The following is a 144,179-nucleotide window of genomic DNA, read 5'->3' on the forward strand; positions in this document are numbered from 1 at the left end:
AAGCTACAAACTCTGGAACCTGGTGGTTTAAACGTGGATGTGGATCTAGTATGTTTTTTATAAGACACATTATTATTAGTTATAGTCACTATAATATAAGGAATAAGGTTGGGATTAATATAAAGCACCTTTTGTCATAAGAATAATTTGGTTTATTAATAACACAAAATATATTCATATAAAAGAAAAATATATTCTCTGATTAGAAGAAGGAGAAAACAAGATGACACATTATAAATTAGAAGCATTATATGTAAACAATATTACACAAAATAGGATATTAAAAATGGCAAATATTGTAAAATTATAAGATAAAGAATTAATTTACATTAGAAAACACTTTACTAACTATTTGCACAAATATAATGAAAAAATTTATTATTGAATATTATATAGATCATTTAAGGTCAATAAAGATACACAGTTTATGGTGAAAATAACATTTGGGTTATAACACAGACCTTTCATGCGTTTTTAAGTGTATTTGTTGTGGCTAGATTTCCCCCAATACAGGTGGATTGCAAAAAAAAAAAAAAAAAAAAAAAACGAGGGTGGAACGCAAGCCACTTCCGGTTTCCGGGTTTGTGAACCCAGTTGGAACGCATAGCACTTCCGGTTTCCGTAATGTACGAAAATGCCGAAATTAACTGCAATACAACAGTGAAGATCAGCTGTGAATGAAGAAGAATGCAATTGCCAACAGATGATACCGATCGACACAGGACCAATGAGGAGGGACAGAGAGGCACATGTGACTAAATTGACTTTAGGGATTAGCCCTATTTAAAGGACTTATGGGTGGAGGGTGGTTAGGCTGCTTTTTTGTACTGCATTAATTGTAATTTTAATATTGTTGGTCCCTGAGGAAGTCCCATACTTTATAGAAGGGACGAAACGCGTAGGACCTCTATTGTATTTATTTTTTATATATTTTATTGAAAATTAAAGCCGCTTTTTCATACCTTCACCCGGAGTCCTGCTTTTTGGTGGAAAGATCCAGGGAAGTGTCCAGGGGAATTCCCCAGCCCCCCATACCATCAGGGGAGGCACCATATATGCCTGAACTGTCCAAGATCCTGTGAGTGCATTTCATATTGCGCAAATGATATTTCTGTCAAACTTTATTACACTATATTTTGTTTTTGTATTTATCTCAATTTAGGCTACCAGCCGGTTCCCTCGTTGTGTTTTGTATATATTGGTATTGAAGTTGATTGCTAGCTGGGAGCGATCTGAGGGAGGCTGTATTTCACCTACCACTGATAAGTATCATTGTATATAAGTGTGTGTATAAGGTGTATTTCTTTGTTATATTGGTCCACCATACATGAACCTGATTCAAAGTTAAACTCACAATCTGTGGTGAATATATAAGCTCATCACATGAGATATCAACTCTGGATGTGGAACGTCTTTAAAGTACACAGAGGTATCTGTAAAAGAAATGATACATGCAATAACTTATAAAACAATTTAGCTGCTTTATTGTGATACACTTACAAGATTAAAATATAAATCAGGCCTATCAAACATAAATCATAAGAATTCACTCAAGATGCTTTTTTTTTTTTTTTTCTCTCTTCCCCTCTTCCTGCTTTTTGATGGGTTGCCCCTCTTGGTGCAGTACTACTGCAGTGTTTCCGTTGATTTCTACTACAATCAGAAATTTACGGTTTAAAAAAGAGAAGAAAGAACTTTGTTCTTCTCAATTTTGTTTTATGTGGTTTGTTGACGCTGGATCTACTACGATTTTATTCGCAGAGATTCAGCAAAGTATGTGTTTCTTGTTGTTTTTTTAGGGGTGTTTTTTTTGTTAGTTTTTTGTGTTTTTTGTTTTGTTTGTTTCTTTTTTTGAGAGCACATGATACCTTTGATAAAGCTATCACAATTAAGTATATTAAGTATATCAACGCTTTTCTGCTTCCAGAGGTCAGGATTTTGAATATTGGAGCATATGTTGAACCCCCGAGAACTCTAGATGCTTAGGTTCCTATCTCTGAATGTGCAGGGTATGAATACTAACAAAAAAAGGAGAAGACTGTATAACACTCTTAATGAGTACAATGTACAGGTGGCATTCATACAAGAAACCCACTGGCTCAAAGATATCAAACAGAGATGGGGAGGGCATAAATATCATAATATTATTCATGCTTCATTAAGAGATAATAAAAAAAGGGGAGTTGCAGTTGTGTTCAACTGTAATTTAGACTTGGAAATTGAATATATCGAATTAGACCCAGAAGCGAGATTCATAATTATTGTCTGTACTATTGATAAATTGACCTATACTTTTGTCAATGTCTATCTCCCGAATGTCGATCCTATGACTAAATTTGCGAACATCATGGATCGAGTTGATAAAGTATCTAAGGGACACTTAATCATAGCGGGCAATTTTAACTGTATATGGGATCCTAAAATGGATAAGACGCATCTTTTTGGAAATCCTTGTGATAAAAGAACTATTAAGCAGGCCAAAAGACTCTATAACATCTCTCAACAGTATAATATCCATGATATATGGCGATTATTACATCCTACAGATAAAGACTATTCTCATCAATCGTGTGTGCATGGTACGTTTGCACGCATTGACTTTTATCTCCTGGATGCAAACACGATATCTTTGTGCAACTCAATTGAAATTAAAGAGAGTTTATGGTCAGACCACAGCCTCATATTAATGGACCTTGGAAATAAACCCCCTATGGCCCGTACTACATGGAGACTAAATGATGCTCTCCTTAATGATTTAAAGAATAAAGAAGAATTAAGTCAATTACTAAAAAATTTCTGGTCAGAAAATAGTCCTTCGGATACATCACCGGCAAATAATTGGTGTACACATAAAGCTGTTATGCGTGGTTATTTAATCAAATTAGCCCATAAAATGAGGGTCCTTAATGGCAAGACCCTGACTGATTTATACATTGAGTTCTATAATTTATCTAAATTAAATAAACAAAACCCATCTATAGTATTAAAAACCAAGCTAAACATTTTAAAAAAACAGATCAATTCTAAGGTTGAACAAAAAATTAAATTAAATATTCACAAACTAAAATTAAACAATTACTATACGGGAAACAGGGCAAATAAAAATTTGACAAAAAGACTGCAAAATCAATACACAAAAAATAGAGTCGAACAATTGACCGACGGACAAAAGATATATTCGACACCCTCGGCAATTGGGGAGAGATTTAATCAATTTTATGAAGATCTATATAATCTCAAATTGTCTCCTAATTTAAATGATATTCAAAGTTATCTAGCTGGTACCCAGATTCCTAAAGTTACATCTCAAGAGCTGATAACTCTAAATAGGAGCATTTCGGTGGAGGAAGTCAAATTGCAAATAAATAGACTCCCTACTAATAAAACTCCGGGACCAGATGGTTTTTCGAATGTCTATTATAGACAGATGCAGCCTTTGTTACTTAATCCCCTAACAGAAATGTTTAATCAGATAGCCCTAAATAAAACTTTTCCATCTGAATTGTTGCAGGCGAACATTATTCCAATACTGAAACAAAATAAATTAAGTTCTGATCCCAGTAACTATAGACCCATAGCGTTAATTAACACTGACATGAAGCTATATGCGGCAATAATTGCCGAAAGAATTAAGAAAATCATTTCGTCACTGATTCACCCTGATCAAATTGGATTTGTTCCCGGTAGGTTAGCGTCCAACAATACTAGGAGAATAATTGACATTATAGACTGGGCCAATAGAAACAAGCTTCCCCTCCTGGCCCTGTCATTAGATGCCGAGAAAGCATTCGACAGGGTCGGGAGGGGTTATCTTAGTGAAGCCCTTAATGCTTTTGGCTTTACGGGATGGATACACAACGCCATTTTGGCCCTCTATTCTTCTCCCTCTGCCAGAACTGTGGGTCCGAACATTACAGCAGGGTGGTTTGCACTTAAAAATGGCACACGACAGGGATGCCCTCTCTCTCCTCTGTTGTATATCTTGTCTATTGAGCCATTGGCCATTAACATTAGGAACAACGCATTGATAAAAGGTGTACAAATCAACTCGCTGAATGCTAAAATATCTCTCTATGCGGACGACGCGTTACTCACGCTATCAGCTCCTGAGTCGTCTTTAAAATTTTTAATGTTTGAGATTGACAGATACTCGGCTATCTCAAATTTTAAGCTAAATATAAATAAATCCACGGCAATGTTTATGAATCTGAATAAGGAGATAGTAAACAGTTTAGCCCTTAGCTATAAATTTATATGGACTGATTCACAAATAAATTATCTGGGACTAGTCATAACATCTAAAGTGTCAGAAATAATGGAGAGGAATATTGCGATTCTCATGAGAAATATGAATCACAAACTTAGAAAATGGAGAAATCTAGAAAATTCCTGGCAAGGAAAAATTAATATTATTAATTCATATATTTTGCCCAGATGGCTATATTTATTTACAATGATTCCGCTTGGGGTCCCTAGAACTTGGTTGGCAATGATCCAAACATACTTTAATAATTTTATTTGGAATAATAAAAAACCAAGAATTGCCCAAAAGATTTTAACCAAAAAATTGACAAATGGAGGCCTACATTTTCCTAGTATTGTTTATAGTTATCATGCTAGCATTATCAGGCATATATATTTCCTTCAGGACCCTAAACAGGTCTTGGAACCATGGTATATTATGGAGGCTGAGGTGGCCTATGTAGACAAACTACACTATTTGATGTGGACAGTTACAAGTAAAAACTTAATAAATTCGTCTATAAATAACTCAGCGATACTATCTCAAATATTAGAAGAGTGGATACTAATTAAAAAAAAACTAGGCCTAATAAATATGTGCCTTGGATATAATGCAATTACTTATACAAGATTTTTCGTTAAAGAATTGGGTCCGAGCGGATAAAATAAGAATTGCAGAAATTATGCAGGGAGATAACATACTACCCTTCCAGAATATTATGGACACTCTGCATATCCCGCGCAGAGAAATTTTTACTTATCTCCGCATAAAAAACTTTATTCACAAAAATGTGATTAAATCATCGTCCATTATTTCCAAAAAGTTAGAAGTTATATTCAATTTCCAATCTATTCACAGGATTACGTCCGCTGCAGCAGCAATGTTGGAAGCTCTTAAGGAGTCTCCCCACAGCCTGATTAAGACGTGGGAACAAGAACTAGAACTGCAAATTTCTTTGGATGACTGGAATGTCTCTTTGAGTCTGGTGAATAAATATATTCACTGTCTGAACTTGTCTGAATGTCACTTTAAAGTCCTCTATAGATGGTATTATACTCCGGCAAGATTGGCGAGAATGTTCCATAATTCCGATCCAACTTGCTGGAGATGCGGTACGTACCCAGGTACTTATATACATATTTGGTGGGCCTGCCCAGCTGTCAAAAATCTATGGTCTTGGGCCTTTAATATTTTTACAACGGTGACCACTAATAGAATTATGGAGAATGCCGCTTCTGCTCTTTTACATCTAAACTTGTCATTTGATTCTAATAAAGACATTTGTTTTGCGATTCATTGTTTAGTCGCTGTCAAAATCATCATAGCGAGACAATGGAAATCATCTAAGCCATATAACAAACGACTATTGATTGATCAGGTCCTGTTCCAAATATCTATGGAACACGAGATGATCAGCAATGAGAATTCGAAGAAAAAACAATGGTATGGGGACTGGCTGGATAAATACAAGACAATATTCTGCTCCTCTAATAGTCTTTCTTGATTATACCACTACTCGAAATTTAGTAGTTGGCATAGGGAAAGCGATGAATATTGATTAGTGACAATATAATACAATATAATACACAAAAGCGATTATACAAATATTCAAATTAATTGATCCGGTGCTCTAGATTTGGTGGGTTTTTTTTTTTTTTTTTTGTTCCTTTTTTATGTTTGTAATTCTGTCTGTATGTGATATATGATATATGCTGAGTTATAACTGAACATAAGACAAATCTCGATGATGTAAAATTTAATGGATTGCTATGCGATTTGTGCTGTTTGCTGGATAAAATGTGAGACCAGTTTATTGTTATATATGTACAAAAAAAGAAAAAAATTCTCTAATAAAAATTATATAAAAAAAAAAAAAAAAAGAATTCACTCAAGATGCTAGTGCACGTGCTCAGAAAATAGAATGCTGCTCCTTAAAAGTATATGTTGTTAAGGCAAAACAAAATAAATAATAAATCATTAATAATGACAAAAACAAAGTTCAACATGTTCCATCTCACTACGAAGACTTTCTCAGGAAAAAAAAAACAGTGCAAACAGCTCTCCAGTGATTTAGCATAACGTGCTCCATTTGTGCCAATTTCTGTTAGTTCTGGGATGTTGTATTGAGTGGAATGCTTATGCACCATTTCCTGTATCCTCCGCAACTCCTCTTAGTGGATTACAAATGCTTTCCAAACTCGGCACATCACTAATCACGTGGTACTCTAGTGTCCTCTTTCAGAATTTTGGGATGCATACGCGTTCCAAACACAAAACTGTGTCATATAATCTCTTAAACGTTTACAAATTATAAATTGGTAACATTTGTAAATCTATATTTGTTACCACATAGAATAATTTGTATTTAAAAAAAAAAATGTGTTTAATTATATTTAATATCTAACTTGGATGCATGGAAGTTTAAATATAAATTAATGAAAACAATAATTATTAAAAATCATATATAATTGTAATCATTTATAAATTAGAAAGAAAAAAAAAGAAAAAATGTGTGGCCAAAGTTACAACATTTTAAATTCAATACATCTAATTTTTTTTTCTACACATTAACTAATTTGGACAAAATTTAGCAATTTTCTTCTTTCTTCACTGCAATTTGCTGTTTAGAAATTAGATCTTTATTGTTGCCATAATGTACATATAAAACACAGTGAGACTGAATTTATATTAATAGTTCAATAAGAGGTCAACTTGTGTATTGATTGTTGTTCCTCATTTGGAGATTACTTCTAGAGCTCTCCCTGTGGTATGCTGTGTGTTAGTCAGAGCTTGAGACAGTTCAATGAGAAATTCTTGAAGCATAAACGTTTGGTTGCAACTAAATCAACCAAGCATAGTGCCTCTGGATACTTTTTTGTAACTTCATAACAATTACCCTAAGCTGTTGAGTGTTACAAGCATTGAATTAATTCCAGCAGGTACATCTGCATCTGAACATATACAGCATTTAATTAGTATTGAATCCAAATGAATACCTCTCACAGATACCCTTGTTTCCAAAGGACTAAATAAACAGCTGGACATTGTTTTATTATATAGAGCTTTTGTTTTTTGTTTTTTAATAATTTAGTTTCTGCTAACATTGTTTTCATTAAAACTGTTTTATTGTTCTTTATGCTGTCCTGGATTTAACCCCTTAAGGACACATGACATGTGTGACATGTCATGATTCCCTTTTATTCCAGAAGTTTGGTCCTTAAGGGGTTAAGCAACATTTAAAAGTTTTAAAATGTGTAAAAAATTGGTAATTGTCAGTTACATATAATATTACAGGCATTATGGAATGGCCGTAGAGTTTTGGAAAAGCTTATTGTTGCTGAAATACACTGACTTCCCACTTTCCTCCACTTCTGGCTCTTATTTCTAACATCTAATTTAACTAACACCTATGGTGGTGGTGATCTCAGTGGTGTACCTACCACGGTCGCAGGGGTCTCTGCTGTGAACAGGCCCGTCACTCTAGGGGGCCTGGCCGCAGCTGCGACCCCTGCAACCGTGGGCTGCCAGCATACATTCTGGGTCGGTAGTTACCCACCTGCCTGTGTGTAGCATGGCTGAGCTGTTTGACAGAAAGTGCTCAGTGAGAGTGAGCACTTCCTGTCAGACCAGGAACCACAGCAGTGATCAGGTACAGGGCGGGGGGGGGGGGGGGGGGGGGGGGGAAGAGGGAAGAGTGGACCACATGGAGGAGAGTAGGAAGAGAGTGAGAAATTGGACTTATGGAGGAGAGTGGGAAGAGAGTGAGAAATGGGACTCATGGAGGAGAGTGGGAAGAGAGTGAAAAATGGGACTCATGGAGGAGAGTGGGAAGATAGTGAGAAATGGGACACATGGAGGGTAGGGGGGATAGAGGAACAAATAGGATACATGGAGGGGAGGGGAGAGAAAGTGGGGAATGGGATACATGGAGAGGAGAGGGGAGAGACTGAGGAATGGGACACATTGAGGGAAGGGAGAGAGTAAGGAATGGGAGACATGGAGGGGAGGGGGGAAGTGAGGCAGAAATGGAACACATGGAGGTGCTGGGGGAGGATATGGGACACATGGACGGGCTAGGGGGGAGGGAATGAGACACATGGAGGGGCTGGAGGGAGGGAATTAGACACATGGGGATCCTGGGGTAGGGAATGAGACATATGGAGGGGTTGGGGTAGGGAATGAGGAACATGAGGCACCTTTGGGTGTGTGACACATGGAGGGGCTGGGGGCAAGGGAGTGAGACACATGGGAGGTGGGGGGGAGCAGGGCAATTTTGGCACTAGGACCCGGAGGGTTCTAGTTGCACCTCTGTGTAAGCTGAAATATTTTGTTTTGTTTTTCTAGATAAATGTCTCTAAGGGCCATACATACTGCTGAAAGATTAGAAGAGGACCTCAGAATCCACTCTTTTTTAATATTGCATGAAAACTAGTTAATGCCTTTCTGGGCTGAATTAAATCATTTTTCAAGAGCTAGAGTGATTTCATTGAAGTAGAAAGGCAGGGCTATAAATTAAAATAAAAAAAATAAACTGATGGCTAATTCAGTTTTTTTAAATAAACCCAAAAGACACAGGGGTGTGTTTGTATGTAGTTTCGGCTCTTAAATGCAGATAGACTTGTGTGTGTAGTGTTGTTGTTTGATTAAAGGGGTGAGTTGCAGTAGTCAAGTCAGGAAATGATGAATTAACAACTGAAAAAAACTTTAAAATAAAAAGTGTTGCTTAATTTTTTTTTTTCAATTCTTTATTTTGAATTTTACGTTATGTACGATTTGGGATAGGGATACAGAAAGAAAGTAGGGAGGTTAATAAACGTGGTACAAATTTGCGTTGCATTGAGTGGTTTGTCACAGTATGCTGGCGTTCCACGTGCAAGTGGAAGTCGATCGTTATGGTTTTTGGCATTGAGTCCTGACAAGTAAATTTTGTTATCTCACATATCAATAAGCGTTTCTACTCCTGCTAGGGTTTGGGGTGGGGTACAGAAGTAAGAAGGGTGGGGAAAGGGGTGACCTCTCATAGCGGTGCGTTGCTAACATTTGAAGGTACCTCTTGTGTCCATGTCTGGTCTCACATTCTGTTTGCCGTGTACCTCTTGTGGGAGAGTTCGGATTGTTGGGTTAATTGCGGTTTCTGTCGTGCCTTGTCTGAGTAGTATAGTTCAGTGTTTAAGAGTGGGGGTTAGGGGGTCCGTGTGTCGTCCTGGATTATCTTTCCTGTTTTGCCCCTTTTGTCGGTGTGGTAGGGGTATTTTTGAGGATGGTAGGTTCTCGTATTGTCTTTGGTCTTAAGTGCGTTTGTTTCTAGTAGTTTTTGCGTGGTCGTGGTGTTGGGTGGTAGTGTGGTTCTGGGTGGTGGGGAGGGAAGGGAGAAGAGAAAAACAAAAGGTGGGGCGGTCTTACGGGTTGGTGGGGTACCTACCCGTTCGGGGTGTATCGAGTGTGTGGCTTGTTCAGTGTGTACCAGCTAGGGTCGGAAATTCGTAGAACCATGGGTCCTAGATTTTGTGAAAGTGTTTGGTAGTATCATGTACTATTGCGGACAATTCGTCCATTTTAATTGCATCTGTTATTTTTCGCCTGATTGTCTCCATTGTTGGTGTTTCATTGCTGCCCCACTTTTCGGCTATCGCCCGTCTGGCTGCCAATGCCACCTTAGCTGTCAGTTTGTTTTGTGCTCTTGGTATGTCTACGTGTGGTTTCGATAGCAGCCAGATCCAGGGGTTTAGTGGTATGTCTGTGTGTAGGATGCTGGAGACCATGGTCGCTACTTGTTGCCAGATTTGTTTGATTGGGGGGCATTCCCACCATTGGTGGAGGTAGGTTCCCTTATGACCGCATCCCTTCCAGCACAAGTCCGTGTCTGACCTGCCCATCTGTTTAAGCTTGAGGGGGGTAATATACCATCTCATGAGTGTTTTGTAGGCCTGTTCTTTATGGTTTACGCAGCTGGAGATTGTTGCAGTGGCCTCCCATATATCTTCCCAGTCTGATGGGTCTTCCGCTGGGCCGAGGTCCCTCTCCCAGGCCGACACGTACGTGAGTGCTCCATTTTTGACGTTTTGTATTATGTGGGTGTAGAGTGCTGAGATTTGGCCCTTCTGAATTGGGGTTTGCATGCATTGCTTCTCAAAAGCTGTGAGTGCCGTTGAGCCTGCTTTTGTATTTTCTGGTGTTGCTAGGAAGCTTTTGATCTGTATGTGCCTAAATAGGTCAAATGTTTGGAACGGTGTCGTGTGCTGTAGTTCGGGGAATGGTATTATTTGTTGGCCCTGAAAGAAGTGGTAAAGGCGCGTGAGGTTATTGTCTTCGTAGCGAGTGAAGTCTTTGGGTGTCATGCCTGGGGGGAATTGTGTGTTGCGGAGTATCGGGGTGAGTGGGGATAGGGGTGTGGTTAGGCCGCTTTTGTGTGCTATTTTGTCCCATATTTTAATTGTGTTTGTCAGCGCTGGGGTTGTCTGTGGCATAGTGTGCCTGGCTCTTTTAGGTAGCCATATGTAGAGAGATGGGTGGTCTCCCCCGAATATATCGTGCTCGAGGTCTACCCATCGTTTGACTCCGTATGGAGCGTGCAGGTTTTGGGCTTGCGTTAGTTGCGCTGCCTGATAGTAGTGGATAAGGTGGGGGAGGCCTAGGCCTCCTGCTCTGTTGGGTACATATAGGGTTGCCTCTTTATTCGTGTGCGTCTGTTGGACCATATGAACTTGTCTATTCGTGTCTGTAATTGCTTGAAGTCTGGTGTGGAGAGTGGGATCGGGAGGGCTTGAAATAAATATAGAAGTCTGGGTAGGAGGTTCATTTTTACCGAGGCTAGTCTGCCTAGCCAAGATATCGGCATGTTTTGCCATGTGGCGATGTCCTGAGTGATTTTCTGTATGATCGGGGTATAGTTCACTGAGTAGCTTTGGGAGAGGTCTGCCGGTAGTGTGATGCCTAAATAATGTATGTGGTTGGAGTTTAGCCTAAAGGGGTATGTGTTTTGTATGTGCTTCATCGTGGAGGGGTCTATGTGTATGGGTAGAGCTTCCGTTTTGTCTATATTGAGTTTGTATCCAGAGATTTTGGCGTACTTCTCTAGGGCTTGGAGAAGTGGTGGCAAGGAGGCTATTGGATCCGTGAGGGTGACCAGTAGGTCGTCTGCATAGGCTGCCGTTTTGTATTCCTCTTCATGGATTTTGAGGCCTTTTATAGCTGCATTTTGTCTGAGGTTCTGTAGGAGCGGCTCCAAGGATAGGGCGAACAAAATCGGGGATAGGGGGCATCCCTGGCGTGTTCCGTTGTATATGGTGAATTTGGGTGGTTGTGTGAGGGGCAATATGAGACTAGCCCTTGGTGAGGCATATAGTGTTTGTAGTGCTTCTAGGAAGCCTGGGGGGAATCCGAATTTCTGGAGAGTTGCGAATAGGTATGGCCAGAGCAGTCTATCAAAGGCCTTTTCGGCGTCCAGTGATAGTATTACGGTTGGAATCCGTTTCGTTGTTGCGGCCCAGATGAGGTCGAATGTTCGTCTGGTGTTGTCGCTGGCCTGTTGTGTAGGGATAAAGCCGACCTGGTCGGGGTGTATGAGTTGTGGTAGGTAGGGGCATATCCGATCGGCCATTAGTTTGGTGAATAGTTTTAAGTCTACATTAAGTAGGGAGATGGGCCTGTAATGTCCCGGGTCTAGGTGTGTTTTGTTGGGTTTGGGGAGGAGGCAAACTGTGGCCTGGAGCATTTCTTGTGGTAGTGGTTTGCCTTGTAGGATGGCATTATATATATTGCATAAATGTCGGGATAGTGTGGGGGCGAACGTTTTATAGTATAACCCAGTAAACCCATCCGGGCCTGGACTTTTGTTTGGTTTGAGCGATTTCATGGTGCCCGCGAGTTCTTCTGGTGTTATCGGGTCTATCAGTTTTTGCGCTGCTTCGTTAGGTAGGGAGGGTAGCGGGGTATGTTCCAGATAGTGGTCAATGAGTGTTTTGGTGGCATTTGGATTCTGCCGTGTTTCGGGGTCGTGGTCATATAGGGGCGTGAAGCAGGTTTGGAATATTTCGGCTATCTTGTTGGGGTCCTCTGTTAGGGTCCCGTTTGGTGTAGCTATTTGGTTTATCTGTTTCTGGGCTGTGCGTTGTCTGAGTTTGCGTGCTAGTAGGGTGTCAGCCTTATTGGCCTTGTCGTAAAAGAGTTGTTTGGACCACAACAAGGCTTTTGTCGAGTCCCTTTTCATGTATTCTTTGATTTTGTTCTGGCATTGTGTAATCTTAGCGGTCACCTCTGGTGTGGGGTCAAGTTTAAATTTAGTCTCCAGGGTTCTTAGTGTCGCCAGTGTTTGTTCCAGGTGGGCGAGCTGTTTTCTCTTATGTATGGTTGCTTGGTTTATGAATGTCCCTCTCAGGACCGCTTTGTGTGCCGCCCATAAGGTGCATTTGGAGTCCACCGAGTCTGTGTTTGTTTCGAAGTATTCGGTCAGAGCTTTGTCGATTATTGTTCGAATCTGTGGATTGTGAAGGAGGGTGGGGTTGAGCCGCCATGTCCAAGGTCGAGCCGTGCCCGGGATGGTGAACGTTAGTGTGGTGTCTGCGTGGTCAGACCAGGTGATCTGGCCTATGGACGTGTTTTTAAGCAAGGGTGCTATTGCCGGGGATATTAGGATGAGGTCTATGCGAGAATGTGATTGATGCGGGTGAGAGAAGAAGGTATAGTCTAATGTCGTGGGGTGTTGAGATCTCCACGCGTCTATGAGGTGAGTCCGGTCGAGGAATGCCGCGAAGAGTTTGTCGGCTTTTGCTGTCGGTTGGCGTTGTAGTGTGTGTGTTCTGGCTCGGCGTCTATCTAGGTGAAGGGGCGGCGTTGAAGTCTCCTCCGATGATTGAGTGGTGGGAGGGGAATAGTGCCAGGTGTGCTCTGAGGGTGTTCCAGAATGAGCTAGTGGGTGTGTTGGGCGCATATACTGAGGAGAATGCATATTGTTGCGGGCCGATTTTGCCCGTTATTGTGAGGTATCTGCCTTGCGGGTCGGCAATGGTGTGGTTGACTGAGATGGGGCATGTTTTCCGTATAAGGATGGCTACTCCATTTTGTTTGCCCATTGGGGAGCTGGCGAAGTGGTTCACGCGGTAGTGTCGGCTCAGGAGAGGGAACTGTTTGTCTTGGGTGAAGTGCGTCTCCTGGAGTAGGAGTATATCGGCTTTTGAATTGTTGGCCCATCGCATGAGCTGGTGTCTTTTGGAGGGGTTGTTTAGGCCTTTGCAATTGATTGATAGGCAGGTCAGAATGGCCGACATCGTTCGAGTTTAGGGTTGTTGGGTAGGGGATGGGGGAGAAAATAAAGAGGGGGGGTAGCAAAACAACGAGGGGGGTTGTGGGGCGAGAGTGCCTGGTCTTACTTGGCTGTTGCCAGGTGTCGTGTGGGCGGAGGGGGTTACGTGTGTGAGCTTGTGTTTGCTGTCTTAATATGTGTCCTTATCTCTGACTCTGTCCCGGACTGGGTCTTGGAGAGAGTTGGGGGTGTGTTATCTGTTTGGGGTCGTGGGGATAAGACGGCCGGTGTACCGGGCGCTGTCCTCCCCGGGATTTTTCGGTTGTCAAAGTACTTTGTGTTGTACGGTATGGTGGGGGGTGGGTCTTTCATGTAATCTGGTTGGTCCTCCCTGGGTAGGGTTGCTGTGCTGTTGTGTTTGGTATGATTAAGGGGGGGTAGGCGGATGGAGGTTTGTGGGGTCACTTTGTGGTTCTGTGGCCAGTGTGTAGGGGAGGTGTTCCCCCGTGGCTGTTTACTAGCCGGGTAGGGGTGTGCCGGAGCCCTGTTAGATGTTGTCTCTGGTGCGGTCGTTGGTTGGGGCCGTGAGGTCGTCTGTGCTCGGGTGGTATTGTAAGCAGGGTGGGAGAGTTTGTCCAGCTTTCCACAATATACATATAACATACAACACTTTGGTTAATAAATATTCAACATTAAACATTAAACAGTGAACTGATCCTTGACCTGCCGTGAAGTTCACCCCTCTACGCTAGACACCTTCTATGTTATTTTGGTGGGGGGGTACCGGTAGACTGCCCCCGCGGGCGGCGGACTTTTTGTTGTGGGGGTTACCTGGTTGCCCTCCATTTTGGGGGCTCAATTACCTTCCGGGTAGTTTAATGTGCAGTGTCATTGGAGGGGTAGGTATAGTACCTTAAGTAAGGAGCGAGTGGCTTTAGGATGTGGGCCACCCCTATCCCCCCTGGCAGCGTGCTAAGGGGTAGGCCTCCGGCCTCGGGCACCGTCTCTTAGCTTGGGTCCTGGTGTGTTACTCGCTCATAGGTGCTGGGTGTTGGGCACGGGTGCCTCCCTGGTAATGGGTGTAAGTGCTTTTGGCGGGTTATGCAGGTGAGGCGTTCTGTGGGCTAAGGTGGGCAGGCGAGGGGCCGGTCTCGGGGAGGCGGGCCCGCGGGGCAGCCAACAGAGTGTACATTGTGTCTGGGCCACCAAAACACCCTATTACCTGAGGTGCGCTCCGCGAGTCTGGCTCCTGACCCGTAGTGTGTTACCCTCTTGAGCCTGTATAGCTCGTTATGTACATGAATCTTTGGGAACCTTTTAAGGTCTTCTGAGTCCCGGCCTGTGCGGATTACGTGTCCCATATTTGAATGACTAGTGGTGTGACCTCGGCAATGTTGGTGGGTGTAGCACTACTCTATGTGGGCTTGTTCTGCAGGTCTGGATTGTGGATCCCAGGGGTGCTATACCTCATAAGTCTTGGGAGTTGGTGTAGTGGGCTCCTGTGGCGTCTGCTGGGCATTTCTCCCATTTACTGAGTAGGTGCGGAGTGGGTTACAGGCTTGCGAAAGTTTAGTGTGAGCGTCTTGAGTTTAGTCTCCTGCACTCATACTGTGGCCGGGGCAGGGAGTTTTTAGGACCCCTGTGTCGGTTAAACTAGGGGGCGCTGCAGTAAATTGGTGAACAGATACTTGAACTACAAACATTATACTGGGTATGTAACGGCGTTGCTAAAGGGTGTAGCAGTAAATGTGCTCTGTTCTTCCCTGAGCCCGGGTGATCCTTAGTGGGTAGCTAATTATACAACAAACAATAAATGTGATACTTAACGGCTATGTTAGGGGGTGCAGCGGTAGTGTTGCTCAGCGTTTCCCTGGGCCCAGGTGATCATTAGTGGACAAATTATTTAACAGCATACAATAAACTTAATACTCATCGGTCTTAAGCTGGAGTAGATTTTTAGTGTCCCTTGTGGCATGGGGGACTCCTTGGTGGGATGCTCAGTTCATTTTTCCATTTGGGGTTGTCCTTTAGTTGTGTTGTAGGGTTTCGCCTTGGTTTGCTGTCTGGGTGGACGAGGTCTCAGCTCTCCGTGTCTGCTGTGTTCTGCGGTTGAGTCGGTAGCCGGTGTAGGTTGGCGTAGTGAGATTCCGATATGGTTGGCGAAGTCTTGCATGTCTGTTACTTGGTGGAGGGTGTATGTCTGGTCTCCCTTTTTGACTAGCAGCTTAAAAGGGTGTCCCCACATGTTTCGCCAGCCCTTCTCTGTGAGCGCCGTCGTTGGGGGTTTGAGCTCCCGGCGTTTCTTCAGTGTAGTCGGGGCCAGATCCTGGTGGAAGTGCAGTGTGTGTCCCTGGTATGTTGGGGGGTTATCCCTTGCTGCTTTCATGATCTGCTCCTTTACAGGGAAGTATAAGAGCTTGGTGATGATGTCCCTGGGTGCGTTCGGATTGAAGGCTGGGGGACGCAGGGCTCTGTGTGCCCTTTCGATGTAGAGCTCTTGTTCAGGTATGTCTGGTGTAACGGAGTGAAAGATGGCTCGGACTGTGGGTAGTATTGCTTCAGGTGGGACCGTCTCCGGCAGGCCCCTGATCCTGATATTTTGTCTTCTTGATCTATTATTAAGATCTTCCAGGCCATCCTCCAGATACAGGACTCTTTCTTGTAGTGTCTCGATGTCTCTGGAGTGCGTCTTGGTCGCGGCCTGTGTTTCCGTTATTTGTTTTTCGGTGCGGCTGGTGCGTGAGGCCAGGGCCTCCATGTCTTCTTTGAGGCCTGCGATTTGCTTCTCTAGGGCGGCCGTTGTGTAGGCCTTGATATCCTCCAAGGTCTCCCGGAGCATCCTCCTGAGGTCTTCCTTTGTGAGGGGAGTTGTTTGCTCCTCTGCTGGGTCATACCCATCGGATTCGGAGCCTGACTCTGTGTGGCCTTGTGATAAAGATGGCCGCCCGTCGTCCTTGCTGCGGAACAACGTGACCACAGACGGAGTGGTATCTCGTCGTTTTTTGGTGCCTCCCATGGGGTAGGTAAGTGAGGGTGGCGGTAGGTCGGGTTTTGGTGGAAGGATGGCTTAGATTCGTCGCGGATATTTGCGGATTGTAATCCCGGGGTCGGAGAGCTAAGGGCTCACGCGTCCGTCTCCATGAAAGGTTAGGCTCCGCCTCGTTGCTTAATTTTTTTTAAAAGAGAAGGTGGATGTAAGCTTTATACAAAAAACACTTGGGTTAAAAAAGGATAAAGAAGTATGAAGGGGCAGACACATATTATCCACGCATCCTCAGAAAAGAAGAAAGTCAGAGGAGTAGCTTTAATGTTCTCTAAGGCAGTTGAAGTAGAAACTATCAAGAATGTGATCTAGAGGCCAGATTTATAATTTAATTTGTAAAATTGACAAAATAAATTTTGCTTTGGTAAACATACATTTGCTGAATAACAACCAGATTGTAGCACATGGAACAGTGAAGTAAGGGAATGGGCCTTGACAAGTCCAGGAAGTAGGCATAGCACCATGTCAATATAGGTGTCAGGGTTGGCAGGGAGTGGGTTAGCGTGGCTGCATGATCGAGTCGGCAGGGAGTACAGCAGGGGTCTCTGCAACTCCAGTTCGCCGGCCTATGCGGAGGAGGCGGCCTCTCCAGCGGCTGAGTCCCAGTGATGTCCCTGCACAGCGGAGGAGGAGGAGTCCATCAACAGCCGTGGAAGGTTCCGGAGGTGAAGCTTGGTTGGGACCAGAGAGCATGAAAGGAGATGGTGCTGGAGTGCGTCCAAACCCTTCTGTTAGGCACTACAGCTTGGGTTGTTCAGTGTATCTGAACAGGAGAGTTGGGAGCCGGCGCAGTGCTTCTGGGTCCACTAGAAGGCTTACCCCCATGCGGCGATTTGGGTCAGGTTCACAGGCGCAGCATGGACAGGGATTGCTTGCTTGGAACATGGGGAGGATGGGTGGGTTGGGGCTCATGAGAGCAGGCTACCTATGTTTCTTCTCCTCGCAGGTTGTGGTGCCCTTCTCCTGTGGTTCTGAGGCAGGACCAGGTTGCTGGACGTTGGAGGTGTGTCATCACTCCTGAACCCTTTTGAGGTGGATGAAAGGACAGCTGCCCTGCGGTCATCTATGGCCAGGGGTTCTGGCTGGGAGTCTTCTTTTACATCACACTCAGGGAATCTTTAGACAGTCTGGAGTAATTTTTGAGCACTTGGTTAGAGGGGGCTCAAGGGGCACACTTTAGTACGGTATGGGTTCTCCCTGCAGGTGACAATGGGGTTTGTGTTATGATTGCGACCGGTGTGGAGGGGAGCGGGCAGGGTGTGATGTTGGTTCCTTCTCCTGTGTCGGGCGATTCTTCGAGGGCTGGTGAGTGGGCGGAATTGGCGGGAGAGGTTCTGGATATGGCAAGGCAAAATGTCCATGGCTCATTCGCGGGGCCCTTGGGTTACCATTTGAAATGAGACGTTAAGAAGAAGATACGGCGTGGGAAATTCCTTGAAATATTTTCGCTCCTTCCCTTGGATAAATATCTTGATTTGAAGGAGGAGGACAAAAAAGATTCCAAGAAGGAGGAGGAGGAAAAACGGTGGCAGTATCTCAAGATACCAAAGTCATTTGGGAACGCAAGTGTCTTAGGGGAGAAATTCCAAGAACATTGTTCTCAGTTCTTTTGTTATTTTGATGGCATATGGGAGGCCTACAGGACTTATGGGTATTTAGCTTGGTGGAAGTACGATGAGCAGATCCAACAGCGCCTGTCTAATCTGGCTAATCTGGAGATGTGGTGGGACCAGATGGACCCTCCTCTCTGGATGGGAGGCGCCAGTGTGGGATCAAGTGTCTCATTGCCAGTCGGACAAAAGAAAAGGTTTTGCTGTCTCTTTAATCAGGACCAATGTAAATGGGGTATCGCGTGCAGATTCGAGCATGAATGTTCCGGCTGCGGGTCTTAATTGATGCTTCAAGAGAGGGAAGATGCCCTCAGCTAGGAGAGCCGGGGGTCCGGCGACACCTTCCACCCCATAAGGGTCGGTGTGTCGTTGCCAAGGCTAAGCCGTTACGCTAACCATGATGAAGCAGAAGCTTTGTTTGAAGGGTTTTTTCATTTTTATATTCAAAGACAAAAGTTGTGGGGCATCAAGTCAGTCGGGGATCACCAAGAGGCAGTTCTGTAAAAATTGTGTATGGAAGTTTAAATGGGGAGGATGGTTGGGCCATTCGCAATGCCCCCTTTGGCTGATCTGCATTTTTTGCTGCTGGGCGTGGTCCTAAAAAAGAGGAGGAGGAGATGTGGCAGCTCCGGACTTTAGGGAATTCATAAGGAGTTATCTTGTGCCAGGCATGTGGGCTGCCTATGTGAGGGTCTGGAAGGTGTGGGATGAGGCGGTGGGATGTGCAGGGGTTTCTCAGTAATAGGATGGTAGGTTGTACGGGTGTTTACCCGTCAGATGTCTTCGTCAGTGATCGATTGGAATATGGTAGCTTTGGCATTTTTGTTCCAGTTAAACAGGTGGGAAGACCTTTCCAAACATTTTAGTTTGCCAGGCACTGAGGGGTTTTCAGAGGGGGAAGAAAACTGTGGACACCAGGCAGGTGGTTGTTTTGCCGGAAGTATGTTTGTCACCTTACTAGGTTGGGTATGGGCATATTTTGGAGCTTTCTGGATAGGTGAGCTGGTATTTATATTGCTATTGTTGGGTCATTGCCAGGGTTATCTATGTATGGAGGAAAGGTGGTTTACATTTGACTATGGTTTTGTTGGCAATTACCCCATTTTGTTATATTTACTTAATAAGTTAATAAAGCTGTGGTTGAATATCTTCCAATAAGAAAAGTCAGTATGTGTCCACGCACTAGGAAGCATCCCACTCATGCCACCAATGTAACGGAGCTTTCTGTACCCCAGTTGCGTACCTTCGCCGACGGATGCTCCTAGTGCTCATCGAGGACGCCAAGCACTCTCCTTTTACCTATCTCAAACCTCCCCTGCTCTGCAACCTGCTCTGCAACCTCCTTCTACAATTATCCTATCCTACTCCCTCGCATTTCATCCGTATTGTCTTCTTCTCTTTCTCTACCGCTCAATAAAATTCTCAATCTCTCTCTTTCCTCTGGCATATCACCCTTCAAACATGCAACTAACAAAAAAACAACCTTGAAACTAACTCCCCATCCAACTACCACCCTATCTCGCTATTGCCTTGTTGCATCCAAGATCCTTGAAAGACTAGTGTATGTGAGAAAGACAGTGTAGCGGAGAGCAGTGGTAGCAGGGCTTCTTCTCCGCTGGTTACTCCAACAGCTACTCAGGAATAAACAGGATACTTTAGGACAGCAGGAATATATACAAGATGATACACGAATATCCCATCACCCTTCCCAATAACTGGACGACACTCAGTATTAGGCCAGACTGGTCTTTTATGCAGGTTTTGCCCCAAAGGTTACCACCCAGGTGGACCTTGTGGGGCACTGGTAAAAATATAAAACAACCAATACCAACAGAGTCAAGTAATAAGTCACTCACATACATTACACACAATCCCTCCCCTCTGCTCAGGAGATAATTGAGTTAATTACTGTATCAATTCAATTATCTCCAAACAGAAAAATCTAAATTTTCATATTTTATGGAAATACCCCAAAAACATGTCATACACTCATAATTCCAACATCTTCTGATAGTCCAAATCTGGGGGGGGGGGGGCAACATGCTGAAAAATCACCCAGATCGGTTCAGGGGTTCGAGAGTTTTATGGAGGTCTTAGTTTTACCGACCGCACATGAGGTGTAAGCCGAGAATAGTTTCATGGGAGATTAGAGGCAGTACAGAGATTGGTGAAGGCGAGATCAAGAGTGTTTCCCGCTGTATGGGTTGCTAAATTTGACCATTGCGTAAGGCCAAAGGAGGAGGTTACAGAAAGCAGATAAGAGGCATCAGTGCAGTTGGGATATTGATTGGTATATTGAAGTCCCAAGTATAAGGGAAGGAGTGCTAGATGAGAGGAAGTGGGGAAGCCAGGAAGAAACGACTTTCTTGCAGCAATATTGGGGCTTGATAATTCTGAAAGCAGGCTGCTGAATAAAGATATGCGAGGGTCAGATAGGTTTACAATAAAGCTGAGGGAGGGGGATATGTTTCTAGGCCCAGAGATGAAGGAATAGTTATTAAAATAAAAACAAACATATCAATAAAAGAAGGGAGGTGTCGGAGGTCAGTCAGAAATCAGAGGGGAAATAGAGGAATGCAAATAGGTGAACAAGATATATAAAATAAATTAAATGTACAGCGTGGTTAAATGAAATATAAATGATGTTGTGCAGGATAGGGTCTTAGTGTGGTCTTCCAGAAGGCTACCTTTGCTTAGGGCAGACAATCAGCTCATGGAGCTCAGACTTTCTTGCAGTAGTGTACGGGCTTGATAATTCTGAAATCAGGCTTTGCTTAGTGCAGACAATCAGCTGTTGGAGCTCAGATGTTCTTGCAGTAGTATTGGGGCCTGATAATTCTGAAAACAGGCTTTGCTTAGTGCAGATACATAGCTGATGGAGCTCAGACTTTCTTGCAGCAGTATTGGGGCTTGATAGTTCTGAAAGCAGGCTTTGCAAAATCTATAAATGGTTTTGCTAGTATACCACTAAGTTATTTTAATAACTTTGGGTGTATCACATCAGGCCCCATCGACTTATTTGTCTTTACTTTTGACAGTTTAAATATAACCCCTTCCTCTGTAAACTCACATGTAACAAATGACTCATTTGTCTTTTTTCCTAACTGAGGCCCCTTTCCTTCATTTTCATCTGTAAATACTGAACAAAACTATTCATTGAGGCAATCACCTAGACCATTATCTTCTTCTACATACCTTCGTTCTTTTGTTTTTAATCCGTGTTTAGTTTCCATTTTTAATGTATGTATCTAACAAATGTTTTATCCCCCTGTTACAAAATGCCTTTGTAACTTTTATTTTATGCGACTTTTTATTTTATGCCCTGCTTCCCTGTATTATGGGGAAGCCTCATTGCCAGCCTTCTGCCACATGACTATGGACCTAGTGTGTATGGCCCTTTAAGAACCGTCTGGGGACATATTGAAACTTTTGGGAACAATGCCCCTTTAAGACTGTGATACTAAAATACTTTGTTTGTACCTTTTTCCCACTCGGTTCAGTAAATGGGGCTTACTGGACCAAGTACCACACAGGCGGACCACCCAGAAGTGGAAGCGTGCAGGCAATTTACCTCCCAGGCTGGGAGCCTGCTGTAGGTAAATTGCCAACCGCTGGGGGGCCACCGTTCGTACAAATGAACACGTGGCGACAGTCATCTTTATTCAGGCGAACACGGTCAGCGGTGTGTGCAGCCAAATTCATGGAACTGAAATCGTCTACACATTTAGCCGAACACCGCTGACCCTTACCTTCTCCACTGAGTTTTCAGCCACAGAGACTAAGTCCCGTTCAGCAATTCGAACGCATGTTCAAATGGGACTTAGTTATTTTTTCAGTGTGAAATTGACTGACCGCACAAAGGAGTTCCGACTAACTTTTTATCTACTGGAGGGATTTGTATGATTTTTGAGAGTGTTTATATTTGAAGTATGTGAGTAAGAAAATGTGATTTTATGAAGATTGGATGTATAGTTGTAAAGTTACAGTACATGTATAAAAAGTATATTTTTCCTGCCTGTGATAATTACATTAACCCATTGTGTACAGTAATTATATCACAGGCAGAAGGGAGGATTTTTGAGGGAATGAATGGGAGTGATTTACTGTATATTACATGTTTTATTGGTTGTTATACAAAACACTGTGGGCAGTACTGTATGTGTAAAACCTGCATAAAAGAAGGCCCTTTGTGGCTAATTAAAAGGAGAACTACTTGACTCGCAGCCTCGACTCGTGTTTGTAGGGGACAACTATAATCACTACAGGGATTGCTATGCTAAGCATACTCCCTTAGCTACTGAGCTCTTGTAAGAGTTCTTGTTCCTGATCCTGCTTCACTCTACAGAAGGAAGAAGTTCACCTACTGGAACCTGGAGCCTGGTCATAGGTTTAGGGTGCATAGCCGACGGCGAGATCCCAGGCAAGAAGCGGCGGTTCATGGAGTCTGCAGTAGTTATGGTGCCTACGGTGCTGATGGTCCTTTGGTGAGCGCTAGGAGCATCCTTTCTATGGTCCAACTTTCAGCTAGCCTGGAGACAACCGTAACACACCCTTATTTACTGACTGTGCTATTTTCTCTTCTGTGTGTGCTTATAACTTGCTTTGCCTCTTTCGGCCTAATCTTATAGATCTGTCAGTCTTCATCACTCTGTTTTTTTTTTATAAATACTAAATGCTAAATTTTTGTTTTTTACTATTTTGGCCACATCTGCGGAGTACCACAGTGGATTCTTAATTTTCTGCTTTTACCGACAAGCCTAATGCAATTTTCTGTTGCCTTCTGCAGTGCAACTTTTAAATAATCCAATTTCTCCTGGACTCCATTTAAACTGTTCCAGTCTGACAAAAACTCCTTTACGCATATTCTAATTTTAGAAAGGTCTGTTTTTCTAAAGTATAAAACTTTTGTTTTTGTGTGGTGTGACTCAGTCACTGCTCTTATATTAAACCACACTGACTGATGATCACTGGATCCTATACTTTCACCTACAGTAATATCTGATACAAAATCTCCTTTTGTTAACACTAAATCAAGTATAGCCTCCTTACGAGTTGGTTCCTCAACGAGTTGTTTTAGAGACAAATACAAAAAAACGTCCTGCGCTCAAACTCCCATCACTCTAGATCGGCAGCAACCAGCATGACCATAGTATACATCAGCCCCAATACATCCAGTAAAAACCAAAGGAAAGTTACCTGCGCTCTCTCCTAAATTCCTATGTCTATTCAAACAAATGGAGGTTATTTACCGTATATACTCGAGTATAAGACGAGTTTTTCAGCACATTTTTAGTGCTGAAAAACCCCAACTCGTCTTATACTCGAGTCAGTGTCTGTATTATGGCAATACAGACTGGGGGCTGGCAGCGAGCACTTACCTCTCCTGCAGCTCCTGTCAGCTCCCTTCTCCTCTGCGCCGATCCGTTCAGCACCTCTGTCAGCTCGCGCGGAGGAGAAGGGAGCTGACAGGAGCTGCAGGAGAGGTAAGTGCTCCCTGCCAGCCCCCCTCTTCCCCCCACTGAACTACCAATGCCACTGGACCACCAGGGAGTGAGAGCCCCCCTCCCTGGCCAGCTAGGAAGCAGGGAGGGGGGACGAAAAAATTAATATATATTTTGGCCCAGCCACTGGTTGCCTTGTTTTGTTCGATTTTATTTTCATCATAAAATGGGCTTAACTGGTATAAGCATTTTTGTGTTCAAAAACTCCTTCACTACTACAGAGCATCAGGAATTAAAGGCCACTGCCTGTGCTTATGTGGCGTTTATTGTGGTTTTTTTATTTTAAGTTTCTTTTGTATGAAATCTCTTCAAGATTTTTACCTTTGTGGAAAAGAAAAACCTTCTAAGTGCTTTAGTCTGACTTGTTTTTGAACTGGTCTTTGTCTATGATTATTGAGCATGTCGTTTTGGTATGTTGTGTATACTGTTGAGTTCCTTGTTTGTTTTGTTTGTTTGCTGTTTGACAGGCAGTCAGCATGTTGATCAAAAGTGAAACAAGTTCCTTCTATTATTGATCTACAATATTAGCATAGAAGAGGTTCTCAATATATGCCTAAATATATTTCAATTTTGTTTTGCTTTCTTCAAACTCTTTATGTTGATGCATATCGCACTGCCAGGTGCTATATTGGAATGCAGTTGTGATTGCAATAGTTCATTGATCTAATAAAGTTGTCAAACGTTAAAAAAAATAAAAAAAAATAATATATATATACATAATAATAATAAAAAAATAATAAAATAAAAAATAATAATAATAAAAATATTAATGAAACAAAAAACAATATTAAAATTATAATTAAAAAATAACCCCCCACCAAGGCTCTGCATCACACTCTGCATCACACACACACTGCATTCTCATACACACACACACACAGCATTCTCATACACACACACTGCATTCATTATATACACACACTGTAAATAAATATTCAATTAATATAATTTTTTTAGTATCGAATTTTATTTAGAAATTTACCAGTAGCTGCTGCATTTCCCACCCTAGTCTTATACTCGAGTCAATACGTTTTCCCAGTTTTTTGGGGTAAAATTAGGGGCCTCGGCTTATATTCGGGTCGGCTTATACTCAAGTATATACGGTAGTTACTCCAACGGCCTTTGGAGGGAAAGCCCGCCTGCCACGTCAAGGCAAACCCTGTAGGTGGGTCCTACACTGACCTGTCACCTTGCTTCCTTGAGCTTCTTGCAAAGATATCGCTAATGAGACAGAGAGGGGTATTTTTATATACACCCCTTCATACTTATTAACCCTTAATAGGGAACACATGGGATGGGCATCAGCATTGTAACATAGCTGTGTGATACAAAAAGTGAATACAAATACAAAAAAAAACAGTCCTGCGCTCAAACTCCCATCACTCCTGGGTGGCAGCAACAACCATAGTACACATCAGCCCTAATACATACAGTAAAAAACAAAGAAAAAAAATGCTAAATCCCTATGTCTATTTAAACAAATGGAGGTTATTTAGTTACTCCAATGACCATTGGAGGGAATGCCTGCCTGCCACGTCAAGGCAAACCCTGTAGGTGGGTCCTACACTGACCTTGTTTTTTGTATTTGTATTCACTTTTTGTATTCCCTTCAATGGCCATTGGAGTAACTAAATAACCTCCATTTGTTTAAAAAAAAACTAGTGATTTAGGAGAGAGCGCAGGCAACTTTTTTTCTTTGGTTTTTACTGTATGCATTGGGGCTGATGTTACTATGGTCGTTGTTGCCGCCCAGGAGTGATGGGAGTTTGAGCACAGGACTTATTTTTTTGTATTTATATTCACTTTTTGTATCACACAGCTATGTTAAAATGCTGCCGCCCATCCCATGTGTTCCCTGTTAAGGATTAATAAGTATGAAGGGGTGAATACCCCTCCCTGTATCATTAAAGATATCTTTGCCAGAAGCTCAAGGAAGCAAGGTGAAAGGTCAGTGTAGGACCCACCTATGGGGTTTGCCTTGACGTGGCAGGCGGGCAGTCCCTCCAATGGCCATTGGAGTAACTAAATAACCTCCATTTGTTTAAATAGACATAGGTATTTAGGAGAGAGCACAGGTAACTTGTTTTCTTTTGTTTTAGAGATAATCCCAGTAGGGAGTTTAGAATATGTGTGTTCCTGGCACAAGCAGCTATTTTGGATTTCCAGTTCACATCAGGAAGATTAAAGTCACCCATGATGATAGCTAAGATGACAATGAAGGGGGGAGTTATTTACTCAACTAGTAGATTATCTAACTCTTCTATTTGTCCAGGGGGGCTGTAAATCACACCTACATGAGTTACTGTGTGATCTCCAAATTCTAACGTAACCCAAATTGACTCACTAACTTTTATTAGGCTAGATTTTATGCTATCCTTCACATACAGAACCACCCCTCCCCCTTTCTTGCCTTCTCTGTATTTTCTATATAAAGAGTACCCTGGTATTGCTATGTCCCAGTCATTTTTCTCATTATACCATGACTCAGTTACAGCCACTAAATCTACATTATCAGTTGCCATTTTTGCCACAGGTTCATGGATCTTATTCCCTAAACTGAGAGCATTTGTAGACATGACTCTAAGCTTATCATCTTTTAACACACTTGTTGCAGTTACTTTCTGTCCTTGTTTTGGGGGACAATTGGTTTGATGTTTTATCATCCTTTTGTCCCCCCTCTAGTTTAAATGCTTCCTTGCAAAACCTCTGAACAGCTCGCTGGAAACATTTGTTCCCTTTTGAGAAAGATGCAAACCATCTTTTATGTACAGTTCATTTCTATTCCAGATAGAGCTACCATGAGAAACAAAGCCAAATCCTTGCTCCCGATACCATTCACCAAGCCACAAGTTAAAGTTCCTAATATGCATCCACCTGTCATTCTGAGTATTATGCACAGGCAGAACTTTAGAGAATGGCAGTGTGGAAGCAACCTGTCATTTTAAGGAGATGAGGAGTTTAAATCAAACAAATCTCACTTTTTGTTTCTCTTTTTTTTCCACATTCTGTGTACCTTAGACTACCTCCAGTTTATCTCCAGAATATCTCCAAATACACTTTGTAGCAGCACTTAGAAGCAGCTGACATGCTCTATTAGCCAAGCAAATATCTACAACCCTTTTATACACTCCTAAAGGCACCACCCGTTAAGAATGTAACACCTGAGTGGGCGTGGGCCTGTGCTTATTTGCAAACAATAGCAAACGCCTAACTAATTAATTAAAATGCCTTACCAACTATCAACAGGAAAGCAAACCTTGTTAAATCTAAAACCTTTTCCTAGATAAATCTTACCAATTATTCTCAGGAAAGCAAACCTTGTTAAATCTAAAACCTTCTCCTTTTCTTACCTGTAAAAGTAAAAAGTAAATGCTTAAAAAAAATCAGTTATAGAATTAATAAAACTCCAGAATATCTCCAAATACACTTTGTAGCAGCACTTAGAAGCACCTGCCAAGCTATGTTAGCCAAGCTAATATCTACACCCCCTATATACACTCTTACAGGCACAACCCCCTAAGAATGTAATACCTGAGTGGGCCTGTGCTTATTTGCAAACAATAGCAAACACCTAACTAATTAAATCAAATGCCTTACCAATTTTCAACAGGAAATCTAACATTATTAAAGCTAAAACCTTTTTCCTAGAGGACACTTACCTGTAAAAGTAAAAAGAAAAATCTTAGAAAAATCTTTGACAGTTGAATAATCAATAAAACTCTCCAGAATATCTCCAAATACACTTTGTAGCAGCACTTAGAAGCAGCTGCCAAGCTATATTCTTCAAGGATTCAATTTCATCTGTGGTCATTTTAATAAAGAGGTCCACACTAGATACCTCTTTGAGGTTTGGTGTGAACCAACTTTCTGGTTGTTATTCATTAGATCTGGTTTGTTCCTCTGCCTGGTTTGTACCCCTATCGTCTTCTGTATATTAATCTGCCTCTCTGTGGAAGGGGCCAATCCTCCTCTAGAAACGATGATGCCATGGTTGTGTATATTCTTGTTGTAGTTTCAAGGGTATCTACCGCTGGGCTATCTGGGAAGGTCACCTTTCTATTCATATTTTTTAAGATACTTTTATTTTTGTAGGGTTTAGAGTAGTCTGGTTTCTATTAGGTCTGGAAACAATAGAGTCAGAGTCAGTCCAATCCATATTGCCTGATGTGGAACTGTTTCTGCTATTAGTGCATGTTCTAAATTTTCTTTTGTTTCTAAAGCTATTTCCCTCCTTAAAATCCCTATGGTCTCTTAGGAATTTTGTATGTGTTTTTCCTTGACATGATTTTTGAAATTATCCAAGTTTTTTGTAATTTATGTTCCATGAGAGGAAATTCTGCTTTATCTTTGAAGTCTTTTACATTAGCTAGTTATTTCTGTAGGTTTTGATTTACCATCTCTAAGTTTTCTGATTTAATCAAGAATTTCATCAATTTTGCAGAGCAGTCTAAAAGGATATTGTTACATTCTTGGATCTGCTCCTCTGTAGTTACTTTGTCTGGAAGAGGGATTTCTGGTCTTAACCCACGTGGTACCAGGTTTTGGTCTATATATTGCTGTAGACTAAATAGTTCACAATAGCCTTTAATTTGTTGTTGGTAAAGTTTCTGGATTAGAAAAAAATATTTCATTACTAGGTGAGATATTCAAAGGGTTTAATGAGAAGATATTGTTAATATCTGCTGTCCCTGGGTTGGGATTCACTACATCTGACAAAGGGTAACATTATCTGTATGAGAAAATATGTGTATAGAAAAGGTTTTTTTTTGTTTTGCATGTGTATATGGGTGTATATATACAAAATTAATTATGGGATTTGAATAATGGCATGCATAGTAGAGTTATATATATCTGGCTGTATGCTTATCTTGTATCTGTGAATTCTGGATATTGAAATTTATGCAGGGTGGTATATCTGCAAAATGTGTTACTTGAGACTATTTTATTTGTCTTTTTTCTCTTTTTGCTGATTGTTTTTTATTTATTTTATTTTAAATATGTCTTTCTGTAAAGAAAATACATTAAATAAACAAAGATTGTAAAAAAAAAAAGAAGTGGAAGTGACGCAATGGCGAAATGAGCAGCGAGTATCACGGATAGTTAACAGTGTGTTTTATTGAGCTACTAGTGATTATATATTCCACGTGGGTAGGAACTTTGATATATGCACCTGAAGAAGACCACAAGATGGCTAAAGTGCATTGTGCTTACTGTCTACCTTTTGTTTTTTAAGTTCTGTTGTTACAATAAAGCTTGTTGAACTATATTGTTTATTTTCCTGGTTATCTTCATTTAAGATAGTGAAAACATTTGTTCAACAGTGGACTTCTGTTTCCTACGGCTAAATATTGTAAGTTTTATGAGGGAAAAGAACTCTCTAGAAGAGTGGGAATACCAGGAGCTGGCTAGGTGACTAATGGCTAAAATACTACTAAATAGAGAATAAAAATATAAAAATATAAATATATGGTACTATGCCTTTAAATCTGGAATAGACAAAGTATCCCTATGAATGTGCAAAAATGTGAATAAAGGTGCTATGAGTGGAGATCTCAAATAAACGGAATATCCCTTTAAATGTGCAAAAATACAAAGAGAATGCTGCTATACCTTTAAATATCCTTTAAGAATGTGCAAACATGCAAAGCAGTGCTATATAGGGGGGTGATAAATAGAAAAAAATATATATATTTTTTTTATATATATATATTTTATATATTTTTTATATTTCTTTTTATATATTTTTTCTATTTATCACCCCCCTATACAGCACTGCTTTGCATGTTGCACATTCTTAAAGGATATTTAAAGGTATAGCAGCATTCTTTATTCACATTTTTGCACATTTATAGGGATACTTTGTCTATTCCAGATTTAAAGGCATAGTACCATATATTTATATTTTTATATTTTTATTCTCTATTTAGTAGTATTTTAGCCATTAGTCGCCTAGCCAGCTCCTGGTATTCCCACTCTTCTAGAGAGTTCTTTTCCCTTGTTCTATATAGGTTTTTAGTGAATTCCTATCATTACCAGTTTTCAAGCAGCTTAGTGCTAGTCCGTCTCTCTCTCTCCTGCATGGTACATAAGGTACACCAGAACCGTTCTATAGTAAGTTTTATGATTACCTTCACTACTTCAAAATTGCACTTTATACAATGATATTTTTTTAAATCTTTGTATTATATAGAATCTTTTTATCATGGTAAATTGAGAGGATCCTTTTATCATTTTGTATTGTACAGTAAATATACCACTGTGTGGGCAATCACCTATTATGTTTTTTTTTAAGGGAAATGATGATTGCATGATACTAAGCTTGATGAGGAGAAAAGGTAAAATGTGTGCCAAAGGCAACTCCAAGGAAGCAAGGGTATAGGGTGTTAGGTGTCCCATTGATGTGTAGGAAGATGGATGGAGGAGGGCTATTTGACAAGCTAATTTTGAGGAGTACAGTTTTAGAAAGATTAGGTTTTAGAAAAAAAAATAAGATAACTAGCTATAGATGCAAGTTTGTGATGGGTTCCAGGAAGACAAGAGAGATGTGAAGGAAGGAGAGGTAAATCTGAGTATTCTGAGCATGTAGATGGTATTGAAATTCAAAATAGTTATTGAGAGATGCAGTGGAGATGGGAAAAAGAGGAGGACCACAAATTGAGCCCTTTGGAACACCACCTGTGTTGGGTGGTGGGTGGGAGGTAGCACCAGAAAAGGAGACACTAAATAAGCATTATTAGGATGAACACCAGATATACAGTCACAGAATCCAAGGCTGTGGAAGGTTTGAAGAAGAAGAAAGTGGTTCACAGTATCAAATACAACAGAGAGCATTATGAAAATTAAGAAATAGCAGTGACCTTTAGATTTAGCAGAGAGTAAAAGCCAGAATGAAAAGGGTTAAATAGGGAGTTAGTATTGAGAAAGCAAGTAAGACAGTTAAGCACAAGCTGACTAAAAAGCTAAGAAGTGAAAGGGAGTGGTCATATGGGATGGTAGTTTGAAGGAGAAACGAGGTCAAGAGATGGCTATATTAGGATGGATTTGATGACTGCATATTTGAGGAATAAGGGAAGATGCCAGAAGACAGTTTGAAAATATGAGTTATAGCAGAGAGAATCAAGAGGATATGTGGTGAGGTGAGAGGATTGAAAATGTTTAGAAACTTTTTGTTCAGAGACTGGGGAAGAGAAGTTAAGAGTGGAAGCAAAAGTGAAAACCCTTTACTAATTTGCATTAAAATTACACCAGTTAGGGCATAGCATTGTTGGCAGTGGCAGAACTACCGCACTCGCAGGGGTAACAGCTGCGACTGGGCCCGTCACTCCAGGGAGCCCGGCCGCCCTGCGGACTCCTGCAACCGTGGTGCCCACCAGCTATGTAACACGGCCCTGGCCCATGTGTTTCCAGGGGGTCCGGTCAGCGCTGCGGTGCTTTAACAGTGCGACCGGGCCCCCTGTGATGATGTCAGATGCTGGGAGGAATTGATTGCCCCATCACTTCCTCCCTGCAACCACCAGGAGCCACACGGGAGGAGGAAGGAGAGAAGGGAGTCAGAGTGGGAACTCTGACTCCCATCCAGCTGAGCCAATGGACCCCAGGGAAAGTCATCCTCCTGCATCTAGAAAGGTAGGAAACAGGAGGGTGACTAAAACATTTTGTATGTGTGTCTGTATGAATGGTTCTCTGTATGTGTGTCTGTATATATGTGTGTGTGTATGTCTGTCTACGTGCCTGTATGTGTGTATGTGTATCTGTATGCATGCGTGTTTGTATATATGTGTGTGTATGCATGTGTGTGTGTCTCTGTATTTGTGTGTGTCTATGTATGTGTCTGCATGTGTATCTGTGTGTCTGCATGTGTGTAGGGGGGGACTTACGGGAGGGGGAGGGTAGACATATGGGGGCCTGATGGGGGGTAGACTTTAAGGTGGGGCTACAAGGCAATTTTCGCAACCGGGCCCTGTGATTTCTAGTTACGCCTCTGATTGTTGGTGTTACTTTAAAAACCAAAACATTTGGCTCATCTGAATTATAATTGATTATATAATTGATAAATAAAACTATTGTATCAGAAATTAAACACAAAACATATGCAAAGAAAAATAAATGTAATTTTTTCTCAAACTGTTTAAAAAAAATCTCAGTTATAATTATCACAGTAAGCCTTTCAATAATTGACCTGCATAATCATAAGTAATATCTATATACTGCAGTATAAATACTATTTATATTCCTCTTTGTTTACTCACCTGTTTTTAAATACTCATGAAACTAATTAGCTTTTTAATTAGTGTTAAATGAGAGTGTTGTGATGCGCCTAAAGCTTATCTTTCTTTACTGATGTAAAATTAGAAACAAAATACATTTGCCAAACTACAGGGAGTGAACATGTCAGGAACCATCCAAGTCCATACCTAAAGTTAAACACACCAATGATGCATAATACGTTACCATTGTGTCATCATGTCATCGTCAATACATTAACACTTAATTGTTTCTACCACTAAAATATATTATAGGAATTTAGGCCATTTCTGACTTTTGGGTCACTTTCAGTAACTTATTATATTAATAAACAAGCCATATATATTTTATAAGGAATTTTCAGTAATTATGGATAAAGGTAAATGCATAAAAATATGTGGCAGTGCTTAGTGAATAATCCCTTGAGATAATACACAAATATCTTGTTATACTATTGAATTATAGATTAATGGGTGGACTAATATGTAGCTGAGTGCTTGTGTGTTCCGTTTTCAGTATTCACATCCGATTTTATATTATATTATATTACAAACGCTATATCCTTTTCAATTACCTTGAAAGATACAAGGAAACATATATAGTGTAATACTGCTTATTGTAATATCCCAACCCCTACCCCTTGTAAGAAGTCTTACATGGTAAAAATGTGGTTACAGTCTCCATTAACCAAAATAAAAGCATTCACAAGGATCACAGCAGTTTGCAGAGTTACCACTCTACCGCCATAGTTCGCACTACTAGTCTCCTCTTTATTGCGAAGATCTGTGTGTGGGGAGATGCTGTAGCTCTTCACCGCTGTATTCCTCCTGCAAATTCAACCATTCAATACCGCTTCCACATCAATGTGTTTCACCCGTTATCCTCTGGCTTTTTTCAAGATGAAGAGGCAGTGGCATGTTCATACATTTATATATACTTAAACCTTCCATTAATTAACGTGCCCTCTTAAAGGCATAGTTATACTCCAATATTTCAACAGCACAACTTTTCATGTGTCTGTCATAAGGAATACAAAAATAGAGAGTAATTTACTTTAACTTCAAAATCTGAACATATATGTTATGTATGTTATCCTCTTATTACAAATTAACTTCAAAAAACATTTTTTGCTGCACAACAATGCAATTCTACACATTCACAATAGATAAATATAATATAGTTGAGATCGGTGTATATAGCTTAAGCAAAGGAAATAGTTAAAATAGTGCAAATATGAATAGCAAGATTGATGGATATAAGACAAGTTTTTCAACTTATTAAAATAGATATACAAATCAGATACCTTAATAAATACTAGTAAATGTTGCTTATAGATTGTAGCCCCATGTAGCTAGAGCGCAGCTAAGCGGAAAAAGGCCTTGACAGGGGTTAGGAGGCGGGCTTAGGAGGAAGTAAGCAAGGGTTGGAATTATGGGTAAGTAGGATTGGCTATTTAAATGAGCAGCCATTTTAGGTGAGTCATTCTAACTTTCTACCTGGTTGAGTTTGTCCCACCCACCCTCCCTTTGTTTGTTATGTGTTTATTTAACCCGTTTCTTTCACAGCGGCGGGACGGGGAGCTGAAGGAGAGGAAATAGGCTCCCCTGGATGAACGTGAGGTGGAATAAACAGATTGTGGTCATCGGTGGTTGAGAGGTTTCGAGTCCTGGAGGTGGCTCAGAACCTGGTGGGGCAGGGGTATCCGGGTATACCCCTGCCGTGGTTAATGGATGGTTGGCACTTTGGAATGTTGGTGTATGTTATAAATATGTTATAAATATGTATATGTGTTATTATATGGGGGTCATTGCCTTTTGTATGGTAGCCGAAGGAACAGGATGCGAGGGGGCGGAGTATGGGGGGGAATGACCCATGTTATATGTTAATTTATTATTGTTATTATTATTATTATTATTATTAATTATTGGTTAATAAAGCTGTGGACAAATTTCCCCATATTACTTAGTGTCTGTGTGTTATTGGGTTAGGATATGGGGGTGGTTTGTCCTGGATTCCGACTGCCCAAATGGCGACTATACACCTGTCATGTGATAGGTAAATGGACATTATATTCTCCAGTCCTAAATTAAACAACCTATCTAATCCTAAATCTTATGTGGAAAATAAATATTATCAACATGAGAAAACTACTAAACCTTGTATTAAAATACATTAAGAACAAAAATAATATTTGTCTTAAAATAACCAAGTATAAAAAAACTTTAAAACAAAGTTATTTTATCACATTGATATAAGTGCCCAATATTTTACAGGATATTAGATCATAAACTGTATATCCAAAACAGTTCTTGCTGTGTTCATTTCTTAATGAAATCCCCCCCCCCCCCCCTCTGTTGTATGCCCCAGTACTGTAACCTTTTGGGATTTCCTTTGTGGCACTCTGAGAAATGTTTAGACAGACTGTGTTCATATAATTATAAGACACATCAAAGCTTCCTGTGGTGTCTGGACCAAGGTATTGCCATCATATTATTTAAGTCCTGCTACTTGCAACCTGGATTTGTTTTTCCAGCACACTCCACAGATGCTTAGTAGGACTGAGATCTGGGGAAATTGGAGATCAAGGCAACACCTAGAACGCTTTCCTAAACCATCCTGGTATAAATTTAGCAGCGTGGCAGTGTGCATTATCCTGCTCATTTCCATGAATGGGTGTACATGGGCTACAACAATCTCTAGGTTTGTGGTACATGTCGAATTATCATCTACATGAATGCCAGGACCCAAGTTTTCCCAGAAGAACATTGCACAGATCATAACACTCCACTGGCCTGCCTTCTTCCCATAGTGCATCCTGCTGTCATTTCATCCCCAAGTAAACAATGTACACGCACCAAACCATCCACCTGATCTAAAAGAAAACATGATTCATCAGACCAGGCAATCTTCTTCCATAACACCATGGTCTAGTACTGACCCTCACGACCCCGCTGAAGGTGCTTTTTTTGGTGCACAGGGGTCATAATGGGCTATGCAGCTCCATATGCAGCTGCTTGTAATGCACTGTGTGTTCTGACACATTTCTATGGTGGCTAGCATTAAGCTCTGGACACTGTGTTCTGACAACTTTTTTTAATGGCCAGTATTAGACTGTTTAGTAATTTGAGCTACTGTAGCTCTTCTGTGTGATCAGTTCAGATGGGCTAGCCTTCACCCCCCACATACCTAAATGAGCCTACAGCACCCAGGACCCCAAAACCAGTTAACTGTTTGTCCTTCCTTGCACCACTTTTGTTAGGTGCTAACCACTGCATGCAGGGAACACAACACAAGATTTAGCATTTTGGAGATGCTTTGACCCAGTTGTTTAGCCATTTCCATTTGACCCTTGTCCCTCATTCAAGAAATTCAAGAACTGACTGTTCACTTGCTGCCTAACATACCCTACCTATTGCCAGGTGCTATTGGCATGAAATATTCAATGTTATTCACTTCACCTTGTCGGTTTTAATATTGTGACGGATCAGTGTTTATATATATATATATATATATTTATATATACACACACACACACACACACACACACATATATATATATATATATATATATATATATTTGATTGTTTTTGTTTATTATTATTTATTTAGGTACCAAAAGGATTTCTAGGCTACAAAAAGATTGCCTAACACAATACAACTTCCCACAGTGCAAATACAAAACAAATACTGTTATGCATTACCTGCATATCTCAAGTTAGACTTTAAGTCGTGCTTCTTTAGCTAGACACTCAATAAATCATGTTTCTAACACTACTCTAGAGTTCTCAGTTTGACAAGCAAATTTGCATAGACAGGGATCATGTTTCAGATTTCATACTGCATTTCTGCAGATACCCTTAGCAATGGGTATTGTTTTAAACACAGCATTTTTTGTAGCCAAATGCACTAGCTATGATGCAAAAGGACCAGTGAGAAGAAATTAGTCATAGACTGCAGTTACAACCTTGTGGGTCTCATCAACATAGCACCTGTTCTGGTCTGGAATTTAAAGTCTCTCTGAGAGCATATATTTAGGTATCAAACACGATACAACTTCAAAATACACAAATATAAGTCCTGTGCTCAAACTCCTATTACTCCTGGGCAGCAGCAATGACCATAGTACACACCAGCCCCAATAATTACACTAAAAAACAACGAAACTAGTTACCAGCATACTCTCCCAATCCATATGCATATATAAATAAATGGAGGTAATTTAGTAACTCCAATGGCCATTAGATGTAAGCCCACCTGCCACGTCAAGGCAATCCTCTGAAGTGGCTCCAACACTAAAAATTCACCTCGCTTCCTTCTGCAAAAATCTCATTGATTTTTTTTTTACACTAATTACAATTTAAAAATCCACAGGTGTGGTAAATTAACCTTTAATTGTCATTTTAACCTTTGTGTGTCACCTTGTGTGTCTGTAACAAGACAAAACATTCAAAGGTATGTAAACTTTTAATCAGAGCCATTTGGGTGATTTCTGTTACCATCATGATTTAAAAAGGAGTCAAACAACTCTGTGATAATAAATTGCTTTATATGATCACTATCCTTCAATAAAATAAGGATTTGTGCACGATTAATCATATCTCCATGCCAAAGTTTCAGCATGTCTGTCAGGGTATGCAAACTGTTGCTACATCCCCTATATCCATATTTGCTAATTGCACTATATTTACACAGTTACTACATCCCCTATACGCAAACATGCTATATCTACTGTAGATACAGATGCCACGTCAACTGTAAACATAAGTTGAAGTTTTGTGATCCAAAAAGTGAATTCAATTTCAGAAAGACAAGTCCTGCGCTCACTCCCATCACTCCTGGGCGCCAGCAACGACTACAGTACACATCAGCCCCAATATGTATAGTAAAAACCAAAGAAAAACAAGTTACCTGCACTGTCTCCTTAATCCCTATGTATATTTAAACAAATGGAGGCGAGCATTCCCTCCAATGGCCATTGGAGTAACTAAATGACCCCCATTTGTTTAAATATTCATAGGGATTAAGGAGAGAGCACAGGTAACTTGTTTTTCTTTGGTTTTTACTATAAATGGAAGTTTACCATAATTGTGGTGCTGGTCGTTTTATTTTTTTCTTCTAAATTTCTTGTCAAAATAAATGGGTGTTTCTTATATTCTGATGTGTCTTATATTCAAAAAGATATGGTAGGTAAAATCAATATAACAAGCAGAGATATTCTCTTACCCCAGGTAAATGAAAATCATTCCAAAACTGTTCTTACAACTGGGGGAGAGGGCTAGGAGCACACTTATTTAACCACAGGAATTTTCCCCTGTATATTATAGATACCTGTTATAAGTGTAGTGCCATCATGTTCTTTACATATACTATTTAAGTAAGACCGTGTTATTTAAAGGGAAACTCCAGTGCCAGAAAAACGATCAGTTTTTCTGGCACTGGAGGGTCCCTCTCCCTCCCACCCCCCAATCCCCGGTTACTGAAGGGGTGAAAACCCCTTCAGTCACTTACCTGGGACAGCGGCGATGTCCCTCGCCGCTGTCTCCGCCTCCGCGACGCTCCTCCCAGTGATTGCGTCGGCCGGTGGGCGAGACTGATCTCGCTCACCGGCCGAGGAGACGTAATGCGCATCCGCGGAAATGCCGCGCATGCGCATTACGTCTCCCCATAGGAAAGCATTAAAAAATCATTTCAATGCTTTCCTATGGGGTTTTGAGCGACGCTGGAGGTCCTCACACAGCGTGAGGACGTCCAGCGACGCTCTAGCACAGGTTTCCTAAGCAGCTTACACTTTTTATTTCTCAAATTTTTCTTTGGGTTCAAGTCCCAAGGGATTCCAGAATCCATCATGCTGATGCTCTCAGTATATCACTCCCCATACATTTGCTGTTCAAGCCATTGCTTCCATATTAGCCAAAGCACAGTAGGAGGTGCAGCAGACCAGCACCCTAGGACACTTTTCAAAGCAAATTGTTCCTTTAACATAATAACATAGTGTAGTTCTGCAAAGTAACATACTTAATGACCTTGTCCTGTTTACACAAAGCCTCCAAACGAATGTATTATTCCACTGGATTGACACCCATATTAAAGCACCATTCTTTTTTTTTTATTAATTGAGTTTATTGTTTTTCAATCATAAAATAGAAAGGGTGGGGATACAGAAAAAAAAAGGGTAGGGTGGGGAGTTCAGGGTTACAGTACATAGGATTTGATACAACACAGTGACATTCATATGTCATATTAATCACCCCTATCTATATACACAGTGGTATGGGCATAATGTAGTCTCTGCTCATTTCAATTTAGAACGGGCGTTACTAAGCGCCAAAACAACTTTAACCTATTGAAGTAGTTTTGTTGTATAGATCACGGCCCTGCAGTCTCACTGCTCAATTATATACCAGGGTTAAATAACTTTGTTTATGCAGCGCTAACCACACCTGATTTGCCTGAGACTCACAAAGCCTCTTTAGACACTCTACACACTTTCTGAAAAGGAGTCTAATAGTTATAGCTTCCCAAATGTGCAAGAGCCTAAAATCGCCTCCTGTGTTTTGCAGCCGAAACGTGGGTGTTGTATCTGGGTGTTTCAATTAAAGCCTGTTTGTCACCTATCGTGACATGCCTGGACCTCTTGTTGTTACAATTATCTATGCGACCTCTCAGACGCTTCTCAAAAATGGGCAATATACAGGGAGTGCAGAATTATTAGGCAAGTTGTATTTTTGAGGATTCATTTTATTATTGAACAACAACCATGTTCTCAATGAACCCAAAAAACTCATTAATATCAAAGCTGAATATTTTTGGAAGTAGTTTTTAGTTTGTTTTTAGTTATAGCTATTTTAGGGGGATATCTGTGTGTGCAGGTGACTATTACTGTGCATAATTATTAGGCAACTTAACAAAAAACAAATATATACCCATTTCAATTATTTATTTTTACCAGTGAAACCAATATAACATCTCAACATTCACAAATATACATTTCTGACATTCAAAAACATAACAAAAACAAATCAGTGACCAATATAGCCACCTTTCTTTGCAAGGACACTCAAAAGCCTGCCATCCATGGATCCTGTCAGTGTTTTGATCTGTTCACCATCAACATTGCGTGCAGCAGCAACCACAGCCTCCCAGACACTGTTCAGAGAGGTGTACTGTTTTCCCTCCTTGTAAATCTCACATTTGATGATGGACCACAGGTTCTCAATGGAGTTCAGATCAGGTCAACAAGGAGGCCATGTCATTAGATTTTCTTCTTTTATACCCTTTCTTGCCAGCCACGCTGTGGAGTACTTGGACGCGTGTGATGGAGCATTGACCTGCATGAAAATCATGTTTTTCTTGAAGGATGCAGACTTCTTCCTGTACCACTGCTTGAAGAAGGTGTCTTCCAGAAACTGGCAGTAGGACTGGGAGTTGAGCTTGACTCCATCCTCAACCCGAAAAGGCCCCACAAGCTCATCTTTGACGATACCAGCCCAAACCAGTACTCCACCTCCACCTTGCTGGCGTCTGAGTCGGACTGGGGATCTCTGCCCTTTACCAATCCATCCATCTGGCCCATCAAGACTCACTCTCATTTCATCAGTCCATAAAACCTTAGAAAAATCAGTCTTGAGATATTTCTTGGCCCAGTCTTGACGTTTCAGCTTGTGTGTCTTGTTCAGTGGTGGTAGTCTTTCAGCCTTTCTTACCTTGGCCATGTCTCTGAGTATTGCACACCTTGTGCTTTTGGGCACTCCAGTGATGTTGCAGCTCTGAAATATGGCCAAACTGGTGGCAAGTGACATCTTGGCAGCTGCACGCTTGACTTTTCTCAGTTCATGGGCAGTTATTTTGCGCCTTGGTTTCTCCACACGCTTCTTGCGACCCTGTTGACTATTTTGAATGAAACGCTTGATTGTTCGATGATCACGCTTCAGAAGCTTTGCAATTTTAAGAGTGCTGCATCCCTCTGCAAGATATCTCACTATTTTTGACTTTTCTGAGCCTGTCAAGTCCTTCTTTTGACCCATTTTGCCAAAGGAAAGGAAGTTGCCTAATAATTATGCACACCTGATATAGGGTGTTGATGTCATTAGACCACACCCCTTCTCATTACAGAGATGCACATCACCTAATATGCTTAATTGGTAGTAGGCTTTCGAGCCTATACAGCTTGGAGTAAGACAACATGCATAAAGAGGATGATGTGGTCAAAATACTCATTTGCCTAATAATTCTGCACTCCTTGTAGGCACCAAAATCACTTCATCATAATGAAGTGAATTGGGGGCAGATGCTGCCCCCAGGGTCTTGCTAATGAAAACAGTACAATTTCTCAGAAACAGTATAATTTATATTTTGTAAACTCCATGCCTAGTAGCAACTTTCCATCTGACAGTCATTAGGGATTTCTGACACAAATAATCTCAATGATTTATTATTTTTGACGTTTATCATCAACATCCAAATTATACCAGTGCTGGATACTATTTGCTTTAGTTATTCTTTATGAGGGTTATTGAAATCAATGCTTCTAATAGAGAAACCCTGGATTGCCAGATTGCAATGACTGTACTGCATGCACTATGTGTTTTCAATGTATATGAGCATCTGGTAAAAAGTCATAGAGAAAACTCATTTGGATAGGAGAATTGAACTACAATGAGTAAGTCTGTCTGGTGCTAGATTACAGGTAAAACGTGTGTGTGTTTTTTTATTCATATTTCTTTATATTTCATTTAAGGTGATGTTTTATTCCATCCAAAAGGCAAGCAGTTAGGATTTGTGCTTGTTAACAAACCCTCTTCTATTACCTTTATTCATATTTGTCTCGTTTTTTTGTGTAAATCTCGCTGTGTCTCCTGCTGTTTATTTCACTCTTTTTAACTCAATATTGTTTTTATGTCTTGACTGTTTTTTTTTCTACAGCAATTATAATTTCTTATTACATTTTTAGGCAAATACAAACATGAATATTAAGTTAAAAATGATATAATCCCTGAGAAGAAATGGGCTTTATTCCAAGCGATTGCAGAAGGTTTTAGTTTTTTTTTATTTGTTTTGTTTTTTTTGTATGCCTTTTTTAATTCCATGAAGAAGAATATAGAAAATTTTCTCCATACTTACCGTAATTTTCTTTTCCTGGCTATAATTCATGGCAGCATCACTAATGGGTTAGCTCCGCCCCTAACATGAACAGGACAGGAAACAATCAATCAATTAATCACCCAGACTATAGGTATAAAAGGTCCCTCCTCCTTCCAACCCACAGTCTAGTATAAAGCTTAACAAAAAAAAAAAATATTGGGAGGGTTGCTGATGCTGCCATGAATTATAGCCAGGAAAAGAAAATTACTGTAAGTATGGAGAAAATTTTCTATATTCCTGGCCATTCATGGCAGCATCACTAATGGGTAATACCCAAGCTCCATAAACAAGGGAGGGTAAATAAAACGAGACTCCAATATCATGCTGCAAAGGAGAATTTATTCACAATAGATTCACTGAGGACAAAACCCCTCTACCGAAGGATGATGAGGAAGAGACCACATCCAGTTTGTAATGTTTGATGAAGGTTATAGGTGACGACCAGGTGGCTGCCCTGCATATGTCATCAGAAGGAACCTCTGCCCAATTAGCCCAGGAGGTGGCCAATGCTCTCGTAGAGTGCGCCTTTATCTTTTCCGGAGGAGATATTTTCTTTAGTTTATATGCCATATTGATGGTATTAGAAACCCAACGCCTTAAAGTAGCTGTAGATGCCGCCTCCCCTTGTCTGTATCCTGACGGGATAATAAACAACTGCTCCGATTTTCTAAACTTGTTTGAGACCTCAATATATTTCATGACACACTCCCTCACATCCAACTGATGGAGCTTAGCTTCTTCCGCAGAAGAGGGGTTCTGGTAAAAGGAAGGTAGAACCACTTGTTGAGCCAAATGAAAACTAGAAACCACCTTTGGTAGGAATTCCATTTTAGGTCTTAGGATAATCCTATCATGAAAGACCTGAACGTGGTCAGGATCACTGGAGAAGGCTTGAATCTCCGACATTCTTTTTGCTGTCGTGATTGCCACCAAGAACAAAGTCTTGTACGTCAGATTAATAATACCCAACTCATCCAACGGAGCAAAGGGGTTGTCTGACAACACATCCAGTACCAAAGGAAGATCCCAAGGAGGAGCATAGTTTCCAGAAGGAGGTCTTATGCGTATAGCTGCCTTAAAGAACCTCGCAATGATGGGGTCTAATGCCCAGGAGGTGTTACACAGGGCTGATAGGGCTGATGATTGCACCTTCAGAGTGCTTAAGCTTAAGCCCTTTTCTAGACCTTCGTTGAGGAACTCCAGAACATACAAATTCGAAGGCTGTAGGAAATTCTTGGACTTATTATTCGCCCATACACGAAACACATCCCATATCCTGTGGTAACATGCGGATGTAGAACTTTTTCTGGATTTCAGTAAAGTATTCACCACCGGCTCTGGTACTCCTTGTTCTAAAAGTCTCTGCTTTTCAAGAGCCATGCCGCCAATTTCCATTGGTTCGGATTGGGATGCACCGCTGGACCTTGTATCAACAGGTCCATTCTTAGAGGAAGAGGCCATGGAGGACCCACGCACATCTTGTTCAGGAGGGGGAACCATGGTCTTCTCGGCCAACTCGGAAGTATAGCAATCACTGTCTTCTTTTCCTTCCGAATCTTCCTCAACAACCTGTGAATCATAGGCAGGGGAGGGAATGCATACCCCAGATCGAAGTCCCAATGATGAGAAAAGGCATCTTGTCCTGCTGACTGATATTCTGCCTTCAGAGAAAAAAACTTCGGGACTTGAGCATTCCGATACGAAGCCATCAAATCGACCTGGGGTGTGCCCCACCTTGATGCTATCTGTTGAAAAACCTCTGGGTTTAATTGCCATTCTCCCAAAAGAATTTTTGTTCTGCTCAAATAGTCTGCCAGAACATTTTCTTTCCCAGGTAGATATACTGCTTTCAGGCCCTGCAATTTGTCTTGAGCAAATTCCATCAATGGAGATATTTCTCGCAACAGAGCCTTGCTTTTGGTTCCGCCTTGTCTGTTTACATATGAGGCCACTGCTCTGTTGTCCGTCTGGACCCTCACCCAAGAATTCGATATTGCGTGTTGAAACCCTTGCAGGGCATATAAAAGTGCTCTCAGTTCCCTTAGGTTTGAGTGCAGCTTGCTCTCTCTCTGAGTCCAGGATCCTTGAATCCAATCCCTTTCTAAGTGTGCACCCCAACCTCATATACTTGCGTCTGTCGTCACCGTGATCCAAGTTGGATCCTCCAGGGGAAACCCCACAGAAAGGTTTTTGGTATTCTCCCACCAAGTCAGGTCGTCTAATGTTCTTCGAGAAATAGGAATGTTTCGATCCCAGTTTTCCTCTTGCGTCTTGAATTCTCGTAGAAACTGCGACTGGATCGGGCGCATCTTCCACTGTGCCCATTTCACCAGGCCTATAGTTGATGTAAGGGAACCTATAAGGCTCATAAATTCCCGTGCCGTAATGCAACTCTAGTGAAGATTCCTTATCTTTGTCTGAATCCTCTCCATTCTTTCCACTGATTCCAAGTTTAGTTTCCACCCATGCTTCACGAGTATATTCACGACCCACTTGGTGTGGAGTGCTACCGTCTGGCTGGATGGTCCTATAATCAGAAAATCGTCCAAGTAATGGTATATCTCTATCCCTTTCTTTCTGATTACTGCGACTAATGCGATAAGCACCTTTGAGAATGTTCTCGGAGCCAGGCTTAATCCGAATGGGAGACCCCGGAACTGGTAGTGACTTCCAAAAACACAAAACCTGAGGAACTTCCGATGCCCCATGTTGATTGGGATCTGGTGGTACGCATCTTTCAGGTCGATTGATGTAATCCAATCCCCCGCACTGATGTTTGGAATAATCGTTGAAATAGATTCCATCTTGAATGATTTTCTTTTTAGTGTTAAATTCAACTTCTTTAAGTCCAGGATAAGCCTCCACTTCTTTTGAGGTTTTGGGGCTAGAAAAACAGTAGAATAGTGACCCTTCTTCTTTTCTCTTTTTGGAACGCATTCTATTACTTGATCTTTCAGGAGTTTTGAGATGCAATCTTTCATGGCTTTCTCCTTTTCTCCTTTTGCTACCCGAGACTGGGTAAAGACATTTTTTGTTGGCATGGTCTCGAACTCTAACCTGTATCCTTCTTCCAATATTGAAAGGACCCAGGCGTCCGTCACACTTCTGACCCAGACAGGATAGAAAAGATGTAATACCTGGCTGGGCTGGCACACGTTCAGAAATTTTTACCTTGTCTAGCTCCCCTTCCTCTGGAAGATTTTTGCTGGGTGTTTCTCCAGTTTGGTCTGGAATATTCTTTCCCCGGTTTATATGCTCTACTTTCTCGAAAGGCCCGGTCTTTATATCGCCTATCTTTCCATGTTGTAGAGCCGTATTTTCTGACTTGAGGAAGAAACACTTTCTTCCCATCTGCAGCCTTATGTATCGCTTCATCCAACACCTTCCCAAACAGGAGATCCCCTTGAAAAGGAAGTGCGCACAGGGATGCTTTTGAAGCGTAGTCTGCCCCCCAAGAATGTAGCCATAAAGCTCTTCTTGCTGCTATAGAGAGGCCCATGCTCTTCGCCACCATTCAGGTAACATCCAGAGATGCTTCTGAGCAAAATTCAGTTGCCAGCTTCAGATCTCTCATTCCTTCCAGTAGATGCTCTCTGCGAACTCCTTTAGTGATATCTTCTTCTAAGTTGTCTAGCCATACCTTAAAAGCTCTTGTTAATGTTGTTAATGCTACTGCTGGATGTAGTGCTGATCCTAAAGCCAGGTACGACTTTATCAGGCTGGCATCTAGCCTTTTTTCCATAGGTTCTTTCAAATAAGCCATGGAGTCAATGGGAAGGGCTGTCTTTTTTGCCATATGAATGACTGCGGCATCAATCTTGGGAACAGAATTCCAGGTTTTGCAGTCTTCCTTAGCGTAAGGATACAATCTGAACACCTTACTTTTCAGTGTCGCTTTTCTTTCTGGTTTTTGCCATTCTTGAGAAATTATCTCTTTTATGGCAGCGTGTACTGGGAAAGTAGGCCTATTGGCTCTCAAATCCTCAAAATATCTATCAGATTCCTTCCTTACAGCTTCTTTCTCTGGGAATCTCAGGGTCTCTCTGATTATGTTGATCAATTTGTCAACTGCTCTAGAATCCAGACTTTTTGAAACATTTTCAGCTTCACCCTCTTCATCTGACATATCCTCCATCTCCATATTATCACTGGACTCCGAGGAGATTTCTTCTCTTCTCAGGCGTTTAGATGAGGACATCTTGCTTGTGGTTTTGAACCCTTCTGCGATCGCCTCTGCAATCCATTTTTTCAATTCTGTCTGTGGAGACTTTCTTCTCTCCCTTCCTTCAGCGGCTTCAGTCAGACAATCTGGACATAAGTTACGTCCACTAGGTGCAATTTGATTGCAGTTCACACACCTATTCGTTTTCTCTTTATGTTTTCTAGGTGAATCCTCTTGTGGATTGCTCGGGCTGTAAAAACAAGAGCCATATTTATAATCGTATATTTTTGGCCCATAGTGGCACTCTTTTAACCCCCTCCCATACGGGATAACTTATATATATGAGGCTCACCTATGTTTTCTAGACACAGATCTTGAGGCAGAGTGAGAAGCCATCTATTTAACAAAAAAAATATTTTTTTGTTATCCTAATACACTTGACAACTAAGTAACCAAAGAAAAAACTTACATTTATCAAGAAGAAGAATCTTTACCTTGCTTCAGCAGAATTCAGTCTAGGGCAGCCTTAAACACACCAAAACAGTTCCCAAACATCAGCCAGGGCATTGGGAACATTCAAAAAACGCTTATTTATGTTTTCCCGGTTTTTTGAATTTTGGCGCGATATCGCTTTAAGAGCCCCGGCAGATCGCGCATGCGCAATAGTAATTTCCCGACGCCGGTGCTACTGCGCATGCGCAGCCTTCCGAACCCGGAAGTGGCTGCAGATCTAGCTCCCCTGAGCGAACAGCCATAGAAGCAACTTACTACTCCAGGGGAACACAAGCCAACACCAGATTTTTGTCCCAGACACCAGCCTGAGACAGGAGATGAAGTTAACAGACAGAAAAACACTACTGAAAATCCCAGTATTTAGGGTAAGATTAAATCAGTCACTTACCCAGCTTCTCCTCTGCCACAAATCTGAGGGGGGGTTATTGATGCTTAAAGGGGAATTTTTAAGGATACACCGACCCCACATCATTAATCTTTTATACAGCCCTTCCATTTAAAGAGGTACATATACTAAAATGTTAGTTAGTCCTGCTCTTGCAGGCTGATTACTGAGTTCTTCAGATAAAGAGAGGCTGAACTTTATCTGGAAGGAACCCATGGTAAACATGGGAAGGTGGCCTCAAAAATAAAATTTAAAGGTATAATTCCTGTTTGTCCTGCGAAGGACAGAAAAAAAGACTGTGGGTTGGAAGGAGGAGGGACCTTTTATACCTATAGTCTGGTTGATTAATTGATTGATTGTTTCCTGTACTGTTCATGTTAGGGGCGGAGCTAACCCATTAGTGATGCTGCCATGAATGGCCAGGAAATACAGGATTTGATTAGATATTTATGTTTAAAAACATTGAACAAACTCAACATACAACGTACTCTATAGATATTATAATTTGAAAAACAAATATTCTGATTCAGAGTGACTACATTCCTAAACGTTTGCCTTATTCCTCCCTAACTCCTCTGGCTAAAAATCTCCAAATTGTTTGCATGCAGGGTATATATAATAAGAGCAAAGTTCTCTGATACACTGTTGCCAGGAGATACAGGATGTCATTTTCTTCCTGAGATTCAATTTAGTTTTAAAATTGACATGCAGACCTGGAATTTGCTTATAAACACATATAGATTTATAATGAGAGCTCTTCTGCTATAGCTAACCAAAATAGCTGCCCTGTTGCTTTCTTTTTTATATATTGAAAATAAAAGACTATACAAGATAGACAAAACATTAACAGCTGTGTGTGTACAGGTTGACATATATTATAAATTATCTTTTACAACTGTGACATGTAAATAACTGAAATATTAATCAAATTAAAATGGTGGAGGGGAGGGAATTCTTTGATTTTTCACAGGATATTCATAGCACTGACTATCATTTTCCATTTTCCAACAACCTCTGATATTATCAGAACCTATTAGGATCAGGATACCATTGATAATATTACAAATACATGATTATTTTATGGCTTGTGTATGTATGGGTGTATTTGTTCTGCCAAAATATTACTTATTCTGCCCTTGTTTTCTGGTTCCCCTCACTAAGAAGACTCCAATCTTTTTGAGGATTTTTTCCACTGCATTGTTCGAAAACCGGGTAGTTACCAATTGATGTTCATTATTACTATATGCATACTTAAATGATCTAATTTGTGACTATGATCCAATCTGCATTTAATCTAAGTGTTTTAAGTCATATTCATTTTTTAAATCATATTTGATTCTTTGTTACTAGATATATACATAGCACTGTGTACTTGTACTATATTTTATTTAAGATAATGGATTTGTTCTGGACTTCTTACATACTAAATACTTCAGGGATAATGTTTTCAATGTTAGTACATCAATCTTAATCAAAGTCCTGTAATTCCTGTACCTTTTCAAATATTGTGACCCTAAGGTTTATATTGGTTTTGTATTTGTATATACTTCATGAATACGTCAAGGCTGGTGTTTCTTTCCTTCCCTGAAAATATTTGGAGTTAATGCGAAAAATTCAATATAGGTGGTACATGGTGCCCACTAGACTAGCTGGTATGTACCCACAGGTCCCGAAACACTGCTGGAAGTGCAGGTAAAAGGCTTTTTCAGCATCGAGGGAAACTTACAGTCCCCCCAGCCCCGGCCCTGAAAGTATGTGTAGGAGATTGATAACCTTCCTGGTGTTGTCCGACCCCTGTCGCCCCCGAACAAAGCCAACCTGGTCGCTATGCACTATGGATGGTATTATATGTCCCAGCCATACCACATACAGTTTAGTTAATATCTTCACATCTGTATTCAACAGAGAGATGCGTCGGAAATTCTGCGGCACAGTTGAGGGCTTTTTCGGCTAGCCCTCAACTGTGGCAATGACAATGTGGGCTAGCAACATCTCATAGGGCAGGGTTTTGGAGGTTGTTGCATTGTTACATGTTTTAGTTAGATAAGGTGCTAGAGTGTTCCTGAAAAGATTGTCTAGACCATCCAGTCCTCGGGCTGTCCCTGTGGGGATGGTCTTGATTATGTCTATTAATTCATGTGTCTCTATCTGCTTGGTGAGCTCAAGCTGCGGTTGACCTGTGAGTTTTGGTAGCGTGATCCCCTCAAGGTATTCTTTGACACTTGAATCTGTGGGCTGGCTGGTGTGTGTATGTCCTGAAGTTGTATAGGCTCGAGTAATACTTTGCGTTCGCGAACATGTCTGTGATCGCTTTGGGTGTGATAATTTTAAGTCCTGTTTTGTCCGCGACTTGTCTGTGGCTTGCCTCACTTTTAGTCGGTTTTCTAGGAGCTTGTCCGCCTTGTTCCCGTGGAGATAATATGAGATTTTTTATTTTTCCATGTATGTTTGTATTTGTTCAATGGCTTGTCAGTGAAGTAATCGGTTTAAGTGTACAATGCGGTGTTTTGCTGCGTCTGTTGGAGTTATCTGGTTTTGGGTGTTTAAATCGTAGGGTTCCCTTTGCCACTCCTGCGTCTTCGCTTGAGTTAACTTTTTTCATGTATGCTGCCCTTCTTATCCGTAGCCCTCTCACCACTGTCTTATATGTCATCCACACCATCGTGGAGGTCACCTCCCCTGTGTCATTTGTGCTGAAATAGGATCGTAGGTCCTCATCCAGTTCAGCTGTGAAGTTGCAATCTTGAAGCAAAGTGGCCTTTATTTTCCATGGGCTACGGTGTCTGAAGTCGTATTGATTTTTCATATCTAGTAGGACCGGTGCATGATCTGACCACGTAAGTTGATATATGTTGAATGTGTGAACCTGATAGCAGAAACCCATCAATCTTTGAGTAAGAGTTATGGACAGTGGAGAAATTGTGTAATTCTCCAAGCATCATAGAGGTGATGTTTATGGAGAAGTGTTTGGCTTTACATTGTCTTTTCAATCAGTGTTGTCTGCGGCTGTTTTGGGGTGGAGTTGTATCTATTTTAGGGTCAAACATGTGATTAAAGTCCCAGCAGACCACCGTGATTCCCTGTCTGACTTTACTTAGTTTGTGGAATATTTTATGAAGAAGATGCGCTGATTCACGTAAGGGACATATATGTTTATTACGTACCTGCCATTTGAGTCAATATCTTGGAAGTGCTGTGTAAAACTTGACATATGCACCGTCGTTATTCGGCAGGTGCTATTTTAGTTTACCTTAAATAAAACACTGACACCGAATTTATCTGTTGGATTATAACGTCCACAGCTTTATTAATTATTAAATATATAAATAAATAAATTAACAATTTAGGGTCATTGTCCAGCTAACATTATATTACTATCCCCCCGCACAATACCCCTGACAATGACCCTATCTTTTGAACAATAATTAACATTCACTTAACATATAACCATTAACACACGGCCTACCAGAGAGGCCCCAAAACCATCTGTTAACTGTAGGGGTGTACCCAGACACCCCTACCCCCTAGGTTCGTAGCCACCGAAGAGCTTGAACCTACCAACACTCTAATCCATCTGGCCTACTCCAGCCTAGGCCTTGGCCTGTCCATTCCCAATTCCATCTAACTCCTGGCTTTAACACGCCCTGTTCTGCCATAGCACATGACTTGATCCCTTAAGGACATGTGCGCCCCCCACCACCCTGAAACAGGGCCAAGCTAATCCCTTCCTGAAAGCCTAGATTGAGCAAGTCACAACCCACGTCTGACAAGTGTACCCCGTCTCTCCTAAAATAGCCCGGCAGCATGTCCTCCAGTTCCCTATGCCGAACTACAATGCCCCCCACGCGCCGCACAAAGCTCGCCATCGCCCTGTTAACCTTACCCCTGCATCGAGCCACTGCAGCTGGATCCCTGGCGTGCCGCCACGTGAAACGGGGGACCATTTCCGACCACACCACCACCACGCCAGGGACCAGGTCCAACAGCCGATCAACGTCTCTCTTCATACGTCTAACCAATTCCCTTTGCGGAATCAGACCCAAATCATTCCCACCCCCGTGCAATAAAACTATGTCTGGTGCAGACCCTCCTGCCAACCTGCTAAACAACGTACTACTGAGGCTTTGCCAGCTAAACCCCCTAAAGCCAAACCAAGAAATCGACACATCTCCTTGATTAAAACCCAGCTGTGCTCCACTTCTCCGAACAGCAGCCCTCTTCTGAGCCCAATAGACATACGAGTGGCCCCAGATCCATACTCTCCATCCTGCAAAGAAAAACACGTTAATACCAAACAGAAGGATTACACTTCCATCACAGCATAACACTGCCCAGCTCACACCAGCCTATCTGGTCTAACATATGATCGAAAACGCAAGGATTCCCACCTCCCTATGCGTTTAATCCTCTCATCCCCCAGTCCCAGCCGTGCGGCCTCGGTTGCCGCCCCAATTCTAAAGGAGTGAGTCCCAAATTGCCCCGGCTCCAGGCCCAGCCTAATTACCCCCATCCGAAACACCCTCGCGAACTAAAAGCGCGACAGGGCCGAGCCGTCCTGGTGCACCAAGAAGCAACCCTCACCCCCCGGGCGCAATGCCCGGTACTCCGACCCCTTTTCAACTGGGCACACCCCTGACCCAGGCAGCCCGAACAGCACAACTGTGCAACCTTTACCAAAAATGTCCGTCTTCGAACGGCGTAACTGAATTTGCACCCTGTCCTCGCGAACCTCCACATCTGTGAGCTGAAGACCCCCAAGGCCCCTCTTGTTTGCGCTTACCAACTCCCCGATCCGAAAAGCCCCGAAAAAGGCCCACACAAATGCCACCGTGAACAACGACACCTCGAATGTGGAGCTGCAAATGCCCGGTAGAACCCCCACCAGCTCCCGCAACAAGTCAAAGGACACTGGTCTACGCGTGTCCACCGTTTTCTTCCCCCTCTTGAATCCCTTCACTGCCTGCCGGACCATGAAGTGTTTGGTATCATCAACCCAGCCATTGAACTTAAACAGGAAAGCCAAGGCAGAGAGATGTCTATCCACCATGGCAGGCGACGCCTGAGCCGCGAACAATCGACAGAGCAACCACAAAAGTGCATCCAAGCATTGCCCCTCCGTAGGGGCGCTACTCACCTGGGCTACCGTCTCGTCCCACAGTTTCCAAACCTTTACGTAGGATGCCCACGTGCTCGGCGCCAGTGACCTCCTCACACAATCTCCAAGCAGGCCGTCCCGAGTTGCCACATCACACCCGGGCACTCCTGACCCTGGGCCAGCGCGTCCGGCGCAGCCTCCCGAAAGCGTTCCCACTGAAAACGAGACAGTGAGTCAGCCACCACGTTCTGGAGCCCCGGGATGTGCCTAGCCCTGAACACTATGTTGAATGACATACAACTAAGCACTAATTGTCGAAGCAGGCGTACAACCGGGGGCGACGAGGCGGTCACGCTATTGATCGCTTGCACTACCGCCATGTTATCGGAGTAGAATACCACCTTTTTGTCAGCCAACTCCGTACCCCAGAGTACCACCGCTACAACGATGGGAAACAACTCCAAGAACGCCAAGTTCTTGATCAGAGGACTCACCTTCCACGGTTCCGGCCACGCCTCCGCGCACCACTTACCTGCCAAGTAGGCCCCAAAACCAATACAGCCGGAAGCGTCTGTAAACAACTTCATCGCGGCCGACGACACCGACGGTTCCCGAAAGAACACTGTCCCGTTAAAGTTGCCCAAAAACTGTTCCCAAACCCCCAAATCGTCCTTCATCTCGGCCGACACCCGAATGTAGTGCGACGGCCGCCGCACCCCACTTGTTGCTTGCGCCAATCTTCGGCAAAATATCCTCCCCATGGGGATCACCCTGCACGCAAAATTGAGGCTCCCCACGAGGGACTGGAGCCCCCGCAAGGTCACCTTCCTCGCCCCCTTTACCACGTCCACTAGCTGTCGCAGATGCCGCAGCTTATCCCTAGGCAGCCTGCATTCCCCGATCTCCGAATGAATTTCGAGACCCAAGAAGCTAAGGCACGTGGTGGGGCCCACCGTCTTGTCCCCCGCCAACGGCACCCCAAAGGTATGCGCCACCCGCTGAAAAACCCTCAGTACCTGAGCACACCGCTCAGAGTCCCGCGGGCCGACACACAGAAAATCGTCCAAGTAGTGCACTACAGCACCCCCCGCCGATTCCGTGCGTACCACCCATTCCAAGAAGGTACTAAACCTCTCGAAGTAAGCACAAGAGATGGAACAACCCATAGGCAGACACAAGTCCACGAAGATTGCACCCTCAAAGTGGCACCCCAACAGGTGGTGACAGTCCGGGTGTATGGGCAGCAGCCGAAAAGCCGCCTCCACGTCCACCTTGGCCATCAGCGCCCCACGCCCCGCTCTCCTAACCAGCTCGACGGCTTTGTCGAATGACGTGTAGGAGACCGAGCATAGGTCGGCGTCGATGTCATCATTCACCGAAGACCCTTTCGGGTGCGATAAATGATGAATCAGACGGAACTTTCCCTCTTCCTTCTTGGGGACCACCCCCAATGGTGACCACCTCAGATTCGCCAAGGGCGGAGCCGGAAATGGCCCCGCCATCCTCCCAGCTTGCACCTCCTTGGCCAGTTTCTCCCGCACTACCCCCGGGTGTTCCCTGACCGACCTGAGGTTCTCACAAGGTGCCCCCGGCCCCGTGGCTTTGAAGGGAATTTTGAAACCCTCGGCAAAGCCCGCCCGAAGGAATTCTGCCACGGCTTGATCAGTGTATTGCCTTAGCCAAGGCAACATCGCGCCTACCTTCACTGGTGACACCCCCAGCGGGAGCTGTGGGAGCGGCCGCTCCCGTTGCTCCTCCCCCTGCGGCCGACTTACCTTTCTTGAAGCACCTGTTGACCCCGTGGTTCCCGCCGCACCCTGAGCATTCATGCCGGAATCTACAAGCGGATCCCCACTTACACTGTCCTTCATTGAAGGCCCAGCAGGTACCTTTCTTTTGACCTGCCGCCACCGCCCCCCCGGGAGCGGTGCCGGCATTCCCTGGAAAGGGCGCATTCTTTTGCGCCATCATTAACCGCATCCAAAGCGGCAGGTCCATTTGGTCCCAGCGCATGGAAGGGTTGGCCGCCAGTCGCTGACGGAACTGCTCATCATACCTCCACCATGCCAACCCCCCATAGGTGCGGTATGCGTCCCCGATTCCGTCCAAGTAACAAAACAACTGAGAGCAGCACTCCGGCCGCTTCTCCCCAATAACACTGGCCAAAATGCAAAAAGCTCGCAGCCAGTTGCCGAAGGTCTTCGGTATCTTGCGATACCTCCGCCTTTTCTCCTCCTCTTCCTTCTTGGCGTCCTTCTTGTCCTCCTCTTTTAAATCTAAGAATTCCTCCAGGGGAAGAAGGGAAAATATTTCCACGAATTCCCCTTTCGCAATCTTCTCCTTCACCTCCCCTTTTAAATGGCAACCTAACGGCCCCGCGAAGGACACATGTACATTCTGACGCGCCGCTTCCGTAATGTCCCCACCCGTCACGTCTAGTACCCCGTCCCCCACCGATGATCCGTCAGGCTTATCAGTGGGCCGCGTTTCCTCCCTATTACCACCTGTCACTCCTGAGGATACCCCCACCAACCCCGACCCACTGCCTTCACCTGCTGACCAAACCCTATCGAACCTAAGCGGCTCCCTATCCTCTGACCATGAATCTATGAATGACTTCAAACAATGTATGAATGTCCCCGGGTGTGGTGTAGAGGAAGACTCACCGCTGATGCCCCTGGCCGCCGCAGGCCGCGGGGTTGCTGTCCCTCCATCCGCCATTTCTGACACTGGAGCTCCCAATAGTCGCCGACTCCTGCCCGCCTGGTCCCGCCTCGGAACCGCTGGTGAGTTACTCCGCGACCTGTAAGGAGAAGACATCCTGGGTAGTCTGCCCGAGTAGCTCCCTACCCGCCCTTCCTCCCTACGCTCTTCTCCGACTGCCCTGGATCCTCTCCACTGCTCCTTCCGACCTCCCTTGCTGGGCGCTCCCCGCCGCTGCTCCCTGAAGCTCCTCTCTGAAGATCTCGATGCACTGTGCCTTCTGCTCCGCCTCCCTTCCTCTGACCTGGACCTCCTTCTCCTCTCCCTGACGCTGAACCTGGACTCGCTGCGGCCTAGCCGTGAATGGCTCCTGTCCCTGCTTTCCCGTCCTCCTGACCAGCTCCTGTCACTGCTGCACCTGGCGCTGCTGCTGCGCCGCTGGCCGCCCTGGCCCTTTACTGCCGCATCCCTGTCACTAGGCCGTACCTGAGGGCAGCCGGATGGGCCCCCCCGCTCTATACTGCCACCCCTTGCTCCCCGGTATTGTGCTGAAACCACAGGCTCTCCCACAGCCGCTGCTCCTGGCCCCCTACCGGCCGCCCCGTCTGACTCCGCCATAACCCCTAAGGATAAGCCGCCTGTCGCCTTCCTAGCTCCAGAAACCCTCTGAGCTGCTCGACCCGCTCCGCTGTCCTCTCCTCCTGTTCTACTGAGCTCAGTCCTGGCCCTCCCTCCGGCCGCCCCTTCGGATCCCTTGCTGGCCTGGTCTCCCCGCAATGCCTGGCGGACCGCTGATGCTGTAGTAACCCGACTAGCATTCCCCCTTTGCCCCTCAGTGATACCGCTGGAGGTTGACTCACCGGGACGCTCAGTCCGTTGCCCACTGGCCGCGTGGGTGACGCCATCCGCAGCCGCATGGTCCGCTGGTGTTGCAGCATTCCCGCTTCGCTTCCTGCCGTCCCGCCGGCCGCCATTACGCGGGGCGCCTTCTGACCTCGTGGCCTCCGTTTTGCACCCGCAGTCGCCTGCCCGGCGGGTCCGCCCGAAGGCGCCTGCCGCATTCCCTCCTCCGCTGCTGTACTCGGTCCGGCCTCTGACCCGCCGACCGCTGAAGGGCTCCTCCGCCGCCGGGCCGCCGGGGCCTCCCCCGGGCTCAACCTCTGCGGCGGCCTGGTCCTCCGCGCCGACCTCCTCTCCGGTCCCTCCGCGTGGGTGGCAGCCGCCCCGATCTGTTCATGCAGCCACGCCAGCCCTCTATCACGAACCGCCGCCCGAACTCCGTCCAGAATCTCCTCTAGGGACGCCATTACCTGCAGAGGGAGAAAAAGAAAAAGAACTCCGCCGACCAGCCACAAGTGACAGGTCAGTGCAATTCAGATTAACTGGCTCCTCACTTAAGATGGCCGCCTATTTACACTACCTGACTCCTCCCCTACTTAGCCCCGCCCTAAACATCCCATAACTTTCCACCTGCCTACTTCCTGGCCTTGTCAAGGCCCACTCCCCTGTTTCACTGTTCCATGGGCTTCAAACTACTTTTTTATGTGTGTTTATTTTATGTTCTGCTGTTCTCCAATTGCTGCTCCCAGACTCCTACTGTGGTCACTTTGGAAGAAACATCTATCCAGGAGTCCAAAATAATTTGGAGACACGCTGTTTTTATACTACTGAAGTGTAAGTGCGACCAATAAATTTGTTATATATTATTTTAAACGTACTTCACTATATTTGATTTTCTTATCTTACATATTTGGTTGGAAGATATTGCATCTCATATTCATCACAGTACCCCTGAGTGGGTGAAAGGCCTGATTCTCTCATCCGTTTGTGAGTGCATTCATATCACATTTATTCACATCCTTATAATATACAATTTTACGCTATGTTAGCTATTTGATTTATTTATACAGAACATATGCCTGGAGATTCTAGGGGTTGTGCACCCCCCAGTCTGCCCCCTCTTGGGACTGTTTGTCCTCCCAATAGCACATCTCTTGAACAACAATAGTGTACATTACCCAAACTGGCCTCTGTGATTCTGGCGTTTGAGGTAGTAAAAGTCAGGGTTCACCCGCTTAGATCTTTTGTTTGTTACAGTCCCTTTATCTCTTTCTTGCCTTCCTCCACTCCGGGGCTAATCTGTTGTTGTCTTTTCCAGCTCTCGGGTGGTCTGATACTGCAATGTCACATGATGCTAGCAAGTGGTCTCCGTCTTCAGGCATCTGTATGACCGTGGTTTTCCCTCTCCTGGTAACCAGTAAAAAAATGGGTTAGCCAAATAGAATTTGCTGTGCACAAGGTATACACTAAAAACACAAAGCCATACAAATAATGATCACCCCAATGACACCAACACCTTCAAATGTAAAAAAGGGAAATATAACCTAATATGCAAAACACACAGTGGTGTGGTGTAGAGCAATAGTCACTAGAGACCCATATTGTGGAGGGTTATAACGTCAAATATATACTTTGGGTAGCACAGTCTGCGAACATGTGTAGATTTGAGGAATTGCAGACATTAGGCAGAACATTTATAAATAATAAGAATAGCAGGGGGCTGAGAATGGAACTTTGGGGAATACAACATGTGACTGGGAGAGGGAGTTGCTGTCAGAAAAGTACACATATTGTGAGCGATCGATACATATGATTGAAACCAGGTTAGCAGACGATCACCAATACCTGAGTTTTTTAGTTTGTGCAGTAGAATGTCATGGTCTACTGTGTCAAAGGCCTTTGCAAAATCAAGGAAAATAGCTCCAGTTATGTCTCCTTGTTCCATGCAAGTTTGGATGTCATTGCAAACTGTTAAGAGGGCCGTTGTAGTGGAGTGATTCAGGTGAAAACCTGATTGCTCTGGGGTCAGATAGTTTGATTGTTGGTAATACTCACATAGTTGCGTATGGACGCATTTTTCTAAGATTTTTTATAATACTGGGAGCAATGATATTGGGCTACAGTTACAAACCAAAGTAGTGTCCCCACTTTTATGGATAGGCACTACTCTCGCAGTCTTCCAAAGTTTGGGTATGTATCCAGACACCAAGGATTCATTAATTAGGGTTGTGGCAGGTTTAGCAATTGCCGGCTCACTGAGCTACAACAGCATTGGTGGGATTTGATCAGGTCTTTGAATTTTTAGATTATTAAGGTGTTTCTTAATGACACTAATAGGTACACGTCTAAAATAGAACTTGTCTATATTGGTCTTGCAAATTTAGTGGGGCCTAAACCACATGTGTAGTTTCAGGATGTGTGTCATTTATTAGCTTGGCAATCAGGGTGGTGGAGCATCCGACAAAATAATTGTTAAAGGCATTTGCTACATCTAAGGGAAGTTGCAGAGTTTGGTTATCCACTTTGACAGTGGAGGGTTGGGAGGGAATTTGGGGAGTTTGTAATTTATTTATGACTTCCCTAAAGTTTCTAGGGTTTGATATGTTATGTTATTGTTTAGATTTTCACAGAAATATTGGGCTTTGGCCAATTTTTTTTTTGTGTGCATATATTTTGCCATTGACTATATGCACAGTGATCGTTCATAAAGTCAGTACGCTTGAACTTTGACCACAATGAATCCCAAAACTGGTACATTTGGATGAGGTCAGCTGTGATACAATTCATAAGTGCCCCTTTTACTCTCACCTTATGCAGTGGGGCATGCAAATTCCCAACTTGTAGGAATTCAGACTGAAAGAATTTAACTGCACAGTCTAGATCTGGGATGAGGTTTAAACTGTGCCATAGGAGGTGCTTGATGTCATTTAGAAAGGGTTCAAGATTACATTTTTGAAGGACCTGGTGATTTTAACCCTGGGAGAGGATTTAGTAGCCTTTATTTTGCACACACAGCAGTGGTCACTGAAACTGTTAGGGAGAACGCCTGCCTCCTGCATTCTAGCAGAAGAAATGGAGATAATCCATTCGAGCAGAGTATGGTTATGGCTCTGAGCTCTATCCAGCAATATTGGAGTGTCCAGTGGTCTTTGCAGAATTTTGTTGAACAGGGTCTGTAGAGTAGTGAATATATCCTCTTGCTGGTCGGGTAATTCCGCTAGGCCTCTAATTCTGAGGTTGTTTCTATGGCCTCTATTGCCAAGGTCTTCGATATGCCTAATAAGGGAGGTTACGCAGCCATTTGTGGAAATTTGTTGCTCTTCCAGGTTGTGAAGCTGTGCCTGAACCACATTTCTCTCCTCTTCCAGAACATTTACTTGGTGGCCCACGTGGCGAATGTCCTGTGCCAGTGTGGATATTTGGTCCTGGACTGAGGATTCCAGTTTTGCCAGCATGGAAGCCATGTCTTCTTTTGAAGGTAGGTTTTGCAATATAGTGTACAGGTCTGGCTCTCTATTTTTGTGTGTCGGTTCCGAGAATGCTATGCTTCCCGATCGTGAGTTGCATGTTAAATATGGTGCCTGTGAGCTGTCTTTAGTCTCCACCATTAGGATTTTGCTTTTATTACGAAAATATTTATCTAGATCTCCAGCCCTTTTAAGGCTTGCATGGTGAGGTAGTTCTTAACCCCTTAAGGACCAAACTTCTGGAATAAAAGGGAATCATGACGTGTCACACACGTCATGTGTCCTTAAGGGGTTAAGATGCTATGGAGCGTTTTTGTTTCCCATTTTGTAAGGGTATAGAATGTTTGCAGCTCTTAATGTAGAATTTTGCCGGGTGCTCGCTTTTCACACGTCATTTCACATTGGTGTCTTGGCCATGCCCCCTCCTTAGAGTGATTTTTGTACTTTGAATCACCTAGAAGAGCTGTGGAAATATTCTGCTGAGCTGTACTAATTTTATTTACACTCATCATTTGAGGTTTTCTGTACCTGTGTGGTTGTATAATTGGCAAAAAAAATTGCACACAACTTCCTATCACACAAAGATCCTATTTAGTTCTCAAAATGGTAATATAGAAAAAAAAATTGCTTTGTGCCTTCACAGTGCCTCCATGTATCTCATCTCCCTCAGTCCCCCATGTGTCTCAAATCAATCCACCAGTCCCTTATGTGTCTTAATCCCCCAGTACCCCATGTACCTCATTTCTCTAGCTCCCTCCAATGTGTCTCAATCCCCCAGCCCCATCAATTTGTCTTATTCCATCAACTCCCATTTGTCTCAATCCATCAGCCCCCCATATATATCAGTCCCACTGTCCCCCAATGTGTCTTCATTCCCCAGCTTCCCATTTGTGATAGTCCCCCAGTCCCCTCTTGTGTCTCAATTACCCAACCCACCCATGTGTCTCATTGCCCCCAGCCTCACCATATGTCTATTCCCTCATCCACCCATGTATCTCATGTTTCCTATTTCCCCCAGCCCCCAAATGTGTATCATTGGCCCTAGACACTCACCCCAAATGTCTCAATCCCCTATGTGTCTGAATATCCTCAGTACCCCATGTTTTTTTAATCCCCTAGCCCCCATGTTTATTACACCCATCATTTGAGGTTTTCTGTACTTGTGTAATTGTATAATTGGGAGAAAAAAAAACGTTCTCTTTTACCCATCCACCCTGCTTCAAGTTGTCCATAGTATACTACATTTCAGCTCCTTCCTCTCACCATATGTATCAAATTAAAGGGTTAGTTGCTCTCTAATAAGGACAGTGGTGGTTTATTTTGGCTTGTATTACGTTTACTGAAAACACACCAATCCCCCAGCCCCCTCATGTATCTCTTCTCTCAGCCCCCTTGTGAATCAATCCCCCATTTCCTATGTTTCTCAATCCCCCATCCCCTCATAGTATCCAGTACCAATTATCCAGTACCAATTACTCATCCTCCTCATGTATCTCATTCTACCAGTCCCCCATGTGACTCTCTCAATCCCTCATGTGTCTCAATCCCCCGAGTACCCCATGTGTATCATTAACCAGCCCCTCCATGTGTCTCAAGCCCCCAGCCCACCCATGTGTCTCATTGCTACTTCCCCCTAGCTCTTTGTGTCTATTCCCTCATTGTACCACCCCCATGTTTCTCATATCCCTGGGCCCCCCATGTGTCTTATTACCTCAAACTCCCCCATGTGTCTCATTGCCCCCAGATGTGTCTCATTTCCTACCCTCCATCCCTCCCTCACTCCCCATATGTATTACCTGCTACCCCCATATTCACGGCTTCGCTCACCTCCTTGCTCCTATGTATCATGGCAGAGTGCTTATCCCACTGAGACCGCCAAACTGCTTCCTGTCAGACCAAGTAGAGGAACAACAAAATCCTCTCCAGTGGTCAGTGCTAAGCTATGCTACATACAGAGACTGGCAGGAATGGATCACTGGATGCAGGATTTTCATAGCATTTTTGTTTGTTTGTCATTTTAGTTTGTTAACAAAAATTGCAGTTAATTTTCATTATACTCATTTAAACAAATGTTTCTTTAGTTATTGTTTCATTTTCCTCACTGAAAACTTGTAGCTAACGAAAACTATTTCAAATAGTTTTAGTCAACAAAATTAACACTAGTTTTCACACACCTGCTGTGGAGCTTTTATCCACTATAAATATGCGTTTATGATGACTCTCACAAATTTAGCTATATAGTTTGATAATATATTCACAATACATATTTTAGATTGTAATGGAAGTTTATATCCTAACAGGATATCAAAAAGGATATAAAGCTGGGCATGCCGAGAATGAATGGCTCATGGAACCTTTAGATGCATGTCATCATCAACATATGCATGAGAAGCCTGGATATTGTAGTGTTAAATACCTTCTCAACATTACATTTTGTGTAGATTTAATGTGGTCCAAACAGTGTATGGTTCTTTTTAGTTGGGAAGTAGCTAATTGCAATTGTTCTGTTTAGAATTGAAAGTTCAGATCTTTTTCCCACTATACCATATCAATTAGTTTACTGAGTCTGGAAAGGCCTGCCAACATCATATAACACAATGACAAGGGATGCTATTACATCTAATGCACACACACATCATATAAAGCATTCAACACTGTAGTATGTACATAACAGACCTTTTCATTACTCAAGATATTTTTCAATCATAGAAAGTTGAAAAGCTCTTTATTGGGAAGTTTCTAGGTACTTTGAAGATCATAAAACTTCCTGACCCCATTCCTATCCAATGTCTGTGGTACCTTTGTGACTCTTAATTGTACCCATGTCCCTAGTGTCCCTAGTGGTAGATCAGGGATATAATACTTCAAACTATGTATATGTGCTAAAGCCAGCAAGAATGAATTAGTTTGGTGACCAATTTGTTGCACCCCATTTGTAGGAAGAGTCCAGTTGTGGACAGGGGATTGAGCAAAAGAGACTGCAGATTTTGTGGAACACAACATATGTGCAAGATGGGGTGAGATTTCACAAATGTGCCTTTGAATTTATGCCAAAATGAAATTAAATGCATAGTGTAGAGTGCAAGAGTCTGTATTAAAAAAGAAGTAAGATAGTATGGGAATTATGGGAAGTCCCAAGCCATCTTCTTGTAACTTAAAACCTAATGAGTTAAGAGATATTCTGGAGGTCTACATTTCAAAACATATGCAATTAGGCTTCTTTGAAATGTAGAGAGAATTGACTTAGAAATAGAAATGTGTGCAGTTCTGAATAGGAACAATGTCAAAGGTAAAATCATAATTTGAATTGAATTTATACTGTGCAGCCATGATACTCTTCACCCAGTCCACTGGTCTATAGTGGCCTGAATATTAGATAATAGTTTCTAGAGGTTTGCCATTATAATTTTATTGCTTAGAAGATTCTAATTGGATACTTAAATAGGTGAGGTAATTTCCTCTCCATTCAAAGGGGAAAGACTGAGACAAAGATATTCTGAAATTCTGTCTGTAGACCTATTGGCAAAGCTCAAGTTTTTGAACTATTATTTTTATAACACAAGACTTCTTGGAGGATCTTTAACGGTTTTGGTAGGAACTCCAGAGGTTTGTTTATGTCACCGGTAAAGAGAGCAATTTTTTGCTCTCCAATTTGAGTAAATAATCCATTAATGCTATGATTATTCTTAATAAACTGAACCAGAGGCTCTAATGCCAGAGTAAAGATCAGTGGGGCAAGAGCCTTGTTCCATTTGTTATATAGAACTGCTTGGAGATGAAACCTGTATTTAAGATTCTTGCAGGGGAGCAGAGTACTAAGTCATGATTACTTGCAGGAAACTCTTCAGTAATCCAAATTTATTTAACACCGAGGACATAAAAAGCCAATCTAGGTGGTCAAAGATTTTTTTTGGCATCCAGCACCATCTGGACATCTTTTTTTATTGGATCAGGTTATCTATGAAATGTTTTCTCTGTAAAGGCACAAGTGCACAAAACGTTCCTACATGACATTTGCTCACTATTTGCTAACTATGCCTAGAGGAATATTAGTTACACCTATGTTAAAAGACCAAAGAAGTTTGTATCTCTTGTGCAGAAGGAGCTTGCCTACATTTCAGATTTGTACTCTCCTTCAGAATGTGATTAGTCTGTCTAATAAGCCTATTTTTTCTCTGTAATGTGGTACAGGAGAACAAAAGCTTATTTGAAACCTGCACAGGGACTCAACCTGATTGAACATTGCTGAACAAGTGATCTGACTGCATGTGTCAGGATCCTATCCTGACAACCAAGAAATTGTTTTATTTTATTTCTGCACTTCCTGTTTCTCGCCTCTAGTGGCCTCCCTAGCCACTAGTCAATCCTCAGTTTCTCTCACCTGCCTCATATGATCTTCCAAGTCTGTTATGAAAGGCCACGCCCAACTCTTCTCATGGCCTTTACATTGAAGTCAGTGTTCTGACATGAAGTCAGAGTTCTGACATAGGACTTCTGAACCTAGCTCCTGAAAACATCCTGTATCCTGGCTCCTGAAAACATCCTGATCCTCTATTGAGATTCTGTGTGTCCTGTCGCCGGAATCCTCCTGAACTCTTATCTTCAACTACTGCATCTCTGCAAGATCCTGTAAGCAACCTGTATTACATTATACTGGAATCTACTTACCTGTCTCAACTGCTGAAACTCTGCATAATCCTGTAAACAACCTGTACAATATGATACTGGAATCTACTTACCTGTTTCAACTGCTGCAACACTGCATGATCATGTAAGCAACCTGTATTACATTATTCTGGAACTACTTTCCTGTCTCAACTACTGCTACTCTGCATAATCCTGTATGCAACCTGTACTATATTATACTGAAAGTACCAGGGAATCAGAAGTTAGGGATGTAGTGAAGGGTTATGGAATGTAGTGTGGAGCTAGAGGTAGTAGTAGGGGGTTAGGGGCTGTAGTGTGGGGTTGTGAGAGAAGTGGGGATTAAAGGCTGCAGTAGGAGGGTCATGTGGTCTATTGGATTAGATAAAGGGCTTTAATAAAATAAAATAAAAAAGTTAATGCAGTATAATTTCCCTTCTATGAGGCTTACCTTTGACCAGGGAGTGAGGAATCCTGATCCATGGTGGTCCGGTGAGAGATATAGCTTGTCAGAGCACTCTCAACGACCAGAGCTTACCTGGCAAAGTTTCAGCTTAGCCTAAACATTGCTCTTAGACATGCTGTGTGTGAAGAAGGGATCAGGGATATGACGTGTGCTATGGATTGCCTCCTCCACATCGCATCAGGCCTGAACACTGAGCCTGAGGCTAGGCTGATAAACGTTACTGCAGCTTGGCTGTGCTACAGTAGCGGGGAGGGAGAAGAGCACAGCTGGGTTCATTATTAGCCCTGCGTGCCCTGTTCTGGTCAAGCAAATTTAGACCTTTTCAGGGTCCACTCAGGACTATAGCCAAGGTCATCCCTTCTTCCAGCAACTGCAGTGCCCCCCTTTTGCTTCAGCTCCCTGGAAACTGGGCATGGTGCACCCTGTGCACCTGCCCAAGATTGACCCTGATTACATATTTCCCTGTAACAATTTAATTTCTCCATTTTGCGCTTGATGAGCAAGCCAAAAAAGTTGGATGACAAATTATGACAAGCTCATCAAATGCTTGTTTGGAGCACAACTCCAAACTTAGTCCGTAGAGGGTTGGAGAATTTGTACTGTAAATCAGGCCCAGACTGGCCACCAGGAAATCCAAATGTTCAGTTAGCTGTGATGGCCATGGGCTGAGGTATGCAGGGCAGATCAAAAGATCTCCCCTGCTGGCCCATGCATTGTAGCACTGGCCCTCATGGGTTGGAGTGAAGGTAAGGTTACCGGGGAGTAATGCACCAGGAAGTGACCCGGCAGCAAGCAGAGCAGCCTCCTGGAGCCCCCATCGGAAGTAGTTAAACCTGTGACAAAATGGCTTTTGTCACTGGGTCTGCATGTGACAAACTGCCCTGCCCCCCTATCTCTTGGAGGAGCCGGATTGCTAGCCTCTTACCCTGGGATGCTGGCCCGTTAAGTCATGGGGTCTTAAGGCACTTGGGACAGAGCCCTCTGTCTCTGGATCACATCATTCGCCTTACTTGCTTGGATTGTACATTTCCCCTGTTACACTCGTATGTGGGTTTGTGCAGTTTAACTTCCATTACAGCTGGTGAACTTAAACTTTACTCGACGTTATTGAGAACTGTGTTTGTGGGATCTGAGCGCTATTCACCTATAATATGCGCTCAGATCCAAGCTATCTGGGGGTGTGTGGAACATGGGGACTTCGTTCTGCGAAACATGAGTTATTGATTTTAATACAGTTTTGTTAAAAGGTAGAAAGCACATGTTTCTCTCTGCCCGGAGATAATTAGGTTCTCTGCAACCACTTAAGTTAATTATCTCCAGGATAGAGAGGAGGGGTAAGTTAATTATCTCCAGGATACAGAGGAGGGGTTACACTCTTCCTGTGGGTGTTTATAAGAATTGTACTGTATACTGATTGGTTCTGCATATTTTGTTACAGTCTTCCACAAGGTCCCATGTGGGAGTTCCCTTGCTGGAAGACCATCATAAAAGGGCTGATTTTGGCCATCAATAAACACATTCGTTTTACCCCTTCATGAAATCTCGACTCATGTTTGGGGAACTGGGAGCTATAATCACTACTTCACTCTTTTCAGCTTGGATTTCGGGAGACGCTACAAGGATCAGTGCTGCACGGATAGCAGGATCCATTACAAAACCATTTTAGAATGTCTTACCTTTTTACCTGGTGTTTGCTCCTGCCTCTACTATCTAAGTCAGAGAGCCAAAAGCTCTCTGTTTGAGCTAAGTCCTGCACTGCAGGTCTTGACACAGGAGAGCTAACAGAAGTATACTAAGCAGGAGCTTCTGACTCTCTTGCTAAGGTAAAGGAGTCTGGGAGCAGCACCCTGCATACCCTAGATAAGTAAACAGATCATTAGTCTACTTCAATGAGGGGAGCCAGGGCACTCCTGGCACCATAACCACTATAGTGCTTTGTAGTGGTCATGGAATGTTTTTTTTAATCTACACAGGTACATAGACCCATAAAAAATGTATGCCCTTAGGCTGGACCTGGTTCTACCAGTTGGTTTTCTGAATCGTGAACTAAAATATACCCAAATCACAAATCAACTGAATAGCTTAATAGGCAAACCAATTTGATTGATTTAGAATTCAGAATTCCATTTTCTTTGCCTGTCTGTAGTAACTAACTAACACCCTGTAGCGGAATGGTGCTGGGCTGTCCTACAAAATGCATGGGAATAATTGTATTCGTTTATATTGCTAGTTTGATGTGTGTGAACTAATGTATTCCTCTGGTTGTTCGGTAGAAACATTCGAATAAAACAAGGGAATGAAACTACCGAACAACCAGACCACCCTGTGTAACGTGTGCCTTCAATTACCGTTTGCAACAATGTTGCAAACGGGTAATTAACTATTCGTACAGTGTGGTCTTTGTTCTCTGGGTGGCCGCCATTCGGGATACGAACACGTGGCGGCGGCCATCTTAAACTGCCGAACAGCGGTGTTTTGCCGTCGAGTGTCTGGAACCGAAATCGGACACTTGACTAGGCAAACACCGCTGAGACCTCCAGACTCCCAATACTTCGTGGGGAAACTACCGAACGGCCCGCCATTCGGTAGAAAGAACCCCACGAACTAGGGGATTCATCCGAATCCTCGTCAGGCTACTTAACAGCAATAATTCACCTGTTTGTATTCTCCTGTTTGTGACCGACCGCAGGGCCAAAATACATGGAACGGTTTTCGGACACTTTGTCCCAGCGGTCGGTCAAAACTACACCTTGCCATAACTCCCGAACCCCTGGTCCGATCTGGGTGATTTTTGAGTATGTTGCTCACCCAGATCAGGGATACCATTCTTAAAGGGGTACCCCTATGTTTAGGGGTACATCCAGAAACTGTGGAAATTCATGTACATATTAAGGGGATTATGATGCTAGAGGAGGGGAGGAGATGTGTGGGAGGTTACTGTTCACAGATTGGACAATGTATTAAGTGATAGAACCTCCTCCCTTGCATGGGAGAGAGCTTTATAAGGCACTGTGGAATAAAGCTTGTCAGTTATGCTCCTGAAACTGTGTGTCGTCCAGTTATTGGGATTGCGTTGGGATACTGCTGTATTATTTTACCTGCTGGAAACCTTGCCTGTGGATTTAACATCACCTTGTTCCTGAGCCTCACTGGGATCTCTAGTGGAGAATAGCTGTGAAAGATCGGCTCTCCGCTACATTGGTTGGCAGCGCTGGGATCCAGACTCACAGAGGAACAAGCGTAAATGGAGTACGGATGGAGATTGATTTTTCTGCGCTAAAACGCTCCACGCTAAAGGACCTCCTAGAGGCGAGGGGTATACAAGCCAGCAATAAGAAGAAAGCAGTACTTGTTACAGAACTCATGGCAGAGTACAGAATGGAGGGCGATTCAGTTCCTGCACAGAGGGAGTTGGGAGGAACACCACAAGACTCGGAATTCCGGAGGCAGGTTCAATTCAGGCTATCCCTTTATGGGGAAAACCCCTCAGCGGAAATTATTTCCAGGACGGTGACCGAGGTACAAGAATTTGTTATAAGGACACAGGCGACAACAGTCCCAGAACAAAGCTCTGCAAGTAGTGTACCACAGGAAGGTAAGCCTAAAATACCGTACCAGGCTTTTAAAACATATGTGGAGGCAGAGGAAGATATAGACGCTTTCCTGCAAGATTTTGAGAGACTGTGTGCACTGCATAAAATTAACACAGAGGACTGGGTACCTATTTTGTCCGGAAGGTTAACCGGGAGGGCAGCAGAGGCATATCGGACTGTACCTAATGACGAAATACGGAATTACAGTAAAGTAAAAGAAATTATACTCGCCAGGTATGCTATAACACCCGAAGCATACCGGCGGAGATTCCGGGATTTAAAGAAAGTAGAGAAAGACTCGCACGCAGAGTGGGCATGCCGATTACAAAGGGCAGCACTCGGGTGGGTGCAAGCTAGCGGGGCACGTTCTATGGAGGATGTAATACAGATGTTGCTGATGGAGCAGTTCTATGAGGGAGTAACCAGTGAGATCCAGGAATGGGTAAGGGACAGAAACCCTACCTCCCACACCGAGGCTGCTAGAAAAGCAGATGACTACCTGGATGCACGCAGGCAACAAAAACCTGCAGCTCCAAAAGCAACGTTTAAAACATTCGGGGGAACCACCTACACCCCAGCTCCACCGAGACCACTACCACCACCTCCACCACCCGCTGCACACCCCCGGTTCCGACAACCCACCGCTGGCCCCTGTCATCACTGCCAGAAGTGGGGACATTATAAAAGGGAATGCCCACAGCTGCGGGACCGTTCCACCTGGATCCGTCCAGGCCCACCCCCACCCAGGGCAGCCGCAGCCCACCACTACCAGGACCTAGTTGCCACCCCGTATGGTTCCGCAGTCCCCATTACCACTGTGGAACAATGGGAGGTACTGCACGAGGCAGATCCTGTCCAGGCCAATGTGGACAATCTACAGCATCATCGACACACCGTATATCTGAATGGTACAGCAGTCCGGGGGTTACGAGATTTGGGAGCCACCATCACTTTGGTACAGAGCCACCTGATTTCAGATCAGGCAAAACTGAACAAAACTGTTGCCGTCCGGGTAGCCGGGGGAGCGGTGTACCGGCTACCTACAGCAAGAGTACATTTACATTGGGGAGCGGGGGCAGGGGACGTGGAGGTGGGGTTGATGCCGCATTTACCGGCTGAGGTTTTATTGGGGAATGATCTGGGGAGGCTCACTTCTGCTTTTGAGCCCCAGTCGCCCACCACAGGGGAGGTCAACCCTGTAGTCACCCGACAACAGGCCCGCACCAAGGACCACAACACACTGCCGGAGGTCCAGGTAAGCAATCCTACCCCCCCTCTAGAATGTGTCCCCTGGGCCCCACCTAATGAATTTGTAGCTGAAGTTGCAACAGACCCCACGCTTCAGGTGTATAGGGACAAGGTTGTCACGGGCTCCCCCGGGGGGGAGGGAGAGAGATTTATCTGGGATAAACAACTTTTGTACAGGGAAACAAGCAAGCAGATTACGGGGTCAGACCCGATAGTGATGAGACAATTAGTGGTACCGCAACGGTACCGGGCTTAATTACTCCGGATAGCGCATGATATTCCGCTATCCGGACATCTAGGGGTTAGTCGCACCAGGTACAGGCTGACCCAGAGTTTCTTCTGGCCAGGGATTAGCCAGGAAGTACGCAGATATTGCACGACTTGCGATACCTGCCAGAGAGTGGGAAAAAGGGGAGACCGCAGGAAGGCTAAACTTCACCCCTTACCCATAATTGAGGAACCTTTTAGCCGAATAGCGGTGGATCTGATAGGCCCCCTCAATAAAGCTAGCCCGTCAGGAAAAAGGTATATTTTAACGGTAGTAGATTATGCCACCAGGTATCCAGAGGCAGTGGCTCTGACCAACATCCACGCTGAAACGGTCGCGGAGGCCCTCATGTGGATATTCTCCCGGATGGGTTTACCCAGGGAGATTATCTCGGATCAGGGCACCCAATTTACCGCAGAATTCACCCAACACCTCTGGAGGATCTGTGGCATTAAGCCTATTATCAGTGCCCCTTACCACCCCCAGACGAACGAGCTCTGCGAACGATTCAATGGTACCTTAAAGCAGATGCTCCGAACCTTCGCAGAGACCCACAAGGACTGGGAACGATTCCTGCCGCACCTCCTATTCGCATACCGGGAGGTGCCGCAGGAATCCACGGGGTTCTCTCCGTTTGAATTACTGTTTGGGAGGAGGGTCCGAGGTCCATTAGATCTTATTAGAGAGCATTGGGAGGGAGACCGGAGCACAGATGGCACCCCCATCATACCATATGTGCTGGCCTTTCGAGACCGCCCAGAAGCATTGACCAAGACGGTAAGGGAAAACCTTCAAGCGGCCCATACCCGCCAGCGCACATGGTATGATCGGGAGCCAGGGACCGTAGCTTTCAGGTCGGGCAGAAAGTACTGCTTTTAAAACCTGTCCTACATGATAAGTTACAAGCCGCCTGGCAGGGCCCATATAAGGTGGTGGAACAAAGATGTGACACCACCTATATTATCGGCCCCTGCACAGGGACTGGGGGGCGACGCATGCTCCATGTGAACATGCTGAAGCCCTACCAAGAGCGTACCGAGGAGGTAACCGCCATCTGTGCCCCCAACACGGAAGAGTTTTTCCCGATTTACTGGGGAATGGGCAGTTGTCTGGGGATTTAGGGGAGGTTGCGCTGGGAGATCGGCTGAGCCCACAGGAGCGGATCGAGGTACAGCAACTATTAGAAGAGAAATGCGACACGTTCTCTAATGTACCTGGATACACGCCTCTGGCAACTCACCGGGTCGAGACCCCAGGGCAACTACCCATGCGCCAGACTCCCTACCGCATCCCAGAAGCGGTGCGGGCAAACATGCGTAAGGAGATCGACGAGATGCTCCAGCTGGGGGTGATTGAACCCTCAGACAGTCCTTGGGCATCTCCTGTAGTCCTCGTACCAAAGCGAGACGGTACGACCCGCTTCTGCGTGGACTATAGGAGATTGAACGAGAAGACCGTATCCGACGCCTATCCGATGCCCCGGATAGACGAGTTACTGGACAGAATGGCCAGGGGCCAATACCTCACCACTATTGACTTGTTTGGGGAACTGGGTTATTGGCAAATCCCCCTGGCCCCAGATGCCATCCCGAAGTCGGCCTTTGTCACCCCATTTGGCTTGTACCAGTTTAAGGTCATGCCATTTGGGATGAAAAACGCCCCAGCCACCTTCCAAAGGATGGTGGATCGGCTCCTGGATGGATTTCAGGACTATACCTGTGCCTACCTGGACGATATTGCTATTTTTAGCAATACGTGGCAGGAACATTTAGCTCACATAGGAGCTGTGCTAGATAGGATAAGGGAAGCAGGTTTGACCCTGAAGCCGGCCAAGTGTAGTATCGGAATGGCTGAGGTACAGTACCTGGGGCATAGAGTAGGGTGCAGCAAACAGAAACCCGAACCCGCCAAAGTAGAGGCGGTAGCCCAGTGGCCCACCCCTAGGACTAAGACCCAGGTTTTAGCGTTTCTAGGGACAGCGGGGTATTACAGGAAGTTTGTTCCCAATTATAGCGCCCCGGCCAAACCCCTCACTGACCTGACCCGTAAGAACCTTCCCCGCCAAGTAAACTGGACCCCGGAGTGTGAGCAGGCATTCCAACAACTGAAAAATGCACTGATAAATGCCCCTGTCTTGGCAGCTCCCAATCCAACTAAACGATTTCTTGTTCACACAGACGCTTCTATGTTTGGATTGGGGGCAGTACTGAGTCAAGTCGGGGCCGATGGCGGAGAACATCCAGTGGCTTACATCAGTCGCAAACTGTTACCTCGAGAAGTAAGCTACGCCGCCATCGAAAAGGAATGCCTGGCTGTGGTGTGGGCCCTAAAGAAACTGCAGCCCTATCTGTATGGGCAGCCCTTTTCCTTGCTCACGGATCACAACACGTTAGTCTGGCTGAACCGGGTGGCTGGGGACAACGCCAGGCTGCTGCGCTGGAGTTTGGTGCTACAGCCTTTTGACTTTAATATCCAATACCGGCCGGGTAAGCAGAATGGAAATGCTGACGGGTTGTCAAGACAAACTGACTTAGAAAAATTATCCGTGAGCCCCCGGACATCCCCAAGCCGATCCGTGTTGGATCAGACTGTGTATGCCGGCTTGTGGGCAAGGGGGAGCAGTGTAGCGGAATGGTGCTGGGCTGTCCTACAAAATGCATGGGAATAATTGTATTCGTTTATATTGCTAGTGTGTGTGTGAACTAATGTATTCCTCTGGTTGTTCGGTAGAAACATTCGAATAAAACAAGGGAATGAAACTACCGAACAACCAGACCACCCTGTGTAACGTGTACCTTCAATTACCGTTTGCAACAATGTTGCAAACGGGTAATTACCTATTCGTACAGTGTGGTCTTTGTTCTCTGGGTGGCCGCCATTCGGGATACGAACACGTGGCGGCGGCCATCTTAAACTGCCGAACAGCGGTGTTTTGCCGTCGAGTGTCTGGAACCGAAATCGGACACTTGACTAGGCAAACACCGCTGAGACCTCCAGACTCCCAATACTTCGTGGGGAAACTATCGAACGGCCCGCCATTCGGTAGAAAGAACCCCACGAACTAGGGGATTCATCCGAATCCTCGTCAGGCTACTTAAGAGCAATAATTCACCTGTTTGTATTCTCCTGTTTGTGACCGACCGCAGGGCCAAAATACATGGAACGGTTTTCGGACACTTTGTCCCAGCGGTCGGTCAAAACTACACCTTGCCATAACTCCCGAACCCCTGGTCCGATCTGGGTGATTTTTGAGTATGTTGCTCACCCAGATCAGGGCTACCAGGGGATGCAATTCTTAAAGGGGTACCCCTATGTTTAGGGGTACATCCATAAACTGTGGAAATTCATGTACATAATAAGGGGATTTTGATGCTAGAGGAGGGGAGGAGATGTGTGGGAGGTTACTGTTCACAGATTGGACAATGTATTAAGTGATAGAACCTCCTCCCTTGCATGGGAGAGGGCTTTATAAGGCACTGTGGAATAAAGCTTGTCAGTTATGCTCCTGAAACTGTGTGTCGTCCAGTTATTGGGATTGCGTTGGGATACTGCTGTATTATTTTACCTGCTGGAAACCTTGCCTGTGGATTTAACATCACCTTGTTCCTGAGCCTCACTGGGATCTCTAGTGGAGAATAGCTGTGAAAGATCGGCTCTCCGCTACACACCCTATGTATTAAAAGTCTAGGACTAATTAAGCCTATATGTATATTGCAGATTTAGGTGTTTAGCACTTCATCTCCTCACTTATTTAGGCATGGGAGTTTGTTATGATTCATGATTTACATGTTTTCTTCTATGCATATCTAGTAAGTCTTACAAGGAGAGAGGCTTTCTTTATTTCACTTTACTTTATTCATTTGTCTACTTTTGATTATTAGGGCTGCCCATCTTTTAGACAGTGACCTTTCTCCCTTTTACTGGTGCTTAGTTATTAAGGGGAGATTTACTAACACCCTATGCATTAAAGGACCAGGACTAATAAAGTCTATATGAATATTGCAGACTTAGGTGTTTAGTAACTTTATCTCCTCACTTACTTAGGCATGGGAGTAGCCTTATAAGGCTAGATCATTATTTACTATTATTTGGAGTCACGATTTATTTCTGTGTTGATACTTTCTGTTACTTCAGATATTTAGTGGTCCTTCTCTGGTTACATCGTTCCATACCACTGGATGCTTTGGTGCCTACGTCTTTATTTCCAGTCAGCATTATATTCACAGTTTGTGAATTTTTGCTTCTTTGTCTCTGAGGTTCTTGAAATGTCATGATTAGTGTAATTGCATTTTTCGATTACCATGGTCTAGATGGTGACCTGCAGGAATCAGATAGATAAAACTCGCCACCTCAGCAATATGTAGAGCTGCAGGAAAATTGATTAAAGCATAGGATGGTATTGGTGAATGATACAAAACCATAAAAGTAAAAGATTTTATAATTATTTTCAGTTTGTCGGTTCTTCAAAAAGATACTGTCAAAAATGTATCATTGTATTTTGTTGTTACTAAGTGCTTGGAAATTTCTCTCTAAAGACTTGGGTTAAAATCTGGTCATGCATGGAGTAAGTATACTTTATTTGAGGTGTCCTCTCTCTCAACTTTTCAATCTAGAGAACAATAAAAACACTTTGTAGTTTCAATCACATCCCCCACGACGTTTCAATGAGTATGGGAGTTCTTGCATATGTAAAAGCGTAATCAAATTGTTCTCTTGGGAAATATCTACAGTAAAGATCAATGACTGACACACACATTGAAACTTCTATTTGTTAAGAAAAAAGACAGCAGAAACACAAAAAGAAATTGTAAGTTAAATGTACACTATTTTCAGGTACATAGATGCATCCAATAAATTACTACCTAGCCATCCTGGCTTATCAAATAATTTCTGCTTAGCTAAACATGCACAAGGCTTATTTTGTAGATGCTAGTTTCCTCAACTCTGTGTTTATTTGACCCATTAATTAAGGGCACAATTCCAAAGAAATGTTTAATTAACATGTGTAATTAGTATTACAGGAGAGCTTGCAGTAAAAGACAAGGGAGGCATGAGAGGAGGTCCAGGAAGAAATCTGCTCTTTGCCCTATAATTATCTCTTCTCTCAGTAGAGCTCTTGTACGTCTCATTAACATCACAGTTGGATAGTGCCACTGCAGGCAACTAGCAGGTGTCTAACTGCAGAACCCATGGGGTGATCTTTACAAGAGAGGTCCTGATCTCTAAATAACTTTGTAATGATGCCAATGATGCACCTTTTTTCTTGAAAAGATAAAAATACAAAGAACAAAGAAAACAAAACAAAATACATAGTGAAGACTTAAACTCTTTACAAGTGCATTCTTCCTGATATTTAAAATTTGAACATTTAGGTTTTCAATGCACACAATTACCTTGAAATAAAAAAGTGAGATATCCCAGAATATATTTTAAAAGGGAATTTGCATCAGTTGATTTATTAAAACAATGACAGTTTATGACTTTCAGAACTCTGGTTTGTTAAATGGATGACATATAGCTACAAAATAGCTACATAATATATGTTTATGTATATAGTATGTTTGTGTGAATGTAGGGGTGTGTTTGCATGTCGAGATGGCATTTGAATGCAAGCATGCATTTATGTGTTGTGTTGGTTTTTGAATGCAGCGGTGTGTTCATATATAATTTTGGTGTTTGAGGTGTGTTTGTATGTACTGTTGAATTTTGAATGCAGCTGTGTATTTGTGTGTAGTGTTGGAGATATGTAATGATGAGATAAATGCACACATACACATGCACTGCCAAGCACACACACAAACACAAACACACTGTGATACACATACACACACAGATACTTACATACACTGAAACACATGCATATACACAGATACACAAATATACACACTGACACACATGCAGATATACAGACACATATATACACACATGTAGACACACAGATGTACACACTGACACACACGCAGATACACTGACACCACAGATCCATACACTGAGAACACACACTGACAAAATACAGACACACAGATACATAACCTGAGACACATGCAGATACAAACACTGACACACTTACAGATACACACACACATGCAGATACACACATTAAATACATACATATATACACACACTGACACACAGATACAATATATATATATATATATATATATACACACACACACATAAACACATACTGACAACATCCAGATGAACACACTGACATACACTGTGACAGACATACTGACACACACATACACACACAGACATTTTGACACACACAGACATACTGACACACACAGACCAACTGTGACAGATATACTGACACACACATAAACACTGTGACAGGCATATTGGCACACACACATAGACAGACAGACAGACATACTGGCACACACACAGACATACTGACATGCATACACATACAGACATACTCACACACACATCCTGACACACACATACAGACATACTGGCTGACACAAACACAGACATAGATAGAAGTACTCCCTAGACAGAAAACTCAATAGGAAGTACGAAGAAAAGGGGTTATAGGGGTGGCAAAAAAGGGCATAACCCTACATATAGCACAGAAGAGAAGAAAAAAATTGAGGTAAGACCACCCATTATCCAAACGGGCTGATCTCCTTCAAACCACCACCCCAAAACAACGTCTTAACAAGAAAATAAATAAACTTTATTTGAAATAACTAGATAAAAACAAAACCGCTAGGAACTCGTGGATAAATCATTCCTGATAACTGCAAGGATATAGCTGTAACAGCATGTATCAATCCCTAGACAATGTAGCAGTCCAACTCATAACCGAGTTATTACTGAAGGCAATTGTTGCAATATAAACCTTGCAGATCATCACTAGGGACCAAATAGGCAGAAAGTACAGAGTTACACAAATGTAATTGAAATCGAAAGGATAGAGGAGGGCATGTAGTAGGAGAAAAAAATATATAGTAGGAGTAACCTCAAAGGGAATCCAAGTTTTACAGAAGCTGGATAACTCTACCTAGAATAGCCCTATATAGATAGCCCAATCTCCCTAACATATTGTTAAAAAAGCCAACCAGCCCAAGTTCCGTGTAACACACTGCCAATATGAGTTCACTAGAGTTTAAATAAAAATCAACGATTGCAGCTTCGGAAAAGCAGCTTCAGGGCTGTCTTTACTGCGGGGCAAACAGGGAAGCTGTCCCGGGCCCAGTTACTCTGGGTACCACTGGCCTCAAGCATTTCTCCCACCTGCCGGTGCAGCTGCACACTAAGGAGGCCCACCGGGTGGCCCATGCACTAAGGGGTCACCCGGTGGGCTTCTGTCAGCAGGTGCCCAGTCTTGCGCTCTGACGCTTTAACAGCGTGACCAGACCCTTTTGCTTTTCGGCAGCTGGCTGGGTGGAAGTGATGGCCGCAAGTCACATGAGAGGAGGAAGAGGCAGAGCAGAGGGGGTCTGGGCTGAGCTGACCAGACCCCAACTCCCAGCAGCTTCAGCCACGAGTGGTAAAGGCACCCTCTAAGGTAGGAAACTGGAGGGTGGATTTAATAGTGTAAATTTTGTGTGTATGTGTGTGTGTCAGTATGTCTGCCAGTGTGTGTGTGTGTGTGTGTGTGTATCTGTCTGTGAATGTCTCAGTATAGGTCTGTATGACATTATGTCTGTCAGTGTATGTGTCAGTATGCCTGCCTGTGTCAGTCAGTGTATGTGTCAGTATGTCTGCCAGTGTGTGTCAATGTGTGTCAGTATATCTGCCAGTGTCTGTGTGTATCTGTGAATGTCTTAATATATGTATGTATGTCATTATTATAACTACAGCTTAACCCCTTAAGGACACATGACATGCCTGACACGTCATGATTCCCTTTTATTCCAGAAGTTTGGTCCTTAAGGGGTTAATGTCTGCCTGTGTCTGTCAGTGTATGTGCCAGGTGGACACTCCCATAGGGGACCTGATGGAACAATGGGACACATATTGGATATTAGCCAATCACAGACAATACAAACAAAACACTCCCACAGTGACATCACAATCCCTCCTCTCTATCCTGGAGACAATTGGGAAGTAATCAAATTATCTCCCAGGACAGAGGCAAGACTCCATTACCCACATGGTTACAAAAAGACATAAAATTACACAATGTTACAATTACTACATAAAACATATACATGCAACATATCCCCAGATAGAACAGTTAAAGGGGGAATTAGCAGAAAATATCAATAGAAGTATTCAAAGATTAAAACAAAAATTGTATTATAACAATAGAATGGGGAAATAGTTAACAAATCAATAAAAAAAATCGTAAAACTGAAATTATCAAAACATTGATAGTAGGAAATCAAACTTTTCTATCCCCACAGAACATTTGAAATGCTTTTCATGACTACTATATATCTATAACATGAATTCAAGTAATATTTCTAAATTTCAAATTAAATATTTAATTGAATTTAAAACTTCCAAAAATAACTAAGGAACAATTAAAGAATTTCAATCAACCAATAGAGTTTATTGAGGATTAAAAAGGTCATACATACATTGATCTCAAATAAGGCCCCAGGACCGAATGGCTTTAGAGCTAATTTCTATCAAAAACTTTAACCTATAGCCTTTACTTCTGAGGTTGTTCTCCCTTCTTCTAAAGACAGAGAAACTACCAGAATAATTCCTCCAAGCCTAAAATCTTCCAATTCCTAAATTAGGGAAAGATCTTACAAAGACTTCTCGTTACAGACCCATATCGCTCATAAATTTAGATATCAACATATATTCAAAGCTGCTTGCAAATAGACCCAAGGAGGTATTGCCAGACTTGATACATGCAGATCACCTCAGGGTGACAGAAGTCCATAGACTCAATGTAAAGAAGATCAAAGTGACCATTTTGGTGTTAGATGTTGAAAAGGCCTTTGATAGGGTGAACTGGGTTTTTATGGATGATGTTATACAACATTCCGGTTTGAAGGGCTACTTCAGAGAAATTATGATTCTGTATTTAAATCCTACATCAAAGGTAATAGGCACAAACATCATGTCTAATAATTATATATTAAAAATGGTACAAGGCAGGGATGTTTGTTAGCTCCCCTATCATAAGTTATGTCCATGTAGTCGCTAACTGCATTAATTAGAGAATCTGAAGACGTTCAGGGAATTACGGTAGGAACCAAGGAACATAAAATTATTTTGTTTGCAGATGATGCTCTCCTGACTCTGACAAACCCTTTTAAATAAATCCCAGCAGTATTGGAACTATTGGTTGAGTACAGCAAATTGTATAATTATAAACTTACTATTATTAAACCACAAATAATGACATTTGGTCTCAATTAGAAAGAATGAGACCATCTCAAATCTACATTTAAATGTATATGGAGCCTAACTACACTTCACTATCTTGGGATTAAAATCACGCAAAAACTTAGTGATGTGGTAGATGGTAACTATTTAAGTCTTTGGGAGGAATTCAACAAATATTCTAATATATGGAATAAAATTGAATTATCACGGTTGGGTAGGCTAGAATCTGTAAACAAGTATATGCTATCAAAATTACTATCTATTTAGAACAATCCCAATAAGAGGCCCTAGCCCTCCACAAAACCCCAGCTCACACTAAAACAGGTACTCTCCCACAGGCACATGAAACCGCTGTCAGCATGCTATAACGCGCTTGTTACAATGGCAGGTACAGATAAGATGTCATATATGATCCAATGGGAGGAGGACCTGGGACTCCAGATTCCCACGACAGAATGGCAAGCAGCCCTGGTAGCCACGAAACGGGCATCGCGAAGCCTCGCCCTCTGGGAAGTTTATTGCAAGGTACGAATGAGGTGGTACCTGGTGCCACATAGACTGGCACGCATCTACCTGGGTACATCCGGGAAATGCTAGAGGTGTGACACACAAGAGGGAAGCATACTACATATTTTTGGAGCTTGCTCCATGCTGGGTGACTTTTGGAAACAAATCCATTCCCTCCTATTGCACAGGACAGGCCTTACTCTCTCTATAAAACCAGAAAATTACATTCTCCATATTGCACCCGACATTACCACTCACCCCCATAGGAAGGTGATTCTTAATATCCTAACAGTAGCGAAAATCGTGCTGGCTAGCAGCAATCCCATCAGTAGACATCATAACCAATAAAATAGACACGATTAGTGCATACGAATGGATGGCAAGCAGAGTAAATGGCTGCACTGAGAGATACGAAAAGGAGTGGGGAAGCTGGCCATCTGTTCATAAATGGCCTGAATATGGGCCACAACACTGTGACGTCAAAATTGACAAAGGTCATAGGGTTTAGGATGGAGCGCAGATTAATCAACCAGTAACACACATTGGGTCAGAACTTATATGATGTACAGTGTGATACCTAGGGTACACCCTCCCCCTCCACTTTTTCCTTTCTGTACCCCTCCCCATTCCCTAGTTAAAGTTAAAATACAAATGACTTGCAGGGTGATTACCAGATGTGCAGCACATAAGCGAGAGGTGATATACCATACCAGGAACGCACAAAACACAGTAGGACATGAGGCATACCACACAAAATGCTCGCTCTCAACATACGAGGGCTAAGTAGTATGAATCTTTGGACAGTACCCAACGAAATTACAAAGCTTGTGTAAGGTAAATGTCAGTATTCGCTTCCTGGGGGCGTCACCAACAGCTGCGCCTGTGGGGGGTATTGCATGAAAATATTTTACTGTGATACACATTGTTTGAAACCTTTTTTGCACCAATAAAAAGATAAATGAGAAAAATCACTTTCTCAAGCTAGTGACTAACTGACAAAGTATATATATATATATATATATATATATATATATATATATATATATATATATATATATATATACACACACTGCTCAAAAAAAATAAAGGAAACACAAACAACACAATGTAACTCCAAGTCAATCACACTTCTGTGAAATCAAACTGTCCACTTAGGAAGCAACAGTGAGTGACAATCAATTCCACATGCTGTTCTGCAAATGGGATAGACAACTAGCAAGACACCCCCAATAAAGGAGTGGTTCTGCAGGTGGTGACCACAGACCACTTCTCAGTTCCTATGCTTCCTGGCTGATGTTTTGGTCACTTTTGAATGCTGGCGGTGCTTTCACTCTAGTGGTAGCATGAGACGGAGTCTACAACCCACACAAGTGGCTCAGGTAGTGCAGCTCATCCAGGATGGCACATCAATGTGAGCTGTGGCAAGAAGGTTTGCTGTGTATGTCAGGGTAGTGTCCAGAGCATGGAGGCCCTACCAGGAGACAGGCCAGTACATCAGGAGATGTGGAGGAGGCCGTAGGAGGGCAACAACCCAGCAGCAGGACCGCTACCTCCGCCTTTGTGCAATGAGGAACATCAGGAGCACTGCCAGAGCCCTGCAAAATGACCTCCAGTAGGCCACAAATGTGCATGTGTCTGCTCAAACAGTCAGAAACAGACTCCATGAGGGTGGTATGAGGGCCCGACGTCCACAGGTGGGGGTTGTGCTTACAGCCCAACACCGTGCAGGACGTTTGGCATTTGCCAGAGAACACCAAGATTGGCAAATTCGCCACTGGCACCCTGTGCTCTTCACAGATGAAAGCAGGTTCACACTGAGCACATGTGACAGACGTGACAGAGTCTGGAGACGCCATGGAGCACATTCTGCTGCCTGCAACATCCTCCAGCATGACCGGTTTGGCTGTGGGTCAGTAATGGTGTGGGGTGGCATTTCTTTGGGGGGCCGCACAGCCCTCCATGTGCTCGCCAGAGGTAGCCTGACTGCAATTAGGTACCGATATGAGATCCTCAGATCCCTTGTGAGACCATATGCTGGTGCGGGTGGCCCTGAGTTCCTCCTAATGCAAGACAATGTTAGACCTCATGTGGCTGGAGTGTGTCAGCAGTTCCTGCAAGACGAAGGCATTGATGCTATGGACTGGCCCGTTCCCCAGACCTGAATCCAATTGAGCACATCTGGGACATCATGTCTCACACCATCCACCAACGTCACGTTGCACCACAGACTGTCCAGGAGTTGGCAGATGCTTTAGTCCAGGTCTGGGAGGAGATCCCTCAGGAGACCATCCACCACCTCATCAGGAGCATGCACAGGCTTTGTAGGGTGTAATTGTGTGTAATTGCTGGGAGTGTTTTCAGTAATGTACGTGTGTTATTGGTTGTTCTGTAAAACCCTGTGGGTGGTCCTATGTAAGGGAAACCTGCATAAAAGAAAGCCCTTTGGGTGCCAAAAAACAGAATGACTTGACCCTCTAACTTGCAGCCTTGACTCATGTTTGTAGGGGACAGCTATAATCACTACAGGGATTGTTATGCTCTTCATACTCCCTTAGCTACTGAGCTCTTGTAAGAGCTCTTGTTCCTGATCCTGCTTCGCTCTACAGAAGGAAGAGGTTCACCTACTGGAACCTGGAGCCGGGTTGTAGGTCCAGGGTGGATAGCAGACAGCGAGATCCTAGCCCAGCAGCGGCGGTTCGTGGAGTCTGCAGTACTTATGGTGTCTGTGGTGCTGATGGCCCTTTGGTGAGCGCTAGGAGCATTCTTTCTACGGTCCAACTTCCAGCCAGCCTGGAGGCAACTGTAACAAGGGAGTATTCCATTAAAGATTAAATTACAGAGAATCATAAAGCATATGCAGCAGGTGATGCACTGGTTCATTTAAAGTATCTGTAGCAAGCAAAAGTTAGCTTATAGCACAAAATGAAACATGTGTTGGACCGCTGAAAATGTACATGTGGCTAAGGGCTCTAATTTACAAACAAAAAATATATTTACAGTATGGATTCTCTGCAACAAACACACAGGGCAGGGAAAATGTGGTGGTTGATGTTTTACACAGTTAATCCTGTATGGGGACTTAACTTTCAAATACTAATGAGGTGACTTTTGTCCCAGTATGAAAGTACTAGTCTCATCATACAGACAACACAACACAATCATAATATCCCACTCTCATGAAAAGTGCAGTGGTCTTATGGTAAATGAATTAACAATACAAGGCACACGGATCCCATGTGAAATATATAACAATAAAACAGAATAACAAAACTTATACTTTATGAAATAGGAGACTGGAGAAATAGGCAGATAGAGAATAGTATATAGGACTAAGGGGCTTTACCCTTGTCCCTTATCTACTCTACACCCTCCCAACCTACACTTAACCATCACCATTTATAAAGGATATATGTTGGAAAACAAAATTAGCTAACCCCCTTCTGACACCGCATACAGAGGGTTTTCTCTTCCGTTACTATTGAAGAAGTCTTCTCCTTAAATAAGCGGAGAAGACTGCACCTCTGGCGCTGCAGAAGAGACTTCACCTGACCACAGTACGCCCGCCGACTGCCACAGCAGACACCACTGCCGGGTTGTCCCTGTGTTCATTGATAGTGAGGAATTTTCTCCGTCAGGCCTTTTCCCATGCCATGGCCTTTCTTATCAGTTTGGAACTCTCTGTATTTCTCCTTGTCCCCAAACCATATGATGAGGAGTCCCAATGAACGAGAATGAATGGTATGCCATGATAGGGTTAATTTTCATTTATGGGCTGCTATACGGTCTCAAAGGCAACATAGGCCCAGCAAACCAATCTGGCAAATTTCGATGCCTGTCTCACTGCAGCCCCACTGGTTTCCAGGGACCCATCCATGCCAGCTTTCCTAAAAGGTAGGGAGGCTGGGTGGGTGGGAAATGTAATTTTAATAATATTAATAATTTTTATATATGTATGTCTGTGTGTGTATGTCTCTTAGTGTGTGTGTGTATGTCTTTTAGTGTATGTGTTTATGTCTGTTAGTGTATGTATGTGTGTATGTCTGTTAGTGTATGTGTATGTCTGTTAGTGTGTGTGTATGTTAGTGTATGTATGTGTGTGTAGGTGTGTGTGTGTGTGTATGTCTGTTAGTCTATGTATGTGTGTGTATGTCTGTTAGTTTGTCTGTTAGTGCATGTGTGTGTTTGTGTCAGTGTGTGTGTGTGTATGAGTGTATATACATCTGTTAGCATATGTTTGTGTGTATGAGTGTATGTGTTACTGTTAGTGTATGCATGAATGAGTGTATGTGCTTCTGTTGGTGTATGCACATGTGTGTGTATGAGTGTATGTGCTTCTGTTAGTGTATGCACGTGTGTTTTTTGCGTGTAGGTGCTTCTGTTAGTGTATGTTTGTAAGTGTCTGTCAAATCAGTGAGAGTCTGTTTGTCATTTAGTATGTGTGTGAGTATTAGTGTGTGTCTGTCAGTTTGTTTGTGTGTGTCTCTGTCAATGCATGCGTGTGTGTCAGTGAATGTGTGTGTGTTACTGTCAGTGTGTATCTGAGAGTGTGGGTGTCTGTCAGAGAGTGTGCTTAAAGGGACACTATAGGCACCCAGACAACTTCAGCTCAATGAATACTAAGATATTTTATAAATAATTTAACCACTTCCAAGAGAGCTGTGCAAGACATTTGATCATGAGCAAAAAATAACTTCTTTATAGGATCTATAGATTGATAGATTTAAGTGATTATCACATTGTCACTCATTAGATTCTTAAATATTCCAAATCTCCACAAATGTTCTTTTCAATCTTATACCACATTTTCTCCCGAGAGTTTATGTTACCCCATTCCAAGATATGGGAGAACATAACTGTATTATGGATCAACTGAATGTTAGGAAAGGACAGACCTCCCATCCGCATATTTGTGGTCATTATCTTTCGAGTTATTCTTGCTTTTTTCCCTGCCCACACAAAGGAATGGAATAATGTATCGAAAAGATTCAGTATTTTATTAGGGACTCTTAATGGTATCGTACGGAAGAGGTACTCTAATTTAGGTATTCGATATGCATTTAATGTATTTAATCTACCTATCCAAGATAATATTGTAATTCTCAATTTTTTTTTATTTGAAAGATCAAATCTGTAAGAAGTTTAAAATAGTTTAAGTTTATTAATGTATTTAAGTCAAAATTGAATGAGTATCCCAATTACACCTATATTTTATCTTAAGTGATTCTTTTTGGGTCTGGGAGAGATTGCAGTGTATCATTTGAGTTTTTTGGCAAATTAATTTTATAATTCGAAAAAACGCTATATTCGTCTATACATTCCATACCTGAAGGGGTAGAAATCTCTGGATGAGTAAGAGTAAGAATTATGTTATCAGCAAATAATGTTATCCTTTGCTCGCTATCCCCAATTAAAATGCCTGAGATATTATTAGATTGTCTAATATAAGCTGCTAAAGGTTCGATAGAAAGAACATACAGAGGACACCCCTGTTTGCTTTGGGAGAAGTGTATAATGACATAGCTAGATCTTTAAATAACCTTTAAATTCCAAATGCTGTCAAATTTTCAGCTAAAAACTTCCATCCTACTCTGTTGAACACCTTTTCGGCATCGACACTCATAAAAACAGTTAGTAGATGTTCTATATTAATTTTCAATGTCATATACACAATTTTATCACCGCCCGATCTAGCTCTTATGATCATTTTGCACTAAGTCTGGAATGACTTTAATCTATTTGCAGAAATCTTGAAGATATTTTTATATCTATGTTTATAAGAGAGATCGGACGGTAATTGGAGCCGAAATTTGGATCTTCACTTGGTTTTGGAATAGTCAATATACAGGTGATACGCGTAAAATTTTAATATTGTGCAAAAGTTAATTTATTTCAGTAATACAATGTAAAAGGGGAAACTAATATGTGAGATAGATGCATTACATGCAAAGCATGATAGTTCAAGCCGTGATTTGTCATAAGTGCGATGATTATGCCTTACAGCTCATGAAAACCCAAAATCCCCAATCTCAGTAGATTAGAATATTACATGCAATCAATAAAGCAAGGAGTGTACATAGAACAATATAGGTCCTCTGAAAAGTATAAGCATGCACATGGACTCAGTATTTGGTTTGGGCCCCTTTTGCAGCAATTACTGTCTCAATGCGGCATGGCATGGAAGCTATTAGCCTGTGGCACTGGAGGTGTTATGGAAGACCAGGTTGCTTCAATAGCGCCCTTCAGCTCTTCTGCATTGTTCGGTCTCATGTCTCTCATCTTTCTCTTGGCAATGCCCCATAGATTCCCTATGGGGTTTAGGTCAGGCGAGTTTGCTGGCCAATTAAGCACAGTAATCCCACAGTCATTGAACCAGGCTTTGGTGCTTTTGGCAGTGTGGACAGGTGCCAAGTCCTGCTGGAAAATGAAGTCAGCATCCTCATAAAGCTCATCCGCGGAAGGAAGCATGAAGTGCTCTAAAATCTCTTTGTAGATGGCTGCGTTGACCCTGGACTTAATGAAGCACAGTGGACCAACACCAGCAGATTACATGGCTCCCCAAATCAACACAGACTGTGGAAACTTCACACTGGATTTCAAGCATCTTGCACTGTGGAAACTTCACACTGGATTTCAAGCATCTTGCCGTGTGTGCCTCTCCATTCTTCCTCCAGACTCTGGGTACTTGGTTTACAAATGAGATGCAAAAGTTGCTCTCATCAGAAAAGAGGACTTTGGACCACTGAGCAACATACCAGGTCTGTTTTTCTTTAGCCCAGGTAAGACGCTTCTGACGTTGTTTGTTGTTCAGGAGTGGCTTGACAAGAGGAATACGACATCTGAAGCCCATGTCCAGGATTTGTCTGTGTGTGGTGGCTCTTGATGCACTGACTCTAGCCTCAGTCTACTCCTTGTGAAAGTCCCAACACTTTTGAATGGCCTTTTCCTGACAATCCTCTCCCGGGTGCGATCATCCCTGCTGCTTGTGAACCTTTTTTTTTCTCCACACTTTTCCCTTACACATAACTTTCTATTAATGTGCTTTGATTGATACAGCACTTTGGGAACATCCAACTTCCCACGCAATTACCTTTTGAGGCTTTCCCTCCTTATGGAGGGTGTCAATTATGGTTTTCTGCACAACTGTCAGGTCAGTAGTCTTCCCCATGATTTTGATTCCTACTGAACCAGACTGAGAGACCATTTAATGGCTCAGAAACCCTTTGCATGTGTTATGGCTTACTTAGCTGATTAGTGTGGGACACTGTGAGCCTAGAATATTGAACCTTTTCACAATATTCTAATTTACTGAGATTGTGGATTTGGGGTTTTCATGAGCTGTACGCCATAATCATCGCACTTATGACAAATTTACGGCTTGAACTATCTTGCTTTGCATGTAATGTGTCTATCTCATATATTCGTTTCCCCTTTTACGTTGCATTACTGAAATTGCATTACATTTTGGTAAATAGTTTGTATAACAAAGGAGATATTGTAGATTGAAATGTTTTATAAAAAAGAGCAGTATAGCCATCAGGGCCAGGAACTTTCCCATTTACTAAATGATTTTTTACTGACTTGATTTCTTCAGTTGTTCTATCTTTATTCAGTTCTTTTAATTTGTCTGGCTTAATTAAAGGGATAGTTATTTTATTGAAGAATTAGTTAAGCTTCTCTTTAGAGATTTTCGGTTCTGATAAATTGTACAGGGATGCATATTAGTTTGCAAAGACATTCCCTATTTGTTGGGGAGAAAACAGAGTTCTACTTACTTCTATTATTTTTTTTAAATTGTTGTTTTTCCTCTCAGGTTTAAGCTTATTAGATAGTAATTTCCCTACTTTATTACTGCTACTATACCATTTTTGTTTAGAAGTAATAACCATTTTCTTAACCTTCAGCTAGTAAAAAAAAAATGAATTTCTAATTGGATTGTTTTAATTTGATTAGCAGTTTCTTTAGAAGGTTTTCTTTGTTAATCTGTTTGTTTTTAGTGAGTTTAGCAAGATATTTGCCTGATCCTGATGAAAGTCCCTGCTGGGACTGAAACGTCGATCTTATTTTTAATGGATTATTAAATAAACTGAATGCTAATCACTATCTATATATATTTACATTTTCCTGGATTTCAAGCACCCGGCAAACAGTCTACTAAGTGTTAGTGCAAGGACTTTCTACATTTTGTTTTATATTTATATATATATATATATATATATATATATATATATATATATATAACATTTAATAAGGGGTAACTTGAAAAAGAAGCTATATATATATATATATATATATATATATATATATATATATATGTCTATATATCTGTCTATATCTCTATCTATCTGATAAATCAGCTCCTTTTTTTCTTAGTTCTAGCTTCTTTTTCAAGTTACCCCTTATTAAATGTTGACCATAATGTTTCATTTGAAACGTTACCTTTGTCATTCATTTACATAAATATAATTTGCTAACATTTTTAGATGGTCTCTCTTTTCTTTATTAATTAAGATTGTTTCATCCAATCTCCATTGTTGTCTAGTTTTATAAGCTATAGCATTTTTAATTAAAACATCAATTGGAGCATGGTCAGTCCAGGTAATATGTCCTATATTTAATTTTCTAAAGTTACTTAAGTTAATTGAGTCAGTTAAAATGAAAACAATTCGAGAATAGCTGTTATAGATTTTAGAATAAAATATAAAATCCCTTTCCTTTGGGTGTTGCACACTCAATATATCAAAAATATACTCATTTAGGGTATCTTGCATTCATTCAGCTCCTTTTTTTTTTATAAGCTTTCAACCCTTTACGTGATATATCTAGTTTTCTATCCCAATTTTAATTTACAAAAGCATTCCAGTCTCCACCAATAAGGAGTATGCCTTTAAAAAAAAAATATATATATATATATATATTTCTAAATATCTTTTTATAAAATTTGAGAAAATTCATTTGGAGCATATACATTTACCAAGGTTTAAATCTTATCATTTATTTTGCAAATTACCATCAGATATCTGTTTGAATCTCTATATAAATTGATTAAAATTAAATTTTTACGGAACATATAATGGCCATCCCTCTTTTTTCCCTTAAATTTGCACATATAACAGTTAGATATCTGTAAAATTTCCACTGATTTTGACTATTATATTTCCAATGTGATTCTTGTATGAAACATACATCAATATTGTCTTCTGTTAGTTTCTTATACAATATACCTCTCTTAATTGGGTTATTCAAACCGTGGGCACGTATAGATGCTATTTTGATTGACTTTATTTAGTCAAGTCTTATTTACAACATTGTCTCTATTTTCCACTGGCTGCAATCTCCTACAATTCTCATCAGCTTCTTTGGCACAACATGACACCCAATTCAAATTTACCCACACACAAAAAAATATATAATAAAAACACATTGCATGAATACAAAAACACAATACAAAACACCACCTTTGATAAAATCTTATCTGGCGGTTCCCCTGAAATTCAATCATACACCTTCTTAATTCAGGGGTATATAAACGCTGGTGGTGATAGTAGCTAAAGTTTAAATTCCATTTTTAAAATTTGTCGGTAAATCTAATATTAACATTATAACCTGACCTAACCTTAGCGCAGGTAAAGAAGATACAATTCTAAAATATATTACTTATAAATTCTTAAAATAAGTTACATAACTCAATCCAATTGTTAATTATAATTACCCCAAAGTGATCTATGCTAATCACACCATTGAATAATTCCATCCTTAATTACCATTATTGTAATCTCCAAAATTCTCTTTAACATTAAATACGTGATTATAATCAATTTTAAATAAGTATTAATTTGTTATTATCAGTATGTCAATTACTCATGTGCCAAGTCCTCTTTTCAAATATCACTGAAGTTTCTTATCGGATTATCCCACAAACACATTGCTATTTAACCCCTTAATGACGAGTGACGGACGAGGTCCGTCACTCAGGGGAAAGCGTTAATGACGAGTGATGGACCTTGTCCGTCACGTGTTAAAATTAACCCCAGATCGCCGCTGTGCCGGCGATCGCGGGGTTAACGCTGTTGCTGGGTGCCTCCGAGTCAGGGGCAGACCAGCAGCAGTTAATCCCGATATCCCAGCCCATGTGATCGCTGTGACAGCCAGTCACAGCGGTCACAATGCTGCTGGGATATCTGATCCGCCTCCCTCCACCTCGTGTGAGTTTGTGAAGTGGAGAGAGACAGATCGGTGCTACATTGTGTCCCAGAAGAATAGTTAAGTTACATAAAAAGTTCCTAATCCCTTTCCCCTTATTTAAAAAAAAAAATGATCCTTTCCTTGCTGCTTGATCACTGCTAGCAGTGATCAATATAGATGTCACAGTACTTTACTGTGATCTATTTTTTTTTACTTTCATGGGTTACATTTTATGTTTTTTTGTAACCCTAATGGGTTAACCCCTTAAGGACAGAGCTTCAGAAGCTTGTCTTTCACTTAATGACAACGGCATTTTTTGCATTTTTTGCTATTTGCGTTCAACTGCAATTTGCATTTTACTAATTTATTGCACCGACACATATTATATACCGTTTTTTAAAGGACAGAAAGGGCTTTAATTTGATGTAACACATATATATATACATGCTTATTTATTATAAAAAAAAATACAGAAATATGCAAAAAAATGAATTTTTGTGTGTTTTTTTACAGTTTTTGCAATAATAATGTGTACATAATTAGTGCAGGTTAAGGAAAGTAATTAAAAATAAATTCATTTAGTTGTTCTGAATTACAGAATATATAATGTGTCTGGGATTTTAAGTTTTTTTTGGTAGTTACAGGTCACAAAGCACAAGGAGTAAAATAAACTTTTTATGTGGAGCGATTTTAGAATTTGGTATGTTTGTCTTGTAAGCCTAATAGCCATAAAAGAAAACAAAATTGCCACACAAAAGTATATATTTATATAAAGTAGACACCACAGGCTATTTACCTAAGGTTGTTTTGACACTTTCTACGTAGCCATTTTACCGCCAACCTCTGCTAAATATTGGTGTAAAATTGTGTTTTTTGGGGGTTTTCGCACACAAACTTATAACAAAGAACTTCTCATGTGTATTTTGTAAAGTTGGTGTGTGCTATTCCTGTACAAAGTTTTATAATGTGTTCAGTTACTTCTGCTGAGTACAACGGTACCCCCATTGTATGTCTTTGTCACTATTTCGTGAAGCTACAGTGCCATATATGAGACCTGTCCTTTTCAGTATTCACAGTAGAATTTTGAGAGACGGATTTAATGAGCCTATGCTTCCATTTGGGGTATTATAGTAGTTTGACTGTTCAAAAAAAACCCACAAAGGCCTACCATTTGTAAAAGTAGACACTCCAGGGTATCTCATAAGGTGCATATTGTGCCTTAACATGCCCCCATTTTTTTACCATTACATGCCAAAGTATGTGGTAAAAAATAATTTTGTGCATATTTTACATACGGATTGCATTTTTGCTGGGCATTTTGTATATTTCATGTGTGCCACTAAGTTCAAACCCCCCAAATTATGCTCAGCTAAGTCTTCTGAGTAAAAGGACACCCCCATTGTATGTCTATGGCACTATTTCGTGAAGCTACAGTGCCATACAGGAGACCTGTCCTTTTCAGTATTCACAGTAGAATTTTGAGAGACGGATTTAATGAGCCTATGCTTCCATTTGGGGTATTATAACAGTTTGACTGTTCAAAACACCCCACAAAGGCCTACCATTTGTAAAAGAAGACACTCCAGGGTATCTCATAAGGTGCATATTGTGCCTTAACATGCCCCCATTTTTTTACCATTACATGCCAAAGTATGTGGTAAAAAATAATTTTGTGCATTTTTTACATACGGATTGCATTTTTGCTGGGCATTTTGTATATTTCATGTGTGCCACTAAGTTCAAACCCCCCAAATTATGCTCAGCTAAGTCTTCTGAGTAAAAGGACACCCCCATTGTATGTCTATGGCACTATTTTGTGAAGCTACAGTGCCATATAGGAGACCAAGCCATATCAGTTTTGACCGAACTTTGAATTTTGACGCCGGGCCTATGTGCAATTTCCAAGCATCTTTGCAGGTTTTAAATTCAAACTACCCCACAAAGGCCTACCATTTCTTAAAGTAGAAACCCCAGGGTATTTCAAAAGGCATATTTTGAACCTTAGCGTGGGATAATTTTTCCGCTAGCGTGTACCAGGTGTAGTGGTTATAAGCGTTTTTTTCTGCCTTTTTGACACACAAAGTGAGTTTGCACAGTATATTTTGCAAACCATATGTGTACTACCACTGTATAATACTTCATATGTTGCTCAGCTATGTCTGCTGAGTACAAAAATACCCCCGTATGTACCTTTGCCAGGTATATGTGGACATCGGAGGGGCACATTTGGGACACAGCCATTCCATTTTTTTTCAAACTTTAAATTTTTACGCTGTGCCCATGTCCCATTTTAGAGTATTTTACCAGGCTATATAAACCAAATACCCCATAAAGCCATACCATTTCTTAAAGAAGACATCCCAGGGTATTTCAAAAGGCATATTTTGAACCTTAGCGTGGGATCATTTTTCCGCTAGCTTGTACCAGGTGTAGTGGTAATGAGCGTTATTAAATGTATTTTTTTACTTTTTAAAACTTTTTTTACTTTTTAAAACTATTTTTTAAACTTTTGTTTTGATTATTCATTTTTTTAAAGTTTCCTAAACTTTCGTAAAACTTTTTTTTACAGATTTAACATTTTTCTAAGCTTCTTTTTTACGTTAACCCCTAACTAGCAGTAAGCAGCACTAACAGTAAATTCCCCATTTTCCCATAACTCCCACCCACCCCAGCTAGCAAAATATTTAATTATACAATATTTAAATTAGTTAATTAAATAAATTTAACCCCTGAGGGTTAAAAAATAAATAAAAGTTAATCGTCAGGGGTTAAAAAAAAAATTTGAACAGTATAATACTGTGATCTGTATTTTGATCACTGTAGGCAGTGATCGACTGGCAGGGAAGGGGTTAATTTTTATTTGGACTGGGTAAAGGGTTTATTTTTTTTAAATTTTTTACTTAAATGTTATTAAAACTTTTTTTTTAACTTAATTTTTTAACTTTTTAAAGCGTATTTTTAAACTTTTTTTAACGTTAACCCCTAGTTAGCGTAATACTAAATCCCCCAATTCCCCACTAACTTCCACCCTCCCCAGCTAGCTAAATTTATAATTTTAAAATATTTAAATTAATTAATAAAATAAATTGAACCCCTGAGGGTTAAAAAAAAAAGAATTAACCCTCAGGGGTTAAAAAAAAAAATCAGATCTTAGTAAAATGTAATCCCTGCCAATTGATCACTGTAGTCAGTGATCAATTGGCAGGGAAGGGGTTAATTTTTTATTAAAATGGGTAAAGGGGGGGTAAAGGGGGGTGGGATTTTAATTTTACAATGTTTTCTTTCCACCAGGGGGCAGGATCACTGAAGATCCGTCTCCCTGCACTTCACACAGAACCAGGAAGTGCAGGGAGGCGGAGGTGAGTATAGAGAGCACATGTGCCCGCTCTGGCATGCTGTCAGAGCGGGCACATGTACTCTGACAGCCCGATCCGGTGCTCCGGGTTTGCCTCTAATGCAGAGGCAGACCGGAGCACCATTAACCCCGCGATCGCCGCGATTGCGGCGATCTGGGGTTAATTTTAACGGGTGACGGACGAGGTCCGTCACTCGTCATTAACGCATTCCCCTGAGTGACGGACCTCGTCCGTCACTCGTCGTTAAGGGGTTAAATTTTATTATTTGATTTTATTAATTTTTGATTTAGTTATTTTGGTGCGTGGAATTTAGTGGGAATTAGGGATTAATAATAAAAAAAAAGTTTAGTTATTTAGTTAGAGTTTTGTTAGCTGTGTTAACTGTATTAACAATGTTTAGAAAGTATAGCACAGATGAGGCTTATGCCCTGTTAGCGGCCAACTCAGAGGCGACTGACACTGCCTCAGAGAGTGACGCAGCGAGTGACGCAGGGGACAGGGACTATGTGCCAGATCGACGATTCCCCTAATGCTGAACATGGCGCAGATGACTGGGTACTCCCAGACCGAAGAAGTAGACCAGTTTTGGGGTGTGATTTTAGTCATCTGTCTGATTGGTTACGGAATCTTGGCTTTGTCTACCGTTTATCCTGTCTTTTCTGATCCTTGACCTTGGCTTGTCCTATCGTTGTTCCGTTTCTCTTTACGCCTTTGACCTCGGCTTGTACCTTGACAATTCTCTGCTTGTATAGCCCGGCCATTCTAAGGACCGGTATTACAAGTTTCTCTCTCTGTGTTCTCTCTCTTTGTGGTCTGTCTGTGTTTTGGTTTCGGAATCCATGACAGCTTTGCCCGGGACGCAGATGACTGGGTACTACCCCCGGATAAGTTTACCCCAACTATTCCGCCTTTTCACAGCAAATAGTATGCACTTGTTCATAATTTGAATTGATGAGCTGCTTATACTTAAAAATATATGTGGCCTTTGAGAGGTAATTTGCAGTCCTGAGCTGCTAAAATGAGGCTTGGGCCCAGCATCCACTTTTGAAAAATATGGAAGTTGTGTGTCTCCAATGTCTTCAACATCCACATAACCCTGAGAAAGGTACACATGGGGGTATAATTGTACTAAGATGACATAGCTGAGCAACATATTAGGTGTTATACTGCCGTAGCACACATAAGGATAGCAAAATATACAGTAACATCTCCAAGTGTGTGTCAAAAAGGCAGACAAAAATTTTAATTGCAACTAGACTTGGTACAAACTAACAAAAAAATTATCCTACATTAAGGTTTAGAATATACCTTTTGAAATACCCTGGGGTGTCAACTTTAAGAAATGGTAGGCCTTTGTGGGGTAGTTTGAATTTAAAATCTGCTAAGATGCTTGAAAATTGCACATAGGCCCAGCTTCAAAATTCAAAGTTCATTAAAAGCTGATATGGCTTGGTCTCCTATATGGCACTGTAGCTTCACGAAATAGTGCCAAAGACATACAATGGGGATGTCATTTTACTCAGAAGACTTAACTGAACATAATTTGGGGGGCTTGAACTTAGTGGCACATGTGAAATATACAAAATGCCCAGCAAAAATGCAATCCATGTGTAAAAAACGCACAAAATTATTTTTTACCACATACTTTGGCATCTATTGGTGAAAAAATGGGGGCATGTTAAGGCACAATATGCACCTTATGAGATACCCTGGAGTGTCTACTTTTACAAATAGTAGGCCTTTGTGGGATTTTTTGAACAGTCAAACTGTTATAATACCCCAAATGGAAGCATAGGCTCATTAAATCCATCTCTCAAAATTCTACTGTGAATACTGAAAAGGACAGGTCTCCTATATGGCACTGTAGCTTCACGAAATAGTGCCGAAGACATACAATGGGGGTACCGTTGTACTCAGCAGAAGTAACTGAACACATAATAAAACTTTGTACAGGAATAGCACACACCAACTTTACAAAATACACATGAGAAGTTCTTTGTTATAAGTTTGTGTGCGAAAACCCCCAAAAAACACAATTTTACTCCAATATTTAGCAGAGGTTGGCGGTAAAATGGCTATGTAGAAAGTGTCAAAACAACCTTAGGTAAATAGCTTGTGATGTCTAATTTATATAAATATATACTTTTGTGTGGCAATTCTGTTTTCTTTTATGGATATTAAGCTTACAAGACAAACATACCAAATTCTAAAATCGCTTCACATTAAAAGTTTATTTTACTCCTTGTGCTTTTTGACCTGTAACTACTACAAAAAACTGAAAATCCCAGACACATTATATATTCTGTAAATCAAAACAACTAAATTAATTTATGTGTAATTACTTTCCTTAACCTGCACTAATTATGCACACATTATTATTGCAAAAACTGTAAAAAAAACACAAAAAGTTTTTTTGCATATTTCTATATTTTTTTATAATAAATAAATAAGCATTTATATATATATATATATATATATATATATATATATGTTACATCAAATTAAAGCCCTTTCTGTTCTTTAAAAAAGTGAAAGTGAAAGACAAGCTTAAGTGAAAGACAAGCTTCTGAAGCTCTGTCCTTAAGGGGTTAATAGAGTCTGTTCTCTTCTAAATCACCTCTTGTGTTTTATATCCAAGTGGTCAATAATAGAATTGTTATTCCAAACATCCAAGTTTATAAAATGTATATTATTAAAATGCTTCTAATTAGAAATAATAATCATAAATACGTATTTACCCCATCTCGTTAATAGTGCTTCAATTGCTCATGAAATATGCCCTGTTAATAAATTTCCCTTAAGTTGTTTACTAAATTCCTAGAAAAAAAAATAAATAAATACACAAATCTTTAGTTCACAATATGATATCTGCATAAGTACTGGGCTTTACAAAGATACCGCTATTCCATAAAACCTATATCTTTGAGTCTGGATAAAGTTTTATGGGAGCATTCATGATGATAGCTTGATCTCCAAATTAAATTATGAACTTAGTCGTGAATCCCCATCTTTAAATAATGTTTTTTTTGTATAATTTTTTCGTGCTAGTTTTTGTCATGTGGCTAAGGATAGAGCGGGAAAAGCCAGAATGTCTTTAACCCCTTAAGGACACATGACATGTGTGACATGTCATGATTCCCTTTTATTCCAGAAGTTTGGTCCTTAAGGGGTTAAATTTGTAATTATGTAAATCAGATTTTGCTCTCATTTGTTCCTTTAAATTATCTATTATAGATCCATTAATACATTTAACAATGACCTCTCTCGGTCTAGAATCTGCAGAGCTGATAGATCTATAAATTCTGTGGCATCTTTCTATTGGAGATGAAACTATTTTTTGCGGATCTATATACTGAGACAAATTAATTAATATATTTCTCCAAATTTAATTATTTTATGTCTTCCAAGATTCCTTTGAATCTAAAGTTGTTGTGACGTGACCGATCTTCCGTCTCAAAAACCCTAGACTAACTCTTAACTGGTTAACAAGGGAATTATTATGTGATTGAAGCATAGCCATCTCAGCTCAAGATTTGACAATTTCTCCATCTTGTACCTCAATTTTTGTGCTTAAGCAGACATTTTTTTAATCAAATCTATTTAAGATAATTTTTAATTTTTACATATAACTCCTCCATTAATATTGTCAAGCTTTGTTGTGTAACTCCTTCACTTTCTACAATTACAGGGTTATTAACAGGACTTATCAAATTAAGCTCTTAATTAAAGGACCACTATAGTGCCAAGAAAACAAACTTGTTTTACTGGCTCTATAGGGTCTTTGGGTCCCCACCACACTCCCACTGGGATGAAGGGGGAGGAAAGGGTTAAATTCTTACCTTTCTCCAACGCCGGGCTCCCTCGGCGCTGGGGACTCTCCTCCCTCTTCCAACGTCATCCGCTGAATGCACATGAGCTGCAACAGCCACGTGCGCATTCAGTCAGTCCATAGGAAAGCATTTCTCAATGCTTTCCTATGGACGCTGGCATCTTCTCACTGTGATTTTCTCTGAAACTGCTATGTTTTCAGCTGCTCGATACATTAGCTAGAGAGGCAATTCACCGTGCCCAAAAAAATAACGTGGTTGCAGAACGGTCTGACAGATGTCCTATTAGTTGTTCACAAGCTAGAGAGGATAAATCTTCCCAAACCTCTCAATCTCTCGCTTTGCTTTTCCTTGCTCCAGGCTGCAGTTCGCCGTCTTCACACATACTCTCACTTACTACCGCCTCTCTTTATTTCACCACACCTACACTCAACACCACCCACATGCGCGTCCTACATCATCACGTCTGAGGGGAAAAAAAAATTCAATGTCATATCCCACATAGATGAATTTTCTAAAAGTTTCAAATTGAGGGCTATCAATACTGTGAAGGAATGTCTGTAAACCCCAGGTGGGAACAAAATTCTTTATTGGGGTTCTGATACGCATTACACCTTGCATGAAACTTCTGATGGTGGGATCAAAGGCCCCATTTTATATTGGATTTAGCCGAAAAGGCCAATATTTGAACTTTTAGGGAGCGCAGGCTTATTCCTTTCCTTCTCCAGGAACTCCAACAGATGTGGAAGGTTAATAGAATTAATCTCTTTCCCTAATGATCTTGCCCAACCAGAATAGGCTTTCCATATTTTATAGTATACATTGGAAATATCGATTTTTCTTGAATTTAGGATGTTTTTGTCAATCTCAAGTCAGTTGAAATTGAGCTGGATTGTCATGTAGGACTTGACCTTGAGACAGAATGTTCCAATTGGTGGGGGGGGGGGGATTTCCCATGGTTCTTCCTGAAATAATTGATAAGTAACGGGAAGCATGGTCTCCAGGGCCAGTAAGTTAGAAGGGCAATGACCATCACACATTCCTTGCTGATTTTTCTGAGTACTTTTGGAATTAGAGGGAAGGGTAGAAAGATATAACTAATTTTGAAGTTCCACTTCTGAGACAAAGCATATTGACCCTTTGATCTTTTTTCAAACCTTCTGGAAAAGAAAGTGGGACATTGTTTTTTAAACTTGCCATGAGATCTATTGCCAGCTTCCCTAATTTTTTGCATATCTCTTGAAGTATCTTTGTGTCTAGTTTCCATTCTCATCAATCTATGTAATTCTTGCTCAGATAGTCTGCCACTTTGTTTTCTTTCCTGGAAGGTGGATAACTGAGAGACCTTCTAGATTTTCCTGAGCCCAGAATATAATGTGTTTCATTTCATGTATCAATTTCTTGCTTTTTTCCGCCTTTGTAATTTATATATTACTTAGCAGTTATGTTGTCCACTTTTACCCTTTTGTTCTTCAGGAAAGTCTTGAAAGCCAACAACACTTAATATACTGCTCCCAGTTCTAGGATGTTTGACTGTAGATTCCATCTGTTTAATGGACATACTCCTTATAATAGGTGGTGTTTGTTTTGAGCACCCATCTTCTCCTGTTGGCATCAATCACCACTATTTCCCATTATGGATCAACCAGTGGGAAACCTCTCCTGCTATTCTGTTCTTTTATCCACTATTGAAGACTCAGTTTCACTTCCTTTGTTAAAATCATAAGTTGGTTCAAATTTTTATATTCCTGATGGAATTGAGTTAGAAAGTTCTTCTTAACCAGTCTGAGGTTCAAATGCCTCCATTTTATTAGACCAGTGGTTGATGATAGTGTTCCTAGGAGACGCATACTCTGAGGCTGACATTACTCTGCATGTTATTGCTTCTGTTACTTTGTTCAGTAGTCTTTATATTCTGACTTCTGACAGTAATATCCAGTTTAAATCTTGGAATAGGTCTAGTTGGCTTTTGCTGGAATTTATAGGCCATCTAAGTTCTTGTATGGTCTGCATTACCATCTCTTTGTGTTTTGACAGAGTAGAGGGACACTTGTTTACAACCAGAACAGGATTGCAATTACAGTGATCAGCAAATGTTCTGGGGGGGGGGGGGGAGGGGGGAGGTATAGGGGGTTGTATATCCAGAACCTCAGGTACTTCCTGTGACTGGGTGTGAGTAGAATATGGTAGTATGCATCCTGAAGATCTATCAATATTAGCCATTCTGATGTATGATGTTGTGGTATTATTAATTGACGGCTTACCATTTTGAATGTTCTCTTCTTAAGGAATGTATTTAGATAGCTTAGATCCAGAATCCTTCTCCATTTTCCTGATGGTTTTGGAGCACGGAACATTGTAAAGTAATTCCCTATAGGTTAGTCCCTTGACAGATAACCTTTTGAAGTAGAAACTTGTTTATGCATTCCTTCATTTGTACTTATTTTCCTGCTGATACCAATGACTTGAAAATGGTAAGTTTTCGGGATTTTACAAACTCTAGCTAGTACCATTTTTCTATAGTGATCAGAACCCATAAATATTTTATGTGCAAGGTCCAGATTTGGAGAAAAAAAATCCAAGGCAGACTCTTCCTCAAAGTTATGGACTTTGCCCCCTCTTCCTTTTCCTCTTTGTGATTTGGAGGGTTTTCCTTGTCCTTTTCAGTATGATTATCTGTTATACTTCTTTCCTGGTTTGTAAGCCATGGAGTCAGAAAAGGAGGTTTGATCTCTGTATTCTCTGTTGATCTCTGGAGTATCTTTTATTTTCTTTTGTTGTGTTGTAGCAATGCCTTCTTTCCTTATGTGACTTCAAACATGGCTTAATCTAAGGCTCTGACAAAAAGGAGTTTACCTTGGAATGGGAGCAGGTTTCACAGGTTAGTTTTAGAGACACTATCTGCTCCCCATGTTCTAAGCCATATGGCTCTTATTTCTTCCACAGAATGTCCCATTGGTTTAAAATTTAGCTTAGTTATATGCACTGTAGCTTCAGTAAGGAAATCTGATGCTAGCTTTAAGTTTTTAGCCATTTCTTTTTTTTTTAATTTGTAGTTTTTTGAAAAGTTTTGGTATATGGGATACAGAAGAGAAGAAGGGGAAACACACACAAAAATAAACATTGTTATGTATTCATGGTTACAGAGAGTATATGGTATTTTCACAATTCATACATCAAGCATTTGGTGTTTTATACATCTGTGTAAGCCCATCAAACCTGTTTCCAACCCATTCCCAGTCAATAAGAGAACCCCATATTAGGTCACCTATACCTGTCTTGGTCTATTTGGGTGGTTTTATGCTCTGATATCCCATGGAGGTATGCTGGTTTATAGTGGCTAGGCATGTTCTATTTCCCTAGTGGGATGGGGGAGGGATCTCACCTACCCTGGTCAGGTGTACCTACTGTCTACTGGTAGTTATATGAGGTGGAGGTTGACTCCCTGAGTGATCCGACACCTACATGAAATTAGCTTGTCTGGATTCTTGAACATTAGGTAAGGTCTGTCGGAACTCCCACATGTACAGGACCAGCATATCAGGTGATTAGTGCATTATACCTGTGGTAACCCATTTTTATGTGTATGTGAGGCATTTTTGACAGTTATGGTGGGTGGACAGTATTTGTTTAGGTGTTGCACTGCTAACAACTCATATTTGAGGTATTGCCATAGCTTATGGCATAGCTGTGTGTGTGAATAGCATATTTTTTGTTTCCAATGGCCAGCAATCAGACTTTGTGCGGTAAGGATTTAAAGTACCATTAATTGTCTGTCTGATAGAGGGAGTGCTTTAGGGAGTAGGAGGAATAGGCTCAACTTGGGAGTGAGTAGTGTGGATGGAAGGCCCAGTTCAATGTATAGTTTCTGAACTGTTGCCCATAGTGGTTTGACGTCTGGAAATTCCCACCAAATATGGGTCATGGTACCCTTATCCTGCTCAAATCTCCAACACAGATCTGGGGAGAGCGTGTATATTTTATGTAGTTTGTCAGGTGTGAGGTACCATCGGTATAGGAGTTTCTTCTGGGCTTCAACATCGGAATAACAGGCTGTGAGACCCTTCAGGGAAAGGTGTTAATCTAGCCGTTGTTTGTCCTTATAGCATATGTAGGTGATGGAAGTGCACTCAATCCTTCATCTGGAATTCAGGGTGCTCTAATGGATAAGTCCCAGTACCAAAAAAGGACCAATTGAAGCATTTGAATATAAAGAATAATCCAGGCACTCCAGCATATTCCAAAATGTAGGCAATCTTTATTGGAACAAGGAACCAACAAGCAACGTTTCGACCCCTTTGGGCCTTTGTCAAGCTAATGAAGCACATACCACACACGCAATATATAGGTGTATGTAACATTTCATAAGTGAAAAAACATGTGATTTAATTACAATTAATTAGTGACCTAATTATTACATTGATAAAAACATAATTATCTCTCCAATCACAATCTCAAATACTTAGGATGTCAGGAAAAGCAGAACAACACAGCCAATAGAATAACAATTCATTACTAATATAGTTTAATTATTCAATTGTGAACCGATCATTTTAAATTACCGTATATAGTCGAGTATAAGCCGAGTTTTTCAGCACATTTTTTGTGCTGAAAAACCCCAACTCTGCTTATACTCGAGTCAATTGTCTGTATTATGGCAATTTACATTACCATAATACAGACTGGGGGCTGTGGGGGCTGCAGAGCGTTTGCTTACCTTTCCTGCAGCTCCTGTCAGCTTCCTCCTCCTCCACGCCGGTCCTTTCAGCACCTCTGTCAGCTCCCAGTGTAAGTCTTGCGAGAGCCACGGGGTCATAGCGTGGCCGCAAGACTTACAATGTGAGCTGACAATGGAGCTGACCGGACCGGCGCGGAGGAGGAGGGAGCTGACAGGAGTTGCAGGAGAGGTAAGTAAGAGCTCTGCCAGCCCCCTCCTACACAGTGCCCATCCACTGGACCACCAGGGAGTGAGAGCCCTCCTCCCTGCCATGTATCAAGCAGGGAGGGGGGACGAAAAAAAATAAAATAATAAAAAAATTAAATAAAAAATAATAATTAAAAATAATAATTCAATAAAATAAAAAAAAAATAATAAAAAGATTATTAAAATAATTAAAAATTAATAATAATACATTTGCCCACCCCCCACCAAGGCTCTGCAACACACACACACACTGTACTCATACACACACTACACTCATACACACACTGCACTCATACACACACACACACTGCATTCATACACACACACACACTGCATTCATACACACACTGCACTCATATACACACACTGCACTCTCACACACACACGCTGCACTCATACACACACGCTGCACTCATACACACACGCTGCACTCATACACACACGCTGCACTCATACACACACGCTGCACTCATACACACACGCTGCACTCATACACACACGCTGCACTCATACACACACGCTGCACTCATACACACACGCTGCATTCATACACACACACTTCATTCATTATATACACACACTGTAAATAAATATTCAATTAATATAATTTTTTTAGGATCTAATTTTATTTAGAAATGTAACAGTAGCTGCTGCATTTCCCACCCTAGTCTTATACTCGAGTCAATACGTTTTCCCATTTTTGGGAGGTAAAATTAGGGGCCTCGGCTTATATTCAGGTCGGCTTATACTCGAGTATATATGGTATCGAAGTAAGGAAAATATTGTGCAGCCGGACTGAGAGTTCCCACTTCCGGGTATGGTCACAAGGGCACATCCATGTGACCATGTCTAGTGTCTAAGACACACCCGAAGCCGACTGTCACATGATCTAATCCCATAGAGTCACAAAAATAATATAGCGCACACGCATAAGTATAATCAAGCGTACGCAGAACTGAGCGCTAAATAAAATAAAACATTTAAATACACATTTCATTCATGTCTAAATCAAAATATAAATCATGGGGTGCTTCCAAAGATAAGATATAGATTGCATACTTGTCAAAAAAGTTTTTTTACAATAAAGCTGTAAATTTCATACCATGAAAACGATTTTTTTACATTCAGGCTAATTGTAAATCTGCTTTTAACCCGACATCCCAAATAGTGAATAATGAAAAAATATAAAGTTCATCATAGAAAAATATAAATAATCTCATCATAATCTAAATACATTTTAATATGATAAGCAAATAACATAGCCCTATTCAATCCTCCATTTCATAATTACATAATTGACAACCATTCCAGTATCATTTTAGTGATAGGTGAAAATAAGTGAAAAACCAATATGTACAAATACAATAAAAAAACATAAAAAGATCATACAAAATTGATATAACCAATACTGTAATTGATAATTGATAGTGTCAAACATGACATATAATGGGCCTTAATATACAATTCTGTAATATATAATGCAACACAATATGTATTATATCAAGAAAACAGTGACTCATGTATAATGCAGGTAACAAAGAACCGCTATGTGTGTAAGAAATATTGAGGATTGAATAGGGCTATGTTATTTGCTCGGTTTAGTCTGTCGAAGGCCTTCTAGCTTATGTGTTTCCATATGGGCAAGGATGTTTAGAATCTTCCTTGTGTTGTCTGACCCCTGTCTGGTTTTCATAAAGCTCGATTGGTCATTATGTACTATTCATGATAGTATGGTTGTTAGTCTGTTAGCTAATACTTTGGCATAAAGTTTTGTGTCGCAATTGAGAAGGGATATGGGTCTAAAATTCTGGCAAGAGGTAGCCAGTTTATCCAGTTTTGGTAGTTTTGAGATGAGTGCCTGCAACATGGCAGGTGACATAGTCCCATTGGAGAAGCAGTTGTTGAGGAATTGTGTGAGGTGTGCCGTCAAAGCCTCTGAACGTCTGATAATAAAGATTAGCAAAGCCGTCAAGGTTTGGCAATTTGGCAATGGTTTGATGGAGTTCTGTTTCAGTGAATGGTCGTGTGATTTTATCTATTTCCTCAGGCGTTAGACGTGGAAGTTCCACTGTGTCCAGAAAGGCTTGTATGTGGTCTATGCACAGTGTGTGTGGGGCTGGGTCATCTTTAAGATTGTATAAGGAGCTGTAGTAGTTATCACAATATCCTGTGGGTTCATGAGTTTTCGTTTGTCTGAGGAGTTGTATGCAATGCGCGATGTGGCCATGCTTCCCTTCAGTTTTGTTGCTACTATTGAACCAGATTTGTTTCCCTGCATGAAGAATTTATTTTGTATTGTTGGAGAATTGGTCTTGTCCAAGTCTATTTCGTGTAATTGAACTTGTAAGGTCCTAAACTTTTCATAATGCTGTGGGGAGGGGTTATTTGGTTGATGAGGTTGTTATATGTGGCATTTCTTTGCTTTTGGCGTAGCTGGCATGTTTCATGAACAGACCTCTGAGTACTGCTTTGTGGGCCTGCCACACCATCTCTATAGATGATTCAGTGGTAATATTGGTATTGAAATACGATTTGATGTCCGCTTTAATTTGTGTGGTGATTTGGGGGTTATGTAGGAGGGACTCATTGAGTTGCTAGGAGCCCGTTCCTTTGTTGGGAAATTGTTCTTTCAACATAAGGGTGACGGGGGCATGATCGGACCAAGTTATGAGTCCAATGTGTGTTGATTGTATCCGCGGGATTAACAAAGTATGGGTCATGAATATGTCTATTCTAGAATATGAGTTGTGGACATGGGAATGGAAAGTATAATCCTTTTCAGAAGGGTGTAACACTCCCCAAATGCCCACAAACCCTGAGTCGTGCAAGTGCTTCCCAATTTGAGCTGATATGTTAGAACGTTTTGAGACCGTAGCGCCTGATGACATGTATAGGGAGCTATCTAGAAGGAAGTTAGTGTCCCTTCCGATTACCACAGTGCCAAACATATAGGTATGTGTTAAGGACAATATCTTGTTGATGAATGCTATTCGGTTGTCATGAGGGCCATAGATATTGATAAAGGTATATGGTTCACTATTGATATGGCATAGAAGAAGAAGGTAACGTCCCTCCTTGTCGCTAATTTTTTTGTGTAATGTAAAGGATATGTCTTTGCTGAAAAGTATTGATACCCCTCTTTTTTCATGTAGCCAGTATGATAACCAGTGGTAAAATGTTTAGATGAGAATGTGGGTATGTGGTTTTTTTTTGGAAATGCATCTCTTGGAAGAAGGCTATTGTGGCTTTGATTTTTGGCTTCTGCCAAGGCTAGTCACCTTTTATGGGGTGAATTAAACCCCTTAGCATTAAGGAAGAAGACAGTTAGAACCATTGGTGCAATGTAGTGTTGCTGCTATTGTCATTGCATTTAGTTGTTCGCCAGACTAGGTGATCTGTTTCTGATATGTGGTTTAGTACCCCCATAGTAATTATCTCGGCAGTAGTGTTGAGAATTGATTATTTAGGTCTTGTATGGTCTCTGATGGGAAGGAGATGGAGTAGCTGGGACAGGGATGGGAGGTCAGACATGTGTGAACTTGAAGTGGAGATTAAGGATTGCCTACAAAGGACTGGTTTTATTTATACTTCTTTTTACTATATAGTTCACTTTTAAATAGTTTTATTTATTCTGTTTATTAATAAAGATTCTGTTTTAATACCCAGTCATTCTTGAGCTCCTTATACTCTCACCATCACTCTGCTGTTCCTGATCTACATATATCCCTAGGTGGGGATTGTTCCACCTAAAGCTCCATACACTAGAGCAGGTCATTGCTCTAGCAAATGTAAGTAGGCCAAATATTATTTACTTATCCTACTTTTACATACGTACTGTACCATTGGTATACATCCTTATTTTTTTCATATGATGAATCGCACTACCTTGGGAATCTGATACCAGCAAAAAGAAATCCTTAGACGGGGATTGTTCCGTCCAGGCTCCTAAAATAGAGCTTTATAAGCTCTGGAAAACGTGAGTGCCCCTTTGGAATATATCTTTATAACCATATTATTCATAACATACTGCACTATCATTGTACTTTTATTTCCCTTTTTTTAAGAGTAAGACACACAATTGCGAAATCTGCTGCTACCTGTGTATGTATGATTTTATTATAATAATTCTTAGCGCTGTCCACCTAATTTACTTGCTTGTTTTGTTCTATTGTTCACAAGGTAAAAGGAACTCCTTGTTGGTGAATTGCTGCTTTATTGGATAGAGAGCACTTATCACTTTTTTCACTATGTGTGAACTTATAGCTGTGTACCTGCCCAAAATCATGTGGTTTGTCCTGCTCATGTGTGAATGTGCCTGGTGGGACATTGTCTCTTGTGGGGATATTCCCCATAAGGGTACCAGTGATCCAAAATAATTGAGGTACAATCCATGTTTCTGACTCTGTGTATGCTGTAGCCGGTGATTGGGTGAGAAGGAGGAAAGATATGGGGCAACAATACCCCAAACTGTAACTATATACAAGAAGGTGTACAGGTATACACTACCTGTCAACAGTGATACTCTATATTGCTCCATGGAGCCCGGATGGGGGGAGGGTGAACATGCGCATCTAACTGGTTACACTTTCTCGCTATGTTAGTCTCCGGGTAAGGTAGATAAGTTTTGATCCTCAAGGTATCTATTTATGTCCCTCAGTTAATGCATATCTAATGTGGGCATGGTATCATCCTAGACAAAAAGTTCTGAAGCTGCCAAAGGAAAGTGTCAGATTTTGTGAGAGGGAATAAAAACAGTGTAGTGAATATGCTCTAACCGGAAAAATAGGATTTCACCAAGTCCTATGAGAGTTGAAATAAACTAAGAACACCCTAAAGTGTGAATTTCCAGGAGCAAAGAATTAAATCTAATACTGATATGAAAGAAATAAAATAAAAATAATCTCATTAGTATAGTCTTAAAACCAAAATCATAAAATGCAATTCAAACTAGTTAAAAAAAGAGTTTGTGTAAAAACCCGTGTGTATCACAATAGGATTGCAATTGAGCATTCAGTAATAATAAATTTCCCAACTGATAGTCTTTATTATGTTGCAAAAAGTAACTGTCCAGAATCTGTAACAAATCCTTGTGTCACTTCTGTATCACAAGTAGCTATGACTCGGCCTGTAATAACAATGCCGGGTAAACCAAGCACCTATGAATTTGATCTACTTAAAATGTTAAGAAAATACAAAGTCAAAGAGATAAATAGAACAAATGGCAATTTAGTATAAATAAACTAAATGCCAAAACCAAACAATAACCTTGTAATAGATGTCCACTAGAAAACCAGATTGATGGATAAAAACATATAAAGTGTATTATGCAATAAAAATTAAAATATTCCAATATATAAAAATAGTGGTGAAATACTGATGTAGGAGTACAGTCTATTAAGTCTCAAATATGCAAAGATATGAAACCTGTGATCCAGACCCGGATGGATTTGGATTGCAAAAGAAAGAAGAAATCCTTCTCTTCTCCCTCCTTGCAGCCGGTGAGGACGGCGTGTGAGTCCCTGTATCCTCTGCCTCCGACCTCACACTGAGAGGTGGAGCTGGAACTCACGAGGGAGGTATCGATGAAGCTGACTACCGGGTCCAGGGTGTAGTGATCCACAGGGAGAATTGTAGAGACCTGGCTGACTCCTCCCAGGTTTAACCGTGGAATGCCTTGCCTTACCTTGCCTTACGCATTTCATAGGGTTAGCCCTACTCACAGGAGCTGACACCTCACGCGTCCATGTCCGCTAGCTGCAAGGCCACGCCACTAAGTTTTATCTATTTCTAACAGAGACTTTCTGTTAGTTCAATTGGCTTTATCTTTGCTCAATGTTGTCGTCCATACCCTCAAGGCTCTGGACAATGTAATTAAGGCAACTGATGGATGCATAGCTGCTCCAAGAGACATTTTTAATGAGATTAGCGTCCATCCATTTTCCATAGGATCCCTCAGTGAAGCAGTGCCATCAATAAGTAGGACAGTTTTCTTCTCTACTTTTATTATAACAGCATCTATCTTTTAATAGCCTGTTAAACTTTCCTTGAGTTGAAAGTAATTTCTCTGGTCTTCCCTATTCTGTTTCCACTAATTCTTTGATAGTAGAGTGAATAGGAAAGGTAGCCCTTTTTCTGTGCAGATCTACACAATATACATCTGATTCTTTTAAATCACCATATTCTTCTGGAATTCAAAGAGTATCTCTAATAAGAGAAATAAGGGAATCTACTGATTTCCCAGCCAGGTTATAGGTATATTCCAGAGATTCTTAGTCATCGGGTGAATCAGATTGTTTAGGTAATTCACTTTCAGATTGGAAGCTACAGGGGTCTCTACTTGCTCATATACTTTTATTTGAGGGATGACTCTTAAAAGTCGACTCTTTAATAACTGCAGTCACAGCCTTAGCTATAATGTCTGCTAAATTCACATTAGGACCTTCACAAGATGCTTCACTTGCAAAAATACAGAAGCAGTCTCTGCAGAAGTTCTTCCTCTCGATAGCTGTGGATTGACAAGCATGGCATTTTTTATTTTTTTCATTTCTCATGCAATCCTTTCCTTTCGGTGTGTCTCAAGCTGCACTATATGTATATAATATAGTATGAATAAACATATCTATAAATGGGTCACCATAACTAGGCATAGGCCTAGTTAGCACATAGTCATTATTTTTGTCTAGAAGAAAAGTTCACCTTACATTTCTAATGCAACATCTTTAGGCAGAGGAAGCCATAGTGAAATTGGGTTAAAAACTAAATATAAAATGGATACTTATGAAACACATTAATTCATTTAAAATGAAAACAAGTATTAAACATCAATGATTTACGGGGGGCGGAGCCTGACAGCCAAAGCAAGCGGTCGCACAGTCAGAGAGCTCCGTGACAAAAACGGGAAAAACGAGTAAAATCCGAGGCTGAACACCCCCAAATTGCAGCAATTATACGATACACCCCCCCTGGAAGCCATGGGGCGGAAAACTAAAAAATTACCGAAAGAAAAAAACACCCAGGGACTTACGATCAGCGACATGTGGAGACAGGCCCACGAGGCAAACGAGACCAACATGGCGGCGCTCCATGGCGGCTGCTCCGACTTCTCCGATGACAATTCCGGAGAGGAGTACCTGCCAACCCCCAGGCTAGAACAGCCGAAACGGCCGACTACCACTTACCCGGACACCGCTCCAGTGACTATATCGGTCCTCACACAGCTACTCGCAGATCATCATAAAGATTTACATAACGACATAGCAGCACTCAGGGGCGACCTGCGGGGACTGACAACCCGTTTACACACGCTAGAATGCACTACCAAAACCAATGTTCGAGACATCGGGGAACTCAGACAAACAGTACAAGTCCTCCAACGGCAACAAATGCTGCATGAACACCGCATGGCGGAGCAGGAAGACGCAGGAAGACGGGATAATCTGAAAATCAGAGGGATCTCCGATACGACCCCTGACAGAGATCTCCCACAGGTAGTCAAACGTCTCCTTGCAGCTATACTGCCGCCCACACAGGCCAACAAGATAGCCCTCGCCAACATATTTAGGATCCCAAAACCGCCAAGGGCGCCAACCGGAGCCTCGCGAGACATTATACTCACCTTCCAAACAAGAAGGGACAAAACAACGGTCCAAGCCGCCCTGAGAGGAAAGACGCCGTTTCAATTTGAGGGGATGGCGGTGAGCTTCTTTGCCGACCTCTCGAGGGACACCCTGGCTTGGCGACGTTCCCTCCAACCGCTCACCACGCTTCTCCGCCAACGGGACCTTAAATACAGATGGCAAATGTCCCATATACTCACCGTACAGCTGGGGCTGGACTCCCACCAAATCAGGGAACTGACCGACGCAGCACCGCTCCTACAGGCACTGGGCCTTCCTCCGGACTCCCTCATTCCAGCACACCAGGAGAGAACAACTCCCCAACAACTCTCGTGGGACCCAGAGAGATCCGTCCCTTTCCTACCGACAGGTTGCACACCCGACCCATATGTGGCACTCACCACTTGACCGACTACACGGCCTGGCACAGGACAGACCGGCAGACAAGATCAGCCGCGGACCACAGAAAAAATATTTTCATATGGGGAACATTAAACCTATTGACTTTGGCAGCGGGGACTTTAACAGGTACCCGAAAGGGGCTAGACCCATGCACCAAACCCCCACTCTCTCAGCATACAAATTTCAGCAGGCATACACGCCTAGCCATGGCCTCCATCCCTCCCAGCACAGGGACACGCGTCCCCGTCTACACACACCACACCAAGCTATAAATTTACTCTCCCTAACCCAGCGAAGGGTATATGACACACTCACGACATAGTCCAGACCTTCCTCGCCTAATTCACTCACGATATAAAACACCGCTTCACCACAGCAAAGTCACCCACTTCACCCACATTACACACTACCCACCAACAGCAGCTCGAAACCCTCGTCTCTCCTACACAATTTGTTGGCTGCGCTCAGGTCCCACTAGTATTACGCATGGCCATTCCAACATGATACACTTTATGGGCATGGTTTTTCTGAGCTGGTTATTCGGCTCAAGCACACAATGCACAGGTTAACTGGCATTACGTACGACACACCAAAATATGCAACTTATCTAGCATGCTCTCTGCCACATTAAAGAGTGTGGGATGTTTAACAGGAACGCACGCCCGAGCGGTACTAGCACTGCCAATCTGTTGGGCAACGTTCTCAGCTCTAGTTTTTACCTCATATTGCCCATGTTGTACGGCGCAAACTGGCCTCGTACCACACCTTTCATGCTCCGTAACAGAGTAACCACCAGACAGGTGACAACAATACACATATAACAATGTGCAACCTGCACTTAAGCCTAACAACCATTGCAACATGTTTGGTTAACTGCTTACCCACGCCGTTGTGGCAGCATAAGTCTTGTTTTACTATATTGTGTTTTTCTTATGTTTATATAGTGTATATAGAGTGGGCTTCCCAAAAATAAACCTGTTTTAGCTCTCCACCTAAACTATAGTGGCACCCTATCTGAAACGCTAAAACGCCCCAGATGGCCAAGCCCACCGCTTAACTTGTTGTCCACGAGTGCTTAGCTACCGCCATAGGTCCATGTTAATAGCTTTCAATAACTACCCTTGCACCGGCCTTGCCCATGGGAAGAAGTGGCCCGAGTTCCAGGAGAGTTCCCTTTAAACGTCAAAGCAACACAAGGCTGCGGACGACGCCACATGGGGATTATCTCACCCTCCAAGGCGATCTCTATGTCCCACACAAGGGCATCAGGCCCATATTAGTAATCCTGTAAGACACGCATGCAGCCCTCAAGACACCAGGAATACCTAGCTGAGGCACGGGGGCACCTCCTAACCCTCTTCTGTCATAATCGACTGCTCCGACAAGCAAATAACTACGTTAGCTGCCCTACAATGTCTTCTCCACTCATAGTCTAATTAGTGAAGCCTGGGCTGCAGAGGTGACAGGGAGTGATGGGTTTCTAGGGTTTAAATATAGGCCGTATGTCTTACTGTTATAATCTGTCATTACTACAAATAACGAGGTATTACTAATCGCTACCACTCTACCAAGCTATGCCTATAAATATATATCGTGACTTGAATACTCCATTACATGTAAAGCTATTCCTATTACCTTAGCATTCATAGCATACTTACTTCTCTTTACTGTGTAGCCAGATGCTACTCTGTAGTAAAAGTGTTCTTGCAATCTATACAATAACATAGGCATCCCCGCAAGGTTAAGCGACCGGTAACTTTCAGCTATCTTACTTTATTTCATTCACCAATACTCTGATGAATCCACTATTTAGTTAAGCATGTTAAATACAAAAACTGTGCAAATTGTTATGCCACTGTTTAACTTGTATGAAGACTGAAATATGCTGTTGTGGCGCTTATGGAAATATTGTAACCACCTGCACAACTAAAATAAAGAATTAAAAAAAAAAAAAAAAAAAAATCAATGATTTACCTTGCAGAAGCTAAGGATGATCATCAAACTCTTTCCAGCAAAGAAAAACCGAAGAAACAGCATTTTTCTAGTGTTTTTATACACCTGCATACCTAAACAAACATACGAAAGGAGGGGTAAAAGGAAACGGGAAGAAATGCCCATTTGAAAGGCGGCTTCCTTTCCACCTCATGGATTATTAATATGTATATGTTGCTAATGAAGAGAAGAATCTTTAATTACTATTTACTAAAATAGTAATCATAACTCAGGGAGTCCCAAATAGCTTGGACTATATCTTGGTTCTTCCATACGGAAAGAGGCTTAACTCCCTGGGCTGGGGGCTATATTGAAAAACATATGACGTGAGCTTTAAAAGAATGTTTAAGCTGCACAGCTGAATGACAGGGAAAAAAAGACTGCAGGTATGGGGGAGGAGAGTCCTTATATACATTATTTAAATGTATATTTAAATTGTATGTCCTTTTACAATTTCCTCTAATGTTTTCAAATATATTTTTGCAATTTCCTAAGTTCAGTATGTCATGAAAAGAAAAAAAAAATGCACGTGGGTATTAAACAATGTGCCCAATTGGTGATAGTTTACATTCTTTCACAAACAGCAATTTAAAACAAAAAATACATGTGCGTCCCTTACTGTTGTTAACAATATTAGGCTAGAATATATATTGTATTTTTATAGCCAAATTATTTGGCAATATTTTGGATGTTTTCAGACAAAACTGATTCTTTCATTAATTCTTTAATGTAATTAAAAATATATTACATATATTTCAGTGATCTGACAACCATTTGTTTATTAGGTCTCCAAAGAGTCTGTATAGCAGTAGCCAGGCCACTACAACTAACTACTTAAAACACAATTTGTATTTGATTTTAAGAGACTGAAGTAAAGATTATGCCAATGTTCAGAAACACATGTCTAATGTCTAGTAATGCCCAGAAGGAAAACACAAACCTGGAAAGCAGCAAGTCTTTTGCCATACATGTAGAAGCTGTTTTAGACCTTAGAGAAAAAAAATGCATTATCTACAATCAGAGAATACAAAATCCCCATCAAAGCCAGCTGATTGTAAAATATAAAATACATCTTCTTTGCTGTACAAGCATTGATAAAAGTATTATCCTTCACAACCCACATCTTTCAAATACATTTCCCAGAAGTCCAGCAAAATAAAGTCTATTAAACTTTAGCCCTTTCAAAAGTTGTTAAATACTTGAAGAAAAGTAAGGTTGCTATATATCAACATATGGTATAATATTTGGTAATATGATTTATCACATACTGTGTTCGATATGCAACAAAAGCAGTTTTCATAAGTAAAGTTTGCCTATTTTTTTTTCTTTTAGTTTTGTAAAATATCCCCAAAATTTACGCAACTTATGCGAGCCTGTTCATGCATGTTTTTAATCTTGATTTGGTGTGCCACGCCTGGCACCAGAAAAAAGGGAATTGAGAAGAAACCGTTTTTTTTTTTTTTTTTTTTTTAGATGGGAACAAATAAGCAGCTTAGTTTTCCATAATGCACAATAGGTCTGCCCAATCTTGTGGGCTTTATCTCCTGTCCAAAGATGATTGATGCTAAGGGGACAGCCACTAAATGTAGATTTTTTTTTCACAGATCAAGTGAAGTGACCAATAGAGGGGAAAAAGGAGGAGCAATCAAACAAATTTGCTTCACACAGGATTCTTCTAGAATACTTTGACTTCAGCTCTTGAGGGCTACAGAGCAGCAGTACTCATTTTAACCATCTGTGCTTATTTTGTGTCCATTTGTGCTTTTAGCCATTGGTGCCTATGTTGGAGTAGGAATTTCTTTTTTTCTTTACTTGATGTATCCAGTATAGTATTCCTATCCTCCCCCCACCATATGAATATTTCCTTCCTTTTTTATGTATTTCTTTTATGTAATTTTTATGTATTGTCATGTTTTACATGTAGGTATATGCACATACCATATATGTAGATATTATGATCTTTTTATTATATAATTCTATTTTGATTATATTGAGATACAATCCTTTCATTGGTCTTTGTTTTATATTGCAGGATTTTCTTTTTTTATATTGCTGGTTCTTTTTAACATTATAGGATATATTTGAGGTTGTTTTTTATCATATGTTGTCTGTTTTTCGAAATGCCGATATTTTTCCTCCTTTGCTATATATATTTGATATATGTTTCATATTAGGGCATCTTTGCCCTTAATCATAATAGAGATATGTGCCATAGAGGAAATGAGATACCGTTGAAATACTGCACGCAACGTATTGAAGTCATACGGGAAGTGACGTCATATCGGCAATACGGAAATGTATGCCAGCTGAAAGATTTGAATGAAACCAGGACAGGATATATAAACAGATCGAGCAGAGTCATGGACAAGCACTGAGGAAAGTGAAAGCTGAAACGTGTCTGCTGTCTACTGCACCTTGGAATTTGGACTTATATGGATTTTGGCGGTGATTTTTATTCCTACACATTAGTGATGTACCGAACTGTCCGCCGGCGAACAGTTCCCGGCGAAATTAGCGTGTTCGCGTTCGCCGCGGCAGGCGGACACATGCGCAGTTCGATCCGCCCCCTATTCGTCATCATTGGGCAAACTTTGACCCTGTGCCTCTCGGTCAGCAGACACATTACAGCCAATCAGCAGCACTCCCTCCCTTCCACACCCTCCAACCTCCCTCCCAGCATCCATTTTCGATTCATTCGGAAGATGCATGCTTAGTGAGAGGAGGGAAAGTTTAGCTGCTGCTGATTACATAGGGAAATTGATAGCTAGGCTAGGGTATTCAGTGTCCACTACAATCCTGAAGGACTCATCTGATCTCTGCTGTAAGGACAGCACCCCAAAAAGCCCTTTTTAGGGCTATAACATCAGGCTGCTTCTTTTTTTTTTTTTCCTGTGTAATGTAATTGCAGGTGCCTGCCTGCCAGCTTCTGTGTGAGGTTCACATTGGATACTGTGCCTATTTGCCCAGTGCCACCACTCATATCTGTTTTAACAATAGGTTAAGCTTTACATTTAAAATAAATATATTTTTTTCATTGTAATAGAAGAGCAGTTGCCTGCCTGCCAGCTTCTGTGTGAGGTTCACATTGGATACTGTGCCTATTTGCCCAGTGCCACCACTCATATCTGTTTTAACAATAGGTTAAGCTATACATTTTAAATAAATATTTTTTTTTCACTGTAATAGAAGAGCAGTTAGTTGTCTGCAAGCGTCTGTGTTTCAGGCCTACTTCAGCGTGTGCTCTGCAGACCTGTGCCAGCGTGCTTTGACAGTTGCCAATCATATCTGGTGTCTCTATAGCGTGCTTTTACAACCAAAATTTTGTTTCCACTGTAATAGAAGAGCAGTTGCCTGCCTGCCAGCTTCTGTGTGAGGTTCACATTGGATACTGTGCCTATTTGCCTAGTGCCACCACTCATATCTGTTTTAACAATTGGTTAAGCTTTCGATTTAAAAGAAATAATTTTTTTTCACTGTAATAGAAGAGCAGTTAGTTGTCTGCAAGCGTCTGTGTTTCAGGCCTACTTCAGCGTGTGCTCTGCAGACCTGTGCCAGCGTGCTTTGACAGTTGCCAATCATATCTGGTGTCTCTATAGCGTGCTTTTACAACCAAAATTTTGTTTCCACTGTAATAGAAGAGCAGTTGCCTGCCTGCCAGCTTCTGTGTGAGGTTCACATTGGATACTGTGCCTATTTGCCCAGTGCCACCACTCATATCTGTTTTAACAATTGGTTAAGCTTTAGATTTAAAAAAAAAAAAAAAAATTCACTGTAATAGAAGAGCAGTTAGTTGTCTGCAAGCGTCTGTGTTTCAGGCCTACTTCAGCGTGTGCTCTGCAGACCTGTGCCAGCGTGCTTTGACAGTTGCTAATCATATCTGGTGTCTCTTTAGCGTGCTTTTACAACCAAAATTTTGTTTCCACTGTAATAGAAGAGCAGTTGCCTGCCTGCCAGCTTCTGTGTGAGGTTCACATTGGATACTGTGCCTATTTGCCCAGTGCCACCACTCATATCTGTTTTAACAATAGGTTAAGCTTTACATTTAAAATAAATATTTTTTTTCACTGTAATAGAAGAGCAGTTGCCTGCCTGCCAGCTTCTGTGTGAGGTTCACATTGGATACTGTGCCTATTTGCCCAGTGCCACCACTCATATCTGTTTTAACAATAGGTTAAGCTTTACATTTAAAATAAATATTTTTTTTTCACTGTAATAGAAGAGCAGTTAGTTGTCTGCAAGCGTCTGTGTTTCAGGCCTACTTCAGCGTGTGCTCTGCAGACCTGTGCCAGCGTGCTTTGACAGTTGCCAATCATATCTGGTGTCTCTTTAGCGTGCTTTTACAACCAAAATTTTGTTTCCACTGTAATAGAAGAGCAGTTGCCTGCCTGCCAGCTTCTGTGTGAGGTTCACATTGGATACTGTGCCAATTTGCCCAGTGCCACCACTCATATCTGTTTTAACAATTGGTTAAGCTTTCGATTTAAAAGAAATAATTTTTTTTCACTGTAATAGAAGAGCAGTTAGTTGTCTGCAAGCGTCTGTGTTTCAGGCCTACTTCAGCGTGTGCTCTGCAGACCTGTGCCAGCGTGCTTTGACAGTTGCCAATCATATCTGGTGTCTCTTTAGCGTGCTTTTACAACCAAAATTTTGTTTCCACTGTAATAGAAGAGCAGTTGCCTGCCTGCCAGCTTCTGTGTGAGGTTCACATTGGATACTGTGCCTATTTGCCCAGTGCCACCACTCATATCTGTTTTAACAATTGGTTAAGCTTTAGATTTAAAAGAAATATTTTTTTTCACTGTAATAGAAGAGCAGTTAGTTGTCTGCAAGTGTCTGTGTTTCAGGCCTACTTCAGCGTGTGCTCTGCAGACCTGTGCCAGCGTGCTTTGACAGTTGCCACTCATATCTTGTGTCTCTATAGCGTGCTTTTACAACCAAAATTTGTTTTTCACTGTTATAGATTGAATAGCAGTTACTTGTCTTCAAGCGGCTCTGTCAGTCCTTCCTTCAGCGTGTGCTCTGCAGAACTGTTCCAGTGCACATTGCCAATCATATCTGGTCTCACAGTAGCTTGCACGCATAGTACCACTAATCCCCCAAAAAATGACAGGCAGAGGCAGGCCACCCCGCAGGGGCCGTCGTGGTCGTGGTGCTGTGATTCCCTTTTGCCCTAGAATAATGCCCAGTTTTCAGAAGCCACGTACCCTGAACTTGAAAAGTTCTGATGACTTGGTTGACTGGCTAACACAGGACACCCAATCTTGTACAGCCTCCGCTCGGAACCTTGACGCACCATCCTCTTCCAGCTTAGCTTCAGGCACCTCTCAAGATAGCACTCACCCGCCTGCCACCACCACCAAAACTAGCACCACAGCCGCTTTACTTGGTATGTCAGAGGAGTTATTCACACACCCGTTTGAAGAAATGAGTGATGCTCAACCATTATTGCTAGAGGATGTAGATAACAGGCATATGTCTCAGGCAGGCAGCATTAAACACATGGAGGTACGGTGTGATGATGATGATGTTGTACCCGCTGCTGCTTCCTTTTCTGAGTTGTCAGATACAAGCGAAGCGGTTGATGATGACGATGCGTCCATGGATGTCACGTGGGTGCCCGCTAGAAGAGAAGAAGAACAGGGCGAAAGTTCAGATGGGGAGACAGAGAGGAGGAGGAGGAGACCAGTTGGAAGCAGGGGGGGGTCGTCTCAAGGAGCTAGTGGCACAGTCAGACAGCATGCATCGGCACCCAGGGTCAGCCCGACAGCACGCCAATCAACGCATGCTGTGTCCACCACCAGAATGCTGTCATTGCAGAGCTCAGCAGTGTGGCATTTTTTTTGTGTGTCTGCCTCTGACAACAGCGATGCCATTTGCAACCTGTGCCAAAGGAAACTGAGTCGTGGGAGGTCCAACACCCACCTAGGTACAACTGCTTTGCGTAGGCACATGATCTCACATCACAAACGCCTATGGGATCAACACATGAGTACAAGCAGCACGCCTACTCTAAGCCGCCATCCTCCTCCTGGTCCAGCATCTTCAGCCACGTCAACCACTGCTGTCCTTCTTGCCCCCTCTCAACCATCCGCCACTCCGTCTCCCGCCTTGAGCAGTACCCGCTCATCTGCCCACAGTCATGTGTTTCTGTCAAGGACATGTTTGAGCGTAAGAAGCCAATGTCACCAAGTCACCCCCTTGCCCAGCGTCTGACAGCTGGCTTGTCCGAACTATTAGCCCGCCAGCTTTTACCATACAATCTGGTTGAGTCTGAGGCGTTCAAAAAATTTGTAGCTATTGGGACACCGCAGTGGAAGGTACCCGGCCGGAATTTCTTTTCACAAAAGGCAATCCCCAACTTGTACTCGATTGTGCAAAAGGAAGTCATGGCATGTCTGGCACACAGTGTTGGGGCAAGGGTACATCTGACCACTGATACCTGGTCTGCAAAGCATGGTCAGGGCAGGTATATCACCTACACTGTGCATTGGGTAAACCTGCTGACGGCTGACAAGCAAGGAATGCGTGGCATTGCAGAGGAGTTGGTGACACCGCCACGAATTGCAGGCAGTCCTGCTGCCACCTCCTCTACTCCGCCTACTCCATCCTCTTCCATAACCTCCTCGGCTGAGTCCTCTTGTGCCGCTGCTTCTTGCTCCACATCAACGGCACCCCCCCAGCTCCCCAGGTACTATTCCACATCCCGGATAAGGCAGTGTCACGCCGTCTTGGGTTTGACTTGCTTGAAAGCAGAGAGTCACACCGGACAAGCACTCCTGTCCGCCCTGAATGCACAGGTGGAAAAGTGGCTGACTCCGCAGCAACTGGATATCGGCAAAGTGGTGTGTGACAACGGAAAAAATTTGATAGCGGCATTGAAATTGGGCAAGTTGACACATGTGCCGTGCATGGCACATGTGTGTAATCTGATCATACAACGCTTTGTGCATAAGTACACAGGCTTACAGGACGTCCTGAAGCAGGCCAGGAAGGTGTGTGGCCATTTCAGGCATTCCTACACGGCCATGGCTCACTTTGCCGATATCCAGCGGCGAAACAACATGCCAGTGAGGCGCTTGATTTGCGACAGCCCTACACGTTGGAATTCAACACTCCTAATGTTCGACCGCCTGCTCCAACAAGAAAAAGCTGTTAATGATAATGAATATTTGTATGACCGGGGTGCTAGGACAGCCTCTGGGGAGCTGGGAATTGTTTTGCCACGTTACTGGACGCTCATGCGCAATGCCTGTAGGCTCATGCGTCCTTTTGAGGAGGTGACAAACCTAGTCAGTCGCAGTTGTGTGTGTGCGTGTGTATGGCTGTCTGCCTGTGTGTGTGTGTGTGACAGGGTGAAGATTTCTTGCACATGGGTGTGACAGGGTGAAGATTTCTTGCACAGGGCGCCCAAAGGCCTAAGGCTGGCCCTGCGCATGGGTCAGTGGCTCTGCACCAGACTTCCCTCCAATTGATCAAAGTTAAAGGATTTCAAGTGGACTGATTACAATTACAGGGCCTCTAAAGAGTCCTGTATTGTTATTTGTCGTCACTACCTTCCCGCGTCGGGAGTGGGTCATTTGCGCCCCTGCTGCCTTCCTTGCATGTGGTAGCTGTTTGTCAGGGATTTATCAATCCATATCTGCCAAGTGACCCTATGACAGGGTGAAGATTTCTTGCACATGGGTGTGACAGGGTGAAGATTTCTTGCACAGGGCGCCCAAAGGCCTAAGGCTGGCCCTGCGCATGGGTCAGTGGCTCTGCACCAGACTTCCCTCCAATTGATCAAAGTTAAAGGATTTCAAGTGGACTGATTACAATTACAGGGCCTCTAAAGAGTCCTGTATTGTTATTTGTCGTCACTACCTTCCCGCGTCGGGAGTGGGTCATTTGCGCCCCTGCTGCCTTCCTTGCATGTGGTAGCTGTTTGTCAGGGATTTGTCAATCCATATCTGCCAAGTGACCCTATGTAGGGGGAACAGTCTCTATTCTGCTCTGTGTCAGTGTGTATCAGGGATCATTAGGATAGGTGTCAATCCATATCTGCCAAGTGACCCTATGTAGGGGGAACAGTCTCTATTCTGCTCTGTGTCAGTGTGTAACAGGGATCATTAGGATAGGTGTCAATCCATATCTGCCAAGTGACCCTATGTAGGAGGAACAGTCCCTATTCTGCTCTGTGTCACTGTGTATCAGGGATCATTAGGATAGGTGTCAATCCATATCTGCCAAGTGACCCTATGTAGGAGGAACAGTCCCTATTCTGCTCTGTGTCACTGTGTATCAGGGATCATTAGGATAGGTGTCAATCCATATCTGCCAAGTGACCCTATGTAGGGGGAACAGTCTCTATTCTGCTCTGTGTCAGTGTGTATCAGGGATCATTAGGATAGGTGTCAATCCATATCTGCCAAGTGACCCTATGTAGGAGGAACAGTCCCTATTCTGCTCTGTGTCACTGTGTATCAGGGATCATTAGGATAGGTGTCAATCCATATCTGCCAAGTGACCCTATGTAGGAGCAACAGTCCCTATTCTGCTCTGTGTCACTGTGTATCAGGGATCATTAGGATAGGTGTCAATCCATATCTGCCAAGTGACCCTATGTAGGGGGAACAGTCCCTATTATGCTCTGTGTCACTGTGTATCAGGGATCATTAGGATAGGTGTCAATCCATATCTGCCAAGTGACCCTATGTAGGAGCAACAGTCCCTATTCTGCTCTGTGTCACTGTGTATCAGGGATCATTAGGATAGGTGTCAATCCATATCTGCCAAGTGACCCTATGTAGGAGGAACAGTCCCTATTCTGCTCTGTGTCACTGTGTATCAGGGATCATTAGGATAGGTGTCAATCCATATCTGCCAAGTGACCCTATGTAGGAGCAACAGTCCCTATTCTGCTCTGTGTCACTGTGTATCAGGGATCATTAGGATAGGTGTCAATCCATATCTGCCAAGTGACCCTATGTAGGGGGAACAGTCCCTATTCTGCTCTGTGTCACTGTGTATCAGGGATCATTAGGATAGGTGTCAATCCATATCTGCCAAGTGACCCTATGTAGGAGCAACAGTCCCTATTCTGCTCTGTGTCACTGTGTATCAGGGATCATTAGGATAGGTGTCAATCCATATCTGCCAAGTGACCCTATGTAGGAGCAACAGTCCCTATTCTGCTCTGTGTCACTGTGTATCAGGGATCATTAGGATAGGTGTCAATCCATATCTGCCAAGTGACCCTATGTAGGGGGAACAGTCTCTATTCTGCTCTGTGTCAGTGTGTATCAGGGATCATTAGGATAGGTGTCAATCCATATCTGCCAAGTGACCCTATGTAGGAGGAACAGTCCCTATTCTGCTCTGTGTCACTGTGTATCAGGGATCATTAGGATAGGTGTCAATCCATATCTGCCAAGTGACCCTATGTAGGAGCAACAGTCCCTATTCTGCTCTGTGTCACTGTGTATCAGGGATCATTAGGATAGGTGTCAATCCATATCTGCCAAGTGACCCTATGTAGGGGGAACAGTCTCTATTCTGCTCTGTGTCAGTGTGTATCAGGGATCATTAGGATAGGTGTCAATCCATATCTGCCAAGTGACCCTATGTAGGAGGAACAGTCCCTATTCTGCTCTGTGTCACTGTGTATCAGGGATCATTAGGATTGGTGTCAATCCATATCTGCCAAGTGACCCTATGTAGGGGGAACAGTCTCTATTCTGCTCTGTGTCAGTGTGTATCAGGGATCATTAGGATAGGTGTCAATCCATATCTGCCAAGTGACCCTATGTAGGAGGAACAGTCCCTATTCTGCTCTGTGTCACTGTGTATCAGGGATCATTAGGATAGGTGTCAATCCATATCTGCCAAGTGACCCTATGTAGGGGGAACAGTCCCTATTCTGCTCTGTGTCAGTGTGTATCAGGGGTTTTGAGGACAGGTGTCAATCCATATCTGCCAAGTGACCCTATGTAGGGGGAACAGTCTCTATTCTGCTCTGTGTCAGTGTGTATCAGGGCTGGGCTTTGAGGACAGGTGTCAATGTTAGGTGATTTCTGCCCTTTATGGATTAAAAGCAGACTCTGCATCAACTGTGCAATTTTCCATGGGAGTTTTGCCATGGATCCCCCTCTGGCATGCCACAGTCCAGGTGTTAGTCCCCTTGAAACAACTTTTCCATCACTATTGTGGCCAGAAAGAGTCCCTGTTGTTTTTAAAATTCGCCTGCCCATTGAAGTCAATGGCGGTTCGCGCGGTTCACGAACATTTGCGGAAGTTCGCGTTCGCCGTTCGCGAACCGAAAATTCCGGGTTCGCGACAACACTACTACACATGCTTTATATTTTTCTTTTATCCATGTCCTTATATTCCTTTTAATTATATAAAATAAATAGATATTTTCACTGATCCAGTATCCTGTCCTGGCATCTCATCGGTTTAGCCTGTATAGGCACCCTGCATGCTGATTATATAGAGCCTGGTAAGGCTCTAGCCTTGTGAGTTTGATTCCTCTCTTTGTTTTTATTTATACTGTTTACATATATGTTTTTATTGTCTGTATCTTTTCAGATGTATTGAACTTGTGCTGCTTCAACACACATTAGTATATTTAGTGTGCCTTCACTTTGGGTGTAAACTGCTTTGTATTTCATGGAGTAGGAATTTGCCTGGCTCATTTATTCTACTGTGAGTCTAGCTTTAGCTTTGTGTTGCATCTATTTTGAGCTAGTACTGCCAGAAGCAGTAGAGCAAACTTTGAGTGAGAGATAGGAGATTGTCACTTGGCAGGCACTTTCCCATTTATCATAGTTTAAGGCTATTTTAACTATTTTACAGTTGTTGATATTTATTATCATCATTATTATTGTTATATAGTTAACATTAATGTTAACTGTTTGGGGGAAAGAAAATCCTTTTTTGAGAGTGTTGGTTGGTGTCAGGAAAAAATATATGTTGCCTTGCTTGGGTCATTGATCCTAGTGTGAGTCTAGCCTAAGAATACTAATATATAAATGTTAAAAGTTATTTATTCTGAAATAAACCTTTATTCACCATTTTGCAGTGGCAAGACTGAAAAATGCTGACCTCTCCTCTGTTGTGATGTCATTGAGGAGGCATGGTCTTGTCTGGCAATGATCCAATCCAGTGCTCTTCATAGAGCAGCATTGGGACGGATGGCACAGCAAAAAACTCATGCATGCAATGTTCCTCAATTGAAGGTATTGAATTCAATGCTTTCCTATGAGGCTCTACATCACATGACTGAGTTTAACTAGGCCAGCACAGTGGAAAGGCTTCTAGTAGGCATTTAGGAGACAGCTACTAGTGGTGCATTTAACCCTGCAAAGAAAAAAAATCTGCAATGTTTTAGCTTGCATTGTTAAAATGACTGGACCACTGTTCTCAGACCACTTCATTGAGATGAAGTGGTGTGGATGACTAGTTGTCTTAATTTAAAAAAATATATATATGAGTGTGCTATATTACAGAAGTACATCCACCAAGCGCTAGTGTATTTTGCAACACAAACACCTATTTTTGCTAAATAAAGTCTTGTTAGTTTATACAATACATAATCCTTTGTACACTTCATTTATTGTGATAATAAAAAGAATCTGAACATTATCAATGTTACATACTACTCCAATGCTTAATTCGAGGGAGAGTAAGGGGAAGGGGTCCTGTTCCTCAATCCATGATCAGCAGTGCTATAACTTCTGAGAGTTTAAACACCTTGGCCATGAGGAATGTTGACAACTCTGCCACTATTAGTATTTATGTTCAGGATAGTGGGATTAGAAGTATGCCTCTTTATGCATTACTTAACCCCTTCAGGACCGGACTGTTTTTGCGATGTTTGTACGTTAAGGACCAGAGCAGTTTTAACACTTTTGTGGTGTTTGTGTTTAGCTGTAATTTTCCGCTCTCTCATTTACGGTTCCCATACAAGTTATATACTGTTTTTTTCACGACAAGAAGGGCTTTCTTTACATACCAGTATATATATTATGTCATATATTGTATTTAAAAAAAATAATAAAATATGGTGAAAAATAAAAAAAAAAACATGTTTTTGGACTTTTACTTGAAAAATCTTTTACTTATCTACAAAAGCTAATGAAAAAAACTGCTAAATAGATTCAAAATTTTGTCCCGAGTTTAAAAACACCCAGTGTTTACATGCTTTATTGCTTTTTTTTGCAAGTTATAGGCCTATAAATACAAGTAGGAAATTGCTGTTTCAATATATATATTTTAAATGTATCAATAGTGACATTGTTACACCGTTATCTGTCATAAATCCCTGAAACACACCTAACATGTACATATTTTTTAAAGTAGACAACCCAGGGTATTCAAAATGGGGTATGTCCAGTTTTTTTTAGTAGCCACCTAGTCACAAACACTGGCCAAAGTTAGCATTTATATTTGTTTGTGTGTTAAAAATGCAAAAAAACGCTAACTTTGGCCGGTGTTTGTGACTCAGTGGCTACTAAAAAAAGCTGAACATACCCCATTTGCAATACCTTGGGTTGTCTTCTTTTGCAAATGGTATGCCATCATGGGGCTAATTCTCATTCCTTGGCTACCATACGCTCTCAAAGGCAACCTAACCAATCTGACAAATTTCAATAAAAAAAAAAAAAAGTAAAATCAAGCCTTATATTTGACCCTGTAACTTTCACAAACACTATAAAACCTCTACATGTGGGGTACTGTTATACTCAGGAGACTTCGCTGAACACAAATATTAGTGTATCAGAACAGTAAAATATATCACAGCAATAATATCCTCAGCGAAAGAGCTGTTTGTGTGTGAAAAATGCAAAAAACTTCACTTTCACTGACAATATCATCGCTGTGATATGTTTTACTGTTTTGAAACACTAATATTTGTGTTCAGCGAAGTCTCCCGAGTAAAACAGTACCCCCATGTACAGGATTTAGGGTGTCATAGAAAGTTACAGGGTTAAACACAGTGCTAGCAAATTAAATTATCTGGACTTTTGGCCTGGGTTGGCAGGCAGGTCCCTCAAATTGCAATCATTAAAATTACTTAATTAGGTAAAAATATTACATAAATATGCACGTAGAATTTTAATATATATACATATTTATATATTTGACGTCTACGTGTATATTTATGAAATTATTTATGTAATTATGTATGTGGACATATGTATATTTCGTATTATTTTTATTTATTTATTTATACATAGATATATATATCATTACATTCTAAGTGTATTTTGATATAAATATATATATATCAATATCAAAATACTGTTAGAATAAAACTGAATATATATATATAATTTTTTTTTAATTATTAAAAATTATTTTTATTTTTTGTTATTTATTTTTATTAACATATTATTTGTATTTTATAATAATATATATATACCATATATATAGTTATTATATATATTGTATATATTCGTGTGTAATTTAAATATAAGTGTATTTTTATAATTATATACGTATATATAAATATAAAAATACACTTAGTGTGACATTATATATATGATATATATACATATATTATATATAGGTATATATAGATATAATACATGTATATATAGCATATATATACACATATTATTTTTTTTTTTACACAGATTTTTTTTTTTACACTTTATTTTGGATTTTTCACTTGCAGGGAGACTGCCTGTCAGCACAGACAGTCCCCCTGCAGGCAGACACATGGACACCTATTGCGGTCATGTGATCGAGTGATCACATGGCCGTGGGGTCCTGATCTGCCGAGGGGGGACTGCCCGGGCAGACAGGCAACCCCCCTGGACCGGGAGGAGAGCTGATCGCCGCCGTGGGACCGACGGCGATCAGGTAAGTAGCCCAAAACCGTTATGACGGTTCAGGACCGTCAGCGGTCCAAACGCACGTTTTACCGCTGACGGTCCTGAACCGTCAGCGGTCGTTAAGGGGTTAATGTCCAGGATGCGGTTGTGTTTCCCCCGTCCTTTTTATTCTGCAATAACTTGTGCTGTCACTTTCACTGACTCTGAAGCTTCTTCTACCACAGTTAATTGAAGCATTGCACATTCTCAGTGCCCCCCAAGAAGCATATAAGTCTACTTTTTGAGAGGGGAGGGAGGTCATCAGAGCCAAGTGAGGACAGTGGAATACCAAAGTACTATCCCCAATGTCTAGTCTTGGTGGAAGCAGTGATGAATCCAGTGATTATAATTTTGTTTCCACCACTACTGTAGACATTGAAATGTTGCCTCTGGCCAAGGAGCTACTCAACTGTGAGTATATAGTGCCAGATAAATTAACCCCTTAAGGACTGAGCCAAATGTACAAGTTCTGATCAAAACAAAACGTAAACAAAAACTTGAATTTGCGTTATATGCCTGTTCAGGCGTAATTCGCCTCTTTCATATTATGTGCACCTGCACTTGTTATATATCATTTTATTCAGGGGAAACAGGACTTTATTTAACATCTAATATTTAGATATGAAACATAATTTAATATAAATAAAATATCAAAAAATGGGAGGAAATAAGTTTTTAGTTCTACGTGACATTTTAACTGTGAATGTCATAATACTGTTTACTTTTACTGCAATAAAATACAAATATTTGTATTCAGCGATGGCTCACGTGTTATACGTACCCCCTATGTACAGGTTTTATGGTGTTTTGGGAAGTTACAGGGTCAAATATAGCATGTTACATTTTCCATCTTTTTCACATTGAAATTCGCCAGATTGGTTACGTTGCCTTTGAGACCGTATGGTAGCCCAGGAATGAGAATGATGGCATACCATTTGCAATAGTAGACAACCCAAGGTATTGCAAATGGGGTATGTCCAGTCTTTTTTAGTAGCCACTTGGTCACAAACACTAGCAGGATGCGAAAAATGAATTTGATAGTCAATTTTGGCCAGTGTTTGTGTTTGCAAGGACCTCGCGATCACATGGCCCAGGTGGGCCGGAGGGGAAGGAGGGGAACTCCCTGGGCTGCCAGGCGAGTCCCCACATCGTGATCGCCAGCGTGGGATTGCCAGCGACTGGGTAAGTAGGAAGTGAGTAGATGGAGAGTGAAGAGTCATCTTAATGTAAACAATGCCCAGGGGCTTAATTGTAATCACCCATGTGTAAGTGTGGAAATAAGTGATTTTCAACTTTCAGGGTTCTTTTTTTTTAGGAATTGTACCAGATGATTGGAGAAATGCAGATGGGGTTCCTACATTTAACAAGAGTTCAAAATGTTTGCCTCCGCCAAGTATGCTACCTCTTAGTTATCAGGGACCCTGGAGCACTTCATATACAGTCACCGAGGCTTGTCTGGGATCACTGAGGGCCTTTTCCACCCTAGACCAGGCTAATGTGCTTACAGCCCTGGAAACCTTGTTCATCAGCAGATTATATCTCTTTCCCCAAACACTAGACAACACATGGTTAAGGTTAGAACAGCAACTGACTTTACTAGACATAGCACACATTATAAGCCCCCCATCAGCCTCATTTACATACAAAAGGATGCAAAGAGTATTATAGTACAAAGGAAGGGCGGGGTCAGACAATAGCAAAAAGGAATGGGAGAACGCCCTGTTAAGGAAACAATGGGACAGGACAAGCAATACATTCAACATACCCAGCACCAATAATGGGCAGAAGGAATCTGGGGACCCACACATGGTAAACAAACAGGGGGTGTACAGACAGCCAAACAAAAGGAAATAAAAGTGAAGCTAGAGAATCCATCCCGATACACATAGGTCATGTCAAGCTTAATTGCATTATATAAAACAGTAAGTAAAGGTATAGATCAGAGTGTTGCAATGGATATGCTCTGCTTGGATTTTGCCAAGGCGTTCTATGTGGTTCAACAATAGGAGAGTGTACAAATTAAAAGCAACTGCCCTAGATGAAAATTCATATTCTTGGGTAGAACATTGGCTTAAAGATAGAACACGGGGAGTTGTCATTAATGGGAAATTGTCAAGCTGGACAAAAGTGATTAAGTGCTGTCCCCAGGGGTCTGTTCTGTGACCACTTCTATTCAACATATTTCTAGATGATCTTGAAATAGGCATTAAAAGTCATGTGTAAGTGCTTGCAGTTGACAAAATACTAGGAATACAATGTGAGCAGGATATTACTTTGCTGCAGAGGGAGTTAGATAGATGCTTTAGGGAGGGAATCCTTCAAATCCCTAGGGTAAGCACTCTGGTAGTGCAACAACGTGTTGCGATCCGTGGGTTTGGAAAACATATTGTATTACATTTTAGAATTTCCAAAAGTAATTTGGAGGTCAAGATAATGGACCTGTTTTGGATGTATGTTTGCCGTTTATCTGATTGGTGTAGGCAACTTGTTCAAGTCCGATACCATGCATTTGGCTTCTTCTTGTGTACCCTTCCATAAGACCAGCAGGTCATCAAGGTAGCGAAAATATCCCTGGAAATTGTGACCATACTGTCTCAGAATATATTACTTTTTATAGATATAGATATACATGTATGCATAGGCATACATTGGTGCCATTGCTGCACCCATCGAGGTGCCCACTTTCTATATATACCACTGATTTACAAATCTAAAATAATTGTAATGAAGGTTCAATGTGAGGAGCTCCAGGATGAACTTGATAGGGGAACCATGGTACTTTGTTGAATGTGTCAATACATATCTCATTGCTTCTATCCCTTTATCATGGGGTATGATTGTATACAGACTGGCTACATCCATAGTCATAAGTATCGTTTCACTAATATCAAGTTGTGTGAGTTGTACTATCACTGATTGTGTATCTTTGATGCATGTATGAAGTTCTTTAACTGGAGCCTGGAACAGGTAAACCAGCCATTAAGCTATTGGCTCCAGAACACCACAATGGCTGACACTGCATTTTTCCTGGGGGATTCACTGAGTTCTTGTGTACTTTGTGTATTGTATAGATAACCGGAGCACGAGCGTGGCTCTTGGTGAGGTTGATATAATTCCATATTAATATATTCCCTGTTCAATCCCATTATAAGAACTTCATCGATTTTGTTGTGTATTCCTCTAGTAGGGTCTTACTGTAACTGGCAATTGTAGATGCAAATATCCATTTTGCTATCTATCCTAGCTGTTCATATAAGGGTTAATTTGAACCAAGAATAAATGTGGCATTTTATCTGCTATTCTCGGAAATAGGATTTATATAAAATCCTAGTTACGGGAAAAATACTGATTTCGAAATGTCCTTGTTAATTGTCCAAGATATCGGTATTTGTAAATATCTGGTTTTAATCAAATGTATAATGCGTTATATAACGAAAGATTATAACTAGAAACAGCTGTTTATAACTTGTGAAAAACATGTTATGTAATTAAATGCTCATGACCCCCACCGACATGAAAATGGGGTATAAATGCAACTAACGTATAATTAAAATTTGAATTGGTTATAGAACACATCTCTTGTCTTCTTGACTGATACCCAGGATCCTGTCTGTCTATCTAAGAGGGTGTGGCTCCGACAAAATATCCATCTAAGAAAGAGGGTTTTCGTGTATAGCTTATTTCGTGTATACCTTGATTATATCCCCTACAGCAATATGTGTGGCTGTCAGCTAATTTTTTTTTTTTTTAATTTAATTTTTTTATTGAATTTTTTTTTAACTTTAAATACATATAAACATTTATATTGGCTCATATTTAGAGCCAGTCACAAACAATGGTCAATGTAGGATACAAATAATTTATTTACAATGAAATTTCACAATTTAGCAGTTAACTATTAGAACCTTTATCACAGTTCGTTATTATCATAGTAGTCCAAACTAAATTAAGTCTGGCACAAAATTACAAGTATCCAGCAATATTTCAACAAATGTTTTTTCAATAGTCTACGAAAGACTTTTTAATACCTCAACATTGCAAAATTCTAAATATATCATAGGATCCGACATTGATCTTTCACTCACTCTTACATCTATACCATACATTCATATATGATTTGGGTTATCTCATACAAAAAGAAAAGAATAAAAAAAAATATTATTTAATCCTTATTTACTGTAGTACTATTGGAACAAAAGTGGTTTATACGCTCATATTAACTCTCTTCGAGAAGTTCTTCCTTTTCTTTCCCCCTATTGTCTAATAATATTGTTTTTTTCTCTCTCTTTCTGCTTTCTTTCTTTTTTCCTTTCTTATTTCCCCTTCTCTCTCTTTTTTATTTTTTACCTTTCTTTTCCTTATCTTTTTTCCCTTTTATTTAATTATATATATTTTTTATACTTAAACCCGTTTAATATCTGAAATAAGACTCAAATAAAGATTTTTAATTGTGTTTTTAGAGTACAAACTTGATAAGATCCCTCCCAATCTCTATTTGTGTAATTAGTTGGGCTTTCAATCGATGCACATTCGGTACAACTGTTTGTTTCCAGCCTTAGCAATCAATAATTTGGTTGCCAAAAGGCAATGAATTGTCATGATCTCAGATTTTTTGGTCTAGTTTCGTTCCATACAAAAGTGCTATTTCAGGTTTATTTGTCAGGCAGATGTCTCCTACCTTGCAAATTAATTTAAATGAGAGATCCCACAAAGGTCTTATTCTAGGACAGTTCCACCAAATGTGCATCATAGAGCCATCCATGTGGAAACATCTCCAACAATTGGGGGGATTACTCTGAGAAATTTTATTAAGTCTGCTTGGCACCATGTACCATCTGTAACTTACTTTGATGAAATTTTCTAATATATTTAAACAATGTATATATTTTTTTACTCTTAAGTAGGCAAACCACCATTGATATTTAATCTCTATGCCCAAATCCCTTTCCCATTTTTTAAAAGCTATAGGAATATCTGATCCCTCTATACAATTTAATAATTCCATTGTTGGAGAATATTTATTTTTAATGGACTCGATTGAGAGTACCTTCTTAATCAAATTACCCGTATCTCCTTTAGTAATTAAAACATATTCTTTTAAAAAACTTTTAACTCGAAAATAATTGAATAGTTCTCTCGAAGGCAGGGATAACATCTCAGTTAGATCAACATAGTCTTTTAGATGATTGTCTACATATAGATCTCTAATTCGAATATTTTTGTTTTTATACCAATTTTTTTTAATTCATATCTGTCATAATAAATAATGTTTTGAGGGATAAAGTATCTGGTATCATATTATTAAACCCTAACTTTCTCTTTAATCTGTACCATTCACTCAATGTCTGAGAGAGAATCAAGGCTCTTGAGTTTATAGAGCTTTTCTTATTACCAATGTTATTCCATAATAATACTTCTAAATTATCTATCCCCGCTCTATATGCTTCAAGTTTATACCACGCCTGATCATTAATATTCACAATTTGGAGATTAGAAGCATGGGTCAGCATAATTGCTTGATATGTTTGGATTATCAAGGGATACCCCATCCCCCCACAGTGGGCTTTTTTCGCTATCGTAGTGGATTTAATTCTGGGTTTCTTACCTCTCCAGATTAAATTTGTAAAACTACTTTGTATCATATTCAGCCAGTGCACAGATAATTTAAGGGGGATCATGCGAAACAACTATATCCATTTTGGAATAATGCACGCTTTAATAGTATTGATCCTTCCCCACCATGATATTTCATATGACCTCCAGTCCTTTAATAGTCTATTTGTTTCTTTCAACAGATTAAAAAAATAAATTTCCATAATATGGGACATATCGGCTGTTAACAAAATACCCAGATATGAGAGTTCTTTAACTGCCCAGTTGAACGCGTATGTCTGTCTTAAATATTGTAACTCACGATCTTTTATATTGACTGCTAAAGGCATTGTTTTGTTTATATTTAGTTTATAATTAGAGACCGCACTATACTGTTCAAACTCTTAATGTTGATAATGATAATTCAGGCTCTGTGATAGTTAATAATATATTGTCTGCATATAAACATCGTCTGCATATAAACATAATTTTAATTCATCATTGGGGATAAGTACTCCTCTTATTGATGCGTTTTGTCTTATTTTGCATGCTAGGGGTTCAACGGAGATAACATATAATAGTGGGGAGAGCGGGCAGCCCTGTCGGGTTCCATTTAGGATATTAAACCATTCCGATCGAATATCTCTTCCCACTATTCTAGCGGATGGATTCGAATAGAGTGCTCCCATTGCTCCCATAAACCAGCCTTCGAAACCAAACTGTGTCATAGATCGCTTCAGAAAGTCTCAGCCAACCCTGTCGAAGGCTTTCTCGGCATCTACCGACAGGGTTAGCAGGGACGTCTTTGTTGTCCCAGCCCAGTCCAGTATCTCTAATATTCTCCGAGTGTTGTTGCTTGAATGTCTCCCTGCCACGAAGCCTATCTGATCTATATGAATAATAGATGGAAGCACCCTCTGTAACCTATCTGCCAATATGGCCGAATAGAGTTTAACGTCTATATTTATCAGCGATATAGGGCGATGGTTGGAAATATCTGTTGTAGATTTGCCCGGTTTCAAAATTGGGCTAATATGAGCTCTTAAAAAATCAGTCGAAGCATGCCACTTTGAGATTTCATTAAATGTATGTGTTAGTGCGGGGATAATCTGTGTTTTAAAAAATTCATAGAACTGGTTGGAATATCCATCCGGTCCTGGAGCTTTTTTATTTACCAGATTATTTATTGCTCGTTCTACTTCTATCATAGTGAAAATCTTGTTTAATTCATTTCTTTGTTCCTGCTAAATTTTTGGCAGCTTTATATTTGCTAAATAACTTTCCAGCGCATCTGTTGAGGGCTTTAAATTTAAATTATATAGTTTTTCATAGAAACCTTTAAAAGTCTCCACAATATCTTCAGGCCTTATAATATTTTTACCATTCTCTATTAATTTAAAGATTTTCCTATCCATGTTTTGTTTTTTTCAATCTGTTTGTTAGCATGGAGTCAACTTTATTGTTCTTATAATAAAATTTGATTTGTAATTTCTTTAGATTCCGTTGTATTCTATCCTCAATATGCTTGTTTATTTTATTTTGACAAGCCTTAATTTTCTCTGTTCTTTCCAGAGAAATATTACTCTTATTTAGACTTGATAGGTTATAAAACTCGATGTATAAGTCTGATAGTTTAGGATCATTACTACTTTTTTGCTGGCTGGCTTGCTAGCTTTATCCAATAGCCTCTTATGACTATTTTGAAAGAGCACCGAAAGCACTCTTTAGATATTTCCGCTGTTGAATTTTCTCTAAAAAATAGATCAGTGAGTTTGGCAATATATTCTATATTCGTCTTTTTTTTCAAGAGCATATCGTCCAATCTCCAAATTGATGGGCTTTTATTATTTACTTCTGATACTTCAGCAATAACTAGATCATGATCAGACCAGGTGTTCTTTTTAATTATAATTGAGTGTACGGCCTTAGAGAAATTGATATCTTCCATAATCATATCAATTCTTGCTGCTGAATTATGAGGAAGAGATCGGTGAGTTACATCTTTATCATTAGGATGGGCTAGCCTCCAGCAGTCATATAATTCATGTTTTTTAAGTACTCTATTCATATCTGCAGCCTGTTTTGCCAACTTGTTATCAATTAGTTGGTTAAAACCCAGCTGTTTATCCATTGCAGGATCAAGTATACTGTTAAAGTCTCCTGCTATTACCAATTTCCCTTTTTTCACCTGCTCTATTAGCCTTAAACTCTTTATAAACACCTTAATTGGTCATACATTTGGCAAATACACATTTATTAATGTATATATTACCCCGTTTAACAGACCAACTAGTATAATAAATCTTCCCTCAGGGTCCAAATACTGATAATGGCAATCAAAGTTAGCCTCTTTAGAAAAAATAATAGCTACTCCACATTTTTTTTCCCCCGGCAGGGAGGCCGCATATAAAAGCGGGAACTTTTTGTAGTACCATAACTGCTTAGTATTGAGTAACCAATGAGTTTCTTGGACAAATCCCACCTTAATATTCTCCCTGATCATGGAATCGTATAAAAAAAACCTTTTCACATGAGAGTTTAAACCTTGCGCGTTAATAGAAATCAATCTAACCATATCCCAATCTCCATCTTGACCATTCTGAGAACAAAGCCCAAATCAGTAAGACAAACTTCAGACATTCACTCACAACAAACCCATTCATACTAAAACCTATTCTTGGATAACCTATTGTAATCCAAGACCTGGGTACCATTCTAGAACCCTCGGGGAGGAACACAGCATCTCATAGAGAGGACAACTCCAAGTCACCTATCTTAATTTCCACATTATCTCTCATTATGAAGAGAGAGAGAGAGAAAAAAATGCACATAAATTACTTAAAAAATTTAACCAAATTCTATAACTATTTAGACCATTTGATATAACCAATTCTAATTATTACATTTATGTTGTTAGTGTTTGATCATTCTTATGATTCTATTTTCCTTTACTTCCCAAATTTCCTTTTACACCATGTTTAAACAAACAAATTTGTTTCATTATTTCCATCAAAAAACATAAACAAAATTTCCCTTCATGTGTTACACTTCTAATGGTTTTTTTTTGTTTTGTTTTTTTTCCCAAACTTTTGTGATTTTCCAATCCTTATTTTATATTACCATGAAACTATTCGCGATCCAACTTAATGACATTGTAAATGTGCAATTTTATAACATGACAGGAGGCTTTGTATTTTGCTTAAGTCTCTCTTTACTTAAGCTCCACAGCAGCACTTTTTAACATAGTAACAAGATAACCAATCAGAAAAAAGTAACAGGATATAAAACTCCCTCCCACTAATGTCACTTCCTCTTTCTTTGCTGCTCCGCACCAGTACAGGTCAGAGTGCCACTGTCTTCTACTCTCTGTGGGTTGCTGTGGTTTATTTATTTATTTTTCTATCTACATGTTGATTTTATTATTGTTTTACCTTTATTTTGGTGTATAGCATATATTTTGGTGTATTGCATATATTTTCATATATATTTCGCTTCAGCTTCCATTTATTTCCTACTTTTCTGTACCTTAGATATCTAATTTTTACTTATTTTTCCTTTTATCCTTACTTTAATATTGTTTTACTATTTCTAAACAACTATTGTGCTTTTAACTTTCATTTTCCTTTTTCTTTTTTCCTGTAACCCGGGTCATGGCTGGCACTTTCTGCCCCGTTTTTCCGAGGCTTCCTGGGGCCGCGGGGAGCACCTCCATCGAGCGCAAGGTGGCCATCTTGGATCTTGCGCACTACCCCGAGATCCAGGTGGCCATTACTTCTCTCATGCACTTGCGCGAGATCGCATCAGCCTTTTTTTTGGGAGCCGCGATCTGCGCACATACTGGCTGTGTGGCGGCCATCTTGGTGTGCCGCGCAACATCGCGGCACCATATAAAATGTTGCCCATAAATACATTTTACACCTCTTTGCCAGCAGTTCGCTTATCTGATTGGTAAATCATATACACCATCCAGTGGACCCCACACCCCCAGTGGGTTCCACTGTTTGCTCGTTTGTAGGGGATGTGTCATGGTAGTTTGCAATAACAGTAGTGAACTCTCTGCTTCCCCCTTGTGGTGATCTCAGGGAACTACAGGGTAGTTTTCATTATACAATTCTGTTTTTCAAACTGTTTCTTACAGACTGTTTCATGTTGGGGTGAGCCCCCATTTCACTCTATACCTGCATTGGGGTGACACCCCTTTTTATACACATTGTAACTCAGCCTAATTAGACACCTTCACACTCTGTTGTGAGTTTATAAGGGGTGAACCCCTAAGTGTCATTTAAGATTGCTGTTTTTAATACTGCCTATGATTGGCCTGCTTTGTCTGTGCCCCCATACCACCCCATGGCCTTGAAATACATATTCTAATACTGGCCTGTTCTGCCCTTTAGGTGCCGCTTGCTTTTACTATGGATACTACAAACCAGGATCAAAATCTGCAAGTTCTCATTAACGCGGCTGTTGCCGCCTCGCTTGAGAAGGCCCTGGCTTGCGTGCTGCCCTTAGAGCCCAAGGAACACAAATCCACTGATCCCCTGCTTTCTGCAGAAGATTCAGAATCAAGATCTAACCAAATCCCACAAACGATATTGGAAAGAGGACGGACCAGAACCCCTCAAGCGCAAAGGAAAAGAGCCGGCAAAACACCCCAAACCAAACAGGTGGACACTAGGGAGAAACCCACTGTCCAGCCTACCCTGTCGGAGGAAGAGGACTCCTTCTTTGCACTTTACCCATTAGCCATTCTAGACGAATGGCAATCGGGCCACTTTTCGGACAATGAGATCAACTGGATAATTCAAATATAAAAGCACTATATGTATGGCTCTATGAGCACAAATGAGGTAAAAAGGAAAAAATATATGCAAAGTACCTAATATACCTCAAAAAATGTATACTTCCAATATACAATTAAATCTCCAAAAGCTGCTACACACCTGTGTGTACCCAAATCCCACACCAACACTCAAACAAAATACTTATAAAGGTGGAGCGCAAAGTCAGATCCACATTCCCATAGGGTCCTTTAATCAGATCAGTAACTACACAACTAGATGGACTTTCTACAAATATAAAGACACTTGGTAATCAATTAGAATCCCTTTTAGCTAAAGAGTTAAAAATCAAATGGGAGGTAGCAACCTTTGAAAAATATATTAAAGAGAAAATTGTACCAAGAGGGTTAAGATACAACAAATTGCCTTTGTTTGATAGGGAGGATCAAATGTTTATGAAGGAGTGGTTCACCCTGATGGACAGCCTCTCCACCCAGACAATGATCTTCATTATCAAACGGCGCCAATTAACACAGAGATTTGGATAGACAAATCTCACAGATCCGTGAGGAATGTGAAAAGTTTAAACTAGAAAGAGTTTTTGGAGAGCTCAGAGAAAATTAGTTTGAAATTAGAAAAATTGGAATATGATGTTGTTAATACGAAACAGAAAAAATACTATAGAGATGTAAACGACTATGCGAATAAAAAGGCATATGTGAGGAAAGATAACCAAAATAATCAGAGATTTATGAAAAATCAGCAATGACATCACTCTGGTCCCAGAAAGAACAGAGACTTTGGAAGAAACTGGAGAGAACAGGATAGGAGTTTGAGAACTTACAGCATGACAATTGAGATAAATATGGGAATAGTGAATGGCAGTTCCCCAGAAAGACTTTTAAAAAGACATTTAGAAGACAATGTCAATCAGATATTCAACATAGGAATTTTAATTTACAGAACCGTTTTGAACCACTCAATGTAAGAAATAAAGAGGTCCCTTTTTTAGAGAGAGACAGATTTCGAAACCACTCCCCTTTTTCAATTCAATCAAAGAGAAGGCGACCAGTAGAGGGAACAGGGGAGGGTGGAGAATACAGAGAAATATAAAAACGCACGAGAACGTTGAACCCATAGGTATTTTTAATTTATCCAGTAAGGTTTTGACCACTGATCATATTACCTTACTGAATAAAGGTCGTAAATATGCACCCACAAAGGATTTTAATGCTTTTGATTTTTTTTATTGATTTAAAGAAATTTAATAGAAAATTATGTTTAAAAAAACATTTTTTTAAAGAGAAAGATAATGTACAGAATCCTATTGACCATACAATAGGTATAAGAAATTATATTATTCACACAGATCTTAAAGATAAATCCACATTTTTTCCTAAATGGCAGATGTCAGGGGAAATGATAACCTTTGAACAGATGGTACAACATGAGGCTAATAAGATTAAACCCTTGAGAAACTTTGAACAGAACTTGACAAAATTGGAAGTGAAAGCTCTGAAAGATTTAAGAGAGGACCCTGATATCGTAGTGAAATCTGCGGACAAAGGGGGGGGGGGGGTTATTGTCATTATGAGCAGCACATATTATAAAGAGGAAGCCCACAGATTATTGGGTGATAGCAATACTTATAAAATACTTCCGATTGACCCCCTAAAAGAAATTAAGATTAAGTTTAGTCAATTAATAGATAAGGGTGTACTTACGGGAGTCAGAAAATATCTAGAGATTTTAAATCCAAGAACACCCATTTTCTACTTTCTACCGAAGGTACATAAAAATCCAGACAAACCTCCAGGCAGACCGATAATATCGGGCATTGACTCGATATCAAGTAAGGTATCCCAGTAAGTGGACAAAATTTTACAACCGCTAGTACAGGAACGCCCTTCATATCTGAAAGATACGAATAATCGACTAAAAATCTTGGAAAATGTTAAATGAGAAAAAGACTATGTTCTGGTTACGGCGGATGTCTCTTCCCTGTATACCATTATTAGACACGATTTGGGTTTGAGGGCAGTGGAATTTTTTATGCAGCACTATTCCGAATACCCAAAAGAACAAATAGACTTTGTTCTGGAAGCGATTAAGCTAATTTTGCACAATAACTATTTTTGGTATCTGGATAATTTTCATCTGCAGCTGTGTGGTACGGCCATGGGCACCAGGTTCGCCCCCAGCTACGCCAATCTGTTCATGGCAGCGTGGGAAAATTAATTTGTGGATATGAGTGGCGGCTGGGGGAAGAACCTGGTGCTGTATAAGCGCTATATAGATGACCTGTTTTTTATATGGAAAGGGGATGTAGAACTTTTAGAATTATTTATTGAATAAGTAAATTCTAATGACTGGGGAGTATCCCTAGTTTTTAATTACAGTAGATCCAGAGTAGACTTCCTTGATCTTTCAATTTTTATGGAAGATGAGAGGATCAAAACTAAAACTTTTTCAAAGCTGTCGATGTGAGCAGCTATATAGAGTTGTCTAGTTGTCATTACAGTCCCTGGCTTAAGAACGTACCGAAAAGTCAATTGATCCGTATTAGAAGAAACTGTACAGACAAAGAGACTTTTTTGGATCAGGGCCAGAAGATAATTGAAGACTTTAAAGCTAGAGGTTATGAGGAAAGAGATTTAAATAAGACACTAGAAGAGGTTAAACAGATAGATAGGAAGTCTCTTTTAGATTATAATAGTTTAAAAAAGAATAAGAAGATAAAAGAGGATGTTCCTTTCATCTGCCAATTCGCAGGGAGATAAAAGGCAGATTGAGAAGCATTATCAATAATAATTGGCACATTTTGATGAAAGACCCGGTTTGTCATAGTCTTTTACCCGCTCAACCGAAAATTGTGCATAGAGGAGTTCCAAATGTTAAGAACATTTTGACGTTTAAACATGATAAAGGCGTTAATAAGACTTCAGGGTCATTAGAAAAATTTGCAGGATTAAAAAAGGGTTTCTACAACTGTGGGACATGCAATACGTGTAAAGCCACAAGCTCCCATAGAACCTTCAAGGATCATTTTACATCCCCAACTAAAACTTACAAGATTAAGGACTGCATAACTTGTCATACTAGTAACGTAATCTATATGCTTGTCTGCCCTTGTGGATTAAGCTATATAGGTCGCACGACACGCCAGCTGCATACCAGAGTAGGAGAACACGTTTACAATATACGTAGGGGTTTTGCATTGCATCAGGTGTCTTTACATTTTAAAGAACATCATAATAGTGACCCTTCTGGCCTATCATTTGTTGGAATTCAAAAAGCACTTTTTAATTGGAGAGGTGAAGACCGCATAAAAAAATTGGGCCAAATGGAAATGAGATGGATTTTTGAAGTTAACACTCTCATTCCATTTGGCCTAAATAATGACTTTGAGTTGTGCCACTTCTTATAGATTTTAATTTTTATGAATATATTTTAAGGGATTTTATGAGAGACCTTTTTATATTTCTGATTCCGAATATTTTAAATTTTTTCAATATTTTGAATATTTGAATATTTTTATACTTTGAATACTTGAATCACAGCACCTTAAAATTGGGAATGGTCACTTTAAAAATGTGCACGTCTTTTGGAAAGGGGGCACTCTATTTAAAAAGGGTTAAAACTTGGTATAGAACAACATGTTGAGATTGTGTGTTAATATTAATTTTCTTTATTTCTTTTCTCTTGAAAATTAGGGATGAAGTTGCAAAACTAATAGTACCGAAATGTCTGTTAGAAATGTCTGATATGCAGTGTATTCGATGTTGGTAAACCATAGGGTTAAACAGAGATTGTAAATGTGTTATACACCTGTTTATGAGAGACTATTAGAAGTGATCCAATAAGAAATGAGAGGATCGCTTTAAATAATGGACAATTAAGACAAGACGGCATCACTGCTTTACGTCCTGAGGAAGCTTCGGCGAAATGCGTAGACGACGCAGTGACGCACGCCACGCACGCCTGTTACGTAGTGACGCAAAAGGGGCGGAGCACCTGAGAAGCTCGGAGAACCCTAACTGATGCCCAGGATTATCTAAGCGGTCTGCTTTCCCCGAAACATCCGTGGAGGAAAAAGGAGAAGCCGACTGACATTTAACATCGTGCCTGGGCTCAGGCAATTACAAAGCGTTTGTGAGTAGCAGCTGGGACTGCACATACTCACTTATTTTTATCTTGTAAGAGGCTTATGGTTTAGTTTATTTTTTTCATTTTTATTTGTATTGTCTGATTTATGTATTTTACTTAAGATTGACTTTGATCAATTCTCTTCAGTGCTAGGAGTGTTTTATGTCTAGTAAACTATTAATAAATACGTGTAATTTAATGTAACTGTGCTTCACTATTATATGCACTTTATATTATATGCACTTTATTTTTTCCATATACTCATCTGAGCTGAAGCCACTTAAAGGACCCTATGGGAATGTGGATCTGACTTTGCGCTCCACCTTTATAAGTATTTTGAATGAGATCGACTGGCCCGAGGCATCCTTTGGAGGGGTACCTTTTCCTCGAGAAACTATGACTGACCCCACACTAGAAGATACGGTCTCCAGACCAGCACCATCGGGGGAGGCAGAAACCTTCCTGGACACACTAGGTCAACCACTATTTGACCCACGCCACATTAGATACCCCTAGATCATTGGAGTGGTCTCTTCCAGACCATCTCACCCAGTGTATCCACTTCTGGATTAGAAGGCCCCTGGATCGGGAGGTCCGCAAGTGTTTGAAAGCAGAATGTCCCCGGCCTTCCCTGCCAGACAAGGTCGTGATGACCCCAGAATTTGATATGCTGCTTTATACGTACTTGGCCAGGACTGGCCGTGACTCTAGGAAGGGCATTGAGCGCAGCTTATGCCTCACCCAAGACAAGCTGCTGGACGTTCTTGGACCCCTATCAAAAATCCTATTGTTGGCTGACGAGGCCCTCTCTCAGGAGGGACCATTGGACCCATCCGTAATCAGAGAATGGGCGCTTTGCTCCATATGCCTGCTAGGAAAAGCAAACACATCCCTCTGTACGGAGCGAAGGAAAGCAGTGCTGCTGCGCATGGATGCCAATCTCTGATTTGGGGCCCACGGACCCTAGGCCCCAAGGCCAAGGGTCTTCTGTTCGGAGAACACTATATCAAAGAACTCCACAAACACGTAATTTGTACGCCACATTTAACAAGGTGCAGACATCTATGAGAATAGTGCTTCACCAACACCCCAAACAGGGTTTTGGCAGGGCTGGCCTACAAGGGGTCGTACAGCCAGATGTTTCTGGTCAGCAGGCGAACGCCAATGATCCCACAAATCATCATTCTTCCCGAATTACCAAACAAGGGGCTTCTACAATCAAAGGTCAGATAGAGGCAGAGGAAGCAGAGCTCGAGGATGCAACAGATTTCCGACAGGTGAGATTTCTCCCCTTTTACCTTTCTACCTTATGTCATGCGGGCAGGTTGTTGTATTGTTTAGACATGTGGAAGACTCTTCAGATACCTGGATTCTGGACATGGTTCAGGGTTACTCCATAGAGTTATATCCCCCCCATTCAGACAGGTCACTCCCATTGCCTGGTCATGTCAAAATCACAACGGACTCTGCTCAACACGGAACTGCGATCCCTCCTCACTTACGGAGCGATCCAACTTGCTCAAGACAACAGGGGCTTTTTCAGTTGTATCTTCCTAGTCCGGAAGAAATCAGGGGAACTCCACCCAGTCATCAATATCTATCAACTGAACACCTTCGTGATGCAGACATTTCAAAATGGAGGGCATACATCTCCTTCGAGACATACTTCATCCAGGCGATTTGTTCACCCGACTCGACCTCAAGGACGCATACCTATCTGTGCCGGTGTACCCGGCAAGGCAACGCTTCCTCCACTTCCTCTGGAAACATCAGGCCTTCCAATTCACCTGTCTACCATTCAGCCTAAGTTACGCACCGTGGTGCTTCACCAAGCTAAGCCGGTCACCGCACATCTTCGCACAAAGGGCATACGCTGCCTAATCTACCTCAATGACTGTTTTGCGAGGACGCCTCCAGACTGCGATTTCAGACGAGCTATACATCCTCATTGCTCGAATCCTTAGGTTTCGTTATCAACCAGGAAAAGTCGTCACATTCCCCATCCCAGATGATTTAGTTCCTCGACTTCGAAATCGATGCTTCCACTTGTATCCTCCGCCTAGCACAATCCAAACTATCGGCAATCCGGAAGGAGCTTCGCAAGACTCTTCAACGGGAGGATATTCCTCTCCGAGGTTTAGCTCGGATCGTGGGCCTCCATCCAGGCAATCTATCCAGGACCTATACACTATCGGGCTATGCAACGCCTGAAGGCTCATTTTCTCCAAGCCCACCCGTCTTATGACCAGAGGGTCCCACTTACCACAGAAGTGAGGGAGGAACTACGTTGGTGGCTCCTCCGCATGTTGGCTTGGCTTTTTTACAATTTGGAATAGATTGATGGAAAAATGGTTGCATGAAAAGAGTCAGAATACTCCACGTTTATTACCTGGTTGTCTTTTTAAAAAAAAAAAAAAAAATTATATATACAACCAGGTAATAAACGTGGGGTATTCTGACTCTTTTCATACAACCATTTTTCCATCAATCTATTCCAAATTGTAAAAAAGCACACACACATGTGAAGGGTTATTCAGGGATTCCTGACAGATATCAGTGTTACAATGTAACTTGCATTAATTTTGAAATAAAAAAATGGTTTATAAATAGCAAAGTGCTACTTGTACTTAAGAACATGCTAACATTGGGTATTTCTAAACTCAGGACAAAATTTTGAAACTTTTTACCATGTTTTTTTTTTTGGCGGTTGTAGATGCATAACAGATTTTGGGGTAAAAGTTAGAAAAAGTGTTTTTTTTTTAATTTTTCATCATATTTTATAATTTTGTTTATAGTAAATTATATGATGTGAAAATAATGGTATCTTTAGAAAGATAATTTAATGGCGAGAAAATCGGTATATAATATGTGTGGGTACAGAAAATGAGTAAGAGGAACATTACAGCTAAAAACAAACACCGCAGAAATGTTAAAAGAGCCCTGGTCCTTAACAGTAAGAAAATTAAAAAACGGTCTGGTCATTAAAGGGTTAAACTTACTAATTAAATAACCCTGATTTTCAATTACAGCTTTCATGTGTCTTGGCACGTTCTCCCACAGTCCTATGTTGCTGTTGGATGAATTGGGCTTTGTTTGGTCGCTCTAAGACCATCCATATTCCTCCTGATCATATGCCAGAGGTTTTTTAATAGGGCTCAGGTATGAAACTTGGGCTCCATGACAGGGTCTTAGTGTGGTGGTCTTCTATTCATAACGTGATTATCCTGGAAGTGCGTTATGGAGCATTTTCCTGCTGAGAAAAAAAAAAATCCTCAGAGATAGGGAACATTATTCGAGCAGAAAATGGAAGTGTCCTTCCTAGATAACCTTGTACTTGGCTTAAACATACTTTACAGATGAATATGCCCTATTCCAGCCTTGCTGAAGCACCGCCAGATCATCAATTATTCTTCCACCAAATTTCACCTCTGGTCTTAGACACTGTGGCGTGCAGTACTACTCTCCAGGTCTCCATCTAACCCTTAGATGACCATGTGGTGAGCAAAGTTGAAAATTGGATTCATCAGAGAAGATGACCTTACTCCAGTCCTCTATGGTCCAATTTTGAAAACCTTAGCATGGCTCATCTTTTCTTCTCATTTATGAAGGGCTTTTTTCTATATGCTGTAACTTTCTATCCCTGCCTCTCTCCACACACAGCGACTGGCCGGTGCTGGTATTGCAGAGTAATCTCTGTTTTACTGAAATACTGGACATCCTCGATGTGCACTTCAGCCTAGCTGCCATTTGTCATTCTTTTTGTAGCTCACATGATGGCATCCTAAGGATGGTGGGTCAAATTCAAAAGAGTCATCCAGGTTAGTGGAGAGTTGTTTTAACACTCTGCCACCAGTCTGAAGTTTTGTTGTCCCCAATGTATGCTGCTTGACTTTGTTCCAAAATTTAAGGATGGAAGTAATCTCATGCTTACTGCATCCCTATGCCAGTGAAGCCAGTACTAAACCCTTTCTTTCCTCACTCAAAATCATATCTTTTAAATTCTTTTGAATTGATCGATAGTTCATTTTGATTTAATACTAGTACTGTTTATGCCATCTAGCTGATCCTTTAGCAAGAGGATAGTGCTGAACATTTCAATGGTTTTATTATTATTAAATAAGATTTGATTCAGTTGATCACCTAATCAGTACCTCATTATGTACAATGAGGTGTGTGTTGGAATTCAATAGACACTGGAATAGAGCTGTATATGTATTTTGTAAAAAATCCTTTTCATGCATTTATTGTATGAACAAATGCAAAATTAAGTCATAGATATGTCTCTACTGTTGATTGCAATCTACAAAAATTGAATTCATTTCTTTTATGACCTTTGATTAATAGTATACATTGTAAGAGAGCTATGAAAGGTTTATAATTTTGAACATCAACCTAGGAGCATTTTTATTTTTTAGCATCTGGTACATCACCTTTGAAGCATTTTTAGTTTTCATTATGTGTGAAATAACTGATTTCATATTTCATATGCTGAAAATAAGACAATAGCTGGATATTAGTGCACATTATACTAAATCTAAAAAAAATAAATAAAAAAATCACAAACATATAGAAATAACTTTTTTTTAAATGTATTAATCGATAAAGTGGTTTGGGTGCAATGGTCTGTATGTCAAATCCATCAAGGTAAAACAATACCATTATGCAAAAACTTTAATGTTTACCTTGAAGGTTTAAACATGACTCTACTGCAAGGGTGGGCACTCTGCTGCCCTCCAGATGTTTTGGATTACATCTCCCTTCATGCTTTGCTAGCATTATGGCCCTAAGAGCATTATGGGAGATGTAGTCCAAAACATCTGGAGGGCGGCGGATTGCCCACCCCTGCACTTATATACTGACAGTCACAATAGGCACTTCCACTGCACTTACTGAGTAAAACTTGGTCACATGATGTAAAAGCTCATTGGATTTAATGATTTCCTATGTCAGAGCCAGACATGTACGACAAAAAATGTTTGTTAATGACCTCGGACATACCTGGTATGTCTGCGGCAAACTTTCCACTTACCTGATCACTGGCGATCCCCCGCCGGCGATTATGATGTGGGGACTTGCCTGGCATCCCAGGCAGTGCCCCTCCAGGCCATGTGGTTGCGGGGTCCTCGTGATCACATGGCAGGAATAGCCGGCTTGTGTATTGCCTGTAGGGGGCCTGTCTGAACTCTCAGGCTGTCATACACATACACAATCTATTATTCTAAGTTTATTTTAATGAAAATTAAATACCGTATATACTCGAGTATAAGCCGACCCGAATATAAGCCGAGGCCCCT

The sequence above is a fragment of the Pelobates fuscus genome, chromosome 4, assembly GCF_036172605.1.
Source record: "Pelobates fuscus isolate aPelFus1 chromosome 4, aPelFus1.pri, whole genome shotgun sequence".
Taxonomy (NCBI): Eukaryota; Metazoa; Chordata; class Amphibia; order Anura; family Pelobatidae; genus Pelobates; species Pelobates fuscus.